The sequence below is a fragment of the Sinohyriopsis cumingii genome, chromosome 8, assembly GCF_028554795.1.
Source record: "Sinohyriopsis cumingii isolate HCF-2022 chromosome 8, ASM2855479v2, whole genome shotgun sequence".
NCBI classification, from domain to species: Eukaryota; Metazoa; Mollusca; class Bivalvia; order Unionida; family Unionidae; genus Sinohyriopsis; species Sinohyriopsis cumingii.
Genome location: NC_142968.1, coordinates 45,669,137 through 45,798,351, shown reverse-complemented (window position 1 = coordinate 45,798,351; position 129,215 = coordinate 45,669,137). Strand labels below are relative to the sequence as shown.

At 37.8% G+C, this 129,215-nt stretch overlaps 1 protein-coding gene and 2 long non-coding RNA genes across 8 annotated transcripts; 2 read left to right on the top strand and 1 right to left on the bottom strand.

The window, feature by feature from the left end:
* Window positions 1-50,822: 50,822 nt before the first annotated feature.
* Window positions 50,823-101,698, bottom strand: LOC149793417 (uncharacterized). Of its 6 annotated transcripts, XR_016422770.1 has the most exons (6): window positions 93,239-93,638; window positions 82,075-82,149; window positions 64,079-64,198; window positions 63,703-63,911; window positions 62,684-62,788; window positions 50,823-56,346 (listed from the first exon to the last, which is right to left on the bottom strand). It is a non-coding gene; the product is annotated as an uncharacterized LOC149793417 (long non-coding RNA). The 6 variants fall into 6 exon arrangements; XR_016422771.1 differs by lacking the exon at window positions 82,075-82,149; XR_016422772.1 differs by lacking the exons at window positions 50,823-56,346; window positions 62,684-62,788 and having other exon boundaries at window positions 62,821-63,911.
* Window positions 97,596-99,275, top strand: LOC149793418 (uncharacterized). Its single transcript, XR_016422769.1, has 2 exons — window positions 97,596-97,753; window positions 98,503-99,275. It is a non-coding gene; the product is annotated as an uncharacterized LOC149793418 (long non-coding RNA).
* Window positions 101,699-109,882: 8,184 nt separating the features above from the next.
* On the top strand, window positions 109,883-111,063 carry LOC149793416 (uncharacterized). Its single transcript, XM_089968997.1, has 2 exons — window positions 109,883-110,556; window positions 110,997-111,063. The coding sequence occupies exons 1-2, from the start codon at window positions 109,883-109,885 to the stop codon at window positions 111,061-111,063; spliced, it is 741 nt and encodes a 246-aa protein (XP_089825123.1).
* Window positions 111,064-129,215: the final 18,152 nt, after the last annotated feature.

Sequence of the window (129,215 nt, the reverse complement as noted above, 5' to 3'; positions counted from 1 at the left end):
TTTATGGAGCAGAGACCCGGAGAACCACCAAGTCGACCGTAAAGAGAGTTCAGACCTTCATCGACAGCTGCCTATGAAGAATTCTCCAGATCCGCTGGCCAGGCACCATCAGCAACACCAACCTGTGGCAGAGAACCTCCAAGCTTCCTGTAGAGGACGAAATCAAGAAGAGAAGGTGGGGTTAGATAGGACACACACTACGTAAGCAGCCAACCAACATTACCAGACAGGCATTAAAATGGAACCCTCAAGGCAAGCGGAGAAGGGGACGACCAAGAAACACCTTGAAACGCGACCTTGAGGCGGACATCACTAAGATGGGTCACACGTGGAGTCAGCTTAAAGGGATGACACAGGACAGAAGCCTCTGGCGATCTTTTGTGGGCGGCCTGTACCCCGGCAGGGGTGACGGACAAAACTAACACTCAGCACGAATGGAATTTTAATTACTGTTATTGTTTAGAATTCGTGAAAATTTCATGTACAGATCTTGAAAACTTGCAGGAATAATTTTAACAACATAGGTTTTAGTACACGATATTGCTATTGTTTTCACATACGTGTACGTGCAGTACAGAATCCCAAGATACATTAGGAAATTGTCCATCATCTCCCCAGACAAAATAAACGTTTAGATAAATGTAAAATCGTGTCATCTTACGCTCCACTCTAACTTATAGTAGAGAAAATTAAATGAAGTTTTCATCTGAATGTATCCTCTGATGAGTCATTTTATATTTGTTAATTGTAGACCAGTCACAGTAGGGAAATTCCATTAAGTTGTTTCATTTTAATAATTACAATCTCTTTTTCTTTCAAAGGAAAATGGTCTTTAAGAACCCCACAGAAACATACTTTTATTTAGTGTTAAAATAGCTTATTTGGCCCCCATAGTCTTCCGCAGTTTTCACCATTTAGCGTACATTTGGGTTGAATGTATTTTCCATATATTTAAGTTAATGACTGTGTGAGAAAATACCACATATGTACCGGAGTCGAGACAATACACAAATAAAAAACAACTTAAATCGCCATTACTGCATTAACATCTGTGTTTCGTAGACGAACCCACGAGTAACAAGCCAACAAATTTACGTCAATCAATATTTCATAAACAAGCCAATAAATCCCATAGGTGTGGAGTAATGCTTCTGCAAACAAGACTTCCTTCAGGCTGCTTTAGTGAAAAAATAGAATATGTATTTGTGCGTGTGTGTGTGTGTGTGTGTGTGTGTGTGTGTGTGTGTGATTTGGATTTTTAACGTAGCCTTGAAACTGTTTCAGTCATATCGCTATGTCTGCAGTGTTGCAGCTTATAGCGATGTCTAGCACTGGGGCATCATACCGCAGACATGTAGGATGATGTCCCACCCAGTCACATCATCCATACATCAGGTCGACCAGTCCTAACACTAACCTCTAAATGCTGAGCGCCAAGCGAGGCAGCTGTTTGTACTATTTCTAAGTCTTTGGTATGGCTCTGCCGGGGATCGAACCCGCGACCTCCCACATCCGAGGCGGACGCACTAACTACTAGGCCATTGGAGCTTATATACCGTATCTACACGCTTGTAAATCGAACCAATCTGCAAGCAACAAATATCCATATGTTCCGTAGCGATATACTGCTGCAGATCATGGTTTATGCTGTTTGTACTATTGATTACTCCTAACAAACTGCACCAACCCAAGGTCTGCCGGCACATTATGCGACGGCAGATATGGGTATGTGCATCTATGCAGGTTGCAGTTGGACTCAACGTATAACCGAGAAAGAATATAGTGTAGTGAACGAGTCAACAATGGATGGTTAGACTGGAGACTATCTCGCGGACGTGATAGAAAACATCCCTACGATTTTGTGTTGGGTCAGAATACTATAGTGTTGATTTTAGGGTGAGGGTTAGAGAGAAGTCAAAAGCATCTATAACGATAAAAAATGACAACAAACAACAGACACATTTTTTCAAACAAAACATTTTTATATTCAAACAACAAACAACCAACAATTAATCATAAAACATGTTTTCAAATAAACAAAAAAAAAAAAAAACAAGCAAGTTTTTAAACAAATTAACTACTTTTGGCAAGATTGACAACATTGTGAAGTCAAGTGAGATTTTCACTGATGTAAGTCATTGGGCCATTGATGTACAGTACGTTTCATAGCTAAAGACAAGAAATAGCCATAATATTCACAAAACCATCGATCTAGTTTGACATCGTTTCTAGAAGAGTCACGATCAAAATAAGTCACCAAATGTTCTAAAGAATATCCAAGACTGCGTTGATGAAGAAAATTCACACAATATTGACCACACACCATGGAATATGTGCCTTGTAATTTCACATTATTGAATCGTGTCGTCTGGGCATTTCCTCTCATTAAAGTCGACGATGTCGCCTTCCAAAGTGGCTATCCATACGAATTAAAATACTACACACAACCCTCTTTCGGGAAGTAGACGGCTACCCAGTGGGTTCCTGGGAGATGACTGTCGTCCGCGTTGATGACATAATCTTAATGGTCTTGAGGTTTGCGACGAGGCAGTTAATCTTTAGCACACACCACTGAATTCCATGAGGCAGTGTACGAACTGTGATTCAAAAGGTAATAAAGTTCCCAGGTATCCATTTCTTGTGTTGTTGTTTTTATCTTGTTTTTTCCCACAGGTAATGACAAGTCATCAATTCAATCCTACCGTGACTCGTGTTGGTTCCTAACAGTCCCGTGGCTTCATACAGGGAAAAGTAAGATCCCAAGTAATTCTTCTCGTCACAAAAGTCAGGTTCGAAAGGCCTGGTACACAAGGTTTTGCCATTTCGACTGACTTCGATCTTTGACGCGTTGTAGTGCTGAACTCAAAAGGATTTTCATCGAAGGCTTCATTGAAGTCTATATTTGTGACGATACCAATAATCAAACGTTTGGGCAACTGTCCTTGGAACAGATGATCTTCGATCATCGATTGATGTTCAGCGGAAATGGTAAAATGTTTCACTTCCACTCCTCGTTTCGGATACTTGGCGGTCGTTCTGGTCAAGGTGTTTATGATGTCGTTGCCCACTTTAGGTACAACTTCCACACGTCGCACGTATAGTCTGGCTTCTTGAACGACTGTCTTGTAATAGGCATGCTCAGCGGTACTGATACGATTCAGTCTCAGGCGGACATCCACTTCGTTCAGTAAATATTTCTCTTGCAACCACATGTCTAAATGCAAACGATCCATCGGTTCTACATATTTCTAGGGTCATTTGATATTGTTTCGTGGACTGTTGAATCCCACATCGTGGTTTGGTTCTTTATCTGCAATCAAATCAGTATCGTTGAATTTGCATGCTGTGTCAGGTTTCGATACCACACAAGTATCCAGATGAGTGTTCTTTACCTCTTTTCCGTACGTCAAGAGATTTTCCAGGTACGCTTGGTAAGGGTACGTGTCCATGCTGCTACTGACCAGTTTGTTATTCAAGCACACATCCACTCCACTGCACAAGACATGCATGAAATTGTTGACGGGTGTTGCTATATCTCCGTCCTTTATATCGGGACCGTCCGTCGATGTGTCGATCACTTTCACTTTCAAGTGCAAGTAACTGCTATTCAGATAGATGTAATATTCGGGCTATCCTTTAATTTTAAACTCAGTGGGAGCTGATTCTGAGTCCTTGGCAGAGGAGACGGGATGAAGTTCGACACATTGGGATTCTTGCATCATCATCATAGACGGTGGCATGGCAATCAGATCCAGTTCCGACTTGGAACAGGCGCAAGACTCTCGGTGCATTATTTTCTTTCTTTCTTTTTCTCTCTGTTTGTTAATAATCAAAAACATCTAAGTCTCGGACGGTTCTTCTTTTCGTGGTATTTCTAGCTCTAGGGGTGTGAAGTCCTCTGGAATGGTGTCTTCGTCGTCTCTTTCTGATTTGTCCTTGCTGTGGCACCAGGGAAGCCTGAATGCCTGACTCGGTAGCGTCCATGGCATTTAAAGGAGTTTCTCGTCGGCCTAGAATGTATTTGCCCGTTTGAAGCAAGACTATTTTGCCTGTTCTCAAGAAAGCTTCTTTGTGGTTTTCATTGTCGATGAAAATATTTTGGAGAAATTCTGTGCCGTGCGTCGATTCGGCATCTTTTAAAGCGTGCAATCCTCGTGTCACCATAGTCTTCAAAACCGGGGACAACAAACAAAAGGCCGATTTCAACAAATCTCCTAAACCATTTCCTCGCTGTCGAGCAACGCCTCTGTACACTTTATACATGATTTACAACTCGTTAGAGAATCGTTTTCGAAAAAAGAGTTTCACCGTGACTTTCCCTTTGGAGAATTGAATATTTTGTCCCAGATCTCCTTTTATAGTAATGTTGACAGTGTCAAAATACGACTTACTGACGGGTAAATAGTGAGGATCTACAAATTCGCGGTGAACGTGATAGGCGTTTCCACATTCCTGGTCATTAGCCGTGGTAGAATCCACTTTGAAAGGAGTTACACGTAGTCACGGTACGTAAACATCCATATTACTGTTGATCTTCAGATTGTGTTCTGCCATCTGTGGATATCCACCCAAAGTTTCAAAAACAAACTACCATTAAACCTGATTGACAACGTTTCGGTATCTTGATATTATATCAGTAGGCGACGAGCCACTTTTGGGTACTCAATCTTAACACATTTCTTTACTCTGTTCAAGGCTCTGCCAAACGCTGGCTCGAACGTGTCAGCAATCATTCCCCCAAATGTTCACCGCTAAAATAATAGCGTGCCCGAATATTCAAGGTGTAGCTGCTGCATGATGAAATGCTTGCTGACTTTGTGTCACCTGAACACCCGATTTTATTAATTTTTTCTTGCAATAGGATGTTCCGGATTTCAACCTGGGAAGTGTTTTGAATTTTAGTGCTGTTTTTGATTTGTGTAGGGTAAATCTTTTCTACCAAAGCCACTTCCTAATTGGATGGCCTGATGTAATTTGGCCATGTAACAAAACAAAGCATTGTTGAGAAACACCTCCATGGAACTGTCACTGGGTAACGTTAAGTAAACTTGGTTGTTGTTTTTCATCATTCCAGAGTTCTGCTGCTGTCCGAGTGGTCACTCGATGTCAGAGGAATGTCTTAAAGAGGATTGCTGTTGTGGTTATTGTTGGAGTGGTGACACGTTGGACACAAGACTCTCGTTGCTCCCGTTTGAGGAGTATTTCAGGGAAGGATTTGAGAGATGGTAACCGATGCACTTCTCTGTAAAATGGTCTACACTTGTTTGTCTCCTTGCTGAAAGCTCAAATTGGCAATGACCGCACAGATGACACAATACACCACAAAGATTTGGCAGAAAAAGTCGAGTTGCTTTTCAAGCACACGTTCTCCACACCACACACACAAAGGCTGCTTTTGTAGAACTTCCAGTGAAGAACTCGGTAAAGTAGTGATCACTGCAAGGTAGAGGCTGAGGCTGTGTTGAAGGGCATGTCGATCACTTCTTTACATAGTCGATGACTTGCGAAGCGTCGATCCAAGAATCAAAATTGGGAGGATATCCTTTTCAAAGCAATTTGACTTCTTTGACACGTCGTTTTCCAACTTTACGGGTTCTTCGTTCGTTTGGTGGTCCAGTTGGGTAAATAACCTTTGTCGAAAGTGCGTTTCGTTTTGTCAATGCGCTCCCAATCATCTGCTACCATCACTCCACCTTTCTTGGGGACAGCCACCGTCGGGTACGTACCAAACAGGCGATCAAAAACGGTCACTTCATTGTCGGCAGTCACTTTATGGAGGGGGGGGGGGCACATCCGATGCTCCGATGTTAATTAATATTGGTTGTACGCCTGGACCAGGTGTTGTAAGACGTTGGTGTATTTGAGAGTGTGTTGATGCGTAAAATATTTCCACATGCGTTCTTTCAAGGTGCGTTGAAAACTTTCCACGGTACTTTCTTTTTTTTCGGGACTATCGGTGGTGAAAAAATGAATGTCTCATTTCTTTAATTCTTTTTGGAGAGCTTGGTTCAGAAATTCGGTGCCTTTATCGGTTTACCATTGAAGTGGGTGATGAGCACTTAGTTTCAACACCAGTTTGAGGGCTCGCACTAACGCACTGCTCGATTTGGAAGTCAATGGTACGAACCAGGCCAATTTGGAAAAGACGTCGATGACACAAAACAAATATTTGTAGCCTCGATTGTATGTGGCCAAATGAGAGACATCGGCTAAACCGGCTTGCCGTTGATGATCGATACCCTCCACTCGGGTGCGACTTCTGGAAAGTTTTCGTCGAATGAGTTTATGTAAAGTGTACGTGGCTTGTTCTTGTAACCATCGTTGTACTTGAGGTAAACGGAGACTTTACGGACGGGTTTTGTCAGCACGATACAATTTCTGAGCTCCGTAGTAACCTGCAGGATGGGTTGGATCGTAGAAAATGCTGAATAACACCTTCTCCTTTTTTTACCCACTCGTCGCCTATGATACTTTGGATGTGGAAAAGCGGTGGTTTGGAAACTACTTTGGTCTTCCTTTATTTTTTTCACTTCAGTTTTCCCTTCTTTCTTTTGACTTCTTTCGAAGGAGGAGTAGATATCATCTTTTAACCCAAGCTTTAAGTTCTTCTCGTTGGGGATTGGGGGACGGGGTCAACAAGGAAGCTGCAGTCTTGTTAGGAATGGGAGCTGCTGATGGTCTTTGAAAGAATTTTCGGACCTCCACTTCCTCAGGCATTCGTGGCACTGCGTCTGTCTTGACCACTGGGGTGGAGATGGTGGCGGTGATGGACTACTCATCAGGGTCTTAAAATCTTTCAGAGTTGGAAGATCTGTTACATCTGTAGCTCTCTGGTGAAAGAGTTGCTTTCGTTTCGGCAGTTGACCGTACCTTTGCGATTTTTCTGTTTCGGATAAATCGTTGCGATCGTTCAACCATTGCAATTCGTGTTGTAACTGGGATATCTCGGTCAAATGAGGATTGGGAGGCAATTGCGGACCTTGTTCATGCCAACGACGGTATTCCATCCTAGATTTTGTCCTTCCATCGGATTTCAATGGTCACGTCTGAGATATGTTGACTCCAGAGGTCTCTTTTATTTTATTGGTCCTTTTTTATCTTGCTCCCACGAGTCATCCAGAATTGTTCCCAATACTCCTTTCATCAAGGGTCCTAACAACATGGGTAAAATTCCTCCGCATTATATCAGCATCTCCTTCTTTTGACAGATATGTGTTTTCTTTTGGACCATTTGGCGAAGAACGTGTCGATCCTTGGCTAAGCATTCTTTCTGATGTGGAGACAAATGTATCGTGCCTTTCAAGACATTCATGAAACACTCACACACGGTATCGACGACCTCTTTGGAGGATGTTTGAATGAGTTGTTTTCGCATGAGTGAAGGAGCTTTGGATAAGACAGACATGTCCCAATGTTTGGCTAAACGAATAGGAAATCCTTTCCTTTTCTTTCAATGTTTAGCCAAAGAGTTATGTGCACATCTTTAGGGGACATCCTTGGGCGTTCAGGATCCCCGTCCTTTACCGCAGGTCTTGTTTATACTGGAATGCGTCGCCACTGATTGTCTTTACGTCGTATCTACTTGATGACAGGCATCACATGACGTGGAGAGGTTCTTGCTTGGACAAATCCAATTAACCCTGTAACTTGCCCGATCACTCTTGGACTTTGATTTTAGAGGCAGGTCCTTTATGAGCAGCTGTCACCGCAGCTAAAGAGGAGGAGGGTGTCACCGCTGCATAAGATGTTCATGGAGATGTTCATGGATACACGGGTTTCCATTGTTTCGTCAAATGAGGAAGAACGAGTGTCAAATTTGTTTTGGCTTGCAACACTAGCAACGAAGAAGTAGAATAACCCGAGGCTACAGGAGGCGCGGTCACCGTCACAGTAGGTCGTGGTCTCTTGTGGAAAGAAGCTGTTTTCTGATGAGCTTTTCTGGGAGCTTTACTTTTTCTTTTTCTGTAGGTTTTTCATTTTATGTTGATGTGACCTGGCCTTGACACCACTGCTCTTTTTCTTCTTCTGGGTCTGTTTGGCTTTCTTTGGAGTGGCATTTTACTTGGGGAGGACTTTGTGGGCATATGGATCCCATTTTAAGAGGGAACGAATGATGACACCTCCGCTGATGACAACCGCTACTTCCAGGTTACAGAATGACTTGCTTTTGGTTTTGAATGTGGATGCGAGGATCGGCCAGTTGCGTCAAGGTTAATTTGTTTCTGTCAAACAAGCATTTGGTTTGATGTGGAATGTGAATGATACCTTGTAGTAATTCTTTGAGACTGGCTTCTAAGATACGAGCACATATTTGTGGATTTTTTCCGCAACTAATGTCGTACAAGGCAGGAATCAATTTGACGGGACGATGAGACTGAACTGACGTCATGTTGACACTGTAAGACAGACTCAAAGTGTCCGAGGTTGTGAAAGATTTTTTAATGTTGTTGTTAAGTCGACGAAGGGGACGTGTACACGACAGGCCCCCTCCTCCCGTATTGGAACCAGTGGTGAAACATATGGGTACGAAATCGCAAATAATCGGGGGTAGCAGTTTTTAAATCCATGAGTAAATAGGCGTGTGGGGTTTGAGTGGCATCGTCGTAGCATGCGTCAGTCAAGGCATTCCTAACTGTTTGGTTAAGACTTGCACTTGCGATTTATCTCTAGGGCTTTTATACAAGACCACACAATGATCATTGATACTATTGGTGTGATCGCTTTACTTTGTTGAAAAAAATTATTAGTGATGCAAATGACACTGGCAATACGATGATATCCTTTGCGAGTAAACCACAGTTTAATGTTTTCTTTAATTTCGTCTTCGTCTTCTCCTAACATGTCGTCGAGGATGAGCAAATGAGTTTGACTGGGGTCAGACACGATCCCGTCGTCTTCGCCAGGACTACCTTCCACAAACACGAAATAATCGCCTTCTATACTTTCTCGCAAGGGTTTGTACGCCGACTGCCACTTTTTGTAACAGTACACGATCGTTGAGGTGGACTATCGATCAAAGGATGTTTATGTTCGATCAAATGTTTGACAAATTCGATTTTGCCTGAACCACTGGGTCCGGCAATTAAGATGGCAAAGGCATGGCGAAGATACAAGGCCTCCAAACTAGCATGATCTACGTTTTGGTCGATGACTTTGAAAGTGGAGGAAGAGGGAACAGAGGCAGCAAAGGCAGCCATAGTGTTACGAATGTCACTTTTGACACAAAGACAAACAAGACTTTTTCAAGACACGTTTATTTCAACACATGTTTAAAATGGAACAACACAGAAGACAAAAATGTATAAAAGCCAAATTGTTAAGTACAGCGATAAAATACACATCAACACGATCAAAGTGGAATATAAAAAGGTCACTGTACAACATGTCTTGTGTAACAAAGGTGTCCTAGTGACAGTGAGTAATGTTCTTACAGTATCTTAGTTTCCTGCCATAACCAGTCTTCGTTTACTGGAAAGGAGCAAAGTTTCAAACTGGAGAAATGATTTTGAGTTTGCGCTTCTCTTGTATTTTTACCAACTCTCGGTAAATGCGTTCTCTCTACTCCACAGGGACACCATACATGTTCTCTTTGAAAGTATCCATCCATCGTCCATCGTCCCACTAACGGTAGGCAGTGAAAAGGCGGAGACCATCGAGCATGTTCTAGGTAAGCCGAATCTTTCTGCTTCCACTCGTGAAGTGACACACCGCAATCGAAGCACTTGACTTGATCCCCTTCGCCCAAGTAGATAAGTCCAGCTCTGACTAATACTTCGGGGGTAGGTTGTCCCAGATATTTATGCCATTTTCCTTGGAACATTTGAAATCGACTTTCAAAGTCGCAGTATTGACGCAAGCTCACGGGGAACGAATATTCATCTCTCACAGGTTCATTTCGACGAGGGTACGGTGAAATCAACATAAGTTTACTTATGGTTGGATGACGTCCTTATTGTGGTAGCTGCACAGTTTCACGTGGAGGATGACATTGAGAATGAAAACGGGAAAAGTGATAAGGTGTTCTGTAACGAGTGACATCGCTTTCGCATCCGTCAGGTTTGATACGGACATCATCACTTTCCGTGATAGGTATGGTAGTAGGAGTAGTAGTCATAGCAAAGTTCTCATGATATGGTACTGAATCGTTGAGGTCACAGCGTACGGCATCCAAGCAATCGCAAGGTTCAGCATCGCACTCCACTTGAGAATCACCGAACTTGAATGATGTCTTTTTAAAAGTATGCATTTTTCTCAATTGACATTGGTAGTTACAATTAACTATCGGTCTTGGACGTTTTCGTTTTATATGCTGACCTATATCGGCGTGTCCGTACTGTAAAGTGAAGTCGTCGGGAAGCCGTACTCGCTTCTAGTACACGATTTTATACCCTTCTTCGAAAGGTCGACTGACGATTTGGTGTGTGGGTAAACGTACAATCATGAGCGATCAGTAGGTGGTTACTTTAAAGTTTCATCTTGTCCAGACTGCAAGGCTTCTTTCAGCACAACAAAGTTCACCACTCGACTGGTGCGATACTTGAGAGTCAATACTTTCACTTTACACTTGGTTTGCACTTCTCGTTGTTTGTCTCGGTATTCGTAGCCGTAATTTGTAGGACCTCCACTAGCAAAACTTAGAATCATGTCCTCGGGGCTCGTCTGTCCAGGCTCCGAAACGGTCTCCTTCAATTTTAGGGTAACAGTAATATTCGATGTATATTCAACTGTCCGTGTCAAAATACGGCATACGATCTCCAAACAGTTCTAAAACGTCGAATATTTTTAAGCGAGCATGGGCTGTCACGGAAACCACAATGATGACATTTCCAAATGCGTTGGCTTCTACAAAGTATAGTTCTTCATCGTTATCGACTAAGATCAAGTCGTCACGAAGAGCGTCCACGTATTTCATGTATTTAGTTTTGTCGTGAATCATCTGGAAGTAGCAGGAAGGTTCTGTCAAATACTCCGTCTTATGACAGCCAGGGTGTTTTCGGGCACGAATCGTTGGCGGTATACTAAGGGACACGCTTTGTCAATGATGCAAGCTTCTTTCAAAGGATTAATCCCTCTGTGTTCACTGAATAATAATCGAAATTTTCCACAGCAGTGCCGTAAAATGTCCACGTCGGAACGACAATGCATTAACATTTCTTCCTGAAAGTTGAAGGGGTCCGAGGTGTGAGTCTGGTACCAAGCACAGAAAGCTTATCGTTGTTCGGTACGCATGCTGTCAGGGTCATAATAATGATCCTCGGGTAGATGGGGTAGAACGGCATGTTGATTCGCTTCAGTATTGAAAAAGTGCGAAAAAAGCCATTGTCCCTTTCTGACATTCCACACATTTTAGGCATTCGACTCAAAGGCATGGCCACGTAATTCATCGAATCATTAAGCTGCACTTGTACCACTTGCATGTAGAATAGTTTGGCTCCGTTCAAAGTCACTTTAGGACGTTCCTTATAGCATCTGAGAAGAAACTGTCCATCGTATCCCGCGAACTTGTGAGCCATTACCCTGACATGGCTATGATAATATCCGTAACGTTCGATGTCCTCTTGGCTCCTCGTCTCGTCGATGGGGTCTAAGACCATTGGGAGAAATCGGATAGCGTGTTCGATCCCCGAAAGATTTTTTAACGTTCCCCAGTAATTGTGCTGCAGTGAAGACAATGACTAAAGTTCGGTGGATTAACTTGTATTAGGTGTGGTAGACATATTCCTGATAAATAAAATAAATGCAACCAAACACTTTGTTCATCTTAACTCCCTGAAATTGAACTAATAATCCATTCTCCGGTACGCTCGGAATAGCCGTGTCACATTTCCTAACAGATACTTAACCGCTAATTCAGTTCAGGTTATGCAATTGCATCTAACATAAGCAATGTCGTACTTGTTTACGTTCACTCGATCTCTGTCTCTCTCTTTCCAAAGACAATTAACATAGTAAAGGATAATTAATGCATTCCGCCATTAGAACTAGCTACATTTATTAACTGATCGATAGCACGCCTGCTATCGTCTAATGACACTTAAGCCCTTGCAGTGTGAAATATTGATAACTATCTTGACTATTGTTGGACACATCCACACATACGGCTTATGCTGCAAAACATAATGTTGCTGCTCCAGTGTTAATGCAACCCATTCATTTGTTATAGGAATTCAGATCTTTGGTTAACAAATAAGTCAGACTTAAGACTCAAATCAAGGAAACTTATATATGGCATTAAAACACAGTACTTTGCTTTAAGGTTCGCTCTTTTCCTTTTAGCAGAACCGACTCCATAAACCTCTGGTTACGTGTCTTTCATAGAATCTCAATTATACGTTCCATGAACAAACTTTACGAGGATTTTCGCCTTCCCCCATAATCAGGATCTTTCGCCTCGTCCTTCTTTTGCTGTGTAAGACATTTATAAAGCACGAGACGCCGCCTGGGAAACAAACCCCAAACCGTAAACTTACCCAATAAGAATTCAGATTTATTTAAACTTCATTATTAACATACGCCCCTCCATGAAGATACTAATCTCTGCAACGTTTCAACTTATGACAACTATTTTAGCAAGTACGAACGCTTTTTGTTCTGCAAACATTTCAACACATGTCATTGCGATAAACAAAAACAAAACCCACTCTTCTCCCCCTTGTCCAGTTTTGCATGATAGTTATCAAACGGAACCTCATAAAAAACGTCCCTAACACATCTATTAAAGTACTTGCACGAACATGCCACATATTTATTTCATTCCATGCAAGATCATATACCTCAATTTAAATCCGCTATGTGTGACAGTGACATCTACATAATTCACACTGTTACTCTTGCCTTCAGGACTGTTTAAATAATTTATGTCGTTCTTACCATGAGAAAAAGCACACACACACACACATACATGCATACATACACACATACATACATACATACATACATACATACATACATACATACATACATACATACATACATACATACATTCATACATACATACATACATACATACATACATACATACATACATACATACATACATACATACATACATACATACATGCATACATACATACATATATATATAAACAAAAGTGTTACATCAGGTGTTACGTGGCGGAGGTTGCGTTGGGTTATTATTATCTACCAAGGTGTAATTGCCCGGTTCGAGGAAACAATAAAATAATCTATGAAATTAATGGATGAAATGACATATCTGAACAGAGGTAACGGATAGAACAACACGAGCCCCCGTTTTTAAAATATAACAATTTAATCAACAACATAAAACAATTAACTTTACATGACATTTGAATGATACACCTTCTCTTAGAAATAAAATTACCAAGCTATAAAAATGCAATTACTCGTTATGTTATACCAATAAAACAAATTTCATTATGAAATAGAGTGAATGATCTAACTCATTTGCTTAGCACGCCAGTATAACATGGTTGCTTCCGGTCCTTTTGAATTCAACACTGGTAACAGGTCAGAGTCGCCGTATTCCTTTCCCTTTTCTCATTTTTTCAGCTTGTGTCGGGTCATCAATTGTAACTTGGTTGTCTGCTCTCTTTCTACACTGTATGGTGTATATATGCAGCTATATTCCCCTTTTAGATAAATTCGTAAATTCGCAACCCATATATTTCTCAGGCTTTTTAACTTCTGGGATCGAACAATAATCCGCTTTCTTACAACGTCAGTTATCTTCTTATCGCAATTCAACAGAAACTGAGGCCAATTTGGGTCCTTTCTCAGCCTGACAGCTGATATACAGTCCTATTACAACTTTTGTTATGACTGTCCTTAGTGGCTAGTCGCATTGCAGATGGGACTAGGACATAATCGAGTCTTCTTAAGAAACTAGGAATACGCACTAATGTGGGCTATAATTCACTAACTGGACTAAATGTCGGTCGGCAGGAGCAGATTTCTCGGTTAAAACATTTCACAACGTTTCAACATTTTCAGCCATATTAATATCAATTATCAGCCTACATATTTCATATCATTTAAGACAGATGACTCCACACAATTCTCACAGATTATCTTCAAAAGTAATGCATAAATCTCCTATAAGACACATTTCCCATTACATTTAAACGAACAAATTCGAATAACCTTATTAAAGCAATAATGTATGACATTTTTATAATAAATGAGTCATATAACATTGAAGACAAATTAATGCAAACAGTTAACTTCCGAACTCATCAAAGTAAATTTGAAGTACGAATTTTAAAAGAAATAAATTCAAACAGATAACTACAAACATTTCACTGAATAAAATATATCCAGTTGAGACAATACCTTGTGCCTTCTCGAAACTCTCTCTTTCTATGCAGCTGAATCTCTTTGTTCCTTTTTAGTTCCGTGTCCGTCACCTTCCAGACACCCGTCCCTTGGACAATTTTAACAAGAAAATACTTTCTACTAATCTCGGAGTCAACGTCTTGTCTCTCTGCAGAAACGGAGACTGACTAATTTAGAGAAAATACTTAAATCATTAAATTTCTACTGGGGAAACTGACAAATATTATTTAGCTTTATAACTATTTCTGGAAAATCTCATTTTATGACACTTATTTCCAACGGCACAAATTTGTCTGAGGATTATTTCAACTTTGACATTTTCCGCTACTTAACCAACATTGACCTGGCATTGTCTGTATCTCTAACCGATATTTTCAATTCAAAATCAACAATGCCACAGCAAGAGCAAATCAATCCATCGCAGACTACCGATTTATAGCCAATACGTCAATATTGATTGTTACGTGTCATGCTGACAGCGACAAGATTTACTCACTGATGTGTTGCCATCTTTCAAAATTCACTCTGTTACATAATTATAGTCTAGAATATTTATAGCCATGAGGAAAAACATACAGAGAAAAAGCATAGTCCAGACCGTTTATAACAATGAATAAAAAGCATACAGATACAAAAACCTGAGTCTAGGTTAACTACGTAACTAAGTATTTTTGATCTGTTTCATAAACTTTTTGCCGTTTATCTCTGTTTCTGTTTCAAACTTCAGTGGTCTAGGAGGTCGCGGTCTTTTTTTTTATATTTCTCATGGGCGGTTTATAAATGTCTCCTTGTAGTCTAACGAGTTAAAAATAAAAATATTTACTCTACCATAACCATTGCAAAAGACTTGTGAATGATGTGTTTGTATGTATGTTTAATAAGGAAATACTAATAATAAAGAATGAATATGCGCGCACATACATGTATGTATGTGTATATGTTTTTAAACATTTTTATGCAAGAATAAAGCGGAATGTTTTGGATATATTGTGGTGGTTTTGAAGCTGGACTGATTCCAGTGTATATGCCCTGTGAAGTATTTTAAAACTTGTTTCCTTAAAACTGGTTTCTATTGAAACTAAAACACTTGCAACATGACGATTTAATTTTTCCATCGATCCAGCAATTCGGCCGTCCGAGATCGTGATAAGAACTTGGAATCTTTATCTTGTAAATTTAAGTTCGTTTGTCATCTGCATATGCTAAATGTGTAGATAAAATGCTTAGATAAAACCTTTGGGTCAAAACCTTCGTTGTTTGTATGTATCCTCCCCCGACACACCGTTTACAGCATGTAACATTTAAAGAGGAAAATAGTGTGCATACAATATCATTCACGTTCAAATCTTTACACCGCCATTCATGTTAAAATCATTTACGCCGAGATTCATGTTAAACTCTTTTAGAACTTGCTCATCATGAATATAATATAGACAAAGTGAATGGAATGAAATAATTTTTGATCTGTCAAGTCATTATCACCGGCCACGTGATCATATCATACAGTTTGCGTCCGTCCGTCCGTCAAGCCTTCATTTACTTTTGCGTTTAATTTGCTTCAGGAGGTGGTAGGATAGTTGATAACACTACTGATATATATACACACACACACACACACACACACACGCACGCACGCACGCACACACATACATACATACATACATACATACATACATACATACATACATTATTGCTCAAGAACATTTGTGTTGATTAAAATGCATACTATTGCTTGATGTTAGGGTTACGTCATTTGTAAAACATGTTCGTTTCCAACAAATTACGCAGATAGTGTGCCGAAAGTCACGTAGGACGGTAGATTCGAAGTTTTGTATTACACTGGTCAACAGTGAAATCATTACTGACTTGAAAAGGCCCTAATCTGTAGTATTTTGGTGTGCCGAACACGAATATAACCGTGAAAAATTTGTATTGGCTCTCGTTTTGAAGATATTCATATACCTCATTTTCTATGTTTCACTGTGTAAATTTCTCCAGTAGGACTGCAGCAACATCCGGAATAAGGATGTAACATTGCATAATACCATCATGCTCACATCATCCACAGTTGATTGCATCATTTTCTGATGCAATGCAATACTAATGCCATGCGGCTGCTGAAGTAAGTTGACGTCAGCAGTGTACTATACATGTGTAGGCCTATTATACTAATGCCAGGCGGCTGCTGAAGCTGACGTAAGCAGTGTACTATATAAAGCCCAATCAGATAGGTTCAGCATTTAAAATATTTTAGACGTTGTGCGAGACAGTTCAAGCTACTGTTACATAAAACTTATTATTTTATCCATTTACGTACAATAAAGAACAGTAATGCCTCGAAAGTGTGTTAACACCGCGGACAATTTTTGCTATATTTGTGGGGAAGTGACATTTGCCAACCAGAAGAAAAGTATCAATTCTCAAGTGAAGAAGGCATATCATCTTTACTTCGGATGCAAGGTTGGTGACCAAGACAAGCCTTGGGCTCCGCATATATGCTGTGCTACATGTACAACACAGCTTTCACAGTGGTTGAATTGCAAAAGGTCATCAATGCCGTTTGCAGTCCCAATGGTGTGGAGAGAGCCAAGCAACCACCTAAATGACTGTTACTTCTGCTTGGTTCCTCCTCTTTCCGGCGGAATAACGAAGCGAAAGAAGTCGAGAATAGTCTACCCAAACATTCCGTCTGCATTGAGACCAGTTCCACATGGTGAGGGACTTCCTATTCCAGAACCTCCAGCAGAATATTCTCTTGATTCATCTGACGAAGACAAAGGTGAGTCGACCTGTTCTTCTCCTGGTCCATCAGCATGCAGTGATCCAGATTTTCACTGTGGTGCATCATCAACCCCACACAGAATAACACAGGAAGAACTAAATGACCTGATTCGTGATTTGGACTTATCAAAGAACAAGGCAGAATTGCTAGGATCAAGACTCCAACAATGGAATCTTCTAGAAGAAGATGTCACAATTACTGCATATCGAAAGCGCCACCAGCAATTGGAGCCTTTCTTCAGAAAGGAAAGTAATCTGATATTCTGTTCCGATATTGAGGGCCTCATGAATGCTTTAAAAATCACTCATGACCCACAAGAATGGAGACTATTTGTGGACTCTTCGAAACTGAGTCTCAAGGCTGTGCTTTTGCACAATGGAAACATTCTTCCATCTATTCCAGTAGCGTATGCTGTCCACATGAAAGAGACATACGATAACTTAAGGCAGCTACTGAATTCCATTGAGTATAACAAGTACAGCTGGCACCTCTGTGGTGATTTGAAGGTAGTTGCCCTTTTAATGGGACTGCAGCAAGGATATACAAAATACATGTGTTTCTTATGCGAGTGGGATAGCCGAGCAAGGGAAATGCACTACATGAGGAAGGAATGAACTCACAGGCAGAATGTAGCCATTGGAGAGAAGAATATCCAACACCCAGCTCTGGTTGAGGCTCAGAAAATCTTGCTACCACCCCTTCACATCAAACTAGGTTTGATGAAGAACTTCGTGAAAGCCATTGACCGGACTTTGCCAGCATTCCGATACCTGCATGAAAAATTCCCTCGACTCAGCGAAGCAAAGATTAAAGAGGGAGTTTTTGTGGGTCCTCAGATTCGAGAGCTTTTCAAAGATGACCGGTTCAACAACTTGCTGGAAGGTGACGCGAAACAAGCATGGAATGCTTTTCGCCTAGTTTCTACAAACTTCCTCGGAAATGTTAGGGCAGAAAACTATAAGGAACTAGTAGAAGACATGTTGATGAAGTATAAGAAACTTGGCTGCAATATGTCTCTAAAGATTCACTTCCTTCATTCCCATTTGGATTTCTTTCCTAGCAACTGTGGTATTGTTAGTGATGAACACGGCGAACGTTTTCATCAAGATATCGCAACAATGGAACAAAGATACCAGGGAAAATGGTCCACTACAATGCTGGCTGACTACTGCTGGACACTCCTCAGAGATGCTCCCGAACAGCTGTACAAGAGACAGGCGAAGAAATCTAAGATGTAGTCAATGACTTGATTTTTTATAGGTAGGCTATTACAGTTGACCTTTTACTATTGGAATGCATTTCGTTATGTAAACATTAATTTCTTGCAGATTACAAAAAAACTAGAGCCAATTTTGCAATTTGACTGTCATATTCGTGTTCAGCACATAAAAATTGATAAGAATTGACTAATTTTATTTCAGTAACATGACTTTTGTAAAAATTTGTTGTCCAGTGTTATTGTAGGTATTGGTTTCCCCTTTTGGAGAAGAACAATACACACAATGATGTTGTTCTAGTTAATATCCTTTTGCATTTGTGATCCATTCCTAGAGTTCAATTGGATGGGTTAACTATGACACAGTGCTCTTGACTATGCACAATATGTCGAACACAATGTCCGAAATGAACGACGTACTTTTCTAAGGTGTCTTTATGGCCTACGACATTGTGTTGCTCTGGGTCACGTGCTTTGCACTTTTATCAGTGACTACCAAGTGCATTCTTCCTCAGTTTGTTGCGAGACGGCTTAAAAGGTTATTGAGGACATTTCAGGAGCGAATGGAGCTTTGATGTCTTTCTCACGTGTATCGGAACAGCTGATGTACTTTACGTCGGGCGTGTACCCGAAACTAATGCTGGTTTTGTACTCAATGGTTGTATTTGTGATCTTTCTATGACAGATATTGAAAACAATAACGTATGTACTCTTTTTTGTGTACATATCATGGTAATTTATTGTCTTTTTGTGCTCGCGACCTTGCAAGTCAATAAACATATGATTTTATCGTTGTTTTCTTGTGCATCTTTTTTTTTTGGGGGGGGGGGGGACGGGAACATATTTTGTTATATTGTTTCAGTTGCCAAACTTCTGTATCTCAAGACAACAGGCGCTGACACATTAAAGTGCTGAAGAATTTGGTATTGACAAACGTGGTTACGTGGGCTACACATAGTGTATACACTTCACACTTGCTTGAAAAAATTAATAATTAATTCCAGTCTCAGATTGCCTGCTGTACCAAAACGTCTATTTTCAAATCGTCTATTTTGAGTCCGTCCAGTCTCAGATTGCCTACTGTACCATTTAGCCTATTTGGAGTTCGTCCAGTCTCAGTTTGCCACCTGAGGCATTTAGTCCACTCTCAGCTCGTCCATTTCACTAGCATTTTATTAGACCGACCATTGGTTTACTCGTAATTTAGACAAGAATAAACCATTTTTCTTCTAGTCAGATAAAGTCTACCTACTTGAGGAGAGAGAGAGAGAGAGAGAGAGAGAGAGGATACGATTGGTGATTTTAATTTCAAAGCTACTTTTAAGACTGAGGGACACACAAATTTTGGTATTTTTTTAATGCGATTTTAGTTTTAAAATGTTTATTTAAAACAAAATAAATATGAACTGAGTATGGAGCACGAAAATTAGACCAGCAATTTGATCAATAAAATATGTTCCATATCATCATAAATTGTGTACACTTTAAAAAGGCTAATGGTGTATTTATCACATAAATACAGGGCAAAGTAGACAATTTGGGAAGATAAAAAAGAAGAAAGAAACAACCCAGTAGACGAGTTAAAGCCAAAAGTGAAAAGAGGGACTGAAAGAAATAGATCAGGGGTCTCAAACTCAAACCACCCTGGGGGCCGCATGAGGCTTTTTTCGATGGCCCAAGGACCGCATCACCTTTGCTATCGTTACACCTTATGATGCCAACCATTTTGCGGGCCACAGGATACGGCTGGGCGGGCCGCATGCGGCCCACGGGCCGCGTGTTTGAGACCCCTGAAATAGACAAAGATGTAATTTTACTACGACCTGTCGTCCTCTGAATGATTCAGAAACGTGGGTTTAATGATATCTAACATCCAACGAAATATATTTTCTTTTATGAACGAAACTAGACGGAATAATAACAGAGGAGAAGACAGAATAAATCCCATAGAGTTTCTAGGAAAGGGTCAGCTAGTTTTCTAGTTTGATTTTGATTTTGATTTATTTAGGATATCTAAAAACTCACTCAAGCGCAAACGATGACTCTTAAATAAGAAGAAAATATTGACACCCACTTTGTTCATTATTGTATTTCGTCTTGGTGTTTATATAGTCATATACATTTTGTAAGAAAACATGTAGAAGTGAGGGGCCCTGAGTGGACCATTCCGGATCACTGCCATCTCACCCTGTCTGCGTGGGTTAGATTCCAAGGTTCGGCTAGTGTGGGTAAATGGGAAAGCCTGCCAATAGCTTATCGTGGGTCGGTGGTTCTTCCCTGTGTTTTCCAGGGTTCTTCCTCCACCAGTTATACTGGCCGCCATGTATAGCCTATCTTGTGCTGAAAATGGCGTTAAACCCTAGAACAACAACAACAATGTAGAAGTGCACAATTTTGTTGCACTAGCATTTCTTTGGATAATAAAAAACAAATGCTCAGTCTGTATAAATACATCAAAGGACGTTAATAACAAACAGTCCAGGTCTGGTCCTGTCGAAAAAGGCACTCTTTCGCAAGAGAAACAACAAACAATTGTCAAGTGGCATTCGTACGAAAAACAAAGGATACTTCAGACAGGTGTAACTGAGGTACAATTGATGCGCACTCATGTTGGACACCAATCAAATGCATGTGTCTATTGTTATTGTCGAGGGGTGTGGTGTGTGTGTGCTTTTCATGATAATACTTTGGCACCAGTGTGCACTCAGGTGAAGGCTCCTACGTTCTTGAGCACAGGAAAAATTTGGCTTTGAGTCTAACATGTTCATCTGCAATTGCTCTTCTCACGTTGTGCATGAATTTTACAGTCGCAAAACACGTGTAATTTGCCTCTAGTCGATACAAATATTTTTATCTTCCAATGAATCTTGCAACAATTTATAATCCTGGAATATAGTTCCGTTTAAGATGGCGTCATTAGTGGCCATATTGGATTGCGACTGAATTGACTTTTACTTGATTAGCGAATTTAGAAACATAGCTATTGCAATATATATTTTTCGAAAATCAAGAGAATAATATAAACATGTATGTTTAGCAGAATACAAGCTTTTGTTTGTTATCCATATGAGTATTTGGTATTTTAAATTTGTGGTAATATGACTTGCTGAAATATGGAGGGGGGAAACAGAATGACATATTTTTACAGCAACGGCCTTTGCAAATGGAGTGCCCGACTCAAATCATTTGGATGGGTCCCCTGAAGTACGGCATCTGAAAATAAACTTTTCAACAAATTTTATATGATATTGAACTTAAAATTGTCTTCTATAGCTTTAAAATTACTTTCTCTATAAATATATATTTTTTTTAAATTACAAACGTGCGGAGCCCATGTGAGTGCGGGGCTCGATTGGGGAAAATCACTTAAATCGGTTTAAGGCCGGCCCTGTTTATGTGTGCATAACAAGTTGCTAGCAAGTACTCCAGAACGATAAGGTAGATGCAAAAGCGGAGTTTGGGACCAGATGATAAGTGACTTTTACCGTACCACGAGACGTAGTATGACAACCTGTCTGAGCTTGATATGAACATATTTTACCTTCTTCTTGGAGATGGCAGTCAATAAAGGGTACCTAGAGCAGTTCTGTGTCAGTGGGAATTACTAGCTTAAGGCTGGCGCCCAAATACACTTTACGTTGTTGTGGTACTTTTGGTAGTTCATTGGTCCTGCTAGGTCTCATGCGTCGGTTGCAGATGCGCCAGTGTATGAAAATATATTTGTTCCTTTCCAAAAAAGAAAAGGTAAGATATTCAGTTAGGCTACATGGAATAGACACATGCGTCTAGCTGATGATTGGGACATATGAGCCGTGTCGCAGGAGCTGAAAATGCTAAATATGATACATTTCACGTACAGAAGCTGCGCACTGGGTGGTGTGTGTGTGTGTGTGTGTGTGTGTGTGTGTGTGTGTGTGTGTGTGTGTACATGCGTGCGTGTTTGTGGAACCTATTCCTGTACTAAATGCTGTATGTATTGGGATAAAGGCAAAAACATATTTGTCTATAAAAAGTGGCTACGTTTGAGTACGAGTTTAGGCGTCTGGGGGCATTAGAAGAGTGCGATGTTTCAATTAAAGAAACACGGCCATATGCATTTCAGACGACTGACTTATCCGCTACTTTTATTTAGGGAAACATTTCATGCGCTAATCATTGAATAGAGGACAGAACGGTGAGTTCCATGGCGAACTGTGGAGCGCCCGTCTGGTCTGCCACTGACAGCCCCACAAGATTGCCCAGTGCCAGAACAACAAGATCGGCCAAAGCCAGCACCACGAGAGCTGATTGTGGCAGTACCGTGTGCGCGGCCAGTACCAGCACCAAGAAAAGGTGTATGGCCACAGCAACAGCCGATTCCAGCGTCAGGGCGGAGGAACCTTGGACATTAGCAACAATCGTTTGTTTGACGATTTATTCGACATGGTAGCGAAGCAGGATGTGCAGTACCGAATAAATATTCATCCAGATTTAAGGTATTATATAATGTTGACAGTGCAGTGAGAGATTACACTGTTGACGTGCAATAAGGGTACCATCTCAAAGCAGATCCTGAGGTATTTCTTGAGGATGTGGGGCTGACTTTTAACAAAGTGGGAAGAAGAGATTTGGCTGAATTGTGTGGATTGAAGTTTAAGAAAAACCTGATAATGCATCACCAGTAATGAACCTTAGCAAAACAAAGCGGGAAATACTTAACAGCAACGCGTGAATTCGCGATAAGATTAAGATTCGTGCGTGAAAGGGGGCGGTCTGGTTAGTAATTTGTAAGATGTGTGCGGCTAGACCTTCAACTTCGATGTACATTCCAAAGCCAAATTGCATTCCGACAAGATCGGTCATCAGTGGCAGAATGAAGACAACCGTTGTTTTGAATGGGCAATTCTGTCTGCTATTCACCACAGTGTATCACTGAAATCATCAGTAGTTGTCAGCAGCATTGTGTTTCATCTTTACAAGCTTGCCTTTGATAGAATCACCTGCCAGTAAAGGTGAGCGATATCATCAAGCTTGAAAAGCAAGACCAGACCATCGATCATGAACTCAGTCCTATCAGAATCAGCACAGAAGTAAGGCTGCACGTTGTCACCTACTGCCGTTGACGGAAGGAGAAAACCCAACTATGTTTTGAGAAATGATACGAGTCGCATGGTTCAGTATGATAATAAGCACAATGAGAAGAAGCACGTGTCTCTCGGAGATGCTTGAACGGATTTATCCTTGCCGAAATCCATCCATGCCGAAATCCATCGCATCATATCTTTTAACAGTGTGTGCCATCAGGGGCGAGTACTGTACATCATATATGCCGATGCTGAGGCACTGAATGAGGCTACATAAGGGAGAACAGGCCTGGTCCTAGGATGTACGGAGACCAAGGCAGCATGCGTCAGCAAGCAATGAGCGGAGCCACAAGTAACAAAACAAAATGCATTGCGGAGTTGATTTCCTGAAAGCGCGGGGCTCAAGGCGGTTGCCTCGTTCACCTTGCCCTAGGGCCGGGCCTGAGAAAGGACATGTCATCTAACCAATATTGGAACGTAAACAATATGGGAGCTACGAAAGGGTGTTCAAGGAACAAGTGCTCTACCATAGCGTCTATCTTAAGCCGGGAGAAATGGCGTTGAACTAAAAAATATAAACAAAATAAAGTGGTCATGCATCAACTGTGCCAATACAAGTTGTTTACTTATGCTTTGAAGATTGATATTGCACACGAATGAACGGAGACCAACATTTTACCGAATGTATCAAATGGTGGGTCGCCTGGGTGGCCGAGTGGTCTATAGCTCTCGCCTTCACTGCCATATGAATGTAATAGAATGCTGTCGTGTCTTGTCTTGTCTTGCCTTGTCTTGTCTTGCCGACCCTGTCTCTGCTAGCAGTAGTAAGAGAAACTCATGCTTTAATTTCGACCATGCTCACAAATCCGCAAATTATTCGTCCCCGGGGCCAAAATGGCCACAAACAGAATACCAAAAGTGAAACAGCGAGGTTGAAACTCTTTTTGCGACTACTTACTGATAGAAGTCTCTGCTCCCAAACTGCTCTATGCAACAACTGTTTCAGCGCCATCTCGCAGGACGAGGTAAAATCTTTTCAGCTCTCGCTTTTCGCCTCGCCTTTTTAAGTCGGAGAAAAGTCTCTTACCCTATCGTCTAAATAACACCAAGCTGCAAAAATGTATGGATCCAGATTTATCGTCACAAGATAAGTGTTAACATCAGGGACTACTTGCAACTGACACTTTCACGCTAGAATATATCGTTTACAGAATCAAAAGTTATTCCAGCCGCGTCCTCATCGGAACACGATGTGGCTGATTCAGTTGTGTCTACCTATCCATTTGTATAGTCAAGCGTCAGCGTAAATCCGGATATTCTAATATATTATGTCTCACTGTTGTCAGGTGATTGCGTGCTGTATACAAAGACGATATATTTGTGGTGAAATTACAGTTTCCAACCACGTTTTCTGTATACCGGACTATCAGTGTTCCATTTACCAGACTAAGTTTTCTATATGGCGGGCTCTAAAAATTTGGAAAAATGTGGTCCAGGACACGGTGGTATTTAGTGAAACGTGTTCGGCGATAAACTTTGATTAGGATCTATAGGTACTTCTGTCACTCGTCTCACGTCAGAACAAACAAACTTAACACTTGAAAAAGATGCAATCTGCTGCATCACAGTAATTTGCCAGTAAGAACAAACAGAGAGCATGATGAGTGTGACTCTTGGTTAGCGTGTTCGCGGATATGTCTAAGACCGTGTTATTTCTATATCTAATGATACCAACTGACACCTTTTTTTGTCATTTCTGCTGTCATACCAGTACTCCAAGACGACCTGTATGACGTGCGAGTCCGCAGGGGAGCTAACCCACCCAACCCTCCAGAACATTTGAATCGGAACGTCAAGCATACAAAGGAATGTCGCTATATCCGAAACCCCAAGACCAAAAAGATTATCGCCTGAAAAAGATATGCCCGATTGACACCTCATAAAGAGAAGAAGCTGAACAGTAATCACGGTGGATTATACTGACACTACACTGATGGATTTGTTTCTAGGCACCGGTGTAATGGACATTGTAATATTATCAACAATCATGGCCGCCTCCACTGCGTTTCTCCTTAAGATCACAGAATGAGTTATTGTCCGATCTTTGCTGCTGAAAGATTTATTAGCCGACTACTTTCTATTAAGGATTAAAACACCCAATTAAATATGCGTTAAAACTCAACACAAATGAGACCACATACTTAAGACCCAAAGTAACAATGCCATCTCCAAAAAAGAGTTCAGGGGTCCCGACTGGCCGAGTGGTCTTAAGCGCTCTCTGTTACGGATCACTGCCATCTCACCTCTGTCTGCGTGGGTTCGAGTCTCGGATTCAGCCTATGTGGGTATGTGAGAAAGCTTGCCAGTAGCTTCTCGTAGGTCGGTGGTTCTTTCCGGGGTTTTCCCGGGTTCTTCCTCCACCATTATTACTGGCCGCCATGTATAGCCTATCGTGTGCTGAAAAATGGCGTTTAACCTTAAAACAACAACAACAACAAAGAAGAGTTCAAGCTTATCCGCGATGACATCGACAAGTACATGATCAGGAAAAAAATGAGGCGCCGTAGCTGACAAAAGCTGGTCCACTGAGAACGTTGCAGTTGAAATTTCGATGTCGTTTGTCGAGAATTCCAATATCACGTGTTGGATCAAATTGTATATGCTTAAAGTTCCCTTTTCTAGATGGAAATTTTAGATTTTATATCGTGAATTATACAGTGGTGTTTTAAAGATCTATTTACTATGTCGACGCTTTTTCAGTGTACATTTTTAATAGCACAGCGGTGGTTGAAATTTCAATATCATATGTCGAGAATCCCTAATTCACACGTTGTATGTAACTGTTTTTTTTTAAATGAAAGTTCCATTTCATACGGCGAGTATTTAGATTTCATCTGTTGAATTTCACAGCAACGAGAAGCAGCCTCCTTGTTTAAAAATAACGCGGTCCGTTCACTAGAGCGACCTCTAGCGACGAAATTCAGTCATGCTCGACCTGTGAATCGTAACTTTCAAACTGTAAATGCATATTAACATAACAATTCTGACAAGCACAATAAAATGAACAACCACCGCTGTGTAATTCAACATATACAATCTAAAAACTCAACATACGAAGTGGAACTTTCAGCACAATCATTGTGATTCAAATTTAAATGCTCGACAAAAAATTTCAACAACTGCCATACAATTGAGAAGATACAATCTAAAAACTTGACATTGGACATAGAATTTTCAACCAGCGCTGTGTAATTCAACAAATGAATTTAAATACTCAAAATATGAAATAGAACTTTTAAAATAAACTCTTTGAATCAATACGTAAATTAGGAATTCTCGGCGTATGACATTGAAATGTCGACCACCACCGTGTAATTCAAACGACACAATCTAAAACCTCGACAAAAAAGATAGAACTTTTAACCACTGCTGTCTAATTCAACAGATACAATCTAAAATCTCGACCTATAAAATGGAACTTTACGCACAAGCATTTTTGATACAACACGTGAAATTGGAATTATGGACGTAAGCCATTCAAATTGCAACGGCACCGTTCTGATTGCACCAGCTTTTTAGGTTGCATCGCACATGGCATTCGCTTCGGTTGTAGTAAACAAAGTGGAAAGGAAAACGGATAGCCTGCGGAAGAGCTTAAGCCCGTAATGACATCATAAAAAAATCACACTGGGAATTCATAACAGCTATGTGCTGCCTGTCCGAACGACAGCTTTCGGATCTGAAACCTATTTCCAACGCACCATCAGCATACGCTGCGGTTTTTCGATAATCGGCGAACACGCGTGTTGACAAGTGGCCTATTATTACGTTTTTGCCTGGTTTTGTTTTAGCAAATTTGACAGAATTATTTACCGCCTCAGGCGATGTCGCCTTCATGCGCTATAACCTGCAGATTTGCAGCAGAAAGTCGAACTACTAAAGCCAATGTCGATATTTGTTGGAACAACTTCCTTCTTTAAAGCGTTAATTCAAAACACTAACTACAAACAGTGCTGAAAAGGTCCAAGTCGCCAAAGCCACAAAAGCAGAAAAGAAAGCATCCGGATCTAATTTTAAGTGTCGGATAGACAACAATAGTACGACATTAATAATAATAATAATAATACTGATGATGTTTTGAACGTTTTATGCTAATTAGATGGGTTCAAGGTCAGAGATCGCTCCACCGGAAACAAGATCATATATTAAGCCGTCTGCGTGCCATAGAAATTTCCTGATTTCTCCGGATATTATTTTACAGTGACTCGAAGCACTTTGGCTATCGAATTAAACCTGCATTTTTAAACTTAAAACTTTGGCTATCGAATTAAACTGAAGACTGATATTGATCAACGAGTCATCAGTATGTTGCCTAAATAATTCCCTTGCGAGTTCTGTCTTTTCCAGCTTAATATGTCCGTTGAATACCTTAGGCCATATAGTGCTTAATGAAATGCCCAGCAGCAAATTGATGTAAACCGCAAGCTCTCTAGCTATGTATTTACCTATGAGTCAGCCAATTGCAGCTGCACATTGCACTTTTCAGTGTAATCAACAAAAGCCGCAGTAGATTAAACTTAATGAATTAAATAAAACATTGTACGGGAGCGCAAGATCTGTGAACGTGACGACGAATCAGCTTTAACAGTGCAGTCACTTGGCTCATACAATGTTAACGTCTTTTGGATTACAACCTCAAGTTCCAGCCAGTAGCTGCAGATAGTCACGTACACACTTCTCGTACTCGCAGATAATTATTGCCAACATGTTGTAAGAGACAGCCCTCGCATCGCAACAGTCGCACCAATTATAATTCCTGTCATCTTTTTTTCTCTTCAGTCACATTTATTCGATGATATAAAACGAGGGAAAAAGATTTTATTTCCATTGTACAAACATTAATTGATGTCACCGTCCCGCTGGTTTTTTGCGTCCTTGATACGTGGGTTGGCTAATGCAGCGCGTTTTGGTTTATCCGCCCTGTCAAGTTCTTGTTACTTCAAGTACGTTGAGTGCAAACATAGTTTTGAAATCATACTGACAGCATCAATAAATAGACAATTCCGGTTATCCTTACGTTGACTTGTAGGATATATAAGAAAAGCTGAATATAGGTCAAATGGGATACAGGGATACATGCGACTTGAAATAGAACCAATCCAGGGCCGGAAGGGCGGATTATGGCCGCATTAAGGTTATGAAGGGACTAAGGAAAGAAGGGCCTAATGAAGGGCATAAGGGAGGGCCCACCAAATACGAGGGACCAATGTTATGACGTTAGTTTCCTATGGGTTAATCCGACCCTATCTTAGACGAGCCGCGAGTCATCGACAAGATCTCGTCTTTCAGAATCGTTACAAAAATTGTTGTTTGGTCTGGTGTTGTACATACACATATGAAAGATGCAGCGTACCAAGGTGATAGGAAATTGCTTTGCTGAGGGATTCGCCACAGTAGGAGGCCCAGGATGTTCCGATGGACGGACTTTAACCTGGACACTTCTGGTCGCGAGTCTTGCACGCTAGTAATTGAGTTCTCACGTGTTTTAGTGAGAAACAATTACCCCAAAGAAAGGTTGTGCTTGCTGATTATTTTAGATAGATTTATAACATAGAGCCAACCTGGGACATTTCAAAGAAACGGTGTATGAACTAGTAATTACTAATCGTTTTGACGTCAATAATCAAACCCGGCTACTTTGAAACAGGGTATTTCTTTAACGAGTTAGTGTATCAAAGTTAATTGATCTATCTACATACATGTCTATTTTTCTATTTGGCTCTCTTTCTAACCTATATGTTTTTTTCACCGTGTCTATCTATCCACAACCAAGATCAGCAGAGCAGATAGGCAGACCGACTGACATGAAAATATCGAAAGAATGGAATGGCAAAAAACACAGAAGAAATTAACTATACACTACATTCTTTGCGAAAATATGAAACGTACTTGAAATCACATGTGTTTTGTTCGGTACGATGCCTATACAATGTGCTGAACCAAGGTAGTGAGTGAATCCTGTTGTGTTCGAGATTTTACAGTAACTGACATCACAACTACTATCGGTGATTGTGTATTCTGCTGACCAGATGAGAATTGCCTTGACACATCTAAAGCTGGCCAATCTATCAGTTTATCTTGAACCAACAATAGATGTGAAACGACCAATCAGATAGCAAAATGTGATGTTAACTTCACAGCAGACCAAGTGAGAAAGATTGCTTGCTATCATCAGACCATTTGAGAAATTTAGCTTGGCCTGTCCTTTAAGAGCCTTGTCGACGTAAATGCGCATGACTATGTGCACATCTCTCTCTCTCTCTCTCTCTCTCTCTCTCCTGCACTCACGATTAGTATTAGTAAATCAACAGTTTTGTAAACAAATTGGCGATGCCAGATTAAACCCTGTGAAGGCCCTTAGGCAGTCGAAATTTGCCCCCACCCCCTCGCAAATTATCTCCTAAGACGTTTTATCAATATTATTTTGATTCATTGTCCGGTGCCTACTCCGCCTTTATGGTAATCCGGCACTGCAAATTGGTAATAACGGATACACGATAGATACAGAAAAAAAGAGCTATCTTAAAAGTACCTTCATATTCTTGATTGGATAGTTGCTTGCTCTTATAATGTCAAATTTAGTTTTAAAAGAGTCTGAATTTGTCATCCTTTTGTTATTCAGCACAAATGCAGGCATGCTGATAATTAAATATTGTACATGTATGTCAATAATTAAATAAAGAAAGTTCAGCCGAGCACACAGACCTTAAATTTATCAGTGAAAATAAAGAACTAACAATCAGTCTGACATTTGTATTGTTGTCCACTCTGGTCAGTGTGGATTAATAGTTATTCTTATTCGTAACGTTTTTTTCTTCTTGTTAATTTGTGAACTCGTTATAACCAGTCTATACCTGACTGTAGGCCTTGCACAGAGTGCGTGTATTTTATATTGTATACGTGTTGTGCGCAATATTCGGCTGGTACGTCAGACAAATATCGCTTTGAAAGTTGAGATAAACGGGGATAGGGGATTGTTTCTCCTGCTGTTTGTACAGTCAGTTGGTGATGTTATGTCAGGCATTTGACAGTAGTATGCTTTCATAGAAAAAGAAAACATTGTGAAAATATTTCAGCCAATTAAAGTTTTTTGGTAGGTGGTGGTTGGGCGGTTGGGTATTTTATACAATTTGTTTTCATACATCTTGGGTAGGTGTTCAGTAAGTATTCATAGTTCCGTATCGCACGTGAAATATTTCAGTATTGCTCACCATTAATTGAACATCTCGCCCAAATCCATGTTGTCAAGTTTATATTGTTATTGATAAATAAACATTGCATATATTAAAGTTATTCCTGTAAACTTGAAGATGTTTATTTGTTCATTCACCTTTTCAAACAACGTAGATGAGTTCAGCTGCGTGCATCATCCAGAAAACAATGGTAACTATATTGTAGTACATGCTTTCATCACCGTTTAAGTTTGGGCTAAACAGAATGGAGCGAAAACAAATACCAAAATATTAATGTGTTCTGCGTGTCAGTCTACTTAGTATTCATTAAGCACATGATATTTTGGGGGACAATAATTTTATAAAGAATATATTCCATATGGCGTTGAAATCTATTTCGACCTGACCGCCTTAATGTATCGTACTGCTTAACAAACCAGTTTGTTTTCGACCGCTATGAGAAAATTATGCATGTAGTATGAGGCGCCGTAGCGGACAAAAGCTTGTCCATTCAGAACATTGCCGTTAAAATTTTAATGTCATATGTCTAGAATTCCAGTTTCATGTCTTGTGTCAAAAAATGCTTGTCCTTAAAGTTCCATTTTCTAGGCCGAGTTTTTAGATTGTATCTGTTGAATTAAACAGTAGTGGATGAAAGTTATATTTTCTATGTCGAGGTTTTAGATTGTGTCGTTTAAATTACACGACAGTGGTTGAAATTTCAATGTCATACGTCGATAATTCCTAATTTACATATTGGTTCAAAGAGTTTATGTTGAAAGTTCCATTTCATATATTGAGTATTTAGATTTCATCTACTGAATTACACGGCGCTGGTTGAAAATTCGATGTCCAGTGTCGACTTTTTAGATTGTATCTCTGAAATTTTAATGTCATATGTCGAGAGTTTCAATTTAACTTGTTGAATCACATTGACTGTGCTGAAAGTTCCATTTCGTATGTTGAGTTTTTAGATTGTATCTGTTGAATTACACAGCGGTGGTTGGACATTTTATTGTGCTTGTTAGAATTGTTATTTTTATATGGTGAAATGATGTGTTGGTGTTAAAAGTAACATTCCACAATATCCACTTTAACAATTCAAAATAATATTTAGTATTAAGATACACCATTCGTGTATTCAATTACGAGGCACCATTACATTTCATACATTTGAAGTTTCAAAGTTACCATTCACAGGTCGAGAATTACTATGTATTTCTTCGCTAGACATCGCTCTCGTGAACCGACCGTATTATTTTTTTAAACAAGGAGACTGCTTCTCGTTGCTGTGAAATTCAACAGATGAAAAATAAATACTCGCCATATGAAATGGAACTTTAATTACAAACAATTACATGCAACGTGTGAATTAGGGATTCTCGTCATATGATATTGAAATTTCAACCACCGCTGTGTAATTAAAAAATATACACTGTAAAACGTCGACATAGGAAATAGAACTTTAAACCACCACTATATAATTCAACATATAGAATCTAAAATCTCGATCTTGAAAATGGAACTTTAAGGACATGCAATTTGATCCAACTCTTGGATTTGGATTTTGCGACATACGACATTGAAATTTCAACTGCAACTTTCTCATTGGACCAGCTTTTGTCCCTTATGGCGCCTCATACATGTAGTTATTTGTATTTAGCTAAATGATTATGCTAACGAGATAACCACAAGATACATTATAGTAGAATGTAATAGTTGATACAATGAGGTGTTGGCGATCTCTATTATAATTGTATAGTCCCACTGCACAACAATAGAGTGGTGAAGGTTTGGTTCGTTGTTCTGCGGCACAATAACACAAGTAGATTATTTAGTGTAGATGCAATAGAAATAAAGTGCCTTGCCCGTAGACACACAATGGATTCAAACCCGTACCCTTTCGTTCGCAAGGCCAGCAAGATCACCAATGAGCCACTGCATCTTCTAAAAGGTGAAAGGTCATGTAAAATTTTCAGTCTAATGGATTTCATGTACACAATAACCTTACTTGTATTGGCACAGTTGATGCATGACCACTTTATTTTATTTATATTTTTGAGTTTAACGCCATTTGTCGCGGCTCAAGATAGACCATACATTACGGCAAATAAAACCAGTGGGTGAAGAAACCTGAAAACCCCGGTAAGAACCACTGACTCACGGGAAGCTACCGACGGTTTTTTCAGATACCCGCATTAGTCGAGCCCGAGACTCGAACCCGCGCGAGCAGAGGTGAAATGGCAGTGATCGTTAAAGGCGAGAGCTATATACCACTCGGCCACCCAGGCGACCCACCATTTGATACCTTCGGTAAAATGTTGGTCTGCGTTCATTATTGTGCAATATCAATCTTCATAGCATACGTAAACAACGATATTTTGGCACATCCATGAACTAGTTTAGTAATATGGTAAAACGATACGTTAAACACACCAGTTGATAAACTGATTATTTTAATATTTAAACAAATTGAACGCACGTGAACCAGCCTGGGTACTATTCTTTGTTGACTTGCAATTGGACAAGAACAATTAATTTTACTATATGTTCTCTACATTTGTTTCTCAGTAATGACATTTCCATTGTGTGACAATCATTGCAAATCATATGTTAATCTGAAATACCTTCAAGACTGACACCAGACTTCTTTTTTGAAACATGGCTGATTTAGTGTGTCTGATTAAGAATTCAAAACACGCACATGGCTGCTAAGCCTGTCTCGGGCAAGGGCATGTTATGGGAAGCTGCACGTGACAAAAGTACATTGGAATTTTCTTTCTTAATATGAAATTGTGCAGTCCTAAAATGTATTGTACACAAGTCACGTATCATCAGATTTAGAAAGCGGAAATCAATAAGAGGTTCTGAAACACAGTGTAGCCATCGCAGATGCTCACTTTCATGGCCGTTTGATTGAGTCATCCAAAATCAGTGACAAAAGGCACGTTTCACCTTGTATTCTGTCCTAAACAGGACACGAACAAACCACACAGGGACATACCTGTCCATCGTCTGCTAGATAAAATTCTATATTAAAAAAAAGTTAAAGTTTACTGCTGCCTCATTATTGGTGGATTTGTTTAAACACAAAGGTTCATCTGATCCTAGTATACCTACGTCATAGCGATGGGGATATTTGTGATAGCATTCGTCTGTCTGTCCACCCTTCTGTCACTCAGATCATAATCTTAACACCAACTAACCCACTGGACGCAATTTCACCCAGTTTGTGATTATTATTACTTTGTCTTGAGGTAACCATGTACACACGGTGCTTGTCTTTTGTCCTCTCCTGGAGAGTCATATGGTTATATGTACTAAAAATTTCAGTAGGTGTAAAAACTTTATTTTATTTTAATGTTCTAAATATAAAAACATATGCGAAGTATGCGACGGATCTTGGGTTATTTTGTGTTACTTTCGAAATAAAGGGAATACACCTTACATGCATAACCCGTGCTGCGAGTAACGGCAGCCATCGCATATGTCTCGTGTACCAGCGACCTAACCCAAGAGGTTATGCGTCCTTTCTCAATAAAGAAGAACACGAGTGCAGAAGAAATCACTCCCCAGGCAACACAAGCCCACCAGATTTCTATTTAGAAATACCAGGTATATACATCATATTCTAACCAAAATACCTATATACAAAACATAAAATATTATAGGTTTGGAAATTTAAAGATCTATAGTTATTTCTTCAGAAACGATCAACCATTGTTTTCTTCGAAGATTTTGTTTTCATTATTTTACTTTGGGAAAGTCACTTTTACACACACTGAAATGTTAGTTGCCTTATTTCTTGAAACGCGTTTGTGTGAAGTTTGATTGATTGGTGGGTGGAGTCGGTGTCCCATTAATTATTTATGCAAATTGATGAAGTGGTAGTAGACATATCAAGGTAGAAATATAATTAAAGTTAGAAATATAATTAAAGGTAGAAATATAATTAAAGTTAGAAATATAATTAAAGTTAGAAATATAATTAAAGGTAGAAATATAATTAAAGGTAGAAATATAATTAAAGTTAGAAATATAATTAAAGGTAGAAATATAATTAAAGGTAGAATTAAAGGTAGAAATATAATTAAAGTTAGAAATATAATTAAAGGTAGAAATATAATTAAAGGTAGAAATATAATTAAAGTTAGAAATATAATTAAAGGTAGAAATATAATTAAAGGTAGAAATATAATTAAAGGTAGAAATATAATTAAAGGTAGAAATATAATTAAAGTTAGAAATATAATTAAAGGTAGAAATATAATTAAAGGTAGAAATATAATTAAAGTTAGAAATATAATTAAAACTATTGAATAAATCACATAACTAAGATAATACCGAGAACAGAGATTAAAACACAAATCGAAGATAGAATACGTTTCGTTTTACAAATTCTTTCAAGTTTGCGTAGGAACTAATATGAATGGACAACGCTCTTTCAGTTTATTCAGGGTTTTGTACTTTACCAAAATTGTTCATACAGTTCAAAGGAAAGATGCGTCACTCGACAACATTTAGAACTTCCATGCATAGTGTTTGGAAATTTATTGTTTTTGTTGGTTTCAAACGTACTGTTAGCATATTATTGTCTACGTGATGCCGACGAAATAGAAGCTAAGTGCCTTTCCCAGGGTCACACCGATGCAGGCGAACCAGAACTGACCTTGGAGTGAGTCAGAGAGAGAAAGAGAGAGAATGCATGAAAGGAGAAAATAAATGATATACTGAGGACAAGTGTTCATTATCAGAAGGTTGACGAAATATTAACCTCTCTCATGAAAGTAGGATGGCCGAGTCATACCAAAGATTTTTAAAAAAATACGGTACATGCATCGGACTCGCTTGGCAAACTGCATTGAAAGGTTAGTGTTAGGACTGGTCAGCCTGGTGTCAGGTTAATATGACTGGGCGCGACATCATGTTACATGTCTGCGGCACAATGCCCATTGCCAGACAGCACTATAAACTTCCACACCTCAGGCATCTTAATCGTAATAATATGACTGTAAACTTGTTAAAGCTACTTTAAAAAGTCATATTACACACACACACACACACACACACACACACACACACTGGTAGTGTTTTCATTATCAGTATACTTGTTGACGTCTGCGTTAGCATAAGTTCTTTTAAAGTGCAATTAGGGATGGTTTCCAGTTCATGCTTTTTTTGTTAGGTTCATTGTAAATGTTCATTTGTTGGCTTGTTTATTCTTCGTGGGATGACCACATAGATGTTGCAAAAAGCATTGCTTAATCCACATAACGTTTATCTCTTAGTAAGAGAGTTGGTTAATTGAATTTGGCTGGGAGTGGATAGAACGAATATAAACAGAGAACTGAGCAAGAATATTGGGAAGAAATAATGCAATATGAAACCCCTTAGACAAGAAAAATAACAAATTTTAATCAACAACAAATAATAGCGGCAACTCCAATTCAATCTAAGTTATGTCAACTTCATCATAATAACGAGTGGTGAAAAGAGCGCAATGTCCACGACTGATTGCATCACCTTCCTGTCGTCACTCGTATATCACGTCTTCCTATTCTCTAGTATCCCTATTCTGAACGCTTCATCTCTTCTGGACTTCTTAGTCTTTTTTTCTAAATACGTCATCTATTTCCAGACTTCCGACTTCCGTCTTCAGACTGCCCAGTCTCTCCCAGAAAGCTGTTTCCTTAAAGACAAAATTACCCCTAAATCTCTATACGTATCACTTTATATACGTACATAAAATTCCCTCACTTACATTACTCCAAACACTGCATAAATTCTGACCTAATTCGGTAGATCATTATTTTCGCATCACGGCGACCGACCATAAATTAACATCTGAGCGGTGTATCTAACATTACTATATCTCTTTACCTACGCTATCACGTGCTCGATTAATATTACATAAAAGTCACACAATTCTAGCTCACATCAATCTCTAGCTTACAAGATTATTTAAACATTACAAAATTAGATATAAATATGCGGTTATCGTTAACACACGATAATCAGTATTATCCTAACATACGAAGGAAATTATTTCATATAACCCAGAGAATGCCTACCTATATGAAAATTTGGATAGCATGCAATCCGTCAAGTCTATCAATGAACTAGTAACTGTAAAATTAAAGAGATTAAACAACTCAAACATCAACTCAAGCATCAACAGATTTCCATGAAATTGAATAAACGATACATAATATGGATCATAGTCATGTCAAGCACATTTGCACAAAACAATCGAAAATAGAAAATTACGTGAAAAATTAAAGTTGCGTACCTAAGTGCGTTTCTCATTCAGAAATTGCGTGCCCTAGCACTAAGCCCTGTCTTTTTTTTACAAGACAACCACCTGGTCCTCTTTTATTGTTTAACGAGGAAAGCAATATTCTTTTTAGGCTTCCTCGGTGCCAAACTTCTTCTCTCTCAGGAATTTCGGACTAAAGAATTCCGACCCATATCGTCACTTTAAATTCACATTACGTCCAAAGTGTACGCCTTAATTTACTCTGACCAACTGTACGCAGCGGTTCCTAATATTTTCACAAGATAACCATTTCCTTCGTCAGATTTTAAATAGTCTGAACTACGTTGCATATCAATTTCCCTTTGGAAATGATAATTTGACATGGGTTCCTATCAAGCGGTTATGGTTGGTAGCTCCAATGTTTACAGCGTTGCGATGCCCTGGTCAAATCTCAATGAGTCATAGATGGTAGCATTTCAAGTTTAACACTGACATGGGGGGAGGGGGGAGAGAGAGAGAAAAGAAGAAAGATCGAAGTGACCCTTCACAAAGACTTCTCTGGCTTAAATGTGATAACATTTTAATGCTCAATGCATTCAACTTTAAGGTTCAGTACAATTCAAAATTCGACACTTTATAATCTGCAGTAAGGAATAAGTTCGCATTTGATAGGAATCAATATGGAAATTCGTACACATAGCACACATAATTTTTATGTATAACCCTCCCCCCCCCCCAATTTTTTTCAAGATATATACAGTAAAATATAACCACGATACCCATATAGCAAATATAAAACTATAATAGTGGTGGAAATTGGTTGTAACCTTAAGATCTACACTTATTTCCTCAAAAACGATCAAGTATCCATTTTTCTCGGATGAAGATTTTGTTCCTACTTTTTAAATTGCCAATGTCATTTTAACGCACTTTGAAATTTTGCTTTATTTATAGAAACATGTTTGTATGAAATTCGATTGATAGATGGGCGATGTCACTGTCGCATTAATTATTGACGTAAATTGATGAAGTGGTAGTCAGAAATATGTATTTTTTTTAAAAGAATAAATTACATAGCTAAGATAGCACCGAGAACAGAGTTTAAAAAACAAATAAAAAATACATGAAGTTTTATTTCACAAACAGTATTCCCTTCAATTTTATATAGGAACTAATAGGATTCGACCAAGCGTTTTCACAATTTCTTCTGGGCTCTATACTTTACCAAAATTAGTCATGCAGTTCAAAGTAAAGAGGCGTCACTCAACAAAATTTAGAACTCCCATGCGTAGTGTTTGGAAACATTATTTGTTTTCGTTGGTTTTTTTTGAGGTTTTTGGGGCCTATTTAAGAGCCTGGAAAATCACACCCCCACCCAATTGAATAGTTGGTCAGTTTTATCAGGCAGGGTATTCGGGGGCACCTTCCTAAAAGCAAGATGTTGGGCTGATACATTTCATGTGTTTTTCTAATTGAGACTGAATATGATTCTGTGTAACAGCACACACCCCCCCCCAAAAAAAAACAACAAAAAACAAAAAACAAAACAACAACAACATAATTTGAACAGCGACACAGAAAGCATGAAAGGAAGGAAGAAATGATATACTGGCGACAAGTATTCGGTATCGGATGGATGACGAAATATTAACCCCTCTCATAAAAACGTACAATGGACCTTTGTTTACATTGGTGGTGTTTTCATTCTCAGTACGTTTGCTGAAGTATGCGTCAACTTTTCAAGTACAGCTGGGTCTGGTTTCCAGTTCATGCTGTTTTGGTTCGGTTGATTGTAAATGTCTGTTCGTGTGTTGGCTTGTTTATTATTCGTGGGATGACCATATATATATATATATATATATATATATATATATATATATATATATATATATATATATATATATATATATATATATATATATATATATATATAGATATAGATATATATATATGAAAAATCCCTATTGTATCTGCAGCAATGAATATTGTTTCGAATTTAATAAGAATCAATATGGAAGTTCGTATAAATAGCACAAAATTTAAATATCTACCCTTACGTACCATGCACACCCAGTTTGTCGTCTATAGTCACTGTTCATTATCCAACTACCAGTGTGGCAATTTATACTGATGACTAACAATGGGACATCACGCCGCAGACACGTAGCATGATGTCCCATCTAGTCATATTATCCTGACACTAAGCCAACCAGTCCTAGCACTAATCTCATAAAGCGGAGCGCCTAGCAAGGCAGACGTTAGTACCATTTTTATAAGTCTTTGGTATGACTGACGAGGTTCGAAAGAAAGAAAGGAGACAGGACAACGTTAAACAAATCACAATTATGAGCTCAATATACGAACGGCAAGGTGAAAGGTTTACAACGACTCCACTACTAACTGAAATTAAATTCACAGGTATATTAACATGCAAACTGAAGCGAAACAAATTATTATTTTACGTACAATAGCACAAATGCCACTGAAACTTTCAAGTTGTAATCAGTAAATATTGACAAGATGAAATGTGCCGGGAGTAACAACCTTACTACACATGTGGCTAAAAATTATTTAGGCAGTTAAATTAAGGTTAAATAGTACAGCAGGCAGTTCCATGATACAGTAGACAGTCCACTGATACAGTAGACGGTTCAATGATACAGTAGGCAGATCAATGATATAGTAGGCGGTTCAGTGATACAGTAGGCAGTTTAATGATACAGTAGACGTCTCAATGATACAGTAGGCAGTTAAATGATGTAGCAGGCGGTTCAGTGATACAGTAAGCAGTTCAATTATATAGTAGGCGGTTCAGTGATACAGTAGGCAGTTTAATGATATAGTAGATGGCTCAATGATACAGTAGGCAGTTCAATGATACAATAGACGGTTCAGTGATACATTAGGCAGTTCAATTATATAGTAGGCGGTTCAGTGATACAGTAGGCATTTCAATGATACAGTAGACGGCTCAATGATATAGTAGGCAGTTCAATGATACAGTAGACGGTTCAGTGATACAGTAGGCAGTTTAATGATACAGTAGGCAGTTTAATGATAAAGTGGACGGTTCAATCATACAGTAAATAGTTCAATGAGACAGTAAGCAGCTGTTCAGTAAGGAGTTTAATGTCAGCAGGCAGTAAAATGATACAGTAGGCAGTTCAATTATATAGTAGGCGGTTCAGTGATACAGCTGGCAATTCATTGATAACGTTGCCAGTTCAGTGATACAGTAGGTATTTCGATGATACAGTAGGCACTTCAATGATACAGTTGGCAATTCAATTACAATGGGCTGCTTAACGATACATTAGGTAGTTCAATGATACAGTAGTCAGTTCAAAGATACAGTAGGTAGTTCGATGATACAGTAGTCAGTTCAAAGATACAGTAGGTAGTTCAATGATACAGTAGTCAGTTCAAAGATACAGTAGGTAGTTCGATGATACAGTAGTCATTTCAAAGATACAGTAGGTAGTTCAATGATACAGTTGGCAATGACACAGTAGCTAGTTTAATTATATATTTTCCCCACTGAGATTACTCCAATAAAATTGATTGCACTTCCAGCTGTCCATCACTGGTTTAAAGAGTGTTCTTTTTTAAAGAAAGTAAAGGGTGTTTAGGGAACTTATCCATATCAAATGAGGCAGTATACGTTTGATACTTTCTTCATTCTCTATTTTAAGTCTCAACAATAATGCGCATCAACATGAGTAGGTTATTTAATGCAGCGGGAAATGGAGTGAAGTGCCTTGCTCAAGGGCGTTCTCAGGTAGTTGACCCATAATGATCCAGTAACAGGATTCGACATGACGCCTATTCAAACCGCTCCGGTGGCCTAGTGGTTAGAGCGCCCGCCTCGGATGCGGGAGGTCGTGGGTTCGATCCCGGGTCGAGTCATACCAAAGACTTACAAAAACGGTACTATTAGTTGCCTCGCTTGGCGCTCAGCATTAAGAGGTTAGTCTTAGGACTGGTTGGCCTGGTGTCAGGATAATTTGACTGGGTGGGTCATCATGCTTCATGTCTGCGGCATGATGCCCCAGTGCAAGACATCACAATAAACTGTCACACTGCAGACATCGTAGCGATATGACTGAAAAATTGTTAAAGCTACGTTAAAAATCCAAATCTCTCTCTCTCTCTCTCTCTCTCTCTCTCTCACACACACACACACACACACACACAGAGACACACACACACACCCACATACACACACACCTATTCGGTAACGAGTCCAGTACGTAACTACTAAGCTATCACGTGTGTTACACAAATAAATTGACACTTACAGTCAGATCATTTCACTCCTGGGCCGGAATTTTCTTTCCAGCCGAATATTTTTCTTTTTCTCTTCCACCTCGAGTTAATTTAAAAAAAAATTTAAAAAAAATGAACTAATATAATGCGAACCAAAAAGTTGTTTGTTCTCTAAGAAACAAATCAGCCCCCCCCCCCCCCTTTCCGGGTTGACATCAGATTCCTGTATAGTCATACACCTTCTTTATATGCTATGTCCCAGCCGTCTACCTGTTACCTGTATTCTTTTGTATTGGTCATGCGTACCGGTGTAGACAAACTCTCGTTCATATCAAGCATTAGTCTGCTACTTTCGCCTTTTTTCTCAAAGCGTAGGAGAAAAGTGCTCTGTTGATGGGTACTAGACTAAGTTATGCATGCTTGGTAACTACATCTTTTGGGGAGTTTGTTTGGTTTTGTTTTTGGTGTGTGTGTGTTTTGTGGGAGGGAGTGTTTCATTTTTGCTTTAATTTTTAAAGTGAAGTAGGCCCCAGAAATTAGCATTATCAAAGTGATCTTTCATATCATTGAACACTTTGATAGACTTGGGTTGGTCTAGCTAATCATTAAAATCGTTGGTATTTCGCTGATACCCGGTCTAAGTTGGCACGCCAGTGTCTTTGGCTGCTGACGAACAAAATCGGTCTACCAACCAGTTACTCGTGAAACGGAGTGCATAGCAGCGAAGAGCACGAAGGAGGAAATAAAACTATATGACCAAAAGAGATGGAAACTCCAAGTTATCTGCGGTCTTGTGTGCTCTGGGAGTATGACGCTTATTGTCGGAATCATCTGTATATACATTTACCAGACTTTTCTATTGACCTAAATCTCTGTCTCACGCAAGACGCTCCTAAAATGACTGCTCAATAGTTCACCCTTCGGTCGTCCTGACCCCCTGTCTATAGTATCCACCATATTTCAGCACTGGTTATCGATGGTTATATTCAAATGTGGTAACGAGCTGTATACAACCAGTTACCATCGGCAAACATTGCTAGCCAAAAGTACCCGATCGTAATAATTACTTTTAGACAGGTGTCTACAAATTGAGCCCTTTTTCGTTTTGAGTTCAAGATTTAAAAATAGATCTAGGCCAGGTATATGCGTGTTCAAAAACTGGATCGCTTCTTGAGTCAGACTTAATTTTATATAAGTGAATTGCCGCAGAAGACGCGATCGTAAGCCATTTGTTCTGTCAGAGAAAATCTACCCAACACAAACATGTAGCTCTAGTTATGGAAGATTTTGTCTCATTAATTTCATCAAACGAAGCCATTCAACAGGCTTTTTAAAATGCGCTTTCAAATAATGCAATTGAATTTGGCATGTATGGCTTATAATAATAAATAACTTAAGGACTCAGATGAAATGTAGAATAGCAAAATTGAATCGGTGATATAGGAATGAGAAACTACTTACAATTTACTCAGAAAAAACAAAACAAATGAGAACAATTGCTACCTGAATTATTTTGGGGAGCAGGAAAATGAAGGATGCCGTATTTATAGGCGAACTGTTCTTAGGTTGGTATTGTTGAGTTAGTGACAATTAACCCATGAAGATTAAATTCCCCTTCATTAAAGAACATTAAAAAATATCTGGTGCTTTTTATATGTTCTGGTGTACAGTATAAACTTTATTTCGAATGCGAAAAGTTTGTTTTCTGAACAGAGACATTATATTCTTTAAAAGTCTGTAGTCTGTCAAAAATTGCCATATCTCAAAATGTTACAAAAAAATATTCATTTCATTTAGGATTTTATTTTAAAATAACAAGGTCATATTTTGGGGGAAAAGTGAGAAATTCCAAGCCAACTATCTATAAAGGACATCTTTTGGATGGTGAATAATTCCAATATATGTGCTTACTCACTAAGAATGTGTTTTATTATCGTAGAAGTCGAATTGTCTCTCTGTAAACTTTCTTCTAATACCGTCGGATCCAACTGCAGACTGCACAGACCCAGATCTGCAGTCTCATAATACAACAGAAGATCTGGGTCTATGCAGTTGTTTTTTGAAGCACTTAGTTGAGCAAAGAACAAAGACTGTCCTTTATTCCACATTATATCGGGTTCTGTATTGTTCGCAGTTGGACCCAGTTTATAACTGAGTGGTGATAGCATGTAAACAGTCGTGGGAATATGGTGAAAACAATTGATATCAATTAATAAATATTTAGCTATCGGTAATAAACTTATTAAATACCGTATATATTCGCGTATAAGTCTAGTCAAAAAGTAATCAATACAAACCCTGATCTCTTTTAACGAATTGCAGAGACCCAGAACTTTCAACGCATTATGCGACGGCAGATCTGGGTCTGTACAGTTTGCAGTTGAACTCGAGAACTCGAATTATATGCGAGTACGGACGTTAATCTTTTTTTCCACAATAGTTGTATCACCCTTGCACAGTGATTACGACTCTCACATTTCTTGTTCATGGCATTATTTCTAATGCATGTCAGTTAATAAAACAAGGGCGATTTTGCGATCTGCAAGATCGATAAGCAATGTTTTCTCGCCCACCTGAAAAAAGGTAACCTGAGGAATTTCTTTTACGAAAAGAATAGATTATTCACGCAACCAATCTGACATTATTCACATGAGATCATCGTGTGCACATACTTTACACAAACCTTGTCATATTCTGCAATGTCCCCCCCTCCCCGCAAGCTCCCGGACGAAAAGAAAAGTAAGAGGTGAGCAAGAAGAAGAAAAAAATATATATTCCTTTTGTGTGAGGATAGTAGAAGGAACGCTAACCATCAATAAGCAAGTTTTGTACTAGTGATTCGGCAGACCTCGTCCGTGACACAAATGGTATAACCTTCGTTTTTTTATACCGACTTACTTTTGGAAACGTTTAGTGGTCTTCTCCCGTCTCCTGTCCAGCTATAGCCCTGATCATGCCATTGAAAGGAAGAATATTTATAGAACATTCCTTTCTTACGCAAACGGCGACATTTAACCGAAATTCCAATATTGTGTTTTCTGGATTTGAATATCACCAGCCGGGCTGTCGGGAACCCGAGTGGCCGAGTGGTCTAAAGTGCTGTTCGTTACGGATCACTGCCATCTCACCTCTGTCTGTGTGGGTTCGAGTCCAGGATTCGGCCAATGTAGGTATGTCAGAAAGCTTGCAAGTAGCTTCTCGTGGGTCTGTGGTTCTTCCCGGGGTTTTCCAGGGTTCTTCCTCCACCATTAATACTGGCTTCCATGATCGTGTGCTGAAAAATGGCGTTAAACCCAACAACAACAACAACAACAACCACCCGGGCTGTCATTTTTAACTTTTCTTTATATTTAGTTTTGAGGTAAACGGAGGAAGAATATTATCATGCAGCCTAGAGAATGTTTAATTCGCCCTCAATATATAACCCTGGTCCATAAAGTGAAAACTCCATAACTCGGTCTTATATATACAGTGAAACCTTCCATAATGCAGTCATCTCTTTCATTAGGCCATATATACTCCTTTTCCTGGCCACCTCTGCACAACAAATACATATTCCCAAAATTTTCAGCTTTCAGTATATTCAGTTAAGACCACAATCCAAAATCAAGAGAAAGTTAATCCTGATTGGCTAAGTAAACCGAGGCGCCGAAAGGGACGTCTGAGAGACTCCGAGGAAATTAACAAGTAATTTATCACGTTAAATAAATTGTCCAAGGGGCGAGTGTCTGGAAAGTTGAATTCACGGGTAAGAAAGATTATACTTCATAGAAAAGGGAGCGAGTCTTGGAAAAGCACAAGGGAAAAAAATAGCTCTATACATATGTGCTACACTGTGGGAAGGTGTGAAAACTATATCACGTTTCAGTTGATGACCAGAAAAGGGTGGAGAGACAGACAGACAGACAGAGACAGCGAGAGAGAGAGAGAGAGAGAGAGAGAGAGAGAGAGAGAGAGAGAGAGATGATGATGATATTCTTTTATTCCTGCATTTTCGGAAGATTTTAAGACAAAAAAAAATGCAATTAAATACATAGAATCACAAAATTAGTGGATTTGTTACTTATTGAATTATTTCAAATAGCAAACGAATAAATAAATTAAAATCATTACTAAACTATATATATATATATATATATATATATATATATATATATATATATATATATATATATATATATATATATATATATATATATATATATATATATATATATATATATATACACATATACATATATATATATATATATATATATATATATATATATATATATATATATATATATATATATATATATATATATATATATATATATATACGATAGTACATTTGAAAATTTATCCTCACAACAAATATAGTTAGTTTCCTAATTGCTTTCCTAATAAATTTTGTAATTCTGTTTCTAAGAGAAGTGTATTATTCAAATGTCAAGTTCAATTTCATTTTGCTTATGCAACTGATTAAATTGTTATATTTTATATACAGGGGTTCGTGTTGTTCTATTATATATCTTTGCGCAGAGATCGATTGTTCCATTCAGTAATTTCATATTTTATTTTATTTTTTGCTTGATCCATGGCAATAACACCTTGAAAAGGATAACCAAAGCACCATAACGGGGGAGGGGGATTACATATCGCTCACCACTCATCACGACGAACAACGACCATCGTCCTTTGGGGGTGCTCTGTCCTTCATTGGCGCCGACCACCAAGTATATACGGTGATTCTTCGGGTGCAAGGTTTCTACTAAATCATTTCGATGTACATGGAAAAACGTTTGCTTGCTTTCAACGTATATCTTGTTTCCTCACATTAAACAAAAAACAACAATAAAGAAAGGAACACACACGACTATAAAGCCAAATGCAAATACTGGGTCTTATGTATAACCAAAGTTTTAAAAAATGTAAACAAGATACCTGAGAGCATTGTGTGGTTGATACAAAGGGATACGTAAAAGAGACAATAGCAATGGTTGTTAAAGTCAACCACAACTAAAACGTTTTATGCCACCATATTTATACAAATTGTGTAGAAACCAGCTACATTTAAATATTCTAAAATCCCCCTCGAAGCAACGGAAGCGCAGTTGCTTATCTATTTATATATAAAAATAGCGTATTTTTAAAACAATAATGCTTGTTATCCTATGTTAATAATTTGTATTATTTTATAGCTGCTATCTTTTATTTTACATAAATTAAAAAAGTTTGACATCTTTACATTTAGTTATTTATCTTCTTGAACAACATGTTTAAGTTTATCTGGAACGGTTCTACTTCCAGTTTCTTTGCATTGTTTTGTTTTTCTTTTATAGTTTTAACACAAACACACACACACACACACTTGCATACCTCCATACGGATAAATGTATACACAAATTCGGTGACTTCATAATGGTATGTAATCTCGGATAATGATATTAATTTTCTCAATGGTTTCATTTTATGAATTAATTTATCTCCATTTAGCATTCTGCACAGAGGCAGGATGCTAGCTCAATCAAATATTTTATTTCGAGTTTCTATTACAAAAATTGTGATTTTTCAATGAGAACTTAAGGAAACAAATATATATCTCTGGATAAGTTTTCAGCCCATTGGGTTTTTCTGACTGCAATGACATACAAATTCATTTTTTTTTCGACTGTTATTGTTAAAGTGGGAATAAAAGTGCATATAAGATATATAAAAAATTGCTCGTTTTCTGTGGACAATTTATTTAACATGAAGAGTACTCTCTACCGATCTCGGAACAACTCATATTTTCCCCTTCTCACAAAAACTTGGAATGACTAATGTCTCGAGTGAGATTATTTTAAAACCCAGAATTTTGTCTGCAAATACGCCACTCGTTTAGCTTAGCCATTTAGAACAAGTTCTTTAACGTGAAAACTTTTTATCACTCCTCTCGAAGTCAGAATAATCCTCTCTAGTCCACCTTGATTAATAACTATTCTGGGAAATATAATTTTATTACAGCTGTAACTACATTTTTCCATGTCTCGACTCAACTTATATGGTCTAAACGTTAACCGAGTCCTAATTAAACTTCAATTCATGTCTCGACTCAACTTATATGGTCTAAACGTTAACCGAGTCCTAATTAAACTTCAATTCATGTCTCAAACGGAACATATTCCATTCCTCTCAGTCACTAATTTATGACTAGTCTGACTCATATGTCTAACTGAATGTTTACGCGTCACGCTGACCCCGTCAGAATGTACAGCGACATTATCTGTTCAAAATGTTGAATCCTTACACACACACACACGTATATATAAATCGGTAGTGTAGTGGCTGATATCATATTCATCGTTCAATACACGTAAAAGAAACAACTTACATCCCCAATATATATACATTTATATATATATATATATATATATATATATATATATATATATATATATATATATATATATATATATATATATATATATATATATATATATATATATATATATATATATATATATATATATATATATATATATATATATTATGGTTAAGGTAATGTTACTGTCTTGCTCTCATCATACCTAATGTAATTATATATATATATATATATATATATATATATATATGAATTTCATTTAATTGAAACATGTACAAAATTCTTTGAAGACCCATATCATTCTTTATTTCTAATATGTCCGAGTTAGTGTGTCTGATTAAGAATTCAAAACATACACATCGCAGATGAGAAAGTCTCGGGCAAGGAGCCATTATGGGACGTTGTACGTGACAAAAGTGCAGTTGCGTCTTTTTTTTTAATACATGAAATGAATTTGTGCAATCCTAACATGTATCATGAGAAGTCACGTACCATCGTATTTAAAGAGTGTAAGTCAATAAAAGGTACTAAAATAGAGCTCAGTCATCGTTGCTAATAAATCAATTTCACGGCCCGTTTCATGAGTCATCCAAAATTTAAAATCACATATTGTATCCTCTCCTAAATAGGAGCCCAGCACGACAAACAAGGATTTGTCTGTCGATCGTCTGGGATATAAAACAAATATTTAAAAAAAAAAAACTCGAGCTATTGTTGCCTTATTCTTCGTAGAATTTCGAAAGATAAGGTGTCATCCCATCCTGTTTTACATACGTCAAAGAGTTTGTAAGGTACTATATATTCGTCTATCTGTTCATCCGTCCGTCAGTCATAAACCTAACCCCACCTAGCTCACCAGACGGATTTTCATCTCACGTGTTGTTGTTATTATTATGGTTACTTAACTTTCAGTAGCTGTAAATATTTTTTAAACAAAATATTCTAAATACGAAACATGTGACGCATATTGGGTTGCGATGCGTTATTTTCGGAACAAAGGGTGCACGCAACATATAGACTCTAATCTGTGCTGCGAGTAACCGCACCTATCGCATAGGTCTCATGTACCAGCGACCTGACCCAAGAGGTTATGGGACTCAATATCGGAGGGCATGAGGTGCAACAGAAATCATTCCCTAAGCAAGTAGAATTTAACACTAAACTCAAGCCCACAAAATTTCTGTTTATAAACAAATGTAAAAAAAAAAAAATCATTAGAATATAACTACGATGCCCATATACAAAATATAAAATATAATAGAGTTGGAAATCGGTTGCAACCTTACGATCTACATTTATTTCCTCAAAAACGATCAACCATCCATTTTTCTCGGATGAAGATTATGTTTCCTATTTTAATATGATAGATAGATAGATAGATAGACAGATAAACAGATAACTAGCTACTGTATATATATATATATATATATATATATATATATATATATATATATATATATATAGAGAGAGAGAGAGAGAGAGAGAGAGAGAGAGAGAGAGAGAGAGAGAGACTAGATAGATAGATAGATTTTTTCAGAAGCATAGACGTCATTATTTCTAACACAAAACGAGGTCCATCTCAAGAACACATTTCCAAGCAAATTCTTTAAAATTTAAAAAATTTATACGATTAACGCATGATAGAATGATTGACACTTTTGATGCACGCGCGCGCGCACGTGTGTGTGTGTGTTATGGACTGATAACGGAAAAATCTATAGACAATATGGTCAGATATTTGCAAGATAGAAAACAACAGTCATGTCAAAAAAGATACCGCAATATAATTTGCGTCCATACACATGTCAGAGTTCCTGAATTCCGTTATTTAATTTAACATTTTCTTTAAGAATGTTCCACTCACGGATCACTGTCATCTCACCTCTGTCTGCATGGGTTCGAGTCTCGTTCTTGGCAAATCTATGTAAGTGAGAAAGCTTGCCAGTAGTTTCCAGTGGGTCGGTGGTTGATCATTGGGCTCAAAAATGACTTAAAACCTGTAACTACAATAACAGCTCAGTATAGGACTGTACGTAAATATAAATATAGGCTCAATACAAGAACGTCAAGGTCAAAAGTTGACACTGACTCCGCTACTAGCACCAATTGAAATGACAGATCTATCACCAGTGAAACTGAAGCGAAAATGTTTTGTTTACGAACAATCGTACCTTGGCCATATACACTCTGAAGCTTTGATCAGACCTTATTGATAAGCCCAAATATGTAGGGAGTAATGACCTTACTACACACCTGGTTAAAAATTATTTCTAGCAGTAGATAGTTCATTGCTATAGTTCTTGGCAGTTCAGTTATATTGTTCTAGGCAGTTCATTGTTATTGTTCTAGGCAGTTCGTTGTTATAGTTCTAGGCTGTTCATTGTTATAATCCTAGGCAGCTTGTTGTTATTGTTCTAGGCAGTTCGTTGTTATTGTTCTAGGCAGTTCTTTGTTATTGTTCTAGGCAGTTCGTTGTTATTGTTCTAGGCAGTTCGTTGTTATTGTTCTAGGCAGTTCGTTGTTATTATTCTAGGCAACTCATTGTTATTGTTCTAGGCTGTTCATTGTTATTGTTCTAAGCAGTTCGTTGTTATTATTCTAGGCAGTTCATTGTTATTGTTCTAGGCAGTTCGTTGTTATTATTCTAGGCAGTTCATTGTTATTGTTCTAGGCAGTTCTAGGCAGTTCAGTGATACACTAGGCATTTTAATGATATAGTTCAAGGCATTTCAGTAATACAATAGGCAATTCAATGATACACTAGGCAGTTCATTGTTATGGTTCTAGGCAGTTCGTTGATATAGTTCTAGGAAGTTCAGTGATACACTAGGCATTTCAATGAAATAGTTCTAGGCATTTCAGTGATAGAATAGGCAGTTCAGTGACACACTCGACACTCCAATGATATAGTTCTAGGAAGTTCAGTGATACACTAGGCATTTCAATGATATAGTTCTAGGCATTTCAGTGATAGAATAGGCAGTTCAGTGACACACTCGACACTCCAATGATATAGTTCTAGGAAGTTCAGTGATACACTAGGCATTTCAATGATATAGTTCTAGGCATTTCAGTGATAGAATAGGCAGTTCAGTGACACACTCGACATTCCAATGATATAGTTCTAGGCAGTTCAGTGATACAATAGGCAATTCAATGATATAGTTCAAGGCAGTTCAATGATAAACAAGGCAGTTCATTGATGTACTAGGCAGTCAGTAATACACTAGGCATTTCAGTGATACACTCGGCAGTTCAGTTACATAGTAGGCAGTTCATATATAAAGAGGCACTTCAATGATACAATAGGTAGTTTAATGATAAGTTGGCAGTTCAATAACACAGTTGCCAGTTCAATGATACATCAGACAATTAAATGATACAGTTGGCAATTCACTGATACATCAAGCAATTTAATGATACATGAAGCAATTCAATGGCACAGTAGGCATTTTAATGATATATCCCCCCCACACACACACACACACAAAGATTACGATTACTCAGATAAAAGTTATTGGACTTACAGCTGTCCATAACCTCGTTTAAAGATTGCTTATGTTTCAGGAATGAAAATTGGTGCTTATGGAACTTATGCATATCAAATGAGACAGTATATTTTTGGTATTTTCTTCATTTTCATTTTAGGTATCCACCTCATCGCCATATATGTTTAGTTTGGTGTGTTTCGATGCATCAAAATCAGTACGTTATTTAATCCAGCCGAAATGGAGTGAAGGGTGTACTAATGGGCGCACTACCGTAGCTGATCCGGTGGTAGGATTCGACCCCGTGTCCATTCAGCTACAAAACCAGCACGCTAATCACTAAGCCAGACGAACTGACACTGACATATCATTACACTATTGGGGAGAGCTGGAATTTTCTTTATAGCTATCATACTTGTTCCGTTTCACCTAGAGATAATTTATTTGTAAAACTAATACAATGGGAAGAATATAGGTTCTTTGTTCTCTACAAAACATCACAGTCCCCACTCCACGCCCTTCTCTAGTTGACATAACCGTCAGGTTTCTCGTGGCTAAGCAAACATATCTGCTAACTGTACAGGTATAAAGAAATGAAACCAAACTAAAATAAACCTGTTTATAATTTCGAACCTGTCGCTGGATTATACAATAGATCCTAGTCTACCATAACTTCGCTAGCCAAAGTTTCGACAGGTTAATCTAGCTACACCCTGGCTGAACGATCAGATATTTCAGCGCTTTGTCCTAGCGACATCTATTGGATTTCTCGAGATGCCTCTCTGTAGATAATGCGAACTAAAACATAGCGCGTAAAGCGGTGCATTGTACATTGGTCGAAAATGGTGGAGTCAACTGACCTCAAATAGATACTTTGCAAGTTTAAACACGAAAATATAAAAAAAGAACCAGAGAGAGGTTGCTTTTGACGGAAAGGATGTATTTGTGCAAACACGGACCGGCAGTGGGAAATTACTTATAAATAAAATGTACGAGTTCGTTCCAATTGAGTGCTCCCCTTGTCCAATATCTTTCGTGGGAGCTTATTTTGTTGTTTGTTTTTATTGTTGATGATGTTCTTTTTCGGTTGGTTAGGGTATTTGTTGTGTTTTATTTATTTATTTATTATTTAATTATTTATATTTTCTTTGTTTTTTTATTTTATAAGTGAAAAAGGCCCCAGTAATGAACATTATCCAAGTAATTGATCTACCATTGAAGACTTTAGTATGTTTTGGTCCGTCTCGTTATGATTAAAATCGTTCGTTATTTCGCTAGTATCCTAAGGAGGCACACCAATGTCTTTCGCCGATAAAATAATAAAATCGGACTGCCAACTAGTTATTTAATAAGCGGATTGGAGTACGAAGTTAGGAACCGGACAATTGGGCAAGAGAGATGGAAGCTCCTAGTTATTCGCGGTTTCAGGTGTACTTGATGTGTGACACTATTGTCAGCAATCATTCGTCTATACCTGTACTAGATTCTCGATTGACACAATTCTCTCCGTATCACGCAAGGTTGTTTTTAGATGAGTCAAGCTTTCACTTTTCGGTCATCCTGTCCCCATATAGCAGCATCCACTATAATTCACTACTGTTTATTGATGGTTAAATGAGGTTACGAGCTGTAAACAAACAGTTACCGTCGGCAAACACTGTTAGCCAGAAGTGCCCGATCATAACAGAAGAAACACAAATTACTACTACACACAAATACTTTTAGCCAAGTGTTTACAACAACACGAGCCCTTTCAGTGATTTTGAGTTCATGATTTAAAAATAGATCGAGGTCAGGCAGTTGCGTGATCAAAAACTCGATCGCTTCATGAGTTAGACTTTTCGATATACCTGAACTGTCGCAGAAGACGCTATCGAAATCAGCTTGTTCTGTCCATGAAAGGTACCCAACACAAGCACGTAGCTTGAGTTATGGAACATTTTGTCTCATAAATTTCGTCAAAACGATGCTATTCATTGTGCATTTTAAAATGCGCTCACATATAATTAATGCAATGTAATTGGGCATGCGTGGCCTATACAAAGAAATAACTTAAGGATCCAGATGAAATGTAGAATAACAGCTTTTAATATGCGACATTGGAAGGAGAAACTACTGAAGTTTGCCTCAGGCAAAACAAAACAACAGAGAATAATTGTCACCTGATTATTTTTAAGCAGAAAAATGAAGGATGTGATGTTTATAGTCGTATTATTTATTCTCAGTGAGGTTTTGCTAACCGGGTGAAAATTAAACCCGTGAAGAATAAATTCCCCTTCACTGAAAAAGAATATTAAAAACATGTGATGCTTTGTGTTCATTGAGATTTAAACGCACAAGTGTACAATATAAACTTTATTTTTCAATACGAAAAGTTTGTTTACTAAATAGAAACAATATTTTCTTTAAAGGCTTATAGCTTGTCCAAAGTTTATTTATTTCAAAATGTTACAAAATATATTCAGTTCATTTAGGATTTTATTTTAAAATATCAAGATCATATGTTTTGAAAAATTAAATAACAAATACATAAAAGTGAGAAATTTAAAGTCAAATGTGTGTCACCGACATATTTTGGATGGTGAATAATTCCATTATCTGCAATTACTCTCTAAACGATAAAGTCGCTTCTACTATCGTAGGAAGTGAAATGTGTGTTTGCTAACACCTACTAATAACATTTATACAGATAAATAAGTCTAATAAGGCTGTACAGACCCAGCCCTGTCGTATGTACATAACCTGAAAGCAAGAACCCCATGTTCCGATCAATTGTTTCGAAATTCTCTCGCAACAGGTAGCGCGAAACTGTGAGACAAGCAACACCTGGACATCTCACAAACTGACAGTTTCCAAAAGATGTTGCAGAAAGACAAACTCTTTGTTTTGCCAGTTTTCAGAAAAGGAAATAAATCTAGAAATCTGCGGGTTAAATTTCTTGCGGACATGATTTTTACATCAATAGCAAACTAATGAACGTACATCAAGCAGCAGCATATATAAATATGGACACATTGCTCTCCCCTGTCCAAACCTTCTCTAACCAACAGCTGACGTTTTAATATCTGCACTGTTTCTAATCCAGGCTCTAATATCCCATCTGAGTCCACTTCACCATTGTCAACAATGCACAAGGTAAGTAACCATACTGTCAATCTGATTAAAATCAGATCTCCACTGTCCTCAGGAAAGTTACTGTCCGAGACTCAAGCAGGATTCCGCAATGAACAATATTATTTTTTTATATTGAATTTATTATACAATGCATAAAGCAGCTTTTTTGAACGTTTCTTGATTTTAAAAGTGCCTTTCATAATAAGTGGAGAGTTGGATTATGGCATAAATTGTAGTCTGTAGGCATCAGAGGAAAATGTTTTAATGTTATATTTAACGTGACATTAAATCACGTGTCTGTGTAAATAATAATTTTTCTGACTTCTTTTTCTTATATGAGAAAGGTGTAAGACAAAGGGGAATGTATCTTTGCTCTCTTTGGTCCTAATTGACCTAGAATCTTTTTAAAAAAATTAGTAAATCGATGTAGAGTGTACAATCCAAGCATACTGACTTATTCAGTATTTTAAATGATGGGTGTTGAGGATACGCTGTACCCTCCCAATATCCTGACTTTTTAAATATGTAAAATGTTATGTACGCTGATGACGCTATACTTGTGGCAGATAATCCTGCTGACATGCATTATAATCTTGATATGTTTAGTAGATATTGATATAAAAGGAAACTTATAATCAATATAAGGAAAGCAAAATTATCGTATTTGATTTACAAAAAAAGAAGCATACATACAAAATTAAGACACGCAATGCCGATATTGACGTTGTAGATGAATATATAAGTACATAAGACTTATATCTGACAAAAATGGAAAGTTCTCCATCGGTTTGAATAATAAAGTACCCATAGCTTAGGTCCGATAACTCCAAGCTCCAAATCTTTGTTGATACTGATGGACGATATGTGGTGTAGGGCTGACGTATCGGGCTACAATAGCTAATAAAGGTAAGCATTTACTTAACAGACGTATGCAAACTCTAGGTTAGACGTTTGGTTGTCAGCTGAAACTGTTCGATTAAAACCATTGTACCAGTTTTAACATATGCATGAGAAAGTTGAAGATGGGTGAGATGTAATAAAGAAACCCTCATATATCTATTCTCAAAATTATACTGAACGTAAAAAATGTATCTCTTCATATATGGTATTCGATGAACTTGCTCGTTTCGCCTTAATTATCAATATTAAAAGTAGCATTATAAACAATTGGGTGAGATTGATTAGTAGTACAGTAATGAAGAATAATTATCATATCGTATGTATTCTCTCACATATACACACTTTGGTAATGATTACTATAAAAAATAAATGGTTACTTGAAGTACAATCAATATTAGATAATGTTGGGTTCAGCTTAGTATGGGTAAATCAACGTTTTGTGTCAGTTAAATGGTTAACAAATTGGATAAAACAACTAATACAAGATCAATACAAACAAGCTTGGGCATCTAACATCAATGCGTCATCTAAACGTCTATATTACTGGTTATTTAAAATTAACTTGAATATAGCAAGGATATATTTCTCATTACCCAAAACTATATATAAAACTTAATAAAGTTTAGAACTGCAAATCATAGGTATCCGGTTTAAATGGGTTTCTGGGTTAATGTTCCCTATAACGAAGGGTATGACACACTCTGTGAGTCTCAATAAATAGGGGATAAATATCACTATCTTCTGTCATGTTCTTATTTCCATGATGAAAGACAAAACTGTATGCATCACTTTTACACATCAGGACTAACGTATATATACGTGATCACTTAATGAATACAGGTAACGCACGACTCTTAAAATATTTGCACATATATATATTGTCACGTCGACCTCTTAGTAAAAAGAGTGGTTAATCGGCGTTATCTAGAGGACGATCTCCCTCGATGTTATAGCCCGGTGAGAGTGAAAAAATAATAGAATTTCAACAGAGAACTGAGCAAGAATAATAGGAAGAAACAAAGCAATACGAGTCCCCTTAAACAAGAAAAATAACAAGTTTAACCAAACAAATTAAATGCAGTAATTCCAACTCAGTCTAAATTATGTCAACAGAATTTAACAGCAGTGTACGATTTGGATTTTTTTCGATCAAAATAATGAGTGGTGAAAAGAGTTCAATGTCCACGACCGATTTGCACCAGCTTCCTCCCTTGACCGTGCGTATATCAACGGCTTTCTATCTCCTCGACATCCTATTCTCTACGCTAAATCCCTTCGTGGACGTCATAGTCCTTTATTCTGACCTCGTCCTTCTTTTCTTTGGACTTCCGTCTTAGGCCTGTCCCGTCTCTCACCCAAGAAAGCTGTTCCTTAAATGACAAAATTACCCCTAAATCTCTGTATGTACCACTTTCAATACGGACATAAAATTCCCTCACTTCATTACTCAGAATCATACTAGCTATCCACACACTGCATAAATTCTGAGGGGCCCCGAGTGGCCGAGTGGTCTAAAGCGCTCTCCGTTACGGATCACTGCCATCTCACCTCTGTCTGGGTGGGTTCGAGTCCAGGATTCGGCAAATGTGGATATGTGAGAAAGCATGCCAGTAGCTTCTCGTGGGTCGGTGGTTCTTCCCGGGGGTTTCCCGGGTTCTTCCTCCACCATTAATACTGGCCGCCATGCATAGCCTATAGTGTGCTGAAAAATGGCGTTAAACCCCACAACAACAACAACATAAATTCTGACATTACCGTATTCTTTTACCTATGCTACTATATGTTCGAATACTATTGCATGAAATTCACAAATTCTAATTCACAGCAATCTCTAACCTACAAGATTATTTAAACATTACAAAATCAAATATAAAGAGGTGATTATCGTTACCTCACGATAATCAGTATCGCCCTAACAGACAAAGGAAATTATTTCATATAACCCTATGAAATTCTACACATATGAAATTTGGATCTCATGCAATCAATTCTACCAATGAACTAATAACTGAATAAATTAAGAGGCAAATTGCATAACAACTCTAGCATCAACACATTTCCATGACATTTAATAAAATAAATTCCATAGCCACTCTAGCATCAACACTTTTCCATGAAATTGAATAAACGAAACATAATACGGAACCAAACATAGCAAACACATTTGCATAAAACAAACAATCAAAAAATAGAAAAGTATGCGGGGAATATAAAATTGCGTACCATAACACTATTCTCTTTCTGAACTTTGCGTCCTAGCACTAAACCCTATTTTTCTCACTTTACAGCTGTCACGGAATTGTGTATGAGTTATGCATATGTTGTCAAAAATGTACTCGGGTTTCGTTGCCGCGTACAGCGTCACCCGAGGGTGGTATATTTTTTCGGCTCTAGTTATTTCGAAATCCTGAGCGAAACTCAGACCCCTGCACGTGCACATTGCCTGCAGCGGGGAAAACCTAAGAACCTAGCTGCGCATGTCTGTCACAGCTAGTGTACAAATAGAGCAAATTCTCTATAACTAAATTACATTACGCCGAGTCTTGTCAGGAAGCTTACTCCTTTACGGAAGCAAATCTCCAGCTGTAGAGCTGCCTTATGCCATGCCTTGCATATGGTTTGATGTGGAGTCACCAGCTGTAGAGCTGCTTTATACATGCCTGCCATGCCTTATACATCGTTTGATGTGGAGTCACCGAACTCTGTGTGGTTTCGTGTGACGTATACGCTGTGTTATGGTGACGTTGGATCGGAAGAGTGGACTGGTTTTCTCGATGCGAGGGACCAGGGCTTCGCGACCATCGGGTCTGTGATGTGAGGGCTCTCGAGGGATCCTTCAACAGACTGAGAGGAGCGGACCATGAGTGGGTGCATCTCTGGCCATTGACTAGAGTGCGTGGAACCGGAACATCTTGGACGTCAAATGGGCGCCACAATAGTTATATAGTGTCCCATGTTATTTCCACTATTGCATTTCATAATTTCATTCATTCCTATTACTATATCGTTATGTGAACGATCGATATATTCATAATTACATTCTTTTCAATATCGTTTTATGAACGATACATCCAAATTTACGTTCTTTTCAAAATCGTTATTTGAACAATACGTTCAAATTTACCTGCTTTTCTAAATCGTTATTTAAACGATACATTCATAATTACATTCTTTTCTAAATCGTTATTTGAACGATACATTCAAGACTCTTTCTACTGGGGGGTAGATCACTTTTATTTTGTTGTTCGGTGATAGGAATTCACGTTGTTTTGAAATTCCATTTGTTAAATTCATGTTTTGAGTTTTTTCTCGTTGAGTTAATTGTTGTTGATAGTTCCATGTTAGGAACTTTATAATTTTCCTTATCTTTTTGTTTATAATGGTGTCAGATTTGTTAATAATTAAATTGCGTTTATAAATAAACATCTTGTAAATGCAGTTGCTTTTGGTGTCTTCCCTAATCCAGTCACAACCCGGCTTCATCCTGTGACAACAGCCACCTGTTCCCTTTCTTGTTTAACGAGGAAAGCACATTTCTCTTTAAGCGTTCCTTCTCAGGACGTTAAGACTAAATAATTCCGACTAAGGTCATCTCATTGCTTCTAAAGTGTACGCCTTAATTTATTCTTCCCAATCGTAGGCAGCGGTTCCTAAACTTTCCCCAAGATAATAATTTCTTCCCTCAGTTTTAGTCAGCATAGAATCTGTGAAATACGGGTTATATAAATTTCCCTTTGAAAATTTCCCTATAAAGCGATTACGGTAGGTAGCTCAAATGTTTACATTCTCATGAGAACGTAGCAATGCCCAGTTCAGTCTCCCTGAGCCATAAATTTTAGCCTTTCAAGTTATATCCCTAACACTAGGGAAGAAAAGAAGAAAGGTCGAAGTGATCCTTTACAAAAACTTTTCTTGCTTAAACGCGATAACATTTTATTGCTCCATGCATTCAGCTTTAAGGTTCAGTATAATTCAAATTAGACATTTCATATATAAACATAACCGTTTTACTGTTTTATTATATATATATATATATATATATATATATATATATATATATATATATATATATATATATATATATATATATATATATATATATATATATATATATATATATATATATATATATATATAATGCGATACCATTACTTTATAGATGATATAAAAGGCAAATACAAAACATAGACAAGACAAACACATAAAACAGAAAAACCGTTGTGTTTGCTAACTTTACATGGCCGTTTGTACAGGAATTAAACCTTTAAGTGTACTATGTTTCAACTAGTTTATTTCAAATTGTTGGAAAATAGTTTTATTGGCCTAGAAATTTATATGAGCCATATCGGCATATGTTATCTGATGTAAATTTTTGTAAGCTCAAACCATATCCCGGATTTTTCATTGTTATAATAGTAGTTATAGGCTACTAAGCAAATTTAGAGAATTATTTAAAAGAAAATGTGTTGGCTGCAAAATATAACTTAATTTGTGCATGGCTGTCTTTTTCTAGTCTTCTTGGTTGTAACCGCTTGGTTTCAATGTTCTAAGGCGGCGTATCATGTAAGATTCCTTTTCTTTCCTGGTTGCAGTTCTCCAGTTGGGATTGTGAGCAATTGCAATAAGTGTTATATCACTGAAAGTGTAGCCAGGGGAGGGGAAGTGTTCACCCAGCTAACAATTCCACGTTGCAACAACGTTGCAGCAATGTTGTAGTAAGGTTGTTGCAACGTTGTCAAATAACGTTGTGGCAACGTGATTTGATGAACTTGCTGAAATTTTGCTACAACGTTGTTATTTAACGTTATTAAATAACTTTCCTACAACATTCTTACAACATTCAAATCCTATATGGAAATCTGATTAAAGATGCTTGTGTTTCTGAAACACATATTCCCCACTGCTGGCAATAATTTCCAAATCGACAACTTTGAAAAAAATAGAAACATTACCATCCATCTAGGAGTTGCGATAGCAGGAATTTCAAGACTGCCATTGTCACAGTATTAGGTGTCAGTTCTGCACCATTTTTCATTTATGAAAAGCCAAACATCACCAGACATTTGACCATAATAATAATACTAATAGGAATAGCAATAAGCTGCATTCAACGCCCAGAAGACCGCCCACCGCTGTGCCAACACCTGCTGGCTGAACCTTTGCAACAGTATACAGACAGCTGCTGACACCAGGGATACAAGAGGAATGTATGAGGGTATCAAAAAGGCGACAGGTACCCCAGCTGCAAGACCGCCCGCCTCAAGTCCAAGAAGGGCGAAGTCATCACAGACCAGGGGAAACAACTGCAGCGATGGGTTGAGCACTATCTCGAGCTATATGCAACCCAAAACAATGTCACTGGAACTGCCCTGGACGCCGTTCCAGACCTGCCTGTCATGGAGGAGCTAGACACACAGCCCACCCTGGAAGAGCTCGGAAAAGCCATCGATTGCCTTGCCTGTGGGAAGGCTCCTGGAAGCGACGGCATTCCGCCTGAAGTCCTCAAGAGCGGAAAACCAGCAGTGCTCCAGCCCCTACACACACTCCTCTGCCTTTGCTGGGAACAGGGATACATCCCACAGGACATGCGTGACGCCAACATCGTCACTTTGTACAAAAACAAAGGAGACCGTAGCGACTGCAACAACTATCGGGGCATCTCCCTCCTCAGCATCGTCGGAAAGGCTTTGGCCCGTGTTGCCTTGGCGCGCTTGCAGATCCTAGCCTCCCGCGTCTACCCAGAGTCCCAGTGTGGATTTCGAGCCGGCAGGTCAACTGTAGACATGATCTTCTCACTACGTCAGCTGCAGGAGAAGTGTCGCGAGCAGCAGATGCCCCTCTACATTGCCTTCATAGACCTGACGAAGGCGTTTTACCTGGTTAGTCGGAGTGGACTCTTCAGACTCCTGCAGAAGATCGGCTGCCCCCCCCCCCACGTCTGCTTGCTGTCATCATGTCGTTCCACGAGAACATGCACAGCACAGTGTGCTTCAATGGCGCAACATCGGAAGCATTCCAGTCATCAGTGGAGTCAAACAAGGCTGTGTCCTTGCGCCGACGCTCTTTGCCATCTTCTTCTCCATGCTTCTCCAGTACGCATTCAAGGACTGCAGCGAGGGAGTGTACATCTATACCAGGGCTGACGGCAAGCTGTTCAACATCGCCCGTCTCCGTGCTAAGACTAGAGTCACAGAGGTACTCATCCGTGAATTGCTCTTCGCCGACGATGCAGCCTTGACATCACACACGGAAGATGGACTGCAGCAGCTGGTATGCTGCCTCTCCCATGCTTGTAAGGAATTTGGACTGACCATCAGTTTGAAGAAAACGAACGTCATGGCGCAGGACGCAGACTCCCCTCCCTCTGTCACCATCGATGGGTACAACTTGGAAGTTGTCGAGAACTTCACATACCTCGGGTCTAACATCTCCAGCTCCCTCTCCGTTGATTCTGAGGCGAACGGCAGGATTGCCAAGGCAGCAGCAGTGATGGCCAGACTTAACCAGAGAGTCTGGAACAACCCCAACCTCACAGAGAAGACCAAACTGCGTGTCTACCAAGCTTGCGTACTCAGCTCACTTCTCTACAGCAGCGAAACATGGACCACCTATGCAAGACACGTGAGGAAACTCAACAGCTTCCACCTGAGATGTCTGCGGCGCATTCTGCACATCCAGTGGCAGGACAAAGTACCCAACACAGAGGTTCTAGAACGCGCCAACATGAACAGCATGTTCTCCATTCTCAGCGAGAGACGCCTTCGCTGGCTTGGCCATGTCAAGAGAATGGACCCAGGTCGCATTCCCAAGGACCTGTTATATGGGGAGTTAGCAGAAGGTGCACGACCAACTGGACGACCACATCTGCGCTACAAAGATGTTTGCAAGAAGGATATGAAGACGGCAAACATCAATGTCAACGACTGGGAGAGCTGTGCAAACAACCGTTTCAGCTGGCGTCTAGCTGTCAGGCAGGGAGTTCAAAAGGCAGAGGAAGAGAGAAGAATAAAACAAGCTGAAAAGAGAGCTAGAAAGAAGGATAAACAAAAGCTTACTTTGGAGCTACGCCATCGTCTCCCGTAGACGGACTGATGCCAAGAAGCTGCATTGTACAAATGTGCAATGTGCATGCAATGATGCGTGACAACTCTCACTAATTAGTTCAAGTTGCACATATAAAAATGCACTCCGCACAGGAATCAGGATTAGTCTCCTCCTCCACTCTAAATTTTATCTCTTTCTTGTTCTGCTCAGGCACGTGCAAATTAAAAAATAATTTGAATGCTTAAACAACGTCACATATCATCTCAGCACTGCTTATATATTTAGAAATCACATTAAATAGCGTTATGAAACTTAATGAAAGTTTCTTCACTGCACCTGTGCTTCTCATAATATTGCTGAGCCAAGTTACAAGGTAACCTTGTACTTATTTGTCATTTCAGGCAAGTGGATGGTGAAATCAATTTGCGCGAAGATGAATTTATTTTGTCCAAATATTTCATGTGACTAAAAATTCCAAGTGGAGGTACTTGTCCGATCAGACAAGATTGATGAAAATTGTAGTTAGCCGTACTCAAGCTTCGATAGACCTGGAAACTATGATAAGCTGGTTTTGTTTGCAATTTAGAAATGCATCCACTTTGCAAATGCCATCCTTTAAAAAACTGAATCCAATATGTATGAAATAAGAGTCAAATGGCTTACCTTGTATTTTGTCCCTCCGCGTTGGTTGGGTGCATAATTGAGGGTTTCCGAAATGGCCTCTTTAAGTTCACTTGCTTTTCGCTTTGCCATCATATTTCAAGCAGGCTTATGCAAGAGTAACACAATGTTTTAAAATAAGTTTCACAACAAAGAATGCATTGCATTTGTTTAAATGCCAGTAATAACTAATGGAGTATTTATAAAACATGTACTTTGAAATGTGGTCTCAGGTTCTTTCATATACATGTAATTGCAGTATACATGAAATGTGGTCTCAGGTTCTTTCATATACATGTAATTGCAGTATGCTTGAAGAAACATGTATTACCTTATCAATTCATTTAAAAATCTCGGGCGAGTCATTTTAAGACAATTGAAATCAAGTCATACTTATTTATCAAAACCCGGCATATCACAAGCTCTTGAAATGCTTTTTTTCCCTTTACGTCCCTTTAAACTATAGTCTGACCAGAGTCTTTTGTTCCTAGCTTTTTCGTCATCCTGCGGACACTATCCGCCAAGGGAGCTCAAGTAGTATATATAATAATAATAATAATAATAATAATAATAATAATAATAATAATAATGTGACAAAATATGCTTTAATATAGTTCTTTTTTGCCACGGTTTTGAATGCAAATTTGTTTGCTCTAACTTGGAACAATTTGCCAACACCAACTATGCAGCACAATGTACTAAGAGCAATTATAAAACAAATTAACCACCATGAATCATTTAACTTCAGAAATGACATTCACTATAAGACTGAATTAAATGGCCAAAAATATGTAATAGTGTATATGTAGTAAAACACATGCAAATGTTCATCTCTAAACATGTTTTGACCTACATCCATAAAACATAATAGCTGACCACTACATGTTCTCCACCCCACCCCCAACGAAAATAATTCTGCATGAGCACCATCACTTGTACAATGCATAATGAGGTTCACAACAGCAAATAAAGGTTAAAGACACGATAACAGTTTTATTTAAGAAAATAAGGCCCCAAATTACCATCTTCTTGGAGAGTTCGGGATTCTCCTCCAACCTCTGGCAAAGGCCCTATAGTTCCTCCACTGAATCACATGGCATTGCAAGAATTTCTTCTGTATATTCTGTGTCTGGGCCTTGTGTATAAACTAAAACTTTCCTTAGGAGGGCCAGCTGCTCCTGATGATTCTCAATAATTGTGTCCAGTTTCGTAAGTACACTGAGTTGGAAATCTGTAAGAGATTTATGATACTATAAGCACCTGTTTTGAAAGATCAAAATCATTACTATTAACTCCTTGTAAAGATATGTAGAGTGAACATGGGTCTAACAAAGAAAAATATTTATGAAATGAAATACGTCCTTTTGTACAATTTATTTGAAAAGAAATTAAACTTACTGTCACTTGAATCCTGTATTATTTTACTCCCTTGACGTGTTGTTTCACTACTGGTGTCTGTAAAGTTTGCATTCAATGTAGCTAGTTTTGGCATCAGACTTAGAGATGACAAGGGTGTACCTAAGAAAGGAAAATAAAAAAAAAAACCAGTGGAATGATGCACAGAGTAGACACATCAATAAAAAAGAATCCATTGTAAATATTGTTTATATGTACTATTAAGTGTGTAACTTCAGTTTGGTACATCGCAGAAAAGTCAACAATAGCTTGATGAATAGAAAAATAGCTCAGGAGTAAAACAAGCCATATTGTATGGTCGTGTGCCTTAAAAAACGGAAATAGCAGAAGGAAATCGAGAGTCATAGGTAGAACGAAGTATTTGGAAGTTCCGTACCTTCTCTTTTATATATTATGATAGAGAGGGTCCTATGTCAAAACGGGTCATGGGGGTAATCTAAGGTATTTTTGTCAGATTATTGGTTGTTGTTTTTTTTCTTCTCAACATCTCGCTCGCGTCGAGCACCTGTGAATACTAGTCGGATAAAAGTCACAGAAATATGCCAAGCAGTTAGGTCATTTTTATAGGTTGAACATGTTGGCCGAGAAGTCCCATTTTCTTTGTTTGAAAAAGCCATTGAGGCCATGACATTGCCTAGCGCCTCGCTCGTAGCATGCTTGATTGCATCAACAGACATCAACCAATAAATAAACATTATTTTCGGCAATTAAAAGTGTGAATATACATTAACTATTTAATGTTCATACATTGGTGGTTCAAAATAGCGGGAAACAGGAGATACGTCTCTGCCACAAATGCGATTCGGTCGGTATAGGATCAGCTAGACTTCGGTTCATGGATACGTAAAATATTGTCAGTGCAATGACATTACGTCATGTTTGTAATTTCAAAAAATCTGACGAGTAAAATATTTTCCTACAAAAGTTGCAACCTTCTTTTTTTATTGGATTTGAAAATAAAAAATGAATGAACTATGAAACTGATTGTTCCCCATGATAATGTAAAGTTAACCACAACATTGGTACAACGTAGTAAAAACGTTACATATTATCTTTGTAAAATGTATACTATTTCTTGTACATACTATTAGGATCAATGCATATACATACCATTTGTAATTTACTATATCTTTTAGATCAGAAAACTATTTAAGTTCATTTTCATGTGTAACGTTTTAGCAACGTTGCCAAAACGTTACTTTCCCACGTAACCAAAACATAAACCATATAGCAACGTTGTGAAAACGTTGTGTTACTGCGACCGAGCTTCTGTACAGCTTCTTTGTCATACAACCAGACCTACGAAGGTTGATCCTTTTGTGTAGCTTTTCAGTTTCTTCGACATACAGAAGGCTACAGAACTTACATGAGACGAGATAAATTACATTCTCTGTTTTGCACGTTTTGTTTAGCCATGTATGTTTAATTTATCTCTTGTCACTGTACTAGAAAATGTCCTGGTCTTTATCTTATGTTGACAAGTTTTACACCGTTTATCGCCACAGGGGCTAGATTGACTAGGGCGGTCTTGATTAGTGAATGGTGTTAGCTTCGCCCTGACTAGGATGTCCTTGGTCTCCGGTAGGCAACTACAGGTTTCTTTGACAGGATTAACTTCGGTGCGTCCGACGATTCCACGATGGGCCAGTGTTTCCCGATGATTTTATCTACTTTGGGGTTGTCTGGATGTTAGGTGAGGATAGATGGAATCCTATCAGCCCAGTGCCTTAATCAAACCCTGTGGAGGCCCTTAGGCAGTCGAAATCTTGGAGCCCCCCCTTGCAAATTATCTTCTAATACGTTTTTAATTTTATAACCAACTATTTTATTAAACCAATTTTATTACACAAAACAAATATTAACAATTATTAAAGTTATTAAACAAATTAAAATTTTATGTTACGAAACAAAAATTATTAAATAACTATTGTCGCGGGACCCCTAAAGGGCGTGGGGTCCATAGGCGGGAGCCTACTCTACTTATTTGGTAATCCGGTACTGTATCGGCTTTTTCCTTCTTTCCATATTTTAATAGGATATAGCGGTTTGTTTGTTTAGCCCTTTGGGATGCCTCCGCAATCAGTTCTTTGTCGTAGCCTCGATCAATGAAATGTTTAATTAGCTCTTCGGACCTTTCTATAAATGTTTCATCATCGGAGCACAATCTGCGTATCCTCAGTGCCTGGCTATACGAGGGTGAATTTAACATCATATATAAATAAATATATAATGAAATCTTCCATAACACGGTCTTCTCTTTAACTGAACCTCCTTTCCCTGGTCACCTCTATTCAAAAGGTACAATTCCCGATAGTGTTTAGTTTCAGTATATTCTGTTAAGTACACAAACCGAGGTGAAGTCTGAATCTGTGGCTCGTACAAAATGAAAATTGGTCACCTTACATATAATCTATTTTTCAATTTCAAATTTAATTACCCTAGAGGGACATATTATATTCGCATCATGACTGGGTGGGACATGATGCTGCATGTCTGCGACATGATGCCCCAGTGCTAGATATCACTATAATCTGCCACACTGTAGTACCATAGCGACACACACACGCACAAAAGCACACACACACACACACACACACACAACTTATATGCAGTTTTGTCTCCACAGATCAAAGAAAAACAATAATATAAAAAAATTAAAATCACTATCATACGTTTATATGATTGCATGTTTAAAACGTCATGGATGGCAATTGTTACATAGAGTATGTCGAAATTTGGGTACAACGCAAAATATAAATTATGTATAACCAAGGTTTTAAACAATGAAAACGAAATACCGAAGATCCCTGTCTGGGTGCTACTAAACTGCTTATCGTAAAAAAGAAAACGCAGACCAACGGTAGTTAAATTCACCGCCAACATTGTATATCATCATTTTTAAAGAACTGTTTGAAGTCAGCGACCTGGAACTATTGTTTCGTTGTTGTTGAGTTTAATTATAGTGGCGTGCGCACAACTGTGCATGTGCCACTTTCTTCTGACTGCACCGCAGCCTGCTAGCTGTTCCTGGGGAAGGGAATGGTGCCACCTCCCCCAGGCTTTTATGGATTCAAGGAACCCTGATAGTTTGGCCTCAATCTGTGGGTCCATAAAAGTCCCTTACAGTTGAATGGTTGGCTGTCATTAGTGGGAAGGAGAGCTCGGGAACGGTCCTGCTTGCTTTGCATTGCTGGTTTCTTGTTGCATTTGCCTGCTGTTTCTTGCGATTATTTTGTTCGATTTTTTTTTTTCTTCTTCAAAATGTTCTAAAAAGGGGAGGGTGGAAATGTTCTATGCTGTTTATAGAGGATCTTAGTAAAAATCATGTATGAAGAGAGATTTTCAAGGTTATTCCTGGAACTATAGTAAAGTCTCCCTCAATGCAACTAGGCCCTTATATTCCAGAAAAATTACTTTGATATTTTTACCTTTAATCAGACATGTTTAAGTTACGTTGTTTTCTTCTTCTTCCATTGATTTTTTGCTTTCTTGCATGAAACACCGGTAAGGCTATTACCTACTTACCTAACTACCTAAACACACACAAACACACACACACACACACACACACGTACGCACGCACGCACGCACGCACACACACACACACACATACATACATACATACATACATACATACATACATACATACATACATACATACATACATACATACATACTTGCATGCATGCATACATGCATACATACATACTTGCATTCTTACTGTTGTAAGACTGTAAATATTTGGGGCCCCGAGTGGCCGAGTGGTCTAAAGCGCTCACCGTTCCGAATCACTGCCATCTCACCTCTGTCTGCGTGAGTTCGAGTCCAAGGCTCGGCTAGCGTGGATACGTGGGAAAGTCTGCCAGAAGCTTCTCGTGGGTCGGTGGTTCTTCCCTGGGTTTTCCAGGGTTCTTCCTCCACCAGTTATACTGGCCGCCATGTATAGCCTATCTTGTGCTGAAAAATGGCGTTAAACCCTAGAACAACAACAACAACAACAACTGCAAATATTTAGGAATTTAGCAAGCAATGCATAGGACATTCGAATTATGTGTCAACAGATGAGAAGATGAAATTAAAATCCACAGAAAACGAACTAATTATTAAGGGAAAAGTAACAAAAATATACAAAATGAGATTAAAGAGAAACATAATTATGAAATAAAACTGTTTCGTTGAGTTAGCAATCCATAAAACTCCAGAATTTCCCTTCTGCATGATTACATCTGTCCGTACACCGAAACATATCACAAAGAAGCCATGTGCACTCCATCGTTCAGCATATCAAAACATGACAACGAAGTCATGCAAATTCTATAAATCTTATGTCCAAAGATAAAACAATGAAGTCATGCACATAATATCCGTCCTTATGTCCAAACATACGACAATGAAGCCATGCACTTGCAATCCGTCCTTATGTCCAAAAGTATGACAATGAATCCATGCATATTCTATCCGTCCTTATGTCCAAACTTATCACAATGAAGCCATGTACATTCTATCTGTCCTTATGTCCAAACATACGACAATGAATCCATGCATATTCTATCCGTCCTTATGTCCAAACTTATCACAATGAAGCCATGCATATTCTATCAGTCCTTATGTCCAAACGTATGACAATTAATCCATGTACATGCAGTCGTCCTTATGTCCAAACATACGACAATGAAGTCATGCACATTCAGTCCGTCGTTATGCCCAAACATATGACAAAGAAGCCATGTATACTTTATAAATCTTATATCCAAAGATACGACAATGAAGCCATGTACATTCTATCCCTCCTTATGTCCAAATACATGACAATAAAGCCATGCACTTTCAATCCGTCCTTATGTCCAAACATACGACAATGAAGCCGTGCATATTCTATAGGTCTTTATGTCCACACATACGACAATGAAGCCATGTACACTCAATAAATTTAGGGCCCGGAGTGGCCGAGTGGTCTAAAGCGCTCTCCGTTACGGATCACTGCCATCTCACCTCTGTCTGCGTAGGTTCGAGTCTCGGATTCAGCCAATGTGGGTATGTGAGAAAGCTTGCCCGTAGCTTCTCCAGGGTCGGTGGTTCTTTCCGGGGATTTCCCGGATTCTTTCTCCACCATTAATACTGGCCGCCATGTATAGCCTATCGTGTGCTGAAAAATGGCGTTAAACCCTACAACAACAACAAGTCTTATCTCCAAAGATATGACAATGAAGCCATGTACACTCTATAAATCTTATATCCAAAGATGTGACAATGAAGCCATGTACATGCAGTCTGTCCTTATGTCCAAACATATGACAATTAAGTCATGCATGTTCTATCCGTCCTTATGTCCAAACTTGACAATGAAGCCATGCACATTCTATCCGTCCTTATGTCCAAACTTATCACAGTGATGCCATGCACATTCTATCCGTCATTATGTTCAAACATATCACAATTAAGCCATGCACATTATATCCGTCCTTATGTTCAAAAATATGACAATGAAGCCATGCACATTATATCCCTTCTTATGTTCAAACATATGACAATGAAGCCATGCACATTTTAATTCCACAGTTTTAAATCGTACCCATATTAATTGAAAATATATGAAAGGCATTTCAATAGAAATGTTAAATATTTTCTTCGAAATAACAAAGTTTTTAAGATGAATGTATATACAAGATTATCAGAGTTAACGCCTGAGTTGAGTTGCAGTCACCGACTTTGTGCACCTTGTCGTTTCAACCTCTGGGTACCAAAGTAAATAGCCCACGAGATTCGATGCAGATGTTGGTTGCCGTTGTGAAGGTCAGCTATCACATACATATGTCCTACGATGAAATTATAATGCGTTGGCTGAGCCTCTGGCTCACAATCTAAGGGTCACCAGTTCGATGCTCTCCATGGCCAGCCAGGGTCAGGTACCTCGGCTGTCGTTGCGAAAGGCGTTTAGCACCGAATTAATTGACATGATATTGCCCTTAAAGTGCTGAATGCGCAATACAAAAACTGCTGAATGTGCTGTTAGAAAACCAACTAGCAACAACTCGAACAAAAGCAACTCTGGATGAATATTGAGAAACTTAGTAGGTTTCATGCCCCGAAAATTAGAGGCAGTATTTTGTCAATACAATGCTCATCAATACTGACTACGATAAATTATTGTAAACTATCATACTCTATTAGTTTTATCACCGATTCATTTAATTGTATCAAGCTAAATCAACTCTCCTCTCTTGTGCTCTATCGTCATGTGTAAATGGCATCATTATAAAACTTGGTAGATCTAATTATTATGCGTACTTCGTCGTAAAGTTAACTAATACATCAAGTGCATCGGTAGGTTTGCACTATAATTCACCACTGCTTTCCGATATAGTTCTCAATGGCGACAAATTGCTCGATTTGATGGAAAAGAGAGAAAATGTTCCGATTGAGATATCCAAGGGTGACCGAATGAAAGTTAATTGTTGGCTTAGAGACTCGCAACAACATGCTGATTTGCTTTAAGGCGTTTGGTTTTAATTAGTTTTGCTAAACAATAATAGCAAGATATGTAACTTAAGGACACAACAAGCCATCCCACCATCTCTGACCTTGAAATCGAACATAGCACGTCCGCAAAGGAAAATCTTCAAATTTTTATTTTTAACCACTTGTTTACAGTTTATTGTCCCATTGTTTTGAGTTAAAGATAAACCAGATAGTTGATTGGTAAAAATCTTGGTAGCTACCAGAGCTGGATTAAAGGGGATGGCATAAGGGTAACCTGCTCCGACACTCAACCAGTCATTCACCCTTCCTCTACGATTGCCGTGGTTAAAATTGCACGTGTTTAAATAAATCATATATAGGTCTAAACCGTTTATTACCTGATCTAATTTAGCTATAATAATTATACACATATAAAAGACAACCTAATGACTGTTTTTAAGGTGAAGCTAAGGACACCACACACACACACACACACACACACACACAGACACATTACGTGCCCCAATTCCCTACCCCACATCCCGATAAAAATAACCTTAATCCTGCCCTGTCTCTACATGGCTCGGTCATTTCATATAAGTACTGAATGTGACTTGCGGTGAAAGGCGTTACTTCGAATACGATCTTATCTGAAACAAAAACGCTCTACATTCCTGCGGTCAGTTTTTGTTGTTGCGAGAACATTCATTTTAGCATATATGTTTACATGCTGATTATTGCCCTTTTCTTTGAGGCTAAGGATTCGAAAACAACACAACATCACTTTGTTTTATGATAGAGTGTGGTCAATATCTCGGTCGCTTTGTGGGTTAATACTTCAGTACTGAATGTCTCGTACAGGTCTTTTCGGCACCTACATATCGTTATCTCTCTCTCTCTCTCTCTCTCTCTCTCTCTCTCTCTCTCTCAAAACAAGCATAATTATTGGGATAGCTGCAGGAGCGAATCCGGAAATATCATAATATCATTTAGGGACGTTGACGTGTAGGCGAAGGGTCTGTGCAACAGAAGACTCGTTGAGGACCCAAGAGGCAAAGCTCACGTATTTTAAGCGTGTCCAGCGAATAACTTTTAACATCTTAATGTGAAGAAACTTAATCACAGAAGGTGCATGTTGTTGTGGGGTGTGGATGGCTCTCCTCCCCCTGTTCCCTTGATCCGCCCCTGGAGCTGTGTCTTGGTTTCTGACAATACTTCGAAGAAATTATTGACTAAATTATGTCTAGAAAATAGAAGCTAAGGGTCTTTCCAAAAAACACATAAAGACAGCGTTATTCGTTAATGCAGATTAGCAAGCATGTTTGGCTCTCAAGAGAAATAACGCAAGGTTCCAAATACAACACTCAGAGTACTAGAAATAAAATAGTAATAAAGAAACAGACTTTTCATTAATTGATATATATTGGTATGCGGACAGCATCATTGTGGGTGGGGTGATATGGGTTGGGTTTACTGCACTTAAGTACAATTCTGGCTATATAATGTCGGTTAGAAGTCAAATTCTAAAATGTAAATATAACGAATTGCCACAACGAATTAACGGAGTATAAAGGCTGTGTATTTATATCTAACTTTTACTCCTTCCAAATGACACATGTGAAAAGTCATTTAGTCAAGATATTTTTGACAATTTTTTTTTTCGTTTTTTTTTTCGTTTTTTTCGTAATAGAGGTAGTTTTGAGGCTATGTAGCTTATATTTAGTGTTATTTTAAAGAGACTCTTGAATGGTACCAGACTGATCGTTGGTAGCGGCACAAGAATGGGGATTGGTAGAAAAACTTTAGATGGCGAGTTTTTCTTTCACTATCCTTGGAGTCTGCAACCCTGCAATATAATATGGAAATGAACGCTATATCTAATGAAGTAATATTTTCTGGTGAAATTTGATTGCTTCTTTATACTTTTCCTCTGCTGAAGAAAACTTACTTCAAAGTAAATAAAATTATAACAGTCCAAAATGCATAGAGAAGTACATTGCTTTATCATATGTGACAATCATCCAGTCATTAATCAAATCATTGAGCGAAAAGCTTAAGAAAATTAAAGAATCATATATGACGAAATTAGATATGCTATTACACAGCCAACAATGTTCATTTAAATGATGGATTCAAAGTCATTTGTAATTAACCTTGCTTGCTGAGTAGAAGAAAGACTGTTCTAATATCAAAAAAGAGGAATAATTTCTTCCATTCTCCATACATTTCTTTACAATAGTCAAAAGAATGTCTTCTTGGCATAACTCGATGGCAAATGTTCTAGCTACCTAGTACTGCTAAAACGTTTATTATATAAATGTCTTTCCACAGCAGATTTTTAAAAACGCAGTAGACTAAGGTTGTTGTGTCCTTGACATTTGACAGTGTTTTGCAGATCGGAACATTACAGATGGCCGTTATGCAATAACAAGTTCAATCGGTAAACAATACTATTTTTTCTGGCCCACCCGACAGAATTATATTGTGTCTATTCCAAGGTAGATATGTTTATGACGTCAAAATCGGTACCCACATTTGTGAGACATATACGATACAACGACTTTTCTTCTCGCACGTTTTCTCATAAAATGCATTCAGTGATCAATAAAACATCTTCCTGTCTGTGTGGACAGCATAGGGAAATCTAAGTCCAGTTTAATGGGATTTAATGTGTTACAGGTTTGCCTTGAACGCTTTTTTTTTCCTTCTCAGTGCATGATAGGCAATCAATGGCGGCTAGTATAACCAGTGGAGGAAAACCCCGATAATTAAGATCCCATCGACCGGCAAGCTTTCTCATATACTCACATAAATGGTGTTCCCACTAGTTAGATTTCGCTGGTCTATATACATGTATATGTTGAAAATTGTCTTCCTTCTCTCTCTCACACACACACACACACACGCGCGCACACACATACACACACACCATATTCTAAAACCTTGCATTGATTGGTGCTCTACATTTAATACCTTTATTGTGCACACAACCTGGAATACTGTACAGATTTCCTACATTAATCGTGGACTATTGGGCTTGATCTCTACTAGTTTTTTTGGTGTAATGTTTAATTTAATTTAGTATATATACATACGTTTTTTTGTGTCATGTTTAATTTATTGTTCTTCTATTGTAAACGCATATATATATATATATATATATATATATATATATATATATATATATATATATATATATATATATATATATATATATATATATATCAGGACGCAGGTGGAAATCAGTCATCTTCATGTAACTTCCATTTTGGCACAGTGTGTGTGTGCGTGTGTGTGTGTGCGTGCATGCGCTTGTGTGTGTGTGTGTGTGTGTTAAATAATTGCTGTGAAACAACCTAAACCTTCCAAGAACTTGTATTTAATAACATGTAACCACAATTTAAATATGACATACATATTGTACACGATATTTTTCTCTCCGAGGTCAGTGAAGATATCATCTGAGCTTGTGCAAGAAACTGACAGTCAATTTGAAATAACTAAACTAGAAAAAGTCCTAATGTTTGCGAGTCCATATGCTATGTACTGTATGTGTATTATTACAGCTAAATCCGATGTTATTTATTGCCCTGATGGAAATGGTCGACCGGTGTTCTTAAAACAACTTCAAGCCTTTCATAACACAATCATAAAAATACCAGGAGAAATTAGAATCTGTTTGTGTGTTCCTAATTCAAAGTTACCCGTTCTAAAACGTTGTATGTTTGTAAATACTTAATGGCCTTCTCCAACAACTGTTTGTGTTCATTCAAAACATTATTATTCTGTTTATACATGAAGCAACTAATCAGGTGATTTGAATAACATGATTATATACTGCTTCAGGCAAGGCAAGTTTATTCGTAACCATATAAATGCAATACCTGCTACCCCTCCATTGACCTAACATACATGTGTAACATTTCACACACACACACACACACACACACACACACACACATATATATATATATATATATATATATATATATATATATATATATATATATATATATATATATATATATATATAGAGAGAGAGAGAGAGAGAGAGAGAGAGAGAGAGAGAGAGAGAGAGAGAGATTCATAGATACTCTTACTCTTAAGGTTATACAGTCTGTACCAGTGTCTTTATATTTCGTCAGCTTAAGTAAAACAGCAATAACTACATTCATACTTAAATATTAATGACATGATCCAAAAGTTGTTAACTAGTAGCTCATATAAATAATAACGAATGTGAGTTTTTATAAAAGCAAAACGAAAATAATAAAATCATCTATTTTTTAACAATTCAAGTACAAATATTGATATATACAATGAAGACGGAAAAAAAGAATTCATGACGTAACGCTGGTGGTGACGAAAATATACCAAATACAAATAAATAACAAAGACTCGGTTTGTGTTGCGTGTGTATGAAGTAAAAGGGCACGAAAATGGAAGACAAATTCACACATATACGCGGATAATATGCGGTGGTGGGTCGGTGTGTTATTTTATAACAGCGAAAACAATAAGAAAGAACCAATGTCAGATAGCATTGAAAAACAATAACTAATGTCAGAGAGCGTTGAAAGACGATGTTCTATCAAAGGCAAGTAAATCTCTCATTTGTGCTTATTTCAGCTTATTCTAATTAGCGAAGGGCTAACGGCACTAATTTAACTCCCATGGATAGGTCAAGTAAACATTTATTTAAAACTTACAAATAAGACAAAATTATGTACGCACTAAAACTATATCATTAATATCGGACAAAGGTCAAACACGCAATATAAACTAAATATACGCAACAATTTTCAATCAACCATATTCAGCCAAATCTATATATATATTCTATATTACTTTCACCCATTCTGTACTGGATCTCATTCTTCCATATCATAACTACCGTGAGTCCTGAAGCTGTCACCGCGCCTTATTTGGCAATTTTACATGAATGCCTCACCGGTCACGTGACCTAGTGGTTATAGCGTCCGCCTCAGATGCAGGAGTTCGTGGGTTCGAACCCCATTCGAGTCATACCAAAGACTTATACAAATGGTACTTACAGCTGCCTCGCTAGGAGCTCAGCATTAGGAGGCTAGTGTTAGGACTGGTCGGTCTGGTGTCTGGGATAATGTGACTGGGTGAGACATCATGCTACATGTCTGCAGCATGATGTTCCAGTGCTAGACATCACTATCAACTGCCACACTGCAGACATCGTAGCAATATGACTATAAAATTGTTAAAACTACTTTACAAATCCAACGCACACACACGCACACACACATGAACGTCTCATAATAGCATGCGTCATTACAATTGTTCGATTACAATGTTGTATAGGTCCAATAAACACATAATTAAAAACTTGTATGATAATAAAATTTAGTGTTTTAATAAATAGGTCTGTGCAGAATATAGTAATGAACTTCATCATTTACCGTCCTAGATATTCTTCAAGACTTGTTCTCTAACCATAACATTTTTCTCTGTTATATACGAATACTAATAATATTCTCTTCCCCTCCCCATTTTCCGCCCCACCATATTTTTTTATTCTCAGAGATGTCTTCTCTTAGATGTTCATTCATAGAAGAGCAAAACAGCTGCAGCACAAATCGCATTTGTCTGATGTTTTATTATAAGCTATATATCAGACACAAAAATGTGTCACCCGAAAACTAAAGACCGTCACTAACCCACTGAATGATGCAGATCAAACGCAAATCTAATGTTAGATATAATCCCTGCAAAAGATACGTTTTATACAATTTTAAGACAAATCGGCAATGCAGATATAAAAAACCGAAGAGTGACACCTCATGTTGTGCCTGTAGACGCGAAGTTTCGCACCGAATTCCCATATTAATCAACAAGACTATCCATTTAAGCGTTCTGAAATGTAAAAATAAAACTGTTGCCAGGGGCTTAAAGGTAATTCCTTGATACATTAATCACGGAAGAAACCCTACAGTATGTACAGTTGCCATCTTGTTTAACCTGGATAAAGCTTATTGCATCCCATGTAAATACAGCAAAATGAATGACTTACTCGAACGTTTAGAGAACACACATTTTTTTTAGAACTACGGTATATTCCGCTCGTTCTAAAAGCTATCTTAACGATATGGGAGTACATCAGGGAGGCATATTGACAATCACCTTTTTAACGTTAAAACTAGCAGTATAATCGAAATCCTTGATCCAGAGCTAAATACTTTGACTTGATCTGTTTTCGATCCAAACGATTGCTAAAGTGTTGAACATCAAATACCGGTAAACCTCCAAATCAAACGAGTTGGCTGCTGTACATTCTTTATGGAAGCTTCTCTGATTAATGTTTCGAGCCAGCCTTGATGGTCAATTGTTCTTAACTGGATAAGTCTGAATCCATGATAGTAGTTGGTTGGACTCAATATGCCACAGAAGTCGGTCATTTTTCATGGTTATGCAGATACGGCTTGTCATAGTTATGGGATTATGGTTGGAATGCTATAGTCTTGGACAGGTTCGTATAGCTATGGGACGATGGTTGGAATGGTATCTTCGTCCTTGACAGGTTTGTATAGCTATGGGACGATGGTTGGAATAGTATAGTCTTGGACAGGATCGTATAGCTATGGGACGATGGTTGGAATAGTAGTCTTGGACAGGATCGTATAGCTATGGGACGATGGTTGGAATGGTATAATCTTGGACAGGATCGTATAGCTATGGGACGATGATTGGAATGGTATCATCGTCCTTGACAGGTGTGTATAGCTATGGGACGATGGTTGGAATAGTATAGTCTTGGACAGGATCGTATAGCTATGGGACGATGGTTGGAATGGTATAGTCTTTGACAGGTTCTTATAGCTATGAGACGGTGGCTGGAATGGTGTAGTCTTGGACAAGTTCGGGTAGCGGTATAGGTGTTTTCTCTCAATGGGATCCCGCCATTATGCTAAATGCTATTGAAATTGTTCAGTAGTTTAATGAGAGCTGGACCATGTAATGGGTTCCATCAAGAAAATCTTGTAATGATCTTAAAGTGAAAGGCTTATTGTAATTATCTTAAAGTGAAAGGCTTATTGTAATTATCTTAAAGTGAAAGGCTTATTGTAATTATCTTAAAGTGAAAGGCTTATCGTAATTATCTTAAAGTGAAAGGCTTATTGTAAGCGTCAGCGTTAACATTAAATCACATTGCTCGGCTTTCTGACACGGTGGAATTTTTCTGAATGGTCATCGGGTGCATATTATTGAGACAATGTTTGGTGCGATGTATCTGAAATTTCTGGCCCGGTAATTACTTATTATCAGATTTTTAAAAGTGTCTTTTACATCAGTTTGTATTTTTGTCACTGATCCTTCGTTCCATGTTAAACAGAAAGTTAATACAGCTGCGAGAGTTCAACATATAGACGTAATATCTTCGTATTTTGTTCTGCTACTTTCTAAAGGTAGGCCGAACGTTTGCTCGTTAAATGCAGTATTTATTCGGATTTAAGTTATTGGAATGGTCTCTAAGGATTTCTGTCCATTTAGTTCTAGCATTCCTAAAAGCATCCTCTAGCCATGGTTTGTTGTTACGTGTAGGAAATGCCTATGTTTTACGTATTTTATCACAAAAAATCCTATAGCTTCAATGTATATATGAGTATATTTTCCGCTACATTTTCAAAATGATGAGCTGTAATATTAGATTCGCAGAGGGACTAAAGCCTAACTCGCTTTATTCGATTTTGATTCCTGTCTGCGCTCTTGAGGTTTGGGAAGATTAATTCTGAAATATATCTGAAAGCGGCCATTACCACCATCGTTCAGTCGTATATGGCAGTATCTGCCGATAAACGAATATAAACCAAACAATAATTACCACCATCTTCCCAAGAGATGTTCAGTGAAAAATAAAGTCTGCCAATTCTAAGTACGATTAGGAATGAACCAGTGTCATGATTTAGATAGGTATGGTCTGTAGTGAAGTCATGAGAATAATCTGGGTGTGAGACGTGTTATTATTGTTCACGATGGACACTCCTGCAGCGACTTTATCATTATATTTGATAAGCTGGTGTTTATGAAACAAATTAGATTAGCAATGTCGTATTCTTTGAAAAGAAAATAGTTCCCCGAATGCAGATATCTATTAGATCATTGTGTTAAGTAAAATAATAATTTCATTAACATTTGCCTTTCAGTTTCTGTATTCCCATTGTAATACGGTGTCAGACATAGACATATAATTAATGGAAGCATTTGGCTTCAAGGGCCAGGTTAAGGGGGTTAGGGACCCCATTTGGCTACGTGCCACCCCACCCCCATTCTCCAGAGCCTCTCGTTTCCGTGGATACAATTACATGTATTTTGATAAACTATATATAGGCCTAAACCGTCTAATACTTAGCCTAATATAACTATAACAATTATACACATAAAGGATGGTTTAAGGAATGCTTTTAGGGTGCATTTATAGTTATATAAGCCCCTCTCCCCCGTGAATCTTTAATTCCTCGGGCCTGGGAACTCCTGGAAGGCTTCCCTCATACAGTTTCGGGAGGGGTGGGTACTCTCCAATCCCCATACTCTCCAGACTTCCAGATTTAATGAAGAAATTTATAGGATCGTCTGAGGCTTTCGGAAGTTTAGCAGATTATTTAATTCGCTCTTTGTTATGTTTTTATCATTCATCACCATTTAGGTCTTTGGACAAATCGTTTGCTGCGCTTGCTGTGGAACGGATTAAACCGGTTTAACGCTAACTGTGCTGGTTTCTTATTTGCCTGACTGATAAACTGACCACTGGGGTCAGCTGTCTGCTATGTTTTGTTTGCTGGATCAGGCCGGTGTCTCTATTTGGTAGTGTTGGGTTTGTCGAACTGTTACATTGATTATTCAGTTTGGGTGGCGGCGAAAACCGACTTCCGAGCGTTGTTACACAGTTTAAGTGATTGCTCACACGTTAAGACCGTAAACTTGGTCTCGCCCTGTGGTTAGATCATGTCGGGAACGTGTGTGGCTGGTTCGAGTTAGTAACATATACGGGCCTTACTTTGATCATCAAAATAAACCTTTAAAATGTTGAGAACATTTAAAATTCATGTTAAGTTTTCTTATCATCATGAGTAGATGAGCTTCCTTTTAACTTTTCCATTAGGTAGCTGTTGTTGTTATAGGATTTAACGCCATTAATCAGCACAGGATATGCTATACATGGTGGCCAGTATTAATGTTGGAGGAAGAACCCGTGAAAAACTCGGAAAGAACCACCGACCCTAGAGAAGCTACAGGCAAGCTTTCTCACATACCCACATTGGCTGAGCCCGAGACTCGAACCCACGCAGACAGAGGTGAGATAACAGGGACCCGTTTAATCCATTATGTAACGGATGGCAAAATTTAGAAGACTGTTATAGAATAGTACTTGAAAATGAAGATTAACGAGCAAAACTCAAAAGTCAGAAAAGAAAGAAAATGCATAGAGTAATGATTTCGTAATGCTAGCCAAAGCAAAATTTCGTGCTCATATCATGGATGAAACTATGCGTAAGGAATGTTATTTACGAAACGATTCTAACTACGTGACACAGATTATCTCAGCCACTTGGACTCATCTGGGAGCATCGATCGCAGTATACATATGGTGAAAAGTAGGGTTAATATGTTTGACGTGCGCGGTCAAGGATTATAAAGGATGGGATTGAGAGAAAGTCTGGTTTTATGACCGACTGTTTTAAAGGGCGCATTGGCATTGGTCACGATTTCAGTGACTTTAATTTTCTCGCTTAATCACGTACCAAGGATAAAAATTATCTTTAACATTTTTGCATAGGTCATGGGGAAAATAAAGTTAAGACAAATCTATATTCTGTAACATACATGATTGTTTTCAATTCTCTTTTTCAAAAATTCATTGTAACTGGATGAAGTGTGTGTGTGTGTGTGATTTGGATTTGTAACGTAGTTTTAAAAATTGTTTAGTCATATCGCTACGGTGGCTGCATTGTGGCATTTTATGGTGTTGTTATGCACTGGGCATCATGTCGCAGACATGCAGGATCATATCCCACCCAGTCACATTATCCGGACAACAGAGCGACCAGTCCTAACACTACCCTCTTAATGCTGAGTGTCTAGCGAGGCAGCTGCTAGTGCCATTTTTACAAGTCTTTGGTATGACACGGCCCTAGTTCCAAACGGCGACCTCGCGCATCGGAGGCGGAACTCTAACCACTTAGGTCACCAGAGCGGTCGCAGCTGGATGAAAGAGAATATTATCAATTAAATTGTTCGTTCTTGGAAGAATATAAATATATATCATATCGAGCTATATAATTTGTACCATGCTCGGGTAGAAATTTATTCTTGACAGGTTCCATCGCAAAGAAGATAACTAGGTCTGATCCCACATCTTTTTTTCTTTTCTTCTTTATAACAGACTCTTTTTATTGTTTGTATATATATATATATATATATATATATATATATATATATATATATATATATATATATATATATATATATATATATACAGTCAATATGTTACGTCTTTTTCTCCTTTATTATTAGAAATGCAGAACTGACGGAAGTACTGAAAGAAAGTGTGTTGATAATTAGTTTTGTAAATTTCTACTTATCCAAAGTTATAGAAGTTTTATCTTACTCAAACACCTCGCGAAGTAGGTGGGTTTACGAGCATAGGAGCGGGATCTTAGGCAATTCAGTTGTTAAATATTCAAAAAAGCGGAATTACTGTATATCAAGGAAATACGAATTAATGAGCAACTCAGGAGAGGTGGGCAATCTTTTGCATCAGGCTGTTGAAGTGCCATTATACATGTAATTATAACTTTATATTTCCATTGCATCCAGTGCAATCTCTTCTTGCAACGCTCCGGTGGCCTAATTGGTTAGAGCGTCTGCTTCGGATGCTGGAGGTTGCGGGTTCGAACCACCAGCCGAGTCATACCAAAGACTTACAAAAATGTTACTAGCAGCTGCCTCAGCATTAAGAGGTGAGTGTTAGCACTGGTCGGCCTTGCGTCAGGATAATGTGACTGGGTGGTACATGATGCTACATGTCTCTGACATGATGCCCGAGTGCTAGACATGATGATAAACTGCGACACTGCAGACATCGTAGCAACATGACTGGACAATCGTTAAAGCTTCGTTAAAATCCAAATCACACTCACAGTCACACTCTCCTCTTTACAATAGCACTACAATAAAAATGAACTTTTGCATGGTTCAATATAAACATTGTGTTTTAAAGTGATCTTCTGTTTTAAATATAATCTATAATATTCTTGTGGAGAAATGTCTTTCTAAACAAAGTTCTAAATGTTTAACCCCCACCCCCACAACCAAAATCTGATAGAGTCACAGCCGTGTATCTTGTACGAGTCTTCCATATACCATGTCTTTTCCCCGACAATAATACATTCTGTAGATGAAAACAAAGTATAGTAAATAAGCGTATGTTTCCGTTTGAAATAGTCGAATAGAGCGCTTTGAAATAAAGAAGATTCAAAGATAAAAAGAACCTTTTCGTGGACATTTTTAGTCATCCATCGTCTGATACTGCGCAGTTATTGGCGATGAGTCTGTTTCAGCTGTACCTGAAGATGAAAAATGTGTTCTTTGCTAATTATCAACTAATGTCGCACAAAAGTGTTTGGGATCCCCTGTGGCATTAATCAGCTGATATTCTATAGCGTAAACAAACCCCAACCTAATTTGCTTATTTGATTATGACTACTTTTCAATATGGAAAAACGGTTTTATTCTTCTCGTGTATCCGTACATAGGTTATCGGGAAAACAAATTAAAATTTATCCCGTCTTCTGCTGAAAGATGAATGCATGAAAAGGGCGCTAATGTGGTAAAATTGCTTAAAATAAGCAACTAAATAAATTCGTTCCCTAAATTGCATACAGTTCAATTTATCAATTGTATTTGTAAACTCTTCTGAAAGCCACTATGCTCTTTACAGTGTGTTATTTTTTAACACAGAACGAAAGGTACCCACGCTATTTAAAAACAGAACAGAGCTGCCACGAATATTCGAACACTCGACTTAGAATACATTTCTGCAAATATTCGAATAGAAAATTGGTATTCGAATATACGTTTGCTTACACAGCTAGTTTGGTAGCATTATATACAAGAAACAAAGAAGATTGCACGTAAAGCATGTAATGTTGAATTACTTTACAATGGATAACCGTTAAACTTGCTAAATCGTCTTCTATTCAAACGTCGACTCTGAACAGGTACATTCTTCAAACCATGGTCATTTACATAAGTTGTGCTTTTAAAAAGGCAACACGTAATACAGCAAGTTGATGAAGACTGTGTTAAAGAACATTCTTTAGGTAAAGTCAACAAAGTTGTCTTACATATCAATCAATCAATCAATCAGAGTTTCAATAAATTTGTCAACTTTTATTGTACTCTAATTGTGCCAGGAGCAGATGACCAGGAACATTAATGTACTTCTCTAACAGGACTATTTAGCGTCAGCAATCGATGTATAGCAAAGTCTAGTCTCTTAAGAAACCATGACGCCCCTGCCGTGTGGACTATTAATAACTATAAGTTATATGTGTCGGCCCGCGGGCTTTAATGCCACTACAGTAGATTTTCGGTTAAAAGAACCTACATCTTAATTATACAACAAATTAACAAAATTCACGTCATATCTTAACTACAAATATTTCCAAACTAGCAGATCATTGGCGTAACATTCTATCAACCTAAGGAATCTATCAATTCCTAGCATACGCGATTCAAATGACATATGAACGAATAAATTCATTCAGTTATCTCGAGCTTCTTATCAAGAAAATAATGTATGAAATGTTTAGAATTCTTATAGTACGTGAGTCAAACAATGTTCAAGACAAATGAATTCAAACAAGTATATTCAGACTCCAATCAGGAAAATAATTTATGAAATTCTTAGACGAATACATTTAAACAATTATCTCAAGGGTGTTATCGTGAAAATAATATGTAAAGCTAAGGTATCGTGCCTTGTTCTCTTTTCCCCTTTACAGAATCGTCTCTTTACGCACCTACAGAAGAGCTTTTCAAGACGTCCTATACACATCCCATGGACTTTTGTTTAGTTAGAAAATTGCCCTCTACTTCTTCCTCTGAGTGAAGACTTTCGCCTCATACAAAACTAAGAATGGCGAATTTTGAGATACGCAACATTTATAAAACAAGAAACTTTACCAGAGTTTCATATGCCGAACTGTTACTTATCCAATCAGGACATAAGTTTATTTAACATCCGAAATTAACACAGGTTTATGGAGGTTTGGAAATTTCTAAATATTTCGTGCTTGCCTTAAAAAAAATACTATCCCTGCAAAGTTTCAACTAATGACACATTTTTCAGCAAATACAAACGCTGTTTCTGCAACATTTCAATCCTTGTCATTTGTGACAATGAACCTAAGCTTCCTCCCTTAACCCGATATAGTTATCGGGCTGGCCTCATTAAGAACCAACCAATCAGCAATCAGCCCGATTAAAATACCGTGTCCTTAACACCCTGTCATGGATTTAACACGGTCCGTAATCACAATCAACTTAAATACCTGTTTCACGCTGACATCTGCAACGTTAACTCAGTTATATGTTGCCAAAACAGGTACAAAATTGACACTGTTACATATAGCTGGTGCTTGTTCTCCTGGCCATCCACTTACCGGGAAAAACGCAACACATTTTTAATAACCAATTCAACATATCTTCATCAAATTCAGATTTTAATTATCGATCCTATTTCTTGGGTTGTAACAATAATTTTCCACAAAATAATTTGCGGTTATCATGGATTAAGATACTCTCATAAACTCGTGATTTTATTTTAAACTTACCTAATCTAAGAAGGAATTCTGAGGACTTGCTCAAATTTAAGGAATTTTTCAGCTCTATTATTTCAAGAATACAAAGGTTTTCGTTTGTTAAATATAAGTCAGAAAGTAGTTTTTCATCCTTACTGTCATTACCTCTAACAAAACTATTTATATTGCCTGAAGTCCTATAAACAAAATAATGTAAAATACAAGCTGAGGACCAGTTTTGATAATTTTGGTGAAAACGGGACCAGAAAGTAGCGAAGGGTATTAAGGAATGCTGTTGTTGTTGTTGTGGGGTTTAACGCCATTTTTCAGCACACGATAGGCTATACATGGCGGCCAGTATTAATGGTGGAGGAAGAACCCGGGAAAACCCCGGAAAGAACCACCGACCCACGAGAAGCTACTGGCAAGCTTTCTCACATACCCACATTGGCTGAATCTTAGACTCGAACCGCCGCAGACAGAGGTGAGATGGCAGTGATCCGTAACGAAGAGCGCTTTAGACCACTCGGCCACTCGGGGCCCTATTAAGGAATGCAAAGTAATTAATACGCCAATTAGAGCATAAACATCTTCTTTCATAAATGAAATAAAATTTTACTAAATATTTTAAAATCCGGAGAGCTGTGCCCAATGTGTGTTCATCTTTGATGGAAAACAACAATCACAATAGCATACCAGTAGTTGATAAATTGTCATCAAAGACTTTGTTAGAATGTTTCAAGAAACTAAATATAGTGGAGGAGGTGGGTGTCTATTTGCTGTAACGCATGGCGTCTCAAATACAAATCATCACGAGGGTCACACGATGACATGCCCGAGGGCCGCATCACTAAAACCATCACAAAGAGCCAAAGCGGCTTATATAAAACGCAGCAAGTTCAAATATTGGAAACAAGAAGTAAAGTCTGTAACAATCGAAATTTTATCAAAACTGGCTGACTGTGAAGAAAACAAAATTGTATTATTAATTGTTTTACAAATTCAGGTATTCAACAGAAATACTGTCAAGTCCACCTGGTTTGAAGGAATCGTTTTCCCTATGCATAAAAATGAAACAGACCCGTGCCGTGTTGATAATTGCCATGGAAACCCCGTATCTTAATTGCTTTGGTAAACTGTTCACAACTGTTTATCTGACCGACTTAATATATCAAACTATGAAACTATGGTGTCACGTGCAAGCAGGGATGAAACCTTTACAGCGCATATGAGCATATTAGTGATTTTAAATACTTTACTGATCAGTACGGTGTTCAGCGTAGAAACAACAGTAATACTGGCGTATAGGTCGGGACCAGCTAAAAATAACATAGACCATGAACTGTTGTCGCATTATGCACCTGTAGAGACGGGACTATATTGCTTGTTCAAGTGATTACTTCTAACAAAGTGCATAGATTCAGATCGGCAGGCATATTTGGTCCTATGCAGTTTGCAGTATATACGATAAAGTGTATTGATTATTATTACCTGTATTATTCCACGTTGCGTTTAAATGCCCATTATATTCCTTAAGATCACAACGGTACAACCGAGAGCTGTGAAGTAACGCACATTTTGCTGCTGACGTATTATACAGAGTTAAACGTCGTTGTATGACAATTTTGCTGTTCATTTTGCCGAGTTACGTACAGACTTGCAATCCGCGCGCGCGCATGTGTGTGTGTGTGTGTGTGTGCGTGTGATGACAGCTGTTCGACGCGAGCTTGATGTTAAAAAAAGACAGAAATTGCAGAAGGAAGTCGAGGGTCAAGGGTGGAACGAAGTTTTTTGGGACGTTACTTACCTTGTCTATTTTACAGTATGATAGACATTGTCTTACGTCAGAACGGGTCATGAGGTCATGTAATATGAGGCAATCTTGTCACTCGATATGAGTTATTCCTTCAGATTATTGCTTTTTTTCAACATAAATCTCGCGTCTAGCACTTGTGTGTGTGTGTGTGTGTGTGTGTGTGTGCTGTGGATTTTTAACGTGGCTTTCACAATGTTTCAGTCATATCGCTGCATTGCCTGCAGTGTGGCAGTTTATAGTGACGTCTAGCACTGGTGCGTCTTGCCGCAGACATGTGGCATGATATCACACCCAGTCATATATATTACTGTCACACCACGCTGACCAGTCCTAACACTATGCTCTTAATGCCGAGCGAGGCAGCTGCTAGTACCGTTTTTATAAGTGTTTGGTACGAATCGGTCGGGGTTCAAACCAGGGAGCTCCCGTATTCGATGTGGACACTAACCACTTAGGCCACCAGAGCGGTCCCGTTTAGAATGGTACGTATCGATGTTGTCATACCTGGAAACCATACGTCAATGCTTGCATGACAAATGTGGCTATATTTTCAAGAATGATGTTCCTAACCTCACATTACACAAACCCTTGTAGTATGGTACACATTTTACAAATGCTGACGGTTACACACAATTATTTTACGAGCTATGGAACCAGCCTATTTGCGGTGTAATATTAAACACCGTACTGACAAAAAATAAGATCCGTCATTGGGGGAAAATAATTACCGGAAAATATTAATTTATTTTGAAGAAGGTTACGTTTTGGCAAATTGCAATACGTATTAAACGTTTACCCTGGGAACATTTGTTTCTGTTGTTTTTATTCACACTTTCAATAATTGCTTTATTATGCCAGAGAAATGGGAGCTAAGTGCTTTTACTAGTGACACACAGAGACAGCAAAACCGCAAACCTAGAATTACGAGTACAACGCTGTATCAATTGATCCACCGCCCCCCCCCCCCGCCCATTTCAATTTCAAAGATCAAGCAAAGGATAGGGTATAAGCGTCTTTATTTTCCCAGTCTTGCCACGAATATATTCTAGTTTTACAAAAACCATTCAAATTTCACTGTATGGAAACTGAATTAGCCGTCAGCGCCCTAAAAGACTATTTTCCACAGATTGTTCTGTGAGAAAAAAAAAAACATCTCACCCCTTGTTTGAACAATGTGAAATACATCAAGCTGCTTTAAAAAAAACAACGCTTCTTTTTCTTGATATTGCATTTGTTTTATTTCCATTGTATTGACTACATTATTGTATGGTTGAGGTTTGGGTCTTTGAAAACAAACAGTATTTCATATTTTTACTTAAATGTTTGTAACATAGTTTCACACACACACACACACACACACACACACACACACACACACATCGTCCTATCAAACAAAGGAAGTTATTTCATATAACCATATGAAATCCTACACATATGAACATTTGGATCGCAAGCAATCAATTTTACCAATGAACTAATAAATGTATAATTACAAAGGTAAATGTCATAACAATTCTAGCATGAAACTGAATAAAATAAAATGCATAACAACCCTAGCATCAACACATTTACATGAATTGAATAAACGATACATAATATGGAAACCTAGTCATAGCAAACACATTTGCATAAATAACTAATCGAATAAAAGAATAGTACGTGAAACAAAAATTGCGTACCCTTATGTTGTTCTCTTTCAAAACGTGTGCGCCGTAGCTTTACACCTGTCTTTCTTTTTACAAAACGACAACATGGTCCCTTTCTTCTTTTTTTTTTTACGAGGAAAGCACTAATCTCTTTATGCTTTCCACGGAGTCGAGACTAAGTTTCCTCTTCTAGGAAATTTTCACACTAAACAATTTTGACTAAGGTCATCACTTTAAAGTCTGATTGCTCTAAAGTGTACGCCCTAATTTATCCTGCCCAATCTTAGGCAGCGGTCCCTAATTTTTCCTAAAGATATGCTTCCTTTCATGAGGTTTAGACAGCTCAGAATCTGTGAATGACAGTGCGTCAAAATTTCCCTTTGGAAAAATGATAAGTGGATATAGGTTCCTGCCAAGCGGTTAGGGTTGGTAGCTCAAATGTTTACTTTCTAAGGACCGTGTTTAGATACCCCGGTCTATTTCACTGAGTTGGAATGTTGTCCCTTTGAGGTTTTACACTGACATGGAGGAGATGGTCGAAGTGACCCTTCACAAAGACTTTTCTAGCTTAAATGCGATAAAATTGTAATGCTCAATGCGTCCAACTTTAAAGTTCCCTGCAATTCAAAATTCGATATTTTACACACACACACACGCACACGCACGCACACACACACACACACACACACACACACACATACATACATATATATATATATATATATATATATATATATATATATATATATATATATATATATATATATATATATATATATATATATATATATGTCCCTTAACTGTTTAATACCCGCACCTGCCTGAACATTACGGTGTGTATAAATGATAACAGTCCTGTTGTGAGATGCTGAAATATATATATATATATATATATATATATATATATATATATATATATATATATATATATATATATATATATATATATATATATATATATATATATATATATATATATATTGGTACTTTCTTTCATTTAGGACGTATATCTACCTTTGTGTGCGTTATTCAAACCCAAATTTATATATTTACGCTTATTTATCTCTCTCTCTCCACATCAGTATGTACAAATCTTAAAATGCGTCATCTGTACACCCTCTAGTGTATACTGATGCAATCAAAAATGTGCCATCAAGAAGTGTCTAAAAGCGAACTCAAACAGCAAGAAGTTGCCTTCAAGTAATAACATTTTATAATTCGTTTCCTACATGAATCATTGAAAAGGTCAGTGACTGAACTTACACAACCTGTTGCTATGTGTTACTCATGCAGTATTGTATACCTGTAATAATCAGCGACAAACGGTACGTATTTGTGAGAGACAGAAAAACAATAACACTCGTGATTAAATCTGATTGTACAGATTTAAGCAGCAATTTTGTTTGAAAACGATGGATATAAATCGGGCATTGATTAGTCTGGATTGCAAACTGAAATTAAGTGCCGATCAAACATTCAATACAACATCTGCTACTAAGCTAGACAGTATGCTTGTCAAGGCCAAACAAAACTTGAAGTGTCCTCTTATTATAGACTATGACACAATTCATTATACATATATTTAACATGTTTCAACTTTTATTTATCTCTTTCTTTGTTCACTGTTGTATGTGTATAACATATCGCATTAAAGGTCTTGAGATGAAATAAAATCTTGAAATTGAGACATTTTATAGTAAAATTAAGTCGCGGTTTTTTTTTGTTGTTTTTTTTTGCAGTGTCATGTACCGATCAAATTAGCGCTTAACCGCTTAACCGCTTAACGCCCACCCCGTTTTCCTATGCCAAAATCGTTAGTTGGTACATTTGACTAGGACTCTGATACTTCATGTTCTGGACATTGGTCAAGACCTCTGGTTGGTTCGAAGACCCTAAAGATTGCGAGTTTTGTCCTGTTGTTGTGGTTTTAACGACACACAATAAGCTATACATGGCGGCCATTATAACTTGTGGACAAAGAACCCAGAACCACCGACCCACGGGAAGCTACTGGCAAGATTTGTCACATACCCACAATAGCCGAGCCCGAGACAGTCGTGAGAAGTTTTGTGCAGTGTGGCACAAAGAAACAATGTCCTCTTCCACTCGTCGCAATATGACTGGTGCACTTGGTCAACTTTTTCCATTTTCCTTTTCAGTACACCTGTGTGCGTCAGAAAGTCCGAAAATTAAGTACAACATGTCGTGAAAACACGACAGTGTTTTAAGTTATGGATGTATATGCGAAAAATCACATACTACCGAAATTGATGTACGAACAAAGTAACAACATTAATTACAAAAAAGTGTCAGTTTAATATAGATAAAAATAAGTCAAATATTATTCTCGCAAACAATTACAGTTTAAAAGCAGCATCAAATTTGTTTAATATATATGTCAAACTCCATAGAGTTATCAATATTTTTGTATTAAGACGGAACTATTTAGTAGGATTCCTAAAATACGACTTGAATTGTTTTTTGTTTTTAATACTCATTTGTCCGAGCATTCCGATTACTGGATGTGGACCGCGTGATGTTTGCTCTTCCATTGCTCTCTACTTAACGCGAGATAGACAGAGTTTAGAATTCAGATGTCATTACCCCATAGCAACGTTCTTGCGAACAAGTAAACACTTAATTAGCTTAAGTTATTGTCATAGCAGATACATAGTGACAAGGATTCTGACATAAAATGTCACTAACGGTCATTGATACTATTTCTCTATTTCGAACAACAAAAGAAGGCGTTTTTATAGTTATGAAGTGAAATCATTAGTTGTGCTATTAATCTCATTCTCTCTCTCCACACACACATATTATATATATATATATATATATATATATATATATATATATATATATATATATATATATATATATATATATATATATATATATATATATATATAAAATTAGGTTAGAACTTAGGATGTATTCTCTCTCATAAGATAACAGAGTTTGAATTTGACAACGAAAACTCTCATTTTGTTTATTTAAGCAATATGAGTCTCGAACTGTCGAAATTTTGTATCCACAAAGTTCTATGCAGCAGATTACGTCACGTAAGAAGATATACATACAGTTTGATCGTATTTGGAAGGGAATTACATGGATATTACTTGCTCGAGATTTTAGGAAACGCTCCACGATATTCTGTTGTAAATGTTTACCGAATCACAAGAGCCAATCGACACACCCTTGAGCTTTCCGGTCAATGAAAATAAATAAAACAAACAGTAGAGGCCATTGAGCGCGCGCTGCACACACAAGCACACTGAAAATCTATCCAGTGACGTAGTCAAACAAGGTCTCTGCCTGCACAGATTATTTGTCCCCAGAATCAGTTTTGTTGTTAGCTACTCATGTTTACGTTAATTCTGGCGACAAGAAAATGAAAAATTAACAATAACACAAACACTACTTGAATTTCTTGGATAAAGTCGTAAAATGTATATATATATTTCATTGCTCTTTGTGAATCCCTTCAAAAATGAGGTGAAACAAGAACCGTTTTTGTACGAAATTTGATGATCAGACAGTAGTAGCTGGGAGTCTTTTTCTGCTCAGGATTTGTACTGTCCTAGTCGATTAAAGAACCGCTCCGGTGGCCTAGTGGTTAGAGCGTCCGCCTCGGATGCGGGAGGTTGTGGGTTCGATCCCCGGCCGAGTCATACCAAAGACTTACAAAAATGGTACTAACAGCTGCTTCGCTTGGCGCTCAGCATTAAGAGGTTAGTGTTAGGACTGGTCGGCCCGGTGTCAGGATAATATGACCGGGTGGGACATCATGCTACATGTCTGCGGCATGATGTCCCAGTGCTAGACATCACTATAAACTGCCACACTGCAGACATCGTAGCGATATGACTGGAAAATTGTTAAAGCTACGTTAAAAATCAAAATCACATCACATCACATCACTAGTCGATAAAAAGATATTTTAATGATTTACGATCTAAGTACCATTGCAAGGTATTGTTCTAAACTTGAAAATAGAAACACGTGTGCTTGCTTTCAGATCTAAATACCTCAGATTTCCATAGCAACGCAATTGTTTATGTAAGGCGCTGTCACAATCAAAACTTATCTAAGATAGGGTTTTGTCTTCTTTTCTTTTAAAGCTGATTACTTTTAAATGGGAATATAACTACCCATACATTACCTATTTGGGAAATACCCACGAAGTTTTCACATAGATTAAACTCGGGTTCGGTACATTAAACACAACCTCCAAATAAGCAACATTTCGAAAAAGACACATTGAATTAAATTAATTTATTGCCGTATTGGAGTACTTGAAACACGTAACCTAAGCATATTGTTGTTTTGGTTTTGGTTTTTAATGCCATTTCTTAGCGTAAGATAGGCTATACATGGCGGTCCGTATAACAAGTGGAGGAAGAACCCGGGAAGAACAATTGAAATACGGGAAGTTACTGGCATTCACTTGCCCATATTGGCCGCGCTGACAGAAGCCAGTGACCGATAAAGGCTAACGCTTTGAACCACCAGGGACCTGAAAAAGTAAATGAATAAACAGTTCTTGATATCAATAAAGTTAAATATAATTTTTAAAACATTGCGAGCGCTGATACAAGTCTATCTTCCAAAATAAAACAAAAGATACTGCCATGGTAAATCCACACGCATTTAATTGTATCTCCCCCTCCCTAATGCAAAACCCAACCCTGCCCCTTCACACCATCTTCCATCCCGCCCAATGCATTCTAGACCATTACCAAGTGATCGTAGTCCCATTTGCCTCCTCGTACTACTGCATGCACAAGGTTTGCTAAAGACGTTTAACATGTTATTGCAATTTCGCGTTTATGGCACGCTGAAGTCTCTCATGGACATCGGGGAGGGACCTACCTCACCCACCCCAATTTTGTTTGTTTGTTACTAACTGTACACCTCATACAGTCTGTCATTTCGTGGGCAACTTAGATATCAAGCCTGGTAGTTGTCCAACAAGCGGTTTAGAAAAACACGTGTTAACGGTCATATATACGACCCGTGTCGCAGTGTCGCAATATTCCACTGCTAGGTACGGATATAGTAGTACTTCCATTACAAAATGGCGACGATACTGTTTTGAGGTCAAAACGAATTAGGTTGTGTGTGTATGTGTTTGTGTGTGTATGTGTGGGCATAATAGGAAGATCATTCATATATATATATATATATATATATATATATATAATATATATATATATATATATACACACTGTGACACGTAACAATTAACTTTGACGTATGGGCTAGGCACGCCTTAGAACATTCAAACCAAGCGGTTTTAACCAAGATGACTACAAAAAGAAGCACACACAAATAAAATAATCTTTCTGTAGCCGGCACGTTTTTATTTCAAGATTCCATTTCTTACCTGGTTTCGAAACTCCAATTGGGGTTGTGATCAATTGCTGAATTTGTGACCGTGGGAAGAGAAGTGTTCTGCAACTGGACGTCTGTACAGCTTTTCTGTCATCAAAGCAGATCAATGACTCATACTATTGTGTAGCGTTTTAGATTCTTCGACATACTGAAGGTTACAGATCTTATATATGTGTGTGCGCGCGCGCGGGCACAATTTAGCTTTCGATGCTAGACTTCAGTGAATAGGTGTCAAGACGAGGTATGGGCAATTTGTATTACTTTCATGATAACTATGTAGGTATTACGCGTGTTTACTGACATCGGATTTCTGCGAAACTGTGCACAATTTTGTTAACTGTATGTTGACTTCTATGATGGGACCTTGGAGACGTTGTAGGCACTTGTCTTGAACAAACATTGTCACGGGCACTTTCTGTCGGTGAGAAACACTTGAGGAAAAAGAAAGAAAAAAAATCAAGCGCTGCTAAGGCTGACATATGATGACCGTCCTTGAAAACGTGTTGACGAAGCTTTATCAGATCACTATCCCTGTATTAATGCGCACAACCGACGTGCTTGGATATTGTTTACGCATCGTACCAGAAAACCTCACAAGGTTAAAAGGTTACTCATAAAGCTTGCTTTGGAGGATCATATATATATATATATATATATATATATATATATATATATATATATATATATATATATATATAACTCTTCTGAGAGAGAGAGAGAGAGAGAAAGAGAGAGAGAGAGAAAGAGAATCTTCCCTCTAAAGAATTTAAAGTCGGTATATTTCTGAAAGTTAGCTCGAGGAAAATAAATCTCGGGAGTTTTTGTCCTTCTCGATCATAACGGCACTTCAAACACAGTATTGACTACGTCGACTGTAGTTTTACTCACTTAAAGAAAAGAAAATGTTTCGCAATTTATTAACCGAGGAAGACGAACATACGCAAAGGGGAGATGTCAGATTTAGTTAAGTTTTGTGTGTATGCCGCATGCCCGCTATGAGGCAGGCTTTGGTAATGGAAGTACTGCGCTGTTTCTGCGGAAGCGAGATAAACGTATCTTAACATTAAATAGCCCGGGTTCAAGGACAATTTACTGAGACTTGCTGTTTTATTTACCATTTAGTGAACCTTAATAACGCACGACGGTCAAGTGCGCTGATTCACATAGTTACACGGTTGCATTATCTCTGAGAGCTGTCTTGGCAAGGAAGTACAACAGGTACGAGGCGCCGTAAGGAACAAAAGTTTTAACAGGTTGTTGTTTTAGAATTGCAATTTCAAACGTTGAATCAGATCGTCTTTGTTGAACATTCTGTTTTATATGTCGAGTTTGTTTTTCTTCAACATTATATGTTGAATTATATAGCGGTGGTTGAAGGTTCCGTTTTCCATGTTGGGTTTTTAGATTTTATCGTTTGAATTAGAGAGCGGTGGTTGAGATTTCATTGATGTATACTAAGAATTCCAGCTTCAAATGTTGAATCAAAATATTTGTCGAAAGCTCCATTTCATATGTCGGGTTTTGAAATTGTATAGGCTGAGCTACACAGTGGTGATTGAAAATTCTATATCGTGTGTGAGTTTTTAAATTTTAACTTTTGAATTACATGTTTGTGGTAGAACTAGAGTTCCAATTTCACATGTTAAATCGAAATGTTTGTGTTCAGAGTTCCATTACATATGTCGAGTTTTTAAATTGTATGTGTTCAACTACACAACGGTGGTTGAATGTTCCAGTTCGTACGTCAAGGTTGTAGATGTTATATGGTGCATTTCCAAAACGAGGTTGAAAGTTTCATGTCCTTTGTCGAGAATTCCATTTTCACATGTTAATTCAAATTGTGTGCAGTGATGCTGTTTTTCAGCCATGCATTACACTGTATATGATGTTCAAGGACACCATTGCTTCTTTGTCCATAATTGTGAAGACAATAAATGTATGTATTTTAGAAATCCTCATAATAAAACAAAGAAAACGTATTCCGCTCGTTTCCATGATGCTCACATTTTCCATCTGAGACAGTTTCTAAGATTCCCCAAATTATGTCTGTGCAGAGACACTTTTCATCACCTAAAGTTCAGGGCCAATTTTTTTTCCTTTTAATTATTTAATCTGTTTTGTAATTTTCATACGTCAAAATGATAGGGTTGTATGGCTCTGTATTGACAGCAGCATAATGTAAAACGGACTTTTCTGGCATGCTTGTGGCACATATGTTTACTTTGTCGCACTCCTGCAACAACAACAACAACAAAAAGACTCTTGTGCCTTGTAAGTTTGACCTCCAGAACTACGTAGTGCATGATAATTATCCTCCAAAAAGCTTATCTCATGGTCAAACGAGTATTTCATGAATTGCACGGAGGGGTCAAGAAGCACAGTTATGGGGATGGTCAAACGAGTATTTCATGAATTGCACGGACGGGTCAAGAAGCACAGTTATGGGGATGGTCAAACGAGTATTTCATGAATTGCACGGAGGGGTCAAGAAGCACAGTTATGGGGATATATCTTAAAGGTCTACTAGTGTACTCACACAGCTTTCGTTTATATGATAAATTTAATCTTCTAGATGTGATTTTATTTAGGTATTATGTCAAATACCTCACCATTAATAAAAGTAATGACCACAAAACATCGATTTTGTCCGCACAAGGTAAAACGCCCCCCTGCCGATTTCGCGCTCGGCAATTTCCGGAAGGGACCGTCCATTTAGTACGTACGCATGGAAGGGGGAGGAGGTTGTTAACCCAAATGCATACGCTTACGTATGGTGAGGGGTCTACTGATAATGTACGTACAAATAGGAAACTGGGTGGGGTGGGGTGAAACCTCGATAATAATTTGTCTAATAGGTAACATGTTCGACTGGTTCAGTCGTCGTTTAAATTTTAGCGGACACTAGACAAGTTGTTAAAGTTACGCAGCTTTTTTCTTTGATGCAGCCATACATTCAACGTCGGTGGACTATCTGTTTTACTAAACACGTTAATATTATTAATCCTTGATCGTTTCTGCTTGGATTAAATATGGGCCGTTCTATAGAATTCGGGTGGGGTGGGGTGGCGTCTAGCGTACGTACGCAGGTGGGGGGGTGTAAATAAAAGTACGCATGTGTAGGAGGGAGGCAGGGGGTCAAGTTTTGCCAGAATTTTGCGTACGTACTAAATGGATAGCCCCTAAGACAAAGCGGAAGTGACGTGCTGTTGGGCACTGCATTTCTACTTTAGTTTTCAGTTACATTCAGTAGATGGTACCGCTGGGGGCCCCGAGTAGCCAAGTGGCCTAAAGCGCTCTCCGTTACGGATCACTGCCATCTCACCTCTGTCTGCGTGGGTTCGAGTCTCGGATTTATTACTAAACACGTTAATAGTGTTAATCCTTGATCGATTCAGCCAATGTGGGTATCTGAGAAAGCTTGTCAGTAGCTTCTCGTGGGTCGGTGGTTCTTTCCGGGGATTTTCCCGGGTTCTTCCTCCACCATTAATACTGGCCGCCATGTATAGCCTATCGTGTGCTGAAAAATGGCGTTAAACCATACAACAACAAGATGGTACCGTGCGTTATCCGACAAGTGACAGGCGAGATAGTCTGCAGTGACCATTTGAGAGACGACGATTTCAATACCGTCTATAAAATTAGAGTCAGTTGGGATTAGGGCCATGAGACAGCTACATGTACTGCCAGATGCAGTACCAAGCGTGCTTTCTCGCCCGATAACCGAGTCCCTGAACCAAGGGTTACGGCAGGGCTAGCAACATGTAGACCGAAAGAAGCTCGTACAGAACCGAGAGCTAGCGAGGGTAAAATATGTATACATCTTTATCTTGCTGTATTATTGGTTGTCAGCCCCTTTCCCATGCCACAAATATATCTAGCTAAAGAACGATCAATGGAAGAGGGCGATTTTGGTGGGAGGGTGTTTGCAAACCATAATAACCCCACCCCTACCATCAAAATGAATCCTGCTTTACCATGATGTGTGTGTGTGTGTGTGTGTGTGTGTGACCCTTGAATATTAGTTTTGCCCACTACCCCATTATTATCCCACTTCTCCGAAAAAATAATTTGTATGCCAATGCTTATTTCATGCATGTTCAACAATAATAAAATTGATAGAAAAAGTTTTCTGCTAAAGCCAAAATATTGTGAATACTTGATGTAATGATTGTGTTTAACTAACAGAGGCTAATTATCCCTCTTCGTGTTGAGGTACCGGGAGTAAATTAGTAAATTACCATGTTTGCCAGAATATACACAACTGTGTCAATGGATGGCAGTCTAGGTCAGAGTCAAACCCACAACCCACTGATTGTGAGTGTGAATACTAATGCCCGTTCAATGTGGAGAGTATATTATTATTATTGACAATAGGTACTGAATGAGAATTTTGAGAACCAGCACCCGGAAGATAATGCACAAGAAAGAACCGAAAACAGTAGATGGTGTGACATATCCCGTGGTGCATTCTGATGTCACAGTGAACTTTCCATTCCCTGCTTACATGGTTTGTATAGCTTCATAGTTAATATGGATTCCTAAGGCCTCACACATTGTATCAGCATATGAGCCAATAGTTATGTAATTTGATTATTGCGGAAAAACTACAACGTCTTGGTAATATGTCAAATTTTATGATCAACCCTTAGTTGTAAAAGCAAAAAGATATGGTGCATTTGTCAGCTATTGTTCATTGTAAAAGACGCCATGTGTGCCTGCCATATCTACTGCAAAGGCATGAAACACATTTTCATAATCTTCTTAAAGGGACTAGATACACCATCGTGTAGTATTGCTGTTCAGTGTCAGACTGACAGGATACTTAAGAAAAAACAAACAAGCAAACGAAACATATAACATTTTATTAACTCAGTATGATTATGTAAGCGTTTGACTAGGTAGACCAAGTACTTGTGAACTTGTTATTATTTAGCAATGATACACTTTAAATGATACGTATAATGAAAAATCCTCATCTGTGTGAAAACCACGATGATCAGAATACACGTCTAAAATTGTACCTACTACACAGGTTGTAAAGTAATGTCCAGCAAGTAAAGAGAAGGAGTACTTGTCAGCATTCATACATGACACTCATGCAAGAAAATGAGCTTACGTTTTCAATGTTACTTATGCACAAGTCCATTTTTAAAATGTTGGTAAACACATTTAAGTTATATACAGATGATGTCACATTTCAAGAAATAGAAATATTGTTAATTTTGCTAAACACGTTATTTTTTCTTTTTTCTTTAGATCATTAAAGTGAAGAGTAGTCATGACATGGAGAAAGAGGGACATTCTAGAACCCCAAACAAACCTGCAGAACCACAGTGTGGAGGTGGACACTATTATTACAGGCAGGCATGTTCAGAACAGAAACGGATCAGAAAGAATATGAGAGCCACACACTATTTTGAAGTGTGACATGTTGCCAAGGGTATGTAGATATTGCAATTTTTACTACACTGAGTGATCCCATTTGATAAAACTCGTATACAAGCCTATATAGTAATATAAGAGTTATATGTTTAAATTGATATTAAAGTTGGATAGTGAACATATCACTAGGAATACAGTCAGCCCCCTCCTCCCTGGCCCTGTACATATGCACACAGAAGGGATAAACTAACTAAAGAAAAGCAACTCGAACTTGAAAGATTTCAATCAAAACAAAGCTAACACAGATTCTTATTTGAATCACATATTCAAAATCCTATTTCGCATTAAAACTATTATTATTATTATTATTATTGTTCATTCCTTCCTTTATTCCTTCCTTCATTCATTCATTCATTCATTCATTCATTCATTCAGTCAGTCAGTCATTCATTCATTAAACTATGATTTATATGTATGTTAAATTGAATACGAATTAAGTCTTGTTTCCAATTCCATTAATTCTCTTTGGTAAATTGTCAATGTGAATATAGGCAGTAGATGATATTTTTCAGTTTCTTGAATTACTGGGGTAACAATAATTTTTAAGACTATGTTGGAGAATTGATGTCAGTGCTGGAGGAAGTGGTCAGGAAATCCAAGTATCTTTTATGACTGAAAATAGAATATACAGCAGATTTTAAACTTGAATAAAATTATGTTATTTCATGTATCCCTGTTTTCTGTTACTTGTTTCATGTTTTCAGAGTCAACGTGTTTAGCATAAAATTAGGTTTTACTACCAGTGTTAGATGACATGAATCAAATGTGAATATGAACAGACAGCAATATGCTGTTCTTGTTCTAGGGTTTAACGCCATTTTTCAGCACAAGATAGGCTATACATGGCGGCCAGTATAACTGGTGGAGGAAGGACCCTGGAAAACCAAGGAAAGAACCACCGACCCACGAGAATGTACTGTCGGGCTTTCCCACGTACCCACGCAAGCCGACCCTTGGACTCAAACCCACGCAGACAGACGAATTATTTTTAGCACGATCTATTATCAAAATGAAAAGCTTGGGTAAAACTTCCACGCTGAAGTAAAGTGATAGTGGTGATATATTTTTTTTTAATAAAGGAAGGATTTTACGAAAAGGAATTTTAAGCATAATTTTCACATGCGTATAAAGCAATCACTTGTCCTACAAATTGACCCTGATAGTGGCACCATAACTATTGTAAGAATATTTTGCCTACAAAAGTGTTCATGTACCTGGACAGGATTTCCTTCCATATTGCTGAATATAAGCACAGTAGGCTGCTTCCAGGACATATTCATCCAAGCAAACTGTAGAAAATCTTGGATGATCAGTGATACAGTCCACCCTGACTTCCTCAGTCTTATTCAAAATCATAATCTCTTTACAGCGTCTACACTTCTCGATTGTTTCTTTACTGCTGCAGTTTCAACAGGTACACCAATATACATCGTAAATACACTCCATCATTCATTATTGTGTGAGAGAGTAAACTTGTGGGTAAACTTTATGAGAAGTTCTTGCATGTTAAAGTTTGATATATATGTATATATGATGCATGGTTAGACTTTTGTACTACCTTTTGTATTACAATAACTTAACAATAATCAGTAATATATTATTATTATTATTATTATTCTCAAGGTTTGTTTCCCCACTAATATGTATTATACACCAGGACACTTAGAGAAAATATATGCTTGCTGAACGTCTGGATACACCAGGTCTATGAATACTTTTTCTTTTTAACAAACTTCTTAAATTTTACTATCCTTTGAGGGTAGTAAACAATTATACCCAAAGTACATTCGATGTCAACATTTCATCACGATTTAAAAGAACTAGCTTCTCATAAGGTTAATAAAGTATTTATTTCTACACCTCTCAATCTGAGCCTTAAGTGTTTAACTCTTAACACCACTAGTTACTGATGAAACAAGCCCACATGACGATCTGCTCTGAAAACATAAAAAGTTTCGCCCTTCTCTTTTCACTATGAAATTGAAATAACATTAACGAAAGACGAATAATAACTGCCATAATGATAATAGTAATTACCAGAATGAATAGCCCAAGCGATACTCGGCCTCAGCACGCCCCATGTTCTCTTTAGGGTCCTCCTCCAAGTTCACTTCTCGTTCGGGCTTAAATTGGTACTGTCTAACCACATACATACATACATACATACATACATACATACACAGGGGCGTATTAACCATTAAGCAGACTAAGCACGTGCTTATGGCACCAGGGCCAAAGGGGGCACCACAAGTTGAGAAAAGGGTGAAAAGAAAAAAAAAACGAATGAAGATTTGTAAAAAAAAAATTGATAAAACTAGTGCAAATTGATCATAATATTCTGTTTCTTGATCATGGTGCACCCTAGGGTTATCTTCCCAGGTGTACGTGGAAAGGAGGGAGGCACCAAGATTTGCCAGTGCTTAGGACACCAGTGAGCCTTAATCCGCCCCTGTACATACATACATACATACACATATATACATACATACATACATACATACAAACATACATACATACATACATACATCTGAACCATGCTTTATACCAGACATTAAAAAGTATTTGGACTGGAGGTGGTAAAAATGTTGAATATTCAAGAAGCTACACAGTTTGGTTCAATTTTAAACCCCACTTACTTTCACACTGAACATGGCCAGCTGGATGAAGGTAGAGAGGCATTTATTATTGATGAATTCTGTCAGCGTGTTGGAACCCTTTCTAGCCTCCGTGTAAAAAAATGCGATAAAAATTTAGACTATTCAGTGGGCGCTTTGTCTGAACTTCAGGTCAAAATGGCGACTAAAATCTGAACTATTTGTTTATGCGATATGATAATTACATTTCACTTCGTACTTGAACTTGTACCGTTTATCGCACAATGGACTATTTCTTTTACATTGCTCTTAGCAGGAAATACATTCTCTTAGCAGGAGAAACATAGTGACTAATTTATTATCTATCCTCAAAACGATATCTATGGCCTGAGATCCTGAGCCAAATTCCAGATTGAGCTAGATCTAGCTTTAGCGTTGGAGGTGTGCCCGTATCGTGCAAAATGATTGGCTGAAAACTGTCACACCTTCAGATGTTCAACAGGAAGCAATAGATTATTACGTGCAAATCAACAACTCTGTTATGTACTGCGCAGATAAACCGTATTTATACCAGATACCGTACGCACCCATTCACACACACACACACACACACACACACACATATATATATATATATATATATATATATATATATATATATATATATATATATATATATATATATATATATATATATATATATTGTAATTTTACACAATCTTTAAATGATCACAATATTACAATGACTTATGTTACTCAAGTTGAAGAAAGGCGAGTATCTTAATGAAATGGGAGGAAATGTAAAATACTCTTCCCTCTCTCTCTCGCCATGACAGTTCTTGTCTTTGAAGTGTTTCTAAATGGTTTCAAGAATTTTCTCCTCCTCTGATAAGTTATAGAAAATAAAGGCTCTGTCTCTGTGTGCCGATTGCACAATGGTTCTATTGCATTGTTTCAAGTTGTTATTGAACTTGCAATTGTCGTTACAAACAAATGGTCGTCGCTGTCGGGCTATTCTTTTCGTGTTTGAGTGTGTTTGTGTATGTTAAAGGAGACCAGAAACCAATGGAAATGTAGAATAATAATAAAAGTACTATAGCAGAAAACCTTATTCTGAAGTATCATCTGCGATCGTAACGCCAATATTTAAATATTGGCCTATCTTCTAGGCGCTGAATTTCCGTGACCTCGTATGCAAAATTTCCGCGCCTATTCGGTTACTTTCAGGATGTGACGTCATAGTAGCGACTCCAGCAGCCCAAGTGGGAGTTGCCAGAGTAAAAGACAATACCGTTTTGCGTTGCTTATGGATGTAATAGAACATTAAGAAAAGCCTGTGGACATAATTTTTTTTTTCCGAAAGATAAAGGCATAATGAAAGAATGGGTACATTATTACAAACGAGTTAATTTCAAAGCAACACCATACAGCACTATGTGCTCGTTAAATTTCTCAAAGGAATGTTACGAGAGGGATCATGAAAAAATGGCAGCTCAAAGATACGCAAATGCTAGGCCTAGACTAAAAGTTGGCGCTGTTCCAGACATACCTTTGGACATTTTAAATCCTGGGAAAAGTGTTAAACGTGTGAGTTACGAAAATAGACAGAAGGACGAGTAAGTGACCACAAAATGCAACAATCAATCCACATATCTTTTATCTAAACAGCAGTGCTAAAAACAAATCTGATAGCCCGACACCCTGAGCCCCTTCTGGTTTTAGTTCCGGCCCATCCTGTATTCAAAGTGAGGTGCCCGTCAGGCTTGTCGAAACAAAAATTGTTTGCCTGAGGAAACTTTGATTGCGCTGGTGAAATGAGTAAATGTATTTTCAAGATGTTGACATACATGCCTTAACACGGCACAATCTAAATCAAATCACCACTGTCCTAGGTGAAATTTAGATTTGATTTTAATCAAATGGAAGCTTTGCTAAAAATAAGATTCTAAACCGGTCGTGTTTCGAGAAAACACAATTTTCAGTAATCTTAAAAAAATTAAAAATTTTTAAAAAAATGCATTGTATACATGTAGTATGCATAAACGGTAATCTGTAATAATTGGAACTGATATAAGACTATTCCTTGGGCAGTTTAAAAAGCAGCGATTAAAAAAAAAAGAGGTCAAAGTTTCACATTAACTGTCTGACAACTGACAATAGAACGGGGGGGGGTCTGTTGACCCCCCCCCCCCCCGACTTGCCCCAATGTGCGACCGCCCATTTGACGTGCCTTTTCTCCCTGTGATACACCTTATTATTCCCCCATGACAAGCCCATTTTGCATATTCTGGTCAGTTCTGGCTAAATTGCAAAATAGCTAAAGTTTTGATTTAAGGACGCAAACAATAAAGCCGGTATGACTAATGAACATAATCCTTATCCTTGCATTGATCTTGTGAAAAGGACTGCCCGTCGGACATAATTCAAAGAAACCATGTTCGACAATGTGTGTATGTGTAAGCACCAGCAATTGATTACCAAATAAACGATGCCTATTTTGTTGTTACTTACGATGCCATGGACTTCATTTTAACAGTTCAAATCTGCAGTCACAAGTTACCGTACATGTGGCAACTGTTTTTCTCAAGTTTTATGCCCCACCTTATTTCCTTAGGTTTAAGTCTTAATGCATGTAACACTGTTTGATGAATAAAATATTTATTCAGAATTAGTTCTTTAGGGCCACATATACTGCATGGTATATTTTGTTTTATTCCTTGTAATTTAATCATGGTAATTAAACTTTTCATATACGGTAGAGGAATGTCAGGTGTTAACTGGCCGAGTTTCTTTGGCGGAAATGGAGATGCGATTTTGTTTGCAGAGAAAATTTCAAAGTGATCATTCATTTAAGCTAATTGGTGACAATTTTATTCTTTTAATTTTTTTTTTACTATAGTACTGTTGTAGTTGTTTTAAAATATCTGAAATTTACTTGAATAATGTATAATCTTCACGTTCTATTATCTGAAGAAGAAAAAAAGAAGAAAAAAACTGTTGTATGATATTAATTATTTCGTCCAGTGCCGGGTTTAGACGTGTGTGCGTGTGATTTGAATTTTTAACGTAGCTTTAACAATTTTTCAGTCATATCGCTACGATGTCTGCAGTGTGGCAGTTTAGACTGTGGATTGCATACGTTATATTTATAAATGGTTTGGGGTTGGGTTTTTTTCTTCTGACAAATGAAAATTGACAGACATAATCGGGACTTCGCTGCGCAAAGTTGAGAGATATTACGAGATCGGGAGATAGATGAGGAAATACCCTCAAAATCGGGAGGTTTTTCTCCCGGCTTGAGAGTTGACAGGTATGAACTGTCCGGGCTTGTGGAATTTCATTCAGGACTTTAAGTTTATTTAAGTCACCAGCCCGGGGCCTGTGCCTAACAAATTTCTTCTAGCACTTACCAGTACAGTACATAAACTATTATATCAGACTGCAGATTCAACTTTTGAATGTGCAACCCAAATGTGGTCTCCTCTCTGCCTTGCTCGCCAATGTTTATGTTTGTATTCGAGGACTGGCTAGTATAGCGTCACGGTACCACGTGATCTGTCGTCTCATCAAAACTCGGAAAAACTCGGCAATTTACGGAATCGTGGTATCTTCCACGCAATATAATCACTATCCGCTTACGATTGCAGTCGAATTAAAATCTGCAGATAATTACATAAGTAAAAGGAAAATTGTGATTTCCAGTCTCCTTTAAGTCATCTCCTGGACAAAGTTATTACACGTTTTATCTGAAAGCATGAACGATAAGAGTTTCTTTGTCATATTATACACATCAGGTCTTAGAAATGACTACCACATGACGAGAATTGTCTGATGTTTTAAACATTTAAAGAGTGTGTGAAATGACAAGAGGACCAAAATCCCCACTGGACTGTATATAAGCATAACCAAAGGAACGTTTCTACGCAGTGAAATTTTGACAAGATTACAATGGCACGAACGTTCCAAGAAAAACACTGATTTCTTCTTACAGGTGAAATCTGACAATAAGATGTTGTGGAAGTCAGTTGCAATTTATATCCATTTCGGCAATTAAAAATTCGAGTGAGAACTTTGCATGCTGCATACATTGGTTGGAAGTAACTACAGAAACCTCAGCGTCCTTCTCACAGTTAAATTGACTTTGCGGAGATCAGAGTTACTGTAGCATTCCGTGAGCAACAATCATTTTGAAAATTATAACGTTTGAAGGAAAATATATTGCTGAACTTGCCTATTTTGGACATTGAACCACATTTGAAACATTTTTCACAAGGTGCGCATTTGATACGTATTTCACAAGGTGCGCATTTGAAACGTATTTCACAAGGTGCGCATTTGAAACGTATTTCACAAGGTCCGAGGGTTATGCACCCTTGGACTATAATCATACTTAAGTTTGTTTGTGTGAAACTTCCTCTTTTGTTTCATAATAACGACACTCTTAATTTTGCTGTCTATCATCAGTTTGAATGCTATGAACCTAATTTGTCAATTTTGACATTATTGAAGTTAGTCCTTCCAAGTTTTGTTTATGAAAAAAAGCTGTGTATGTATTTTTATGAAGTTCCTAATCCTGTCCAGAATTGGATGGGTTAGCCGCCGTAGTGTCTCTCTGAGCAGTGCACCTAACTCCTTCAGGACCATGGAACCTATCTTGTGTTGATGTTCCGTTAAATACCAATCAATCAATCAATCTTAAAATTACCGGCAATAATCAAAACTTTGCAGTTGTTAATGAATTTAAATATCTTGTTACAAGTTGTATTTTTTTAAATGGTAAAGGTGTTTGTCAAATCTTAGTGAACAAACTAGAAAGGGCATATATAATGTGATTGAAAAGAGAAAACGTTTTGTTCGTGTTTATATGCAATCACAGTTCCTTCATCATCGTGTCGCCCACATCGTTGTATAGCTGTGACATTTGAGGCTTTATAAATGCTGTATTACGGAATCCTTAAACGTTTAATGTTCTGACGTTCAAAATCAATCGCTGACTATGCTGCATATGGTGACCTAAAATGTATTTAAAAAGAACTCCATATTTAGCAACGGTAACAGATTTTGCAATGTATTCTCTCGCATGCTTCATTGTCAACTTTCGTAATATTTTCTAAAGCAAGTGGTTGACCTCTGTTTAATGTTTTTAAATTTTAAAGTGTTTTCTGAATATTTTGAATATCAGAGAGTGCAACAAACCGACTATCTTTAGAAGAAAACAAAAACATCAAAAGAAAAACTGATTCATTTAAACAGAGTTATGAACATTGCTTTACGTGTCAGATGTACACAACGTGTAGAATATTTTCAATTGTTATCCTGTTAGGATGAGTTTTTTTTAACTCACTAACTCTTTTAACTCTTAAGATCTTGTGTCGTGTAAGAGGTATACATTATTTAATATTCCTTAAGTTTGAAATATCCATGGTAATGAGACTGGAGGTTAATTCTGTTATTTATTATAATGCATTTTATTGGCAGTTCCGAGACGATATGTACCGCATAAAATAATACTTTTTAAATTAATGCTTTATAAAGTTAGTATTCTGCGCTACCATGCTGTTCACATCACTTAACAATGTACATATAGTTCCAGATTTCTCTATGCATTGCTTATTATCCACTTTGTTAGACTTGCTTTTACTCCTATGTTCCAAAAAGACTTGGTTTTACTCATGTGTTCTAAACGACTTGTTTTTACTCATATCATCCCAAAAGACTTGGTTTTACTCGAGTGTTCTGAAAGACTCTTGAGTTAAAACAGAAAAGCAACTTGTAATCTATTAGCAGCTGACTGCTCATTCTGACACAAGTAACTTTACATGTGGAGTGGCTGCAGTAGGAGAATGGATGCACAAGTCCAACTCCAGTTATTTAGGAACGAGGCCTAATCAGACTCAAATGCTTTTATTTATTATATGCTGTGGGACAAAGAGTCAAGATTAAAAAATCCACTTCAAATACATTACTTTGCTTTTAAATTACTTGCTTCTTTAAATTGACAATGCATGGACAGTTTTATTAAATCGTCCATTATAATAAACTGTGTGAACAAATTCAGCAAATTTCAGATTGTTTACGGTGAAAATATGTAATGTTCTGTATTTTCCCGTGCAAAACGTTACTGTTTGGACTAGATGGATGGTTTCATGAGGACAAACTGATGTGACCCCTGGCAAGCGAAAATAACTCTGATCATGTGACAGCAGCAATAAGCCTCTGTTTGCTGGGAAGTGGGCGGGGGAAATGATGGTACATACAATGACGATCCATACATCTGTGCAAGAAGTAGGTGCAACAAGCATTGCAACAGATTCGTACATTGATTACATGCTTTTAAAATAAATTATGAAAATAACTGAGAATGCGGGTTGGAGAAAAAGAGTATGCATTGATATAGATGCATGATGGCATTTACAGCTTCACTAGCGTTTTTGAACACGTCGGTGGATGCGGAGGCTTCTCACTTATAGCGTTATCTCTCACGATATATCGGTGACCGAAATGTTTATGTCGGTTACTCTTTCAAACACGTGATTCCTACATTTTTAGACAGATTCCTTCCCTATTTTTTTAAAAGGGGAGTGTATGTTTGAGAACGTCTATAATGTTTAGTATGGACGTATTTCCCCTGTAGTCAAAAAACTGGAAACAAAATTTAATCTTTAATATATATATATATATATATATATATATATATATATATATATATATATATATATATATATATATATATATATATATATATATACACACGAAGAATCCAAGATGGAAGACGATGACGTATGCTGTAGCCTGTAGTGTTGAAGTCTACAGTTCCTTGTAGAAACAAGAATTAACTCTGGTTTGGGAAATTTGAATAAATGTTTATAAAAACTGCCCTGTTCAACAATTTCACATGAGCACACCTATTTTTCCAGGAAAAAAAGATTTCATCCTTTTGAATCTAAGTAATTTGAAATAACTCCAAACCAAGTAATTTGAAATAACTCAAAACAGCTCAACAAACAATTTCCAGTGGAACAGCCCAATTTCTACTGAGAAAATCTCTCCAAAACAAAGGTTATATCGTCTTCTAAAACGCAAAAACGTGATCATGTTCTAGAACCTCGTAAAAATTAGGCATTTGTTAAAGATCACATACACCCAGCGTGGCCCTGTCGAAAATAAATCACTTTACTCTAAGAAATAAAATTAATGGTTTACATCTTAAACACGTAGTCTCACCATGACCTCGACAAGAACCAATCATTTTAAAACATAAATAGAACTTATTTACGTGGTTGCTACTAATTTTAAAACACGGTCAGGATCTAGATCAACACCTGGTTGTTTACAAAACTAATAGTCAAATTATTTTCTGGAAAAAGTATCATCTCCATCTACAACAGCATGTAATGAAACATATATATAATCAGATATTATTAAATAAAATATATATAACAGAATAAAAATGCATATAAAAGTCTAATAATCTAACTTCCTCTGGCGATTTGTGGTCCCTACTCATTTTCTCCGACCCAAACTTGATTACTTTCTCTTGAGTCGTGTTCATGAAGGTAAATCCATGTTTCATCGCCTGTGACAATCTCATTCGAACGTATCTAATCCCTCTTCATTTTTGATGATTAGCTGTTTGGCGATTTCAATACGTGTCTGTTTTATTTTTTTTTTATCAGCCTTCAACAAATGCTGGACCCACTTTGCATAAACATTTCTGATCTTCAATTGAGTCCCCACCATATTAAAAGCATCTGCGAATTATTGCATGTGTTACAAATATAGTTTCCGCTGTGTATAAAGCATTTACATAAATTTCCTCCTTCAAGAAGCCACGTCCGCTCAGCAATCACAGACAGCTCGATGATCGAAATCGAATTGACTGAATAACGGCATCACCTAATTTTTAATACATACAAACAAGCTTGCTATTATTTCACTTAAAATGTTAGTAAATATTTTGGTAATAGGCTCCAAAATTTCAGGTATATTTATATTCCACTTTTTGTGAATATGTACGATTACAGCCGTTGTCCAACACTCTGGGAAGTATCCGTGATCAGATAATTTATTGAAAATAGACACTGAGGTACCTTCATACTTCCAGTTGCCTTAACATATTCACTCTAAAGGACATGCATACTACCAGATCTCCCAACATTATATATATGATAGCATACTGCACTTCTTCCTCTGGACCTTATCGTCCGAAATTTCTTAGAGAAATGATTTTCTTCGTTTAATCTGAAATGTTGGTCCATCTCGTATTATATATTATATAATTATGAGAAATACTGGTTCCATCCGGTCACATTAATTTTTTCATTCAACGCGGTATTTGGATATTTTAAAAGTTTCCAGAAGGGTATTGAATATTTGTCTGAAAGTGCATTTTCGAATCTTGCTTTTTCCTTTTCTGTGTACTTTGCGGTTGTACCTAGTTATATTTTGTATGGCCAAGTACGCATGCCCGAGAAAACTTATATCTATGGTGCAGCATTTCCACGAAGGCATGCAGGCACGAGTCCAGGACAACGGAGAGACATCTGAACTATTCCCAGTATGTTTTGGCACCGTCACTGTTCAGTCCATTGATCTCCGACATGCTGACTAATGTTTTCAGAGACGGAGATGTTGGAGTCGGCATAAGATACCGTACAGATGGAAAACGGTTCAACCCCCGGAGGCTTCAAGCGAAGACCAAGGTTATGACAGACACCATCAGGGAATTCTTATTTGCCGTTGACTGCGCCCTCAACGCTGGCTCAGAAGCCGACTTGCTACGCAGCGTTGACAAGTTCTCCAGCTCCTGCACAAGCTTCGGTCTCACCAACAGTACCAAGAAGACTGAAGTCATGCATCAGCCGGCCCCTGAAAAGCCCTATGCTGAGCCCAACATCACCGACAAAGGCCAAAAACTCAACGTAGTGAACCATTTCACCTACATTGGCAGCACACTGTCACATAGCGTCGCTACTGACGACGAGGTGAACCTCCGCATTGCTAGAGCCAGCGCAACTTTCGGCAGACTGTATGCCAACGTCTGGAATAGAAGAGACATCTGCATCCAGACCAAACTAAAGGTTTACAGGGTAGTTGTGCTCCCCACAATATTTTACGCACGCGAACCGTGGACTGTATACCAAAGCCATGCCAGGAAGCTGAACCACTTTCACACCACATATCTCAGGAAAATCCTCAACTTCAAGTGGCAGGACAAGGTTCCAGGCAATGAGGTACTCGCCCAAGCAGGTCTCCCCAGCATCCACACGGTGAGGTTAGTGTAATCATGCCAGTGTATTTTATCGTGTAATGGCTTAATAAATTCAAAATAAACCAAACTTCTTTCACATGATTATACTTATGTAGTAGATTTCTACACTATTTGTTTTTCTGACTTTAGTGATGATTTGTTTTGTTCCATTACATGATATGGGATCCGTTCGTAGCCTCAACCACAACAAATCAAGTTGAGGCTACGACATCGTAGCTATTCAACATCAATGCATCATTGTCGTAGCTATTCAACATCACTGCATCATTGTCGTACGTTTACTATTCATTCGATCCGGGCAATAACACCGGGGTCGATCATCCTCTAGTTTGGATACATAGCTATATAACGTGCGAATTCGTTTTCTATAATGGTCTTCTTCTTCATGTATTGAGAATGCTCTGTTAACATATATACTTGTGTTTTTTTACGCCACTTTTCAGTACACGAGATATTATAGATGGCGGCGAGTATAACGAGTACAAGAAGAACCCGGGAAAATTCCGGTAAGAACCAACGACCACGAGAAGCTACTGGCAAACTTTCTCACATGCGCATTGGCCAATCTGAGACTCGAACTCACGCTAATATAGGTGAGATGGCAGTGGTCGGTAAAGACGAGCGCTTTAGACCACTCGGCTACCCGGGGCCCCGACTTATATACTACACGAAAAATTAGGTCTTCCTGAGAGGTTTCAATATAAGGGAATAGTTTCAGCCAGAAAATATTGCTTGATTTATTCTTAAATTGAGACACTGAAATTATGTCTTACATGTTCTTGACATAGACTGCAATACCTCCAGAATAACGTTTTACATTAAGCCCTTTATCTCGGTCACTTATGTAACATGTGAGACGATTTATGTCTATTTCATCATGAGCCCAAGACTCAACCAGTGTATAAAATATGAATATCACGTATAAACTTTATCAAATCACCACAATACATAGATAGCTTTTCTTTAAACCTGAAATCCACCAATCCTCTGCACAGTATGCGTCACATATGACACATGGGCTCCGCTAGACCCCTATTTATTGTTTATACCTAAATTATCCAGCTTTATTTATAGCCAGTCCGTTGTATTTCATGTCAGCATGTTCAGTATGCCAGAGTGCGTGGAAGAAGAAAGAGCGCTGTTCGCGCCAGACGTATTCTTTTCTGGGAAGTCTTACGATAATCGGATATGTGGTTCAACAACCTATAAAACATTTTGAAATTCGTTGGTGTTGCTTCTCTTTAATAATAATACTAATGCTAATACTAATACTAATAATAATAATAATAACAACAACAACAACAACAACAACAACAACAATAATAATAATAATAATAATAGCAGCAGCAGCAGTAGTAGTTTTATTAGAAGCAATAATTTTGGGGGTGTTTTTTATCGAAATATTTATCAAACATTGCTCACTTATAAGGAACTGACCATTTAATTTTCCAAGGGGTATTCGACTATCCAAAAGGGATACACTTTGTCCTTGAGATTCATTTCTATAGCTAATATAATGGATTTGATAGGTTGCCTTTTGTGAGTCATTTATATAGCAGCAGAGAGGGTGAACAGACCACTTAGGGGAATGGTCACCCTTGTGTTTTACCAAAAAAAATAGTGACCACTCATAGAGGTCAATTACCACGTCTACGATTATTGTTTGTCCCAAACAGAATTGTAGACGCCCCTCTCTGCTGCTATCAATATTGGGAATCATCATCTGAATCATGGAAATCTTCATCTGTTTCATCTTCATCTGAATCTTCGGAATTTGTTCTATGTTTCAAGTAATATTCAAGTTCTGATGGTGGTTTTTCTATTTTTGGATTTATGTTTTTTCTTTTTCTGTAATAGTTCATCAAACTTCGATATCGATCTCCACCGCAATTTTTGCAAATCTGATATAATCCTCTAACGCCGTTGTTACATCCAACACATCTTCGTGGACCAGCATGAGGGTTTTTCTTTATAAGATAATTATGTTTCTTGCAATATTCTCCACGGCATTTTTTATTACAATTGTTAGTGGTTCCTTGACGCAGCCACGCACAGTTGTTCATTATATTAATGATATCTGTTTAATTCAATTTAATTTTATCATCACCCCTGTTACCCAAATATTTTATCAATACCCACACGATATCTTGTTCTTGGATCATGTAAATTTATTGTTATAAATCCATGCGGGGTAGCTTGCGCTCGTGAGAAGAAATTTTTGAATTTAATTATATCCATGTCACCACCACACCAGGTTTGATGAATATTTCGCAACGTGTGTGTGTCTACGCCATTAAACACAACTAAAATGTTGCAGTTGTCTCTGATCACTTTTGGTATTTGTGTATATCGTTGAGTAACATAGATCACGTCTGTATTTTTATGTCTCCCTCGGGAAAATATTCTGGCTGGATTTGATTGTTTATCTAGCATCACATCGTCGTATACAACTAAATTATTAATAAATCCGTCTATGGAATCTACGGATGGTGCTTCATCAATATCGGTTATAAACTCTATAACATCATTATCTTCATCCAGTAATCGTGCGTTTTCATTGAAATCTTTAAGTACATCATAACATCGCTGATCATCAACGGATGGTGCTACTAAATACAACTTATCCCATTTCAACCATCTCATTATCAGATTAAGTAATAATTGCGTCTTACCCGATCCAGATGGTCCTATGATAATCATTCTGATGGAGTTCGGTAGCGCAGGATGATGCTTAACTGGCTCTCGCTGCCGAGTTGCTGAGAAATCAATTATATCCATATATATTATAACATGAATTTATATTGTTTACGCTGTAAAGTTAAAACTCCAACTATTGATTTAGCTACAGTTACAACAAAAAATAAAAAAATAGCGTACGGTGGAAAATGTTCTATGTGCTGTAGAAAGAAATTTTCGTTTTTACCTAATAAGCGGGGTGGTGATATTGCTAATTTGATGTCAAAGTTACCAGGTGCTCCATGGGCTAAATACAGCGGAGAAAAACATCTACCAGGATATAATTATTGCGGTCCTGGTACTCGACTCGATATCAGGCTCGATAATCAAGATCAACCAAAACCAGGCGAGGAACCAATAAATGCTATTGATCGAGCTTGTCATGCTCATGATGTAGCTTATAAAAGTAAAAATCTACAAGATAGGCATATTGCAGATGTAAAATTAATTCATTCATTAAATTCTATAAAAAATAAAAATATTAGAGAATCATTAGCTAATTGGTTAGTAAGATCCTCGATGAAAGGTAAATTAGCGATTGGGGCTGGTAATTAATAATGGAATCAATTTATTATTCACCGAGAGGATACTGGAGAGGCAAAGCAGCAATTGGTAAACTCGCTGATGCAGCATCGGTTAAACATTCTACTGCTAAAACGTGGTTATCTAAACAAGCAATATGGCAAATTTATCTACCACGTCCTAAACAAATTCAGTACTCGTATTTCGATGTCAGTGTTCCTAATGAAGTTCATCAAGCTGATATTCTGTTTTTACCGCATGATACTGTGCGTGGAAAAACGTACAAGTACGCGCTAACCGTAGTTGATGTTGCAAGTAGATATAAAGAAGCAGAGCCGCTATCGGCGAAAACATCATCTGAAGTAGCCGATGCGTTTGAACGAATTTATCAACGAGGACTCGGACCACGAGGTGGTCTGCGATGGCCACAGCTACTACAGGTTGATCCTGGTAAGGAATTTCTTGGTCCAGTATCATCGCTGATGAAACAACATAATACCAAAATACGACGAGGTCATACTGCAATTCACCGTGATCAAGCAATTGTTGAGCGATTTAATCGAACACTTGCTGAACGGTTATTTGGATATCAATACGCGAGGGAATTTATTCAGGATAAAAGATCTCGCGAATGGGTTGCAAGATTACCAATCGTGATAGCTGCATTAAATAATGAGATCACACGAACAACCAACATGAAACCCATTAGCGCGGTCACAAAAAAAAATATACCAACACAACGGAAAGATGCTGGAAAACAAAAGATATTAGGTGATGTCACAGTCAGATATTTATATGAGCCTGGTGAACTTGAAGGTGGTAGCGCGAGAGCAACTGATCCTATTTGGAGTGTTACCACACACAAAATATCTACCGTGACAAGATCCACTGGAAGAAATGTAGGCGTTTCCAGACCTGCAATCTACAGATTAGATTCAGCTGCTCCTCAACGTGGATTTACACGTGAACAACTACAAATAATTCCCGCGGATACACAACTACCGCCGAGATCACTTCGGTGATTTCGATCACTTAACTAGCACTAGTGCCTGCACCCAAGGCGCTAGCGCCTCTACGTCGATTACACTCAAGACAGGTTAACATGGTATTTTCTCGTGTATGACCGCGACTATTATCTTTTCTATCTACGGTAAATTGTCTTGAATCATTACTCGAATACCGCCATAACATTATACAATTACAACTGATGCAATGATTGTTCTGCTGCTGTTTTAACTTAATAATAAATTCAACATCAAGATCAAAGTCACGTTTATTTTTTTTGTCAGATTGTTTGTATCCGATTAATTTTTTTCTTATTATATCATCATCGATGATGTTAAATTTATCAACGATTTCAGGAATTATGATTCTACGTAATTGAAATATATTTCTGACCCTCGATACCGCCAAATAAACTAAATTTGACCACTCGATGCGATCGTCTACAATCCAGACTCGTGTATCAGAAATAGTTAATCCCTGAGACGAGTGGATTGTCATGGCGTATCCCAACACCCATGGAGATTTGTCAGCGCGTAATGCATCTTCGACCACACTGATATCAACGGCGACAATATCATTTAATACGAGATTCTGTTTCCTTGACTCTGTCTGTCCTGGAATATCAACATTAATATTCTGTTTTCGTGTATCTGATGGTCTATAACACAACGGTACGGGTAATTCTGAATATTGTTCTTTATGTAGTTGAAATAACTGTTGTTGTAAAGCGTCTCTGATTATTTTTCTACTTGCTACGATCAAATCGTTGGGCCTCCACGAGTTCAAAAAATCACTCATTGATGTCTCTGAGATCACTCCACGTATTATTTCACACTGAATTTTGTTTGATTGTAATCTGATTAATTTTTTAAACTCCCTCAAATTTGCATCAAGAGCTCTATGATCATCATCTATTTCTTCGTAATAATCAACGAAATTTTTTAACCAATCATGTGGAGATGGTCCAACAAAAGGCGGAGGTTGACCATGATCGCCACACATTATTATGGCGGTATTTTTCGTCAACAACCATTCAAGAAACATTTTTAATGTATCCAATGACACCGTGCATATCTCATCCCAAATAATTATTTTAGGTATATATTTTTCTCCCATCCGTTCAGGAGTCCATGTATCTCCGCGCCACCGAAAGAAACTATGATACGTGCACGATTGTACTTGCCGCTGTTTCATCTCACGTGCGAGTCTATGTGTGGGTGTCAGCACGATTATATCTGAATTTCTAAAAACATTAATCGTTCGAGTTGTTTTGCCGCATCCACCAGGTCCATTGAGATATACTGTCTTATATCTAGTTATTGGATCACTCAACGATGGCGCCTTCGACATTTCTGATATTTTATTACCCTCACGATAAAAATCTCTCACTGGAACATCTGCTGATTCTGTATAATTGTGTAATAGTTCCTTTTTTATTCTCCACGAACCCCATCGTTCATCATTACTTGTAAATTTCATAACAGGTTCTAAATATTTACTTGAAATATAAAACGAATCTGTTGCGACTCTGACTGCGGTCTCAGGAAATCTATTAATCATCGATAATAAATTTATAGAAACATAAGCCAACATGGAAGATCTTAGATGAGTATATTGCGGGGATACGTCATTTATGTAACTAACGATCGTACCTAATTTTGTTCCGTCGGATAAATAAACACTCTCTCGATTTACAAACGTATTTTTCGCCGTTGTATCAGCGATTATAAAATCGTACTCGGCATCATCTAGAATTAATCGTGCGTGATGTCTTTTATAATCATATGCACCACCTTGAGTAAATTTACCTATAATTTTTCTACCGAGATCTTTTGCGGTTTTGAGTCTATTAGGAATATCATCTTCGGAAATATCCTTAAACTCGCTAATAACTTCAGAATCTGACATGGGCAACCAAACTTTGGTCTGTGCATGATATGATATAATTGCCTCACTGACCACCAACGATGTCAGTATCATACAATCTAGCATATATCGCAACAAAACTATAGGTGCCCAACGTTTTTCACAAAAATGTCTACCAAACCAAACATAACAAATCTTGTGAAGATTTTCGTTAAACTCGAACGACTCAATACAGGCGAATCCAGTCAGATCAAAATCAGGTAATGGTCCATTAATTGCCACTCGCGTCATCTCGTTTGTAGGGTGACCAAATCTTTCAAAGTACGTAGAACAATCTCCGTATCCCAGAAAACTTCCTGGATAACATGCAACCATATCAACCGAAATAACATCATTGTAATTGTATTTGGTATTCCATAATCCGCCATGTCCATATTCGACGCAACTTGCGCGTACGTCCTCGAGTAAATCAAATCGTGTTGGTTTCCATGAATTTCGTTCTCTGGCGAAATGAGCCGCAACAGATGGAACGGTAAAACAATTAGTTAGTAATTTGTCAGTATTTTCCGCGTGCTTGCACTGTAAAAACGTCGCGAGATTTTTCATCTCGTCATGGAGGGATTCTGTGCGATATATTTCACCGTTCGGTTTGACAAACTGATCAAATTCACCCTCCTCATTACTTTTAAATAACCATACCGATACAGGATCGGTTTTACTTATTTCGTTGATAAAATCAAACATACTATCTGCCCCAGAATTATCTGGGGAGTAAAATCTAACAGTTCGATCACGTGGAAATATTGTTACTGCGTTAGTCCATGCGTGCGCGTTATGATCGATAATATTTATTGGAGCTCCTTTCGATTTATATTTCGACTGGTACAGTACTTCTCCCGTTATTGTCGCCACGGCTATTGGAAATTTTAATATTTTTCCTAACTCAGCAACATCTTTTATTGTAGCACCGGTGTCCTTAACTGAATCAGCCCACGAGTTTATTTTTTCACGCCTTAAATCAGTTAATCCATTTCCACGCATCGCGTTTGTAAAGTGTTCTATTACTCGTTCAGCCACACAATTTAACCTTGAAAATTTCATCGGCGCTAGTTTATCAACGTTGGGTTTTTTATTTATCTCATAAATTCCATAAATAACCGCCGTTACAGGATATGCTCGTTCATAATACGGTTTATCAATACCTGTCAGTAGACCCGGTCTGGAATTTTTACTTAATATGATAGTTTTATTATTACCAAGGACAGGATCATATTTGTCACGGATAATCCAACTACCTGTTTCTGTTAATACAATAAATTTTACTCTGAAGAAATATTTTTGATTGCCCTCGTATTCAGCGATGTAGTTAATGATAGTTGCCGCTCGCTTGTCGTTCATTGTAGCGTCCGTGACAAAGTCAGTGTTGCGTATAATCTTGAACGTTGACCATGTATGAGATGCACCATCCGTGTAAAATTCTTTCTTGGCGTCGTGAATTTTCGAGATCAAACTTTTATTTTTCGGATCAACCAGATCTCGTACTGGCAAGTCAGAAGATAATCTGTCAAGGTTGAATTTATACTTAACAGGCCTAGTTTGGGATAATCTCTCAAACTCGTTCATATAATTAAAACAAATATTTAAATAAAGAAAATTATATATATATATACAATGTCCCAATGTAGATGGTTGATGATCGGCTCAGTAAATCGATGCAACAAATCCTGTAGAAAGGAATTTTGTTGGATGCACTCACAAAACATACGACGAGGAAGTCTAGGACCAATACCATGTCTACGGTGTGGTATTGGAGTGCGAGGAAAGACAGAATTATGTGGGAAGTGCGGCGGGAAACGGTTCAGAGAGCTTAAAAGATATTATGACAAAAAAAATAATAGCGGTGAAAACGCTATAAAATCCGTGAGGGATTATATATCAAGATTTCAGACAAACAATGATTTAAACATATAATATTATTATAATGGAGCAAAATATATTTGTCCCACATCCTGTCATAACAAACTATGAATCAAATATTAATGGTATCATCAGACACTGCAAGTTGAAGAAACAAGTTGGTTATATTACTAATGCTGGTTATCTAATGTTCACATGCGGGGGGGGGGGGGGAAAGAAACATTATCTATGTCATAGATTTACGTATGAATGTCACAAGGGTTTGATCGATGATGGTCTTGTTATTGATCATATTGACGGGGACACTCAAAACAATAATTTATCCAATTTACAAGCTATCTCTCACAGCGAGAATAATACACGCGGTAATACAGGAAGATGTAAGACAATCGGAAAGAGGGCGGTAATTTCCTCAAACATAGAAACTGGCAAAGAAATTATGTTTCGTTCAATATCTTCTGCTGCGAAATATTTTGATATTCACCCGCAATCAGTACAAAAAGTCGCAGAAAATATATATAAAACAGCTTTATCGAAAAAATATAAACAGAAAATTATCTTTAAGTATCAATAACTATCATCACCACATTATTAACTATCATCACCACATTATTAACTATCATCACCACATTGAATTATTTTTTTTAATTTATGTCACAGTAGGTCCTCCATACACTACTGAATTTTTGATTACATAAGGGGAGATTACTTTGTAATATATAGTTTTCTTCGTAGATGGTTGGTTTTTTATGATCGTAATTAGTCAGTTTAACTAATTACATCGTAACTAATTACTCGTAGAAGTATTATTTATGTTTTTTAAATATTTCCCCATCATACAACACATGATAATGTTATTGATCCGTAGGAAGCTGTGTGTGAAACAGAAACCGTTTGTCATTGTAATCGACCTGCAGTTGTGCATTAATGCCACTGTTATTATTGATTCTCAGTCTACTTGGGAAACCCGCTACAAATACAGAAACTATTATTCAGAAACTGTTATTATTGATTCTCAGTCTACTTAGGAAACCCGCTACAAATACAGAAACTATTATTCAGAAACTGTTATTATTGATTCTCAGTCTACTTAGGAAACCCGCTACAAATACAGAAACTATTATTCAGAAACTGTTATAAATACAGAAACTGTTATTATTCAGAAACCGCTACAAATACAGAAACTGTTATTATTCAGAAACCGCTGTTTACTGTAAATATTGGTTCCTTAGCTATATATTAACTTCCGAAACATATGTTCGTAACAATGTTTGATAGCTCGATCAGTATGGTATTGGACTGTGACGCTCGCGGTCCAGGATCGAATCCCCATGGCTGACAATTTGTCGGTGGTGCGCATAATTGCGATTTTTATAATAGTGGGGGGAACCGCAAGAACCCACCCCGCTCAGCAAATTCACAACCACAATATTGACTTGTGGTTGATACATATTTTCGTATCACCCACTGGATTAATTATTGTGGGTGTGATTTTGCTGAGCGTACATGTTTGTGCTGTGCTTAGTTAGTGCCGTTTCATTCATAATCTGAGCTCGCTAATACACTCGATAGGGGCTCTTCATTCATTGTATATATGTTATATGTATGTCCGATAAACTTGGTAGATTGCGGTGGCAAGCTACGAGTTTAATGAGGACTGTGCTGTCCTTGTGCTGTCCTTAGTTAGTACCGTTTCATTCATAATCTGAGCTCGCTAATACACTCGATAGGGGCTCTTCATTCATTGTATATAACCATTCATTGTATATATGTTATATGTATGTCCGATAAACTTGGTAGATTGCGGTGGCAAGCTACGAGTTTAATGAGGACTGTGCTGTCCTTGTGCTGTCCTTAGTTAGTTATATGTTATGTGTATGTCCGATAAACTTGGTAGATTGCGGTGGCAAGCTACGAGTTTAATGAGGACTGTGCTGTCCTCCCTCTTGGGCCTCTAGACCGTTGTTTGGCGGGTTAGGGGCTCTCGTAGAGGGAATATTTGCCTAATGAACTTGGTAGATTGCGGTGGCAAGCTACGAGTTCTTGGTTGTGCTGTCCCTGAAACATCCCGACGAACTCGCTAAACACTCGATAGGTGTTCTAGGGATATTTTTTTTTATTTTAAAGATTTGTATATTATATAATGAACCATGAAAATATCAATGATGTAATTGTCGCTATTAAAAAATTAAAAAAAGATGGAATTAATATATCTGATGAACTTAATCCTGAAAAAATAGTTTCTGACTTTGAGATTTTACAAGAACGTAAAACCATGGGGACACACACACTATCATCTGAATACAGGCTCATGAAACGGATTCAATCGGCAATGTTTCAGTCGCTAGCTACCGTAGAAGATGATCATGTGAAGGAGTTCGTTCCTCTTTCTACCGCCGTAGAAAGAATTAAGTCGTTATTATCCCACGAGTATGAGGCAAAGAAAACGATTAGTACTCGCATAAGACTATTAAGAAAAATGTCAGAGAGTAACCCCGTTACTGGTGAAACGATCCAGAGTAACCTCATTACTGGTGAAACGATCCAAGGTAACTTCGTCACTGGTGAAACGATCCAAGGTAACCTCGTTACTGGTGATAATGAAAATGAAAGTTTTGGTAACTGGGGTCCATGTCAACGCTGACCACGTGTATTGGTAGTCAAAATCAAGAAAGTTCTAACCTTGTCAAATTTGTTCCTAATAAATTTTATTTATTATAAATTTTATTTATTATAAATTTTATTTATTAATAATATTATTTTTACTGAGGATTTATTTTTTTTTACTAAAATCAAGAAAAATGCACAAATTACTTGATTCTGACGGGGTAGTTGGTAGTCAAAATCAAAGAAAAATGCACGAACTACTTGATTTCTGACGGGGTAGTTGGTAGTCAAAATCAGGAAAATTGAGCAATTTCGTTGTATTTTAGTAAAAAAAAAATAAAAATCTCAGTAAAAATAATATTATTAATAAATAAAATTAATTTATAATAAATAAAATTTGTTAGGAACAATTTGACAAGGTTAGAACTTTCTTGATTTTGACGGGGTAGTTGGTAGTCAAAATCAAGTAGTTCGTGCATTTTTATGTTTCTGAGGGGGTAGTTGGTAGTCAAAATCAAGTAGTTCGTGCATTTTTATGTTTCTGAGGGGGTAGTTGGTAGTCAAAATCAAGTAATTTGTACAATTTCAGTAAAAATCAGGAAAATTAATAAATATTATTTTTTTTTGTGATAGAAATTTTAATTTTACTTTCATCGACTAGCTTTTTTAGTTGCCTGGGCCGATTAATTTGTACCAAACACAAATTTGTGCCAGTAATAATAAAATATTTTTTTAAGTTGATCGAATTTGAGTCTGATCTCTGTTACAAATGTTCTTCTAACTGTTAAGAAATCCTCGCGTGTAAAAACCCTCCACATAAAGATCTACGACAAAAGTCCTTAGACAGAAATCCTTACGACGGAAGTCCTTAGACAGAAATCCTTATGACGGAAGTCTTACGACGGAAGTCTTACGACGGAAGTCTTACGACTTTACATACAGATTTATTACAAGCTCTTCTTCACGTATGTCAATCAAGCGATTAAGGTGGTCTGTGAGTTTAAAATTGATTCGTGTTAACATATTATTGTGACACCGTAAATACACAGGATTAGTTGGTTCTTGCACGATTAAATTTCCAGGGGGAACTTGTGGTGTGAACGTGTACAGGATGTATCCTTGTTGAGCCTGATTTGATCTTCCGAGATCTATTTGATAGCTGCCATCGATTACGTCACAAACCAGATTGACCGCGACCGTCGGTGTTATATTAACGATCCGCGGAGATACTTGTCTTCCGCCGCCGTGTGGATCATTATCATATCTGAGAACAGTTGAAGGTGGTGGCAGTTTTTTCCATGCATCGAGTATTTTAGGAATGTTTTCGTTGATAATTCTGTCTATTTCATCCCTTTCATATTTTGGAAATATAAATTCGATACTTCTCATCCCCTCTGAATACTCTTTTTCTGATATTGCATAATGATCAAGAAATGGTCTTCTAGGACGGGGGAAGGAAAGAGCATGTTTAGATGCTACTTCAGAAAAAACATCATTAATATAATTAAGATCTGATATTACTTGATTTAGATGCTGTATTGACTCAATAATTTGTTGTTTTATATCCTCAGAATAATGTTGCGATAACGATGAAAACAGATTTTGTATTTTGCCGATTGATTGCTGGAACTCAAAATTAATGGGATCAGTATACAGTCTAAAAACATTTAAGTAGGTTATATCATCACTGAAATTATAAACCCGATACGCATCACCGGCTCTATTCCATGGAAATTTTTTTCTATATTCTGGAGTTGTTATAAACCTAGCTTCATCCGTGATAAAATCACCCCTCGTTGGTTCTGGTGGTCCTTTATGCACCGGGGGAATTTCAGGCCATCCTAGCACTGATCTGATTGAAGATTGATAAATATCAACGGCATAATCAGGCGAGTTTATTTCAACCGTCGAGGACAACGTCGGCTCATGAACGTTTATTGATATTTTTGATTCTTTTCCCGTTATTGATTTTATTCTACGCGCAAATTCCTCACTGATCTCTTCAATCTGGTAACTGCCGGTTGGTATTCCAACAACAACCCAGTCAGGTGTTCCATCGGATTTGTTCTTGTTAGTAAATACAAGCGAATTATTTGCTGGTGTATCATGAAATGATTTTGATCTGATATTTGGCCAGCTGTAATATACCCGTAATTGTGCTAGTGCTATTTCTTTTACTGGAATTGCAGTAGGAAAATTAACACTAAATTCAGGATTAATTGAACTTACCGAGATCATCGTTATCTTTGGCGGAGTTGTGTTGGTCACGATCTGCTGGAGTAATTCTGTCATTATTGATACTTGTATCTTTAATACCGATACCTTCATCGTATATTTTGGTTATCATTGAAAATTCGAAATCAGATATAATTCCATCACTGAGACTCGCTGATAACAACGAGGATAATTTCGAGTATGCTACCGTCGCTGTATGTAATTTTATTGTGTAATCGGATAATTTTTCGTTCGTACAAGTACATATTTTTTTTGTGATGATACCAAGCACACCTGCAATAGTTGTTGCTGCTGAAATACAGATAGTTACAGCTACTGGTGCCATCGTTGTCAACGCTGATAATATTACACCGGTTCCAGCAACAACAGCGGATACTGAATAAACAATCACATCAACGATAACCAATCGTCGTCGATATTTTTTTACTTTTACTGTATATTGATCGACTTGATCTTTTAGCGCAGCCTGCCATTCACGCGCTTGATTGTATCTGTATTGTGCACCGTCCATATATATTTTTATACAGTAACCAATTGATGTGCTTCAGCTACAAATTCCAAACACCACCAGTAAGATGTTGCGGTTAATGTCCTATCAGCTGCTTCCAGAATAAATATTTCCTCGGCTCCGATATTTAATATAACAGATACAACCCCGGAAAACCTGTCGGTGGAATGACGCCATGGAAACGTTGTAAATATTTCAAATTTTGCAGCACTAAACACAGACAGCCTGTACACGCCAGTGCTTGTTGCGGTATATTTGATGGTATTATTTTGTTTTGACCATGTTGCAAATCCCGATGATACCGTGCATACGATGTTTGTGATATGCCCGGGAGTTATTTCAGCTGGAATTTTAATCAGATTGGTTTTACTGATAATCTCAGGAATTCCCGCTACGATGTCTAGTTGTGTTCGTTTGATCGTGTCTAGGTTACTTTTGATATCAGAAAGTTTTATATCGATGACGGAAGGAGTTCCAAAGAACTTATTTATGGCATCATCGGTTTTCTGAAAATTTCTTCGAAGCCTTGTAAACGCGCCCGTGTGAACGTCATACTCGGCCCGTAGCGTGGATAGTTTTCCATCCACGTCGTCGACGTATAGTTTGTTTGCGACGTCGTTGTCAGATTTTGGAGCTGTTACAGCTACTATTTTGTTCCCGTTCATGCTAAGTTCACCTGTCATCGTGTCACCGGTGTTTCTCACGCGATTAGCAACACTTTTTGCAATTTCATCTCTGATGGTTTTAAGTGACATACTTGAATCTCTGATTCTACCACCGTCAGTAAACACGGGAATATTATCCGTAACTGCACCAAGTACTCGCCGGACTATATCATTCCATCTGATATTGCTGGTTTTTAGTTTACCATATCGATCTTGAAAAATAACAACTTCATCTGGGTCAACTCCAGCAAGGTTCATAATATCAGCGAGGTCATCTTTAGTCGCATACTTTGACAGATCAACGTCGGATTTTATTTTCTTACTAGTAGAAGATCTTCCGTAAATATCAACCATTATAATAAGATCCGTTGTTTAAAATGCTTTACGCGCAACAAATCGGTTGCTTGTATAATCGTGCACGACTTTATGTGGCGGCTTGGATGATTTTGATATAGCGTCGAGTACATTAATTACTTCACGGCCGCATATTGGCGGATCTGTCATTGTTTGTGTGGGTAGCGTTGAATACCAAACTTTGTAACCTCTAGTTGTTGCGTGGAGTGGTGCGACATACTTGATAAATTCAACAGGTGGAGCTAACCCGTACGAATCAAAATAAACAATTCCACGCGGATCAACCGCGTATGATACCCAATGAGTACCAGGTCCGGAACGTTTGTCAAGATTAATAATACCTGTTTCTAGTTTGTTTGGTTGTTTCGGTAATTGATCTCGCATAAAAACACCTCTAAAGGCAGATATTTTTAATTTTTTAGCAGCATCAAGTAAATCAAAATTTGATGCTGGAACGTCTAACGAAATGACCCTGGAAGCCTTAGGCCTCTCCCCCAACGAGATCCCGGTAATCTTAGACCGCGTCCCTTTTTTTTGTATCCTCGCCCTGTTGCTTTCTTTAGTGCCATTCCAGCGGCTGTTCCAACAGCACCTAACGCGGCCGCTTTTGCTACGGCTGGAGCAGCCGCAGCTATTAATGCCGGAATGGCCGCAAGTAGTGGAAATATACCACCTGTTTTAACCATGTCTTTGATGGCGCTCGGGGAAAGATGAAATTGAACTCCAGTTTTTGATTCTAGGGCTTTATTGAAATGTTTAATCTGATTATTTGTCAACGATAATTTGTTTGGACCACCACTAATATGATCTCGTTTTAGTGATATTTTAGTTCCGCATTTGTTGGCGGTTTTTGATTGAAGCTTTTTTACCTGACCAGGAGTCAGAGTAACATTAACATGACTATACGACATTTTTATATAAAATATATTTTTCTAAATAACACGATTAAAGATTTTCCACCGGTGCATCAACGACCCTCATTCGACCACTGCCACCTTCAAGTAACATGGCCTTGTCGCTAAGTATGACCGCGATCGCTCTGTAAAAGGCACCACCAGCTGGTGGGTTAGTAACATGAGCTCGAAAGTGTATATCAACAACAGATTGTTTGGATAAATCAAGATGTTCTAGTGAAAAATAATAAATCGGATATAGACCTGTAAAATCTAGTTGTGATATTTGCAAACCAGTATCTATATTTTGATCACGTCCCATAAATGACATCAAACGATGATATGCGCGCGCTACATGATTTTGTGCATAATTTAACAATATATCCTCGGATGGTTCTTGATGTCCATTTATCCGTAAAGAAACTTCACTAACTCCAAGGTTATCAAATATCATATGCGAATGTTCTTGATTATTTATCCGGTTAATATTTTGCAATGCAATAAAAATATGTCGTGGTGCAGAAACACCCTGTTGTGATGCTATATGCCATGTAAATAAACCATTAATATTGCTTTGAGCAGCATCTGTGGTTACTGTTAACCATGATAGCAATGATTTACCGCCTTGATCCATAAAAGATAGTAATTTTTGTTCCTCAGTAATAGATGGAGTCATTACTGGCATCCACAATGAAAGTTTTGATATATTTACTTTACCAGCATCATCAACACCAGCACCTCGCCAGATTGCATCATTATCATCACCTTTTCTTACGAGCACAATTGTGTGTTTAGCTCCAAAGATGACTTTTCTAACATTTCTGCAAAATCCAAAGATATGAGATAATGGAATTGCACACGAAAAATTTCTATCACCTCCCGACAGCGCTGCTTGGCGTGTTGCAAATCCTAAGTTGAAAGTCGCGCTATCGCCTTTTACAATATCAAAAGCAGCAGCTGGTCTGGCTGCGTATTCAGGACCATCAGCAACCGGTTGTGGATCAGATGCAGTATTTTGTGGTGTCCGTATTTTAGCATACCTGATATGATCAGCGTTGTTGGTAATATCCTTAGCAAACATCATTGTTGGACCAGCTGATCTTGTAAAGTCGTCAGAATATCTGGCTAGACCAATTATTGTTGTAGCAACGTCGACATCATTCTGAACTGATTCAATATTTTTTCCATCAATCATATATGTGGCGCCACTAAATAATGCCATGATCCCGTTGTTGACAAAACCAACACGTAAATTAGCAGCATATGGCGTATTAGCTACAACATTCGTTACAAGTCTACCTTCTACCTCAATAAACGCTTCAGCGGGCAAGAAATATCTACTTGTATCATGAACCTGTAATTCGATTCTCCCTCGCTGATTTGGTAGTCTTGCGTCATAAGAATAAAATTGATAATCACGTACTGACTCGTACTTAAGGACAGGTGCCTCCATATCAAATGCTGGGTCTGATTCGCGCCTGAACATTTTTATTATAGTTACCATTTTTCCAAATGATGATCATCGTCGACGAAGACCACTTCCTGCTATTAAATTTGATGTTATATTTTTTTCTGCTTCTTCAGATATCGCCGCTAGTTTTTGATTTGCAGCCTGATTTATTATTTTACTGACATCTGCAGGCATCACCTCAGTACTTGCCAGTTTCACCGGTGGTTGTTGTTTTCGTCGCAATAATCGTGCTAGTCTTTCCTTGATCGCCGAGAACGCCTTACCAGCAACATTGACAATTGCACCAGGAGCTTTATCACGAACAATATCAATAGCCTTCATCGATAATTGTTTTGCAACAGGTGCTACTTTTGGAGCTATCCTCGTGAATAATCCCCGAATGACATCACCAAGTCCATCTCCGTAAATAACACTATAGATTGGTAATCGTGAGTTTACCGCTCTAACCTGTGTGGGTTTACGATGATTATCATGCACAATCATCTTATTTTATTTACCATTTATCTAACAACTAGTCATCAACGAGCTCATCAATAAGTTCTCGGTAAACGCCAATATCCATGATACCACCTTGAAATAGTCGCCGACAAATATCAGCTGCTTCATTGGTTATTTCTGGTGAATTATTTCCGGCACGTTTTCCTCCTATGAGAACCTCTAACCGTGACACGTCATTGATGATATTATCAGGACATAAACCACGTCCTGTTTTAGGTTCATCTTGAGGTGGTGGTTGCATTACCGGAGTAGGTACTTCAGTGGTGTCCCGGGGTGAACCTTCTCGAAATCCATGTGGTGAACCTGTCGGTGTAAATGTCATTTTCGGTGCAGGAATTTTCTTCGAGGAGGGTGATTTAAGTGACTCTTTAGCCTTTTTAATTTCCGACATCAACCTTTGCTGTGGCGAAGAAGATTGTTGTTGTTCTATTTGTTGCAGAGGTGGAGGAAGCTGATACTGGGAGGACTCTCCTTGTTCTGGTTGTTCCCATCTCTCTCTATAAAGTCTTTTTACTTCTTCTTTAAGTCTTTCAAATTCTGGACCTCTAGCTTGTTTTTTGTTGTAATATACGCGATATATCCATTTAATGAAATTATCATCATTTGTTTTTTCATAACGGGGTTTTAAAATACTAGATTTATTAGATATACTATTTAATATCATCTCAGGTAATCTCTCTCTTTCAGTTTTTCTAATTTCCTCAACAACTCCTTCGTTAAATTTTGCAATTAATTCTACGTTTTCTCTTGCTGGTTTGGATTTAGATGCAAGTTTTTTTCTCACATCGGCGACTTCAGTACGAAGTTCTTCAATACCTTCAAGTATTTCCTCATCAACAGGTGGAGGTTGAGCTGCAGCTATGTCAGTTGGAAGGTCTCGTAAAATCTTCTTTGTTTTTTTAGTTCTCGCTGCTATTTTTTCAGCCTGCACCGCAGTTTGTTCTAATACCGGAAAAATACCCTTTTTCCTCTTCTCATCCTCCTCCGCAATATCTCCCCATATAGTTTTTTCAACAGCCGCTGCAGCTTTCTTAGTAGCTGCAGTGACGGGTTTAAATAGTTTTTTAGTGTCTTCTTCGTACTCAACTTTTGATTCTTGCTGCGCTTGCAGATTTTTTCTAAATGAGTCTCTGACAGGAAGAAATTTTTTAATTGTTTCTAATCGTTCTCGTGCTGTTCTTGCAGTATGAGATTCTGGATGTACCATTTTTATTATAACATAATAATTTAATTAATATCAGCAGAAGAGGAATACAGAAGTTTGATGATATATTATAAACACAGAAAAAACATAAATCCAAAAATAGAAAAACCACCATCAGAACTTGAATATTACTTGAAACATAGAACAAATTCCGAAGATTCAGATGAAGATGAAACAGATG

Excerpts from the sequence above, each read along its gene's own strand:
- LOC149793416 (XM_089968997.1), top strand. The coding sequence starts at position 109,883 with ATGCTGACTAATGTTTTCAGAGACGGAGATGTTGGAGTCGGCATAAGA. Across the intron at positions 110,557-110,996 it reads CCCAGCATCCACACGGTGAG|TACACGAGATATTATAGATG; the intron begins GTTAGTGTAATC and ends GCCACTTTTCAG.